The following is a 104821-nucleotide window of genomic DNA, read 5'->3' as shown; positions in this document are numbered from 1 at the left end:
CAATTTACAATAGGTAGCGAGGCACTGTAAGTGGTAAAGGAATACATCTACTTAGGTCAGGTAGTGACCGCGGATCCGGATCATGAGACTGAAATAATCAGAAGAATAAGAATGGGCTGGGTTGCGTTTGGCAATCATTCTCAGTTCATGAACAGCAGGTTGCCATTATCCCACAAGAAAAACGTGTATAACAGCTGCGTCTTACCAGTACTCACGTACGGGGCAGAAACCTGGAGGCTTACTAAGAGGGTTCTGCTTAAATTGAGGACGACGCAACGAGCTATGGAAAGAAGAATGATGGGTGTAACGTTAAGAGATAAGAAAAGAGCCGATTGGGTGAGGGAACAAACGCGAGTCAATGACACCTTAGTTGAAATCAAGAAAAAGAAATGGGGGGGCATGGGCAGGACATGTAAGGAGGAGGGAAGATAACGGATGGTCATTAAGGATTACGGATTGGATTCCAAGAGAAGGGAAGCGTAGCAAGGGGCGGCATAAAGATGGGTGTGCGGATGAGATTAAGAAGTCTGCAGGGACATGGCCACAATTAGCCCATGACCAGGCAGTTGGACAAGTATGGGAGAGGCCTTTGCCCTGCAGTGGGCGTAGCCAAACTGACGATGATGATGATGATGACGGTTCAGGATTTGGTTCGAGATCTTCTGAGGTAGAAGGACTCTGGTGCGATTTAGTTGCTTCATGATCTTGACCCAAATTTTTAGAAGCGCGAAGAAAACGAGGCGAAGCACGAGGAACAGCGTTCGTCTGTGTCTGTTCGTCTTCCTCGTTCTTCCTCTCGTTTTCTTCGCGCTGGTGAAAGTTTGCTTCAAGGTCTCCTGAAGGTGGCCGACGATATCGGATGATAAAAGCAGTTCATTCTTAAAACCTTGACAAGGAAGGGTCTTGATGACATTTGACGATCTGCATTGTTACTTTGCTTAGCGCCTTCGTTACGCCATAGAATAAGCTTAGAACCTCGCTGCAATAAGGATTGCTGTAGTTGCCCCTTCTATCAGACAGTGTGCATAAAAATTAGCTGCTGATTTTACAGACTCTTTTTGCATTTTAAATCAGGGTTTTATTTTGCTGAGTGCGCTTCGCCAGCTTTAGCGGATATATATATATATATATATATATATATATATATATATATATATATATATATATATATATATATATATATATATATATATATATAAATTCGGTGCAACTGAAATGTAGACAATAATAAGGCAAAGGTAAATGAAAGTGGATAAAAAATTTAATTCCGCCTGTGGAAGACAATCCATAACCTAGGTCCATAACAGACAATCCATTACCTATAAGAGGGAAGATAAAATAAAATGGTAGAGACGAAGAAAGCTTTCAAGAAGACGACGAGGATGGCGTCAAGAATGACGTGGATTAACCGAAGACGGAAGAAGATAAAGAAGAAGGTCTCAGTGAGGTGAGAAGAGATGATTGGTGGAGAAGAGAAGTATCCGGTGAGATGGAAAGCGATGATTGGTAGAGGAGAGAAGAAGACGAAGAGAAGGATTACGTGGACTAACAAGAAGGCTATAAAGGGGCGAGGAACGGCGAGACAGGGGAGGGGGGGCAAGAAGAAAGCAGCGGAGACTCGGCGGGTGAGGGACGGTTCGACCGGAAGAGAGCGACGCCGGCTACTGCTCCGACGTGCTCGTGTTCTACGGCTTTGCACCGCTGACTTCCTGCCGTTCCTGAGCCCATTCCGGGGAGTACACGGAGGACGCTACCACCTGCTACGGCCAGGGGTGTCTCTACCGCTGTTGCCACAATACCAGGTGGTGCCCCAACGCCAACATCATCTGCGACACCTCCACGGGCGTTTGGACCGGGAACGTGTACGACGCAACCAACGACACCGCCAGCGACGCCAGCCCTAGAACGTCGAACGGACCCGACGTTCCAGACGAGCCCAGACGAGCCTCGGTGTTCCGGGGTGCGGGCTTCAAAGCCGTAGCTGATTGACGTCAGAGTGGCGTTCGACGTTCTAGGGCTGGCGTCGCTGGCGGCGTCGTTGGTTGCGTCGTACACGCTCCCGGTCCAAACGACCGTGGAGGTGTGGCCGATGATGTTGGGGTTGTGGCACCACCCGGAAGAGTGGCAACAGCGGTAGAGACACCCCTGGCCGTAGCAGGTGGTAGCGTCCTCCTTGGATTCCCCGGAACGGGCTCAGGAACTGCAGGATGTCCGCGGTGCAAAGCCGTAGAGCACGAGCACGTCGGATCAGTAGCCGGCGTCGCTCTCTTCCGGTCGAACCGTCCCTCACCCGCCGAGTATCCGCTGCTTTCTTCTTGCCCCCCCCCCGTGTCTCGCCGTTCCTCGCCCTTTTATAGCCTTCTTGTTAGTCCACGCAATTCCTTCTCTTCGTCTTCTCTCCTCCACCAATCATCGCTTTCCATCTCACCGGATACTTCTTATCTTCTCCACCAATCATCTCTTGTCACTTTACTGAGAACTTCTTCTTTATCTTCTTTCGTCTTCGGTTAATCCACGTCATTCTTGACGCCATCCTCGTCGTCTTCTTGAAACCTTTCTACGTCTACCATTTTATTTTATCTTCCCTCTTATATGTGACAGTGCAATTGTACGAGGAAGGTATGACAATGACGACGTGACAATTCCGTTATTCCAATGCTCCGATATACCCATTTTAAGACGACGATTACGACGGCTTGATGAAAAGAATGAAAAGTATGATGAATACGGCGTGATGACGAAGGGATGACGGTGCTAAAATGATTAGAGTGGTACGACGACGACTGCTGCATGACGGAAATAATATATCGATGGTTTAATTACGATGGCTATAATCCCAACGGCGTGTCAAGGCGGCATGAAAACAATGGGATGGTGAAGTTCAAACGGTGGCGATGAAATATCAATGATGGAAAAACAACGACAGCTTTAGGAAGTAAGCATGACGACGCTGGTGTGAGGACAGTTGGATCAAAAGGACAAAATGTTCACGATAGAACGACAACGATGGCATAATGACAACTAAGTGACGACGACGAAGAGAAAGTAAGAGCGCTTTGGTGTTGGACCTCACGCACGCGCGTACGTTCATTACCTGTCGCCCTCGGCTGCACTTGATTCGCATTACAACTATATTTTGCTTGCAATATATCCAACAGTGGCGGAAATTCCGATACTGTAGCCAGGGGCCAGCTTGGATGACAATGGCATGACGACGGCGGCATCATCACGACCTTACTTAGGGATGGCCCGCGCATTCGGCAAAGCAGTAGCAGCAGCAGGAGCAGTAAATTCGAAGAAAGATGCAAATTTTAAAAGCGGAAGGAGAGTCAGGTTGGACCATTAGGTGAGTGCAGGCGGCTATCTCGCCCAGCAGCCAACATGGCCCATTAGACACCTTGTTTGCAGCTTCTCCTGGCCATGTCGACAACTTGTGTCACTGGGCACGGGCATAAGAGAGGTGTCGCCACTACCTATATGATATTGGTACGTGCCCACTTTTTGCCAATTCCTCAGAATGAATGTGAGATGGTGATACAAATAAATCGATAGCTTTCTTTAGTAACTTCGCCCTCGTTGGATGGACGCCCGCTAACTACACAAAATAAAAATCGGATGGGAAGTAAAAAGCAGACAGAGCTCATAACTCAAGTATTATTGCGCAACAAAAAAAAAAACACGGGCGTAAGAGAAGAACACAAGTCCGTGTGTGTGTGTGTGTTTTTTTTTTCGTTGCGCAATAATACTTGAGCAACGGATTAACAACTTGGCCCAGAATGCTGCTCTCATTAAGCAGACAAAGAAAGTGCTGAAGTGGCGTTGGATGTAAAGAGCACTGCACATCGCTGGTCGAAGCGGGCGTGGCTAACCCCATGATCTAGAGGAGGAGAATGAGGTGAGAAGGGCTCGTGCCAGTTGCGAGTCCCGCATACTAAACAGACACCACTGGGTCGAGTGCGGCCGCTTGACGTATAAGCTAATGGAATGGGGTAGCAGTCAGGACACTTGGAATTGTGTGGGATAGTATGGGGATTGAGCTGGGGTGCTTCGACTACAGCAAGATTTTACTCTTTGTGGCATCACTTAGCAAAGTGGTTGGTAGCGAATCGCTCACTTTGTGTCTCTGTTGATGTACCCATAAGATTTCGTGAATCTTGGATGGCGTAGTGACATGCAGAAACTGAAAGCAATTAATCACTTAGAATCTTATCTTCGATGCTTGCTGCCACATTTTGATTTAATATTAAGCCAATGGTAGTCATTTAAGTAATGCAACGTCTTCTAATGTAGTGTAAAACACTTTTAGATATGTTGAACATATCTGGGTACCTAAAACACGGCATAAAGGTATTTACGCTTCTCAAGTCGATTCGATGGCTTTATAGACAACCAAAAGTGAGTCGCTGCTGCAGAGCAAGCTTGAGTGCATGATTAGTCAAAAAGTTCTAGCACGAACATGCAGGCAATTGTCTCTGACGTTATCTTAGTATTTTGTATTTATCTTAAAGTAAAAGTACTCTATATTGATATGGTTTCGAAATACTTAGTAGCACGTGAAGGGGTACAAAAAATCATTGTAACGGAATTCACTCATATGCTTCCTTGTTTCAGTTTGTTTCGATTGGCTTCGTAGTTGATGCGTCAATTTAGAATTGGATAGTACTCAGCTTTTACATGCACCATTAGTGTTACTTTCACCGAAACCTCTTTGTAAAAAAGGAAGGAGAATGAACTACGCGCTCCTGTTGTATAATACTGGCGAAATTGCGTGTTTTTGCCTATGAGAATAGCGAAATTTCCGAAAGGCATGTGTATGAATTATGGAAACCTCAGAAAGGCCAGCAGGTGCACGCACTTGCACGTAGGTTTCTTTCACGTGCGTTGCGTTTGTATACGAAACGGAAATAATTAAATAAGCAATTTTTGGGCACGGTCTAGTGAGGGGCTCTATATATATTTGGAACAACTACGGTTCTTTAACGCACATGAAGATCACTGTGACCTAGCGTCTTAGCATTCCGTGCAAATCGGAATGATATCGCCGTGGCCGCGGCCGAACTCCCAGCCTCGGGCTCAGAACCCAAAGCCATAGATAGCCACTGACCTGCTGCGCGTGTGAAAAGGTTATTTTTCATACGTAGTAGCTTTCTGAATCGTAGCTCCGCATTTGAAGTTGAATTTGCCCTGCTTCAGGAACTGAACCGGGGAGAAACGCCTATGCAGCGAGGCCTCTCCACATTTTGGCTTAACGAACACGCTAGCAGATCTCGGAACGAGACAGAAGCAAGCAACTTTTTGTTTTCATAAGTCATCTTCCAAATTGCGGATTTGTGTAAAACTGATTTATCATATCCTTGTCCCTGTGCTTAGAGCTCCAAATAACTTCTATTTGCACCGCAAACATCGAGTTATCTGGTTAACCTAGATCGTAGAGTTATCATCCCGAAAATGCCCCGATCCCGGGTTCTAATGCTCGACCAGGACAAATTTTACTTGAACTATGACGCTTGCTTCCTGACCAACCTGTGCGTGTTTGTTTTGCAGCTTCGCGCAGCTGTCAAGTAGTTTATCTTTCACATTTCTTTGCATACTACCCTTTCATGACGATTTCTACACTTTCGGCATGTGGGTAGAACTAACTTCAGAACGTTGTCTAATGTATGCAGAAAGGATGCTAGGTATATGAGTGACGAGGACAATTTTTCGTTTGGCGCACTATCGTTGTTATGTGCTCAATGTAATGAAAAGCCAACCGGCTGTAGTGCAAGTGCGTAGGGGCGTCATGTCTCGCCGATCTTCTAAATACAGCCTTCGGTGTTTTTCTATGCAGCACGACGCAACTGCGAAGTTCATGTGTGGGACACCGCACTGAAAAAGGCTTACGCGCGAGAATACGGCGGCTCATCTTATGTTGCATGTGTACAAATGTTTCACAAGATTTGTGGAGGAGACTCAACACAGATCGTGATCTTTTCTACGGACTGTCAAAATGCCGGGATAACAGAGCAGGCACAAGGCCGGCTTCTTGAATCTCAAAGATGACAACACGCAAATTTTTTGCAATGCTCATGTGTGTGTGAGAAGGTAACAGAAATGAAGCTTACTCTAATGAATTATTTGGGGATGTTATCTCTCAGTTCTTGCTCTTAACACTGATCAATTTAGTATCAAACACTTAAAAACCTATGTCCTTGTTTCCTTTTTACTAACTACGTGGTATCCACGACTGAGTTGGCACTTCAAGGTGAAGGTCTTATTTTTCCATTATGGTTTCTGTATTTTCCCGCTACAATGGCAACATTAACATATGTATCTCCGTTGTGTGATAACACTTTCAACAAGCGAACAATAAGATATCGCGCTTGCTAAGGAACTGGCAACCTAGTAAGTCATTTTGACGATGAAAAGATTTACCTTCTTTTGGTGCGTAAAAGTAAAACAGTAATTCATCCCCTTGCCCATTCCTCAACGCCTAGGCTGCAAATGATGATGCTAATCGCGAAAGACATTCAGTTTGCCTCTTGAATAGTATGGCCACCAATCGCGACCTAGCCTATGTAAGCTATTCACTTGTTGTCACATACATGCGATCGTTCTACCTATTTTTGCTTTACATTGCAAACTTTCATATGCTTGTAACAATATTTTGCCCATTTCGCCAATACATTGATCATATTTTGGATGCCCTCACCGAAGACCAATTGACATTGTCATCAGTTTCGAAAACACCGCTTCTGGAGGATGGATGCTTCCTGCGATTCGAGTAGAGTGAACATCTTTCCCTTGTACTGCTTGAGCTGTGACATCTACAGATTTCTGCTGGAGGTGATACAATGCCTCATAATGTTGGGAATATTTCCTATGTAGTGGGAAAGAGTCAAGAACCATTGAGAGAAGACGATGAAGTCCACCAGCCCGGAGAGCACGAGCTAGCGACCGACGCTCTGAGGCCAAGGCTGTTGTTGCGTAGCTATGCTTGTAAATAAAGCCCCTTACAGTTTGGTGGAGGTGCTGGGTAACCTCTCAGTATCTCAACCTGGAACTACGAAGCCGTACCTTACTTCCAGCCTCAGCGATGCCATAAGAAACCACAACACAAAGCTGCCAGACTCAATCCACCGTCTGTCCTTGCGTGCTGCCTGAGCGTCAGCAAACAATATTCAGGGGGACTGACGACCAAGACGTCGAGGACTGTTTGCCAATTTACCATAGCGTGAGCGCGATCAAGAAATAGGATGATGCAACTGGCCTCACAATGCAACATTTTACTTGCCTGGCGTCGCCAGTTTTTGGTTCCGAAATCGCGAAGCGGAGATTTATAACAGTGTCGTTCAAGTCAACTTATTTGGAAATCTTCGGCCGTTCCGCGGTAAGCAGGCAAACAGTGACATCGTGAACGCGCTCAACAACCCGGTGAGAACTTCACCAGTCATATTGTAGACGTCGTCGACTAGTCTAAGTGTCTAAACCCGTTGATGCACGAGTCGGATAAGATCAACCACATCCTCAAAGGAAGAGCTGATGACGAACTTCAAATGTTATTGGCCAAAGACCCACAAACCATCGCAGATGCTGTCTGCTTGTGCCAGAGTTTTTACGAGTTGGGCAATCAACACGCCCAAACTCGTGGGCCTCTGGAACAAAACGATTCGATCGCGGCCTTGACTCTGGGCGACCGGAATACCCTGTTGACACAGATCAAGCATTTCGCGTGTGAGGAGGTCACCCGACAGCTCTCCATTTTATGAAGCACGCGCTAACCAGCACAGGCGCAACATCTGGCCTTAATCATGATACAAGTGATACAAGAGATCACTGCGGCTTTGCCTTTCGCTCGTGCGCCTCCTCTCGAATCTGCGCCTTTGTCAAACGCGCAAGTCGTCGCAACCGTGTTGCCCTGTCAACCAACCTATTCTTCTGCTTCGGAACCAGTTCTGTCACCAATAGTTCCGTTAAGCCGACCAGTCCCCACGTTTTCGAATCCATGGCGCACTGCGGGCAATTGCACTATATGTAATTCCTGAGAATATGCAGGACGTGTGGCATGCTTCATCATCATCATCATCAGCCTCTGGTTACGCCCACTGCAGGGCAAAGGCTTCTCCCATATTTCTCCAACAGCCCCGGTCATGTACTAATTGTGGCCATGGCGTCCCTGCAAACTTCTTAATCTCATCCGCCCACCTAACTTTCTGCCGCCCCCTGCTACGCTTCCCTTCCCTTGGAATCCGTGGCATGCTTATGTCGCCATTACTGAAGCCATGTGCCCGTCTGCGTACAATCCTAGATGCTTTAGCGGCACCACACGGTTTTATCAATCCTCTTTGCCAAAGTGCTTACCCTCAGTGAGCCACCGATTCCCATCACCCAGACGTCACCCTATGCGCCTTCGACCCTGCCCTTCTGACGCGGAAAACTAGATGCCGTATTTCCAGAGCCACAAACTGCGTCGTCATCTAAATATCCAAGTCCTCGAATTTTTCCAGCAAACCTCATCGACGTTCTTGTGGATCACTTTGGTACCCTTGCGCTTGTGGACGCTGGTGCTGCCATTTCAGTGATAGATATAAAACTTTGCCGCTTGCTTAGGACGGTTACCATGACGTGAAAAGGATTGTCCCTCCATACGACCATGGAACACCATATTCAGCCGTCAGCCACCAGCACAGCCTGCGTCATCATTCAACATGTTGGTGTTTCCTATTAAATTTCTTGTGCTACCGGCCTGTTGCCATGACGCCATTATTGGTTGGAATTTTCTCTCTCGCCATCATAATGTTATTGAACATGCTCATGTCGAAGTGGCGTTCTCTGCGGTGTTCCGCGTCGTCTGAACTTGCGTTGGTAGAGTTGTTTGTCGCCGTCGATACAAACATACCACCCAGTAGTAAAACCCTTGTCCCCATGTCCTGCTGGTGATTCCATAGTTCAATTTACACCCTCCGAGACCTTCAACTCTGCAGGAATCTCGCGTTTCCACTTGCCGTTCTCAACAACCCGATAGCGCTACATCCTTGTTTGTTACGAATTCGATGCTATTTCCCTCCATCTTATTGCGCGGAGAGTGTATAGGCACAATTCAGGCATTCGACGTAACCTCCATCTTCTGCGTTGACGACGCAGAGAACTTGCAACTTCGTGCCCTGACACCTTCTACTGGTATGTCTGATGGCCCACCTTTAAGTATGCTTGGCCCCGTCATCGACGACGAACTTACAGAGGCAAACCATGAGAAACTTCTTGCACTTCTTTTCTTTTCATCCTAGACTTAAGGTCCGGCTATTGGTAGGTCCCTGTGGCTCGATCCGATCGCCCAAAAACTGCCTTCGTAACTATAGATGGGCTCTACGAATTGACTGTTATGCCCTTCGGCCTATATAAGGCCCCAGAAACATTCGATAGGTATATGGAACGTGTTTTGCATGGGTTAACATGGAATACATGTCTGTGCTATCTAGATGACGTCATAGCTTTCTCCCATGATTTCGACAGTCACCTCTGGCGCCTTTGCGAAGTATTGAGCTGTTTGACGCGCGCAGGACTTCAGCTGAACATCAAGAAGTGCTGGATCGAAATTCGCCAGCCCGCCGTACTGGGCCACGCAGTGTGGAAGGACGGCGTCCTTCCCCATCCGCACAAATTTCATGTTGCTGTTGAATTCCCGAAAACTACAACCGTGTAAGCGCTTCAGAGCTTCCTCGGTCTGTGTTCATACTTTCGTCGCTTTGTCAAGAAATTCACTTCCATAGTAGCACCCCTGACGAAGTGTCACGAAGTGCGTTTACTCTATTGCGTCACCAGACCGCAGCGAAGAGATCCCACGAGGCATGCGCGGCTGCAGGGACGGCTGTCCCTAGATCCCATGGACCTCCAGACCGGTTCCTCACGTGGCAGCCGGCGATCGGTGCGAGAGAGAGAAGGAGGGAGAGGGACAGCGCCAGATGAACGGCGGCAAGAGGGCAGAGTTGCTGAACTGGCGAGGCGAGAGGGACGTTTATTGGAGATCAGGCAAAGCTGAAGCCAGCGACTTGATTTCTCGTAGCCGGAGCCTACGTAGACGCGATGCCGAGTCCGTCGCGATCTTCGGCAGCGACGAGCGATGACAACGAACCTAGCAGCCCGGCGCCTCTCCAGCTCGGACGTCCTACTCGACACTCCGCAGATAAGCCTACGTGTTCACCACATTTCAGACACTCCGTGAGGACTCTTTCTTTTTAATCACCTTCCCTCTTTTATTCACTTATTTATCGCGTGTTCGATATTCGCTTCGTTTACCGCTCAGGTTACTAGCACGCCGACGCCGAGACGCACTTTCCCGTTTGCCCGCACCTTCTGACGTTGTATCTGTTCCTCTTTGTTCCTGCGATCGAACAACCAGCTCTATCCTCTAATAACGAAGCGTTATACTTTGTGGTCACTAACTTTGTTTTTAGAGCGACAACAGCTACGTGGACGCTTCAGATGAATGGACGACTTCCAAAATGGTGCGTGTCCTCTTCAGTGCAGCAGCAGTACTACAAAATTTGGCTGGAAAACGAGGCATAAGTTAGACTGCTTCTGAAGAAATTAGGTTCGAGTGCTAGCACAGATGAAATGCTTTTGCTTTGTTTATGTAAATACTAGGCGTGTTACAAAATAAAAGCTGCGTGTTCCCGACGAAAATGTAATCTTCGGGTGAGGATTGATGACGTCACCCACAATAATATTGTCTAAGAAGTTGACACATACTAAACGAGGATTGTTCATTTGCTACACGGAGAGCCCGCAGAAGGCTAATAGATTATCGACATCTCAGCCGGAGTCAGCAAACTTCAAGGTAAAATATGATAAACTATCCATAAATAACAGATTCTAGTCATGCAACATAATTTGGTGACAGCATTCAAGGACTTCAAACGCGCACAGATATCAGCGCTCATCGTTCAGGTGCTTCATCATCGCCCACAGTCTAAGGCGGCAATAGGGGCGGTGGTTTACGTTCATGAAGCAATTTACGTGCTCTACGCCAACGGACACCCCTGCCCCGGATCTCCACCTACTCAATCTCCGTGCCTCCAGGCGCCGCATGGAGCGCAGAGCAATTTGGACAGGGAAGGCAGAGCACTGGACTGAATACAGACGAGTGGACGCCTGCTGTAGAACACAGACCCGGCGCAGGAAGAACCAGAGCTGGGTGAGCCTGTACTCTAGCATCAAGGAGCGTTCAAGGGGCCCCCTAGCCTGGCGACTACTTAAGTCACTCACCGGCAAGAGGACGAGCTGTCAACCCGTCCTCGCTGTGGCCATCTCGCTAGGAATCAGCGAAGAGGCCCTCGCGGAACTTCTGGCGGACCGGTTCACCCCTCCCGTGACACAGAGTGCAGCCATCCTGCCGGTCGGACACCCCCCTACCCAGCTGGCCCCCTGTCTACACAGCATCCACCCTGCTTGGACGTCCAGCCAGGTCGCTGCCCTCGGCCAAGAGCCACTTGCCCCGCACGAGCTCCAGGCGGCTCTCAGGCGAGGGAAACGCCGCAGCGCACCAGGAGCAGACGGTGTAACGCCACAGATGATCCGCAACCGGGCCGCCAGCGAGCAACAACGCCTGCTCGAGTGCTTCAATGAGATCTGGCAGTCAGAGCAGGTGCCAGAGGCATGGCGCACAGCCATTGTGGCACCCATCCTCAAGGCCAGAAAACCGGCTAGGGAACTGTCATCGTATCGACCGGTCTCCCTCACCTCCGCTGCCTGCAAGGTGATGGAGGCCATGGCTCTAGCACCACTGGACTGGCTGGCCCGTGCTCGCGGATTCCTGGCAGACCAACAGACGTGCTTCCGGCGGCGGTGCACTGCAGACTCCATCGTTGACATGGTGTCCACCCTGGAGGACGCCAAGGCCGGCGGGGACCTCGTGATGCTCTTGCTGATCGACGTACAGGGTGCCTTCGACAGCCTCGCTCACGCAGTTGTCCAGCAGTGCCTGGTCCTCCTCGGCATCTGTGGCAACCTGCGGGGGTTCCTCTCGTCGTTCCTGCACAATCGCACCCTCAGGGTTCGTTGGGTCAATCGAAGAGCACCCCCCGTCCAGTCGCTGCAGGTGTACCACAGGGGTCAGTGGTAAGCTCCTTCCTTTTCAACCTGGCCATGGCACGGTTGCCAGCTGCCCTGCCGATCGACCCTCACTTCCTCGTGCAGTCCTCAATCTACGCGGACGACATCGCCCTATGGGTGCGGGGACCACCGCAACAAATCCGCAAGGCACGTGCGGCCCTACAGAGAGCCCTGGACACTGCGGCTTCCTACTTGTGCAGCATCGGCGTCGCCATTTCGGCCAGGAAGACCGAGGCCTTGCTACTGCATCCCAGAGCATCAGCCCACCGCTCAGCTGCCCGGCTGCGCTTGGAGGGTGTCCAGATTCCATGGAGCAAGGCAGTCACCTACCTGGGACTGCGCATTGAACATCGGCTGACCTGGTTGCCGGCTAGCAAGGCCCTGTGCGCCCAGACACTTCGCGTCCGCAAGGCGATCTCACAACTCCTTGCCCGTGGACAGGGCTCTACCACCAGGTTGGCCCTGCAGCTATCTGAACCTGCAGCCACTTCACGGCTGCTGTATGCCCTCCCTCTTGTGGCGCTGCCCCCACCCCGCTGCGGAAACTGGAGCTACAGCACCGGTCAGTAGTACGGCTCTGTCTTGGCGTTTTCCGAACCTCACAAGTGGCCGCCACTTTGGCTGAGGCAGGTACCTGGCCCCTGTCATTACTCTTCCTGCAACAGGGACTACGACACATTGATCGCCTACACCATGCCGCAGATGGTCAAGCGCTCCTGACCCGCCTACACTCCCGGCGAGCATCACACATGGGACGGCTGTGTGGCCTCTATAAGGAAGTCATAGGGGACACGCCTGCAAACGCTGTACAGCATCGCCCACCACATCGGACACCAATCCCTATCTCGACGGAGCTACCAGGTGTCTCGAAGAACCGTTCCCCAGCATGTGCGCTACAGCCGACGGCAGCCTCTCTCCTCCAATAGAGATTTGGGGACCACCTTCACACCTTCGTCGATGGATCCGTGATACCGGATACGGGCTCATCCACACAAGCCTGCATTGCACCGGCCCTACAAAAGAGCATGCTGTGCCGTCTTCCGGGACATGCAAGCTCTACCGCAGCACAGCTAGCAGGACTCCACCTTGCTGTGGACTTGCTTGCAGAGGACCTACCAGTGACCCCGGCAGCCATCTTCTGCGACCCCAAGGCGGCGCTGCTCTGCCTGCAGAACCCTGACAGGGCTAGCCTTGGGGTTGCGCTGCTCTCTTCAAGACTGACGGCCCTTCAGGGCGCAGTATGCTCACTATCCCTGCATTGGCTACCGGCACACGTGGGGATCCCGGACAATGAAGAGGCGGACGCTCTTGCAAAAAGTGCCCACCACTCAAGCGTCCCCCTCAGCCTTGCTGTAACGGCCGCAGACTACTCGAGACACAGGCTGCGCTGGCACATCATCGCCTGCCACCCGGACAAACGGGTATCCCTGGGCCGGCCTCCACGGCCTCTTCCACAGCACGGCCTTCTACGAAGGAATGCCTCATTGCTGCTCCGACTGCGAATTGGCTGCTACTGGACGGCAGCCCGCCGGCGCCGCCTTGGGAAAGCCACCTCGCCAGCCTGTGCCTCTTGTGGTCAACCAGAGACTCTGAAGCACCTCCAGCTGGTCTGCCCTACTCACTTGCAGCACCACGGCCGACTTCTGCAAGAGTTCCACCGCCTGGGGCTCCCATGTTCACAACCGGAAGATATCCTCTTCCCCTGTCGTAATCAGCTACCAGCCTTCCTAAGTGCCGTCGAGTACCTTGACTTGTCGGGGCTCTCGGCAAGACTATGGGAAATTTATACAAGGACAGATGGCCTAACGGCCATCCCACCACCTCGGGCTTCCTGATCCGCCGCTACTTCACTTCTACAGGGCCACCTCCGATACGGTCTACCTCCAGCCTACTCCTCCGGTCGAACCCGCTGGGCCCTCACGCCCGGGCTGCTCTGATGCTGCTGGGACGACCCTCTACCTTTCTCCTTCCTACCCTCTCTTTCTTTTAGTCCCATCTCCCCCACCTTGCTGGCGCTGAGCCGTGCTCCCGCATGGGTTGCAGAAGATAGTGCCAGCCTTTCCTCCTTTCCCACAAGAACCACTTCTCTCTGTAAATATTATTTAACAATGCCATAAGCGTACAAAATAAATGTGGTGCACTAGTTTCCTTTATTGATACATGCTCTGCACACATTATTGCCCTTATAGAAACGTGGCTCGAACCTGACGTTCAGAACCATGAAATCTATCACACTTTAAGTGACTTTATTATCTACAAATACGATTGGCTTACGCATCGTGGTGGCGGCGTTCTTCTCGCCATATCTAACAGCATTCCTTTCTCAAGCATCAGTATGAGTACTAGTCTTGAAATAGTCTGGGTGTCATTAACTCTTGACCATCGTAAATTATACTAGGCATTTGCTACCGGCCTGCGTCTACTCCGCCTTCCTTTATAGGTTAACTCCGTGACTTGCTTAACGAAATCTGTACAACCATGATACCTCATCCACATTGTCTTCCTTCTCTACCCAATGTGATTAATCCGTCCACTTACGTCCTCTAATTTTTTTGACACAACTAATCACCGAACATACTAGAATAGCATCCAATGTATCAAACACACTTCATCCCATCTTTACCACAAGACCTGGTTTTGTATCCGACATCACTCATTTGCTAGGTATTAGTGATAATTCATTTATTACTTTTGATCTTAACCAGGCACCCCAAGCCTTCTAAGGCACAATACACTACGAGACTATTAGAGCGCAGATTTAGTTGCAACCAATAACGACCTGCGCGTCTTCATGGAAACTTTTCTTGCAAAATTTTTTTATCGGTCCGCTCAGTCTAAATGAGATAACTTCGTAGCTGAAGTTGACCGACAAAAAAATCTATGCATTCCAGTTCGCAACATTTTTTGTAACTCGCAGGCGCCTTGGCACAACTCACATATCAAAAAGTTACGAAACAAGTAGAAAGGAATTTACGGCGCCGCAAAAGTTTCACCAACTAACTCGTGCTGGCTGGCCTTCAAGGCTGCCTCTAATGCATAACTATCAGCCCTAAGAATGTCAAACACAATTTCCTATCCAACACCTCACCGGACATGTTGCGAGAAAATCCTAAACAATTCTGGCGCGTCATTACTCCCACAGCTAGCATTCCTACCACTCTTGTAAACCGACGTAGTTATCCATTTGATAATCTCAACTGTGCGACAGTATTCAATGATACTTTTTAATAACTTTTCACCACATAACAGCACCGATATAACCCGTAACCATGAGCACCCATAACCTTGATTACTGTTGACCCATTGCGACTGTTGACCCAGCCGTTGTTACCTTAGAAGTTCATACTAGTCTAGGATACGATACCGCTAGTGCAAAATTCTAAAAAAAAACATTTGTGTTTGTAGCTCTGTTATTTTAGCTTATATTTTTCAACTGCCGTTGGACACTGACACACTTCCTAAACAATAGAAAATTGGAAAGACCGTTCCACTTTATAAATCTGGGAGCGAGGATGCTCCTGCTAATTATCACCCCATATCTAGTTCATCGAGCACTGCCCTGCCTGTACGTATGCTTATATCAACTTTAATGCATTATATTCATCACAACTGATTTTTTGTTCACATCTGAGTCATGCTATAGTTTAGTTAGATTACATTTTCAACTAGTCACAATAATTGATCATGTAATTATGCAAGCTGCTCCTCAGAAGTATAGCATTCATACCGTAATGCAGAATGAAAAGCTGCATATACAACAAGAAACTTGATGCGCAAGATTTTAATGCCTCTCCTTCTTGCAGTTTTGTACTCATTTGCTACACACTGGGTAATATAGGAAACTTCATTTCATTTACTTGTGAGAAAGTGTAACGGATCAATCCCAACTGTACCAGGAAAGTACGTTCGTGAGGACGCCAACCGAATAGAAAATATGATACGCTTCTGTACCGCTTTGGAGACAAGGCGGGGTATTGCTGCAGAACTACGACAAGACACGCTTAGAAACAATAGGTGCAGCCCATACATGAATATCTTTATGTGGAGTATGTATAACCAAAGCTAGACATGCGGCCTCATTGCGAATGTACGACACATTTCTAAATGCACTGTAATCTCAATCAGGAACATATATACGTTGTACAGGACGTTATTAAATGAGCAGCTGTCTTAGAATGTGGCACAAAATAGTTTCTTGCACAAGTTATCTACTTTACCAGAACCATGCTTGGCAGCTCATATGGTAACCTCTGCCATATAAGTGCATGTGTTTCATGCTAGAAATGCATTTGCCGACCAGTAATGGGATGCATGTTTCACTTCGATCGCAGTGTCAGTACTTGGTGAGTATGCGCACGTTTATTCTGTGTTTAACTTTCTGTTGTATACTTTATTCTTTACAAGAGGAAGCAAATGAGTAAAATGTATTTCTACACTAATAATGATGAAATTTAGGATAATTACGTTTTTTAGAAGATGTATTGTACAGTTCATAGACATCATTGTAATCTGATTTTACGTGAGTGTCAGTATGTTTCTCAAATCATTTCTCATTTTATCTTGTGTCTCATCAATAAAGATTTGGACCTTTTCAGAGAAAAACTATTTCGTTTGAGTAACTCAGCGACCACAGATTACACCCAATTCACCAAGCGTGAGTGCACGAGCTGCTTATGAAGGTATCAAATATTCCCCAAATTTAAGTGTTTGCAAATCTCTTCTAACGTGACCATGGTCCTACATCACGAGCGCTTTCACACTGTTGGAAAAAGTACTAGCACTCTGCTCTGAAGTAGTACAATCTCTCTGTTAGGAGTCCAAGCACTCTAGCCGTTTTCGGAGTACAAACACTCGGTTTGGAGGAGTAGAATCACTTAGTCTGGGGAAGTACTATTACCCTTGTAGGGAGAGTATTAGCACACTGCGAAAGAGTATTAGCACTCCATTGCGGTGGAGTAAAGAACTCTGTCGTGGGGAGTTATTCTGCTCTCTCTCCAAGCAGGCCGATCTACTCTCGAAAAGGAAGTGAAATATGCGGCAAGCAGACACTCCGCGAAGCGAGTTCCCGGAACTCTGTTTTTAGAGTGTAGGGCGTAACAGAGTTACATCATTGAGCTGCAGAACCGTGCACGGGAATAGCAAGTACATTTACTTGGTATTTTATTTGTTTAAAATGTTATATATTCCTATAATTATATGACTTTATTTCAATTCGAGTCATATACCTTTATGCACATATACACTTTCAAGTTCAGCTAGAAGTTTCAAGCGTCTTAAACAAAACATGCCGACAATATATGCATTTACAACACGTGGCTTTAACGCTATAGATTTCAGCAATGTGCTGACATATGGGGTGAAAACAGGACATATGGCGTCAGCATGATTTTGACTTTATCATTTAAACCTACAAGATTCAACGATAGACCTGTATTTCTCTACCCCACAGAGCCAGCGTACTTGAATGACATGATAGTCAAAAGAAGGAAATGCGATAAAACCTGAGGTGTTGTGTGGTTAAAATTGAATATTTTCAAGTATTAACGTCAACCAAACCGTCTACAGTATGGCTAATTCTCCTCCCTGACGTCAATTCACTATTCCAAGCATATACGTGTATGTTAACAGTAATACAGGCTCATTTATATAATAAACTTTCATTTGCAAGTTGTGTAACAGTAGCTTCAGTGTTATACATTTTATACACTTTGAGGCGAAAACACGATATACAGCGTATATCGTGTATATCCTGTTGTAAACAATGTCTTCCTGTGGGAACCTATGCTTGTTCCTTTCGTGTTAAATTGCTTGCTGGAGTTGCATTTCCGCTACACCTAAATCTATACAGGGTCCTCAAAATCCCAACTTTCATGTCTGTGATAAAAAGGGCCCGGTAGCTCTGCAAATGCTGCGTGCACAGGTGGTTTACGACCTTTCCTGGAAAGAATCTTCTTGAAGAAGTAACAAAGAAATGTCATTGAGCACGTCAAATTGGTTAACCTTTATCTTTCGCCTTGATGGTACACCTTTAGAATGAAAACTCGAAGACTAGCTCATTTGAAAACAATTCCACCATTTGACTTTTAGGCTCCTCGGTCTCTAAAGGTCGCAGTTCAGATTGACATTGCAAATCGTTCCTTACTTCATCATCCTGCTACACCAGCATGGATGGGTTTTAGAAGCACCGCCTTAAAAACAAGCACAGGAAGGGGGGCCGCAGAAATGCTTATGCCTCCAAGTTGGTCACATTTACGTTTCTCCAGCACCTTTTATCAGCGTGTAGGAACAACGGCTTGCGTTAACAAATAATTGCTTCTGAAAGAAATTATTACCTTAAAATGTATACTCTATGGCACTTTTCGGGTCCACCAATACTTTCGTTGTATTTTACGATCCTCCATCAGTACATTGCATCTGGAACAATGGTGTCTAAGGATATTCCGAAAAGAAAAAAAATCTTTTTTTGCGTAGTTATTTAGTATACATGCGTACACGTTAGTTTGACGTGGTGAGTTTTCGCCGTTTACACACATGACGTAATGGAAAGGGGAACCGGGCGCTGCCCGCAAGGTTTGACCAATAATGGAGGGCTAATCGTAGAAAAGGCATAGAAGTGTAAAGAATTATTTTTTTATGTTCCGTATAAGCATTCATAAGCAGCGTTTGCGCATGACGTCAGACGGGGATGGGCGAAGGGGGGGTAGCTCAAAAATGTTTCGACCAATTGTGGACTGCCGATTGCAGAAATGATACAGAAACCGTTTTGCAATAGTTTTACTTTACGGCACCTGTGAGGGGGCATGCCGTACAATTTTTTCAAAATATACAATCGGTAAAATGATATCGACGCATACAGGGGTTCAAGTATTGGCTCTAAACGAAGAACATTGCATAGAAGAGAAAACCAAAAATTTGTAGAGTCAGAAGAAATGGATAGTCATTGAATAAAAAAAGCAAGTTACTGTTTGTTCAGATGTTATACATTACGCTTTGTTAAAAAACACACGGCGCAACGCGTGACAATGCATTGAAAACCTAAAATTGATATGAACCCATGTAATAACTCAACCCCACGTGCAGTGTGGAGAACTATATTTCACCAGAATACTGCAAAAGGCATCACAAATTCTGAGCGAAGTAATGCTACTTTTAAGGCTGTTCTAGAGACGGATAGCGCGAGGCAGTGGTGAAAAGTAAAATGGTTTCGTCGTTTCACATACGCGGACAAACCTGAAACTATTTTCCAATCTGCACGATTTGAAGACGTGAAGCTTCAAGCATGGTAGGAATAATCCGTCAGAGTGAATGCATTGTCCGCAACAAGGTCATCGAATTACTTTGTGTGGACAAACTAGGAAGGTAAGTTTTTTTTTTTTTAATCGCACACCTTTGATGCTTTGAAATGTGCGCGATATGTTTGCCCTGACTTGTAGTGAGGTCGGACTTTCAAAGTGCTCCTAAATGGAATTTGCTTCTGCATCTGGAGCCAGTTGGTAAACTTGTAAAATAAACGCATTTCTCGTTTCCAGCAATCTTCCCAACTAACCCCTTCACCAGCAGGCAGCTATCGCCGATAGGACGACAGAAAGCTGAGCTAGTTGGTGAGGATTCATTATGCAAAAAAGAGGTGAGGTGTGCAGACAGGACACAAGAGTAGAGAAGGGGACAACATAAATGCCGTGCTTTCGCGATTTCAGCCATAGAAAAGAATTTACAGCCAGTCAAAGTTAAGCCTTCGGCAGTTAAGCAACGTGCGGTTGACCTCCTGTCAAGACATAATCTTGATAGAGTGGTCTCTAATGTCAAGAAAGCAAAATCCCTCCCCTTAGAACTGTTTTTGTCGGCGAAGACCCATAAGCAAGAAATTCCTTTTCGTGCTATAGTGTCAGAGAAAGGGACGTAGCAGGTCTGTGTCGCTAGTTACCTACAAAACTGCTTAGCTTCACTAGTTTTTTCAGACCCATTCTGATTGCGTAATTCTCAGGCACTAGTTAAGTATTTAAGAGAGGAAAATCCTGGTGATTGTACACCTTATAGTATGAACATCGAAGACTTGCATTATTCCTTGCCCCATGACGGGTTGCTAAATTCCGTAAATGAGCGCATTAAAGAACAACTGCAAGAGTCGGCTTTTATTGATAGATGCGGTGTTTCCACGGGAGCTTTTCTAGAAATTCTTTCAATGTACTTGAAGTTGAGGCTGATTGGGTGGAGAGATGGCGTTTTTCTGCAGAAATCAGGCATTTGTATTGGCTCAAAGGTTGCCCCTATTCTTAGCAATATTTACCTGAGTAAGGTTAACAGCTGCTTAGAGAAAGCCTCAGGTGACAGTGGGTCTTTCCGACTCTGCAAATGTAGAACTGTTTACAGGCATGGTGCTGAAACGTTGATGATGATGATGAAAAACTTTATTTATCCCTCTTTAAAGGGAAGGGGGCAATGGAATAGAGGGTGGGAGGAGGAACTAATTGAAGTAGGCCTCCTTTATCCTCTCAGCCCACTCCAGGATGGCCGCCTGAAGATCGGGCCTGGAGCTACGCAAGGCAGCTTCCCACTGCTCCTCACTAGATATTAATTGCTTGAGGAAAGGGGGAAGGGGCTGCTTAGGGCACCCCCCCCCGCCCCATGATGAGGTTTAAGTCTGCTCTGGGAGAGATACAGAATTTACAAGAGGGAGAAAGGTAAATGGCGGGATGAATGCGGTGGAGGAGGTAAGGGGACGGAAAGGTGCGAGTCTGCAGCTGTCGCCACAGAACTTCACACCTACGCGGGGATTTGCCCATGAGTGGCGGAAAGGTTAAGCGGTCTAATCGGTAGTGTGTGCAGATGTCGTGGTAAGTAATAAGTCGATCCCGCGCTGTAAACGGCGCCTCCTCCGTGGCGAGGTCCGACACATCTGATGCCTGAGCCCGGACTGTAAATCCTCGGGCACTGGCATGAGCCGCCTCGTTTCCGGCAAGGCCCGCATGCGCGGGAGTCCAGATTAATGCCACAGTTTGATGGAAAGGATGGGCCAAGAGGAGAGAAAGGGCTAGCTTAGAGACCCTACCCGCTCCGAAGTTATGCATGGCTGCTTTGGAGTCGCTAACGATAACTGATGAATTTGGAATTGTGAGGGCCAGGGCTATGGCCGCTTCCTCCGCCTCCTCCGAGGAAGAGCCAGGAATGGAGGCGGCCGCAGCGACCTGGCCGTGAGAGTTAATGACTGATATTGCGTAATGATTTCTGTTCCCATATTCGGCGGCATCAACATAGAGCACGTCTTTAGAGGTGGAGAATTGTTTTTGGAGAGCCTTTGCTCGGTGCCTCCTGCGCTGTTTGTGATGCACAGGGTGCATGTTTTTAGGAAGTGGGGGGATGCAGAGGTTCTCGTGTATGTGATGTGGAATGGTGTATTTAGTCTTGATGATGGGTGCCGGAGTGATAGAAAGAGTTTGTAGAATGTGTCGACCTGTTGCAGTGTTAGAAAGTCTGCTATATTGGGATGTGAGGTGAGCTTCTGTGAGTTCTGTAAGTGTGTTGAAAGTTCCAGTAAGCAGTAGCCTTTCAGTGGAGGTACGTATGGGGACCCCCAGAGCGAATTTATATATTTTGCGTAAAAGAGCGTCGATCTTATCTAATTCTGATTTAAGGAAATGTAGATATGGTGTTGCGAATGTAATCTTACTGATAACGAAGGCCTGAATCAAGCGGAGAAGTTCGACCTCCTTTAGTCCGCCATGTTTATTGGAGACTCGCCCTAGAAGACGCAGGGTGTGATCGACTGTGGTGTGGAGTGTATGTAGGAACGTTGAAAATGGCTGGACAAATGAGTGGGCTGCAGTGCATTATGTGCGCTCAGTGTCTGCTTAGGCCGAACTGCTACACTTGTTTAAGCTGTATCTTCAATTCCTAATAATGAAGGGGCGTAAAGAAAAGTCGATTTTCCTGCCACACATGCATAGCGGCAGACGTCATACTTTGTATGAAAAGGTCCAATGTTTCATTACCAACTTTGGTACACTCTAAGGTTGGTTAGTGCTGACACTATTTTATCACTAGAAATGTTTATACTTGCATGAGCTGAAGTAAAAACTGTTGCCTTGCAGTTTAAAGGAACGTGTGGGAGAATATTAAACAGAGCACAAATTATTTTTTCTGAACTTCTTTATATTTGATATTTGTGTAATATTACTGTGGCATGAAATTAAGGGCTTAACAGCTCATTTGGTTGGAAATTAATTTGGCACAAGACACTGACCACAGTCGAAGTGAAAATTTTGCTGTGATTGTTGCCTTTCTTGTGTTTTTATAGTGACATGTAAAATCAACCTTCCAAGATTGCAAACATGGTAAGTAGAGCTAACTACAGCACCTGCGAAGCTGAAACAAACCTGAACATTGAATGTCAGCACCGCAGCTACGGCAGTGCTTCTCAAGGTGGCTACTAGTCGTAAGTGGAGGGATGAGCAGTAGCTGAGCTACCAGCTGGCTTGTAGAGATCTAGGTCTAGAGTACAGCTTACAAAAGACTGCTACTAGCTGTGGCCTTAGCTAGATCAAGCTAGAAGGTAGGCGTCTACTCGCTAGCTGCGTGCTTCCTCGGAAGGGACTTCCCCTCGCGTTATTGTAGATTTTCCCTTCTCTTTTTTTCTCATTCTTGTAAATCTCCATGGACTTTTTCGTTTCCATTGTTTGCATCCAACTGACTGTACTTGTTTCACTTTCTTTGTGATTACTACTGGTTGTCTTTCTATACACTTCAGCTACACTGTACTTGGTTGCCAACTTTCTTGACCTCTTCCATTCTGTGTCCACAATTTTAGGTACACATACTTGAGTACTTAAGCCGCACATTTATGTTAATCCACGTTCCTGAGTCTTTCTTCAAAACTAATTTTGCTATGCGCTTCTCTGACTTCAAACGAGGTCCAACCAGTGTCCCCTTGCCCTGCCTCATTTGTTGGTTTTGCCGTGGGCTCCCAAAGCCAATCGCTCCATCGATCTTTGGTTAACCTCTAACCTCGACAATATATCCGATTTTAGGCACAGAATAGCATTCGCGGACATCAGCGCTGGCCCCATGACCTTTCCAGATTCCACGCACCACCTCACATTTATCGTGGCCCCAAAATGGCCTATGTTTCATTATTGCTGCATTCCACTTCCCTTAATTTTGAGATTGTCTTGGTGGCTGCTTGAGTAAGTCTTTCCTTCGTTTTTGAATACGCCAAGGTAATTATATTGCTTGGCTATTGGTACGACTTGCTGTTCAATTGAAACCACGTAGTTTTCGTCTCTTGACCGAAGATCATATTTTCAGTTTTCTCTGTGCTAAATTTAAGGCCTATATTTGTTGTTGCGTTGCAACACATATTGTCCAATGTCTGCAAAAATCTCTTTCATTGTCCGCTAGTAGCACTATGTCGTCCGCATACATCAGTGCGCGGCCCTTCTGCTACACCATTTGTCCATCACGCGAGTATGATAAATCAAATCCTAATTGACTACTTTCTCGTTGTTTTTCTAGGCCCTGAACATAAAGCATGAACAACGATGGAGACAGAGGGCATATACTTGCTTCAGTCCATGAATTTCCACATCATTAGAATTTCGGCCTTCCTACACAATTTTTACTCGGTTGTCTCTATTCTCTCCCTCAGCAGTTCCACGAAATCGCCTTCAATGCCCTCATGCTTCAGAATATCCCATTACAACTCCCTGTTAACGTCGTCGTAGACTCCCTTAATATCTAGAAATGTTATCCATAAAGGTTTATTCTGAGCTATATACTGAAATCTCTGCGCACCGAGAACAAAAATATTACCTTCTAAGCGTCTGTCTGGTCTGAAACCATTCTCTTGTTCCCCCAGTAAATAATTTGTTTCCGCCAATTTTGACAGTTCTAATTATATGGCTTGCATTGCCATTCTGTATAGCATCAACGTCGCTGTAACGTGCCTGTACGAGCTCGTCGTATTCTTATCACCGTTGCCTTTGCAAATGATGTTGCTCTTTTCACGCCATCCCAATTGGAGTTTCCTTCGTTTTAATCACCTGTTTTAGTCAGCAGCGCCCTACTCCTTGGACCGAGGTTTTCGATAGGCTGTATTGGGATTTCATCGGGTCCTGTGGCGTTATTACTGACATTTTCTTCTGCTTTGGCGCAGTAATACTTTCTATGGTAAATTTTGATCTCTCAGGCTTGTCTGTCGATGCTGGATCTGTGTCTGAACTCTTTTCTTTTGCGCCGATGTTAGCCCCAACAGTGTCTGGGATTCACCGGAGCGTCGTCTCCTTCGTAGATGTTACCATCTTCATCCCTTATAACCAGACGCAAATTTACGGTTGAACCTACAGGTTCTCTTACATGGTTTCAGGATTTTTTTGGTGTGTCTGTGCATACACCCAACATTCGCTTGTGTATTCAAGTTCATTTTGCACGAGCCACCCTTTTCTTTTCTCGATATTTCTCGATCTAAGGAGCACCTCTTCTTCGTGTAATCCCAACTTTCTGACTTCTAGATGATCCCTAGACGCCTGCTTACACTATTCTATAGCTAGCTCTATTTCTTTGTCCCACCACTTACGAGGTTTCCCCTTTCCATTCCAAGCTGCTTTTTTTTTTTTTTTTTTTTTTTTAGGGCGAAGCTGCATACCTCTACCGGCCAAGAAAATTTTCATGTCGTTGTTGGCATGGCAAGACAAAAACTCCCCACACGTGGGCCGATTCCGGAGATAGTGCAATGCCGGGCCGACCCGCGGCGGAGGTGAAGCAGGCGTTAAGCACTCCCCATACGTGGGCCGATCCCGAATGCAGTGCAATGCCGGGCCAACCCGCGGGGGAGGTGCAGTTCGCCATTAGGGGGCCCACATACACAGCTTCGCTGATCATCCTTCTTCACAGAGTGGAAGGTCACCGAGTTTTTTTTTCTGTCTTCTTCTGCATAGCGTCTACCAGTTCCTTATATTCCCAGACTGTTGCAGGAAACGCCTCCATTTCCTTATCTACGTTTTTTTTTTTTTTTGCAATCTGGTATTCGGTGTTCATTCATATTTAGAAATTCTGATGCTATTAATGTTTAGCATTAGTATCTCCTAAATTTTAAGGTCAAATGTTTATGATCACTATCCAGGTTATATTTTATGTGTTCATCCATCACCATTCGGTCTACTCATTCATAGACCATTTCTGAGGCTAGCTTAATTGATGCACGACTACCTATTTCCGCACTGCCACATTACCTGCCCGTGACACTCTCCTTGTTTACTATAAGATTTTTGTTTATCCCAGATCCATCACTAGAAAACCGTTAGAATCAACATATCCGTGTAAATCATTCATGTGCGCATTCATATCTCCCACCATTATTACCTGGCCCGATTTCTTGAACTCATTATCACTTCTAATGCAATCAATCTCTGCTATTACTACCTGTCTGTATACTACAGGTATGAGGTCAGCTACTCCTAGCCATGTTTTTTTTTTTTTTTGCTTTGCCCAAGTGCTGCTAATCCATAAATGCTCCTTACATGTATGTTTACCCTTTGCCAGTTCGGACCTCGCCTAATTGGCATGCCTATGCCACTGCCTTTCCTTGATTCAGTCATTCTGTTGCACCCTTCCCATACAAAGTTGTCAATAACAGGTGGCTGCTCCAAATGTCAAGATGTGTTTCGGCCAAGGCGTGCATGCTAATTGCTTCGCCATTCAGGTGCGTTTCAATTGCCATCCATTTTTTCTAGGGCACGCGCGGCGCAGAGTAAGTAGTTGCTGGCGGAGTAGAAGCCACCCTACCCCCTCCCTTCTGCGCTGCCTCCCTGCTTTCATCCCTTTCGCGCACAAGATTGAGCCACGATCGTCAGTTCCCTTTGCACCCGGTCACAAAATAGTATGCAGTTGCTGCCACAGCACAACGGAGATGTTGCAAAGGCTTCACGTGCTGTCTCCAAGACAACCGGAAATAGACGACATAGTGTCACATGACTCAGCGAAAGAGTTTGGGAGAAAAAGCACGGCTAGGGAGGAGGGTAACTTGTAACTGTCCGTAGCTTTCTCAGTAAGAGACCCTTCACTTAAATTGTGGCACTAATGTTTTACTGTAGCAGTACCCTATGCATTCACAAAATTTGTCCGAACCATTTCAGGGACCCTTTGAACAGGAACAAAGTATTCACATCGCAGCACTAAAACAGACTATCAGACTGGCTGAATCTCACTGATGGGAGTGCTTATATATGGAAGTATTAAAACACCCCACATAAAACAAACAAGAGCACTCAACACCACCACAACATTTATTATTGCATAATTGGGCAACACTGTACAAAAATAAGCTTACGCAATCGCCGATTTTGTGCCTTACATGTCCCTCCCTGATACCCATTAGAGCAATCTAAACAAAGATAAAATACAATTTTATTATTCTACTTTTAACGAAAGTACAGTGTCACAAAAATATATTCATGATTTTCATATAACGATGCTCAACTGGCAGTATACACACAAGCAAAACCACAGCAATATACAGTACGTCAATACCTAGGTTTTCTCCTTTTGAAACTGAAACAGCATCTCCAAAAAAGTAGGTTTGATGGCAAACCAACACTTATGGTACATTCTTTATTTGATGCAATAGTTTCTTCATTCTTAAGAGAAGTGGTGAAGCGCTCACATGACTGCAGAGAACCATCAAAGCCATTAAGACATAGTGCTGACCATAGGGATAACAGCAGTGCACTCAAAAGAGCAGGCATATCTGTGGTAATGTTTTACCAGATAACGCTTTGGCTAACGCCTCAGAGAACCAGAAGCAAGGTCTCTACCTTTCCGGTTAAAACACAAAGAAATGTCATGTCTATTTCGGGTTGACCAATCACCAAGCAATTATCGCGGCCAAAACTAATACTATGGTTTATCCGCTATAATCAGTGTCTAAAGGAATGCTTTAGCACCGGAATTTCAGTGCAGTGATCACAACATAAACCAGATGCACCAAAGCTGAGTGATGACACGGTAAAATACTCTAGCAATGTGCACCCTATGGTCGGCACTTATGTCTATTGACTAGATGGCTAGCACCACCTTCACATATAACATACATGACAAGCTCGAGACAATAATTTGAGGAGTAAGTAAATTGGTCAGGTAATGCTCATACACATATAAACACGTAAGGCAGTGAAAAATTTGGCCACTGTTCTATATCCACATGCCTAAATGCTTGTAACACTCAATGCTTTTAATAGTTCTGTGCTGTGAGACAGCCTTGCACTTTTAATTTCTGTTAAACAAACATGGTATTATCTTTTTCGCTGCCTAGGTGAATCCCACCATATCCAGAGATCTCATTGTGTGCTATAAATAATAGCTGCCAGTATGAACTAGTTAGTTATGTGACAATGTGCCAATGGCAACACTGCTCCCATGCATAGGCATGCCAAAATATAATTTTGCCACTATAAATTGATACAGAGTTGTGAAACAATACTATGTGACACAATGCTTCAGGTTGCTGCAAACCCTTGCTGAGCTCGCTTTCAGCAAAGTAAACACTGCATCAAGGTTGCGGACACCTTCACTTTTGTGGGCAAGAATAGCCTGCATAGTTAAGATGGTCTATAATTGCACTGTAGAGGACCAACACACAACACAGGAACAGTGTTGTACAGTGATCTACTACAATGAAAGACACACATGCCAAGCCTAAACTCTTTTAAAGGGTAATTGAGTGCTTCAAGCAAAAAAAAAAAAGGAAATGGACGACAGCATACAAGCAAACATTTCTATGACTGAGGCCAGCAGTGGACATTTTTACCTATTTTCCTATTCCATTCTTAAATCCATTTACCTCCTGTACTGCTACAATTCAGGCACATTCCTTATATTGCGATCTAGCAGTACTAATCCTACTACCTGAACAAGTTCTATTCCCACGCGAACAACTACGCAATGCTAGAACACAGTACAACAGCCATAACCCCAACAAATTGTTCTTTGCTAGACCTACATTTCTAGAGCTTTGAAAGGCAGTTTTCCTGACATTAGAAGCATTCCTAACTACAGAGCAACATGAGCAAGGCAGCAATACTGTACACAAGCTCTTTTAAACAACACATTACAATAGACACCAATGTTCAGGGGAGGTATTGCGTAAGAGTCCACCTAGTGGACATGTCCATTTCGTCTTTCTTTTAAGTTCCAATTGGCTGGGCTGAGCTGCGCGTCCACAGCATCGAGGTGCCAAAGCCAATCAGCACTTCAGCAGCAGACAGAATGGACATGTCCACTAGGTAGACTCTTACAGAATACCTCCATAGGTCACGGAGTATGCTGTGAGTGACAACTTCAGCACACCACAGAAATCCACTGAGTGCGCCACTGTGCGTAGGTTCAAGAACACAAGCAACAAGCAGCGATGAGCCACATCACAGCTTGCAAAACTTGAATACAGCTTTATATATCAGTAACAATGACCAGTGTGAAAATGAACAGAACCCAAAGGAATATGCCACAGTGTGCTAGCCTATTGTCCTGCCTGCAAAGAAAAGCCACATTTTTCAAGGGCCAAGTCTGAACATTCCCTCTCATTAAATGAAGTGATATTCATTGCATACATTACACAGAATCAAGGCTGTAGAGATGGGCTCCTGTGTTGAACAGTTTTGTGGAACTTAAGAGGTTAGGCTTAAGTTTAAATTAGCTACAATAAAGACCAGTTTTGTATTTGGTGATCGGTCAGTTCTGTCATCGAAACATGAACAGCAAAGTCACTTCGATAAGAAATATTTTTGCACGTGTGTGTGTGATTTAACATGAAAGAGCCTTTCGATCCATAAATTCCATTCCATAAATTTTTTTCCATAAGATTTTAGGAAAATGCAAACATAGGTGTGCAAGAAGCAATAGGAACCTATTACATCAACGTGAGAGTGACCGTGGATGTTCGTGCCATGTTTATTTGCACAGTGGCTCATGCTACGGGAGATGCACGAACTAGCCCCAACATGTTCTAAACGTGTACATCAATGGCTTGGCAAATCATGAAATTGAACAGACTATTTTTAACAGTGGGATGCGTACAGAGGAAAGCAGACACTTTCATGAAAATAAGTTCAGCTTTACAATTCACATCATTGTATCGTCACAACTCAAGCAGCTAAGTCACTGACAAGTGCAATTGGAAAATTTTTTCACTAATACTGAGTGAGACAAGCTTATGGTTCTTTAATTTCTGCTTAGCTTCTTGCACTTTGGCAAATCCCTCACCCTGAAAGATACACTTTTGATCCTCAAAATCCCTGTGAAATATGTCAACTTATACGCCACCTCACAAGTCACTTCCAGCACCACCAACCCAGGTGGTGCAGTGGCTAAGGCGTCGTGCTACCAAGCCTGAAGGCACGGGATCGAATCCTGGCTGCGATGGTCGCATTTCAATAGGGCACGTGAAATGCAAGAACACCCGTGTACGGTGGATCGAATAACTTCAAAGAACTTTAAGTGGTCAAAATTAATCCGGAGTCCCTCTATGGTGCGCCTCATAATCAAATCCTGGTTTCTTCACGTAAAAAGCCAGAATTAATTTTTTTTCTTGCAAAACTGCAGAAAGTATGAGACATTCAGAGATATCCTTACACAGTGAAAATACTGTACCAGCCATAACTGTCTGATTAATGGCTGGGTTATAGGGTTGTGCTTTTGCTTGGTACATGACATGTTACAGCTATACATGACATGTCAGGACCTTTGCGCATGCATGCCGTATACCACGAATTCAACAGGCACCTAGCAGGAGATACAGATGAGCACATCTCGAGAGGCATTCACCCTGCCTAGTGGCTAAGGAGTCTTGCAGCTTCCACAGTGCTGCAGACGACTTGTGAGATGAAGCATAAGTAGGCAGCACTCCACAAAAGAATCAAATAGCCCGCAAAAAGTGCACGGGATTTTCTCTATCACCATCTGCCGCCACCGCGGGCTGCCCACAAGGCAACATAGAGAAACCAATAAACAATGACATTCGTTCACAAGACTTTCATATCTAAAAGCCAATACGTAACAGATGCTTAAATAAGGTAAACATTTTGGCCTAAGGTACAGGTGATTGTCTTAGGCAGCTAACGCAACTTCTTGTGATCGCCAAATTAAAGTTACTCTTGAGGAGAGGTTACTCAAAAACCATAGAATACAAACTTAACAAATCAATAAAAGGTTGCATAACACACGACCAATATAAAAACTCAGGTACAACAATTAAATCAACATTAGCAGAACACCAGTTAATGTCAGAGCATTCTCATACACTTCAATTTCTCCCCTCAGCAAAGGACATAAGACGCAAATAATATGAACACAGCCATAGAAACACAATGCTGAAGAGAGAATTAGTTTGTATATTTTCAACACAGGATTTATGAGGCTGAGGTTACGAAGAATACCAAAGGCTCTAGTAGTCATGCCGGAACCATTTCTATCGTTGTAGTAGTATCAAAAGTATCAAAACAAAAAAAATCAAGATCAAAAGTATCAAATGTCATACCGGTTGAGGCACATAGCATTTAAGCCGATAAGTTTCTTACACTTCTGACTTCTTGTAGAAAGCAAAATCGTTTGAGTTCTGTTGAAACACAAGTGCCAAGGTTGCATTTGATATGAAGTCATCAAGCTAAATCACTTGCAACAAAGATGGCTTCAGGTAATGGACAGGAGAAATCTGCTATCCACACGACTGGAATGTGCAAACTGGCCACACCTTCTTGCAAGTTGGGATGTCAGCACAACTGTCAAGTTCGCATGCCTGCATATCTATTAACTTCAAGACATCATGCAGCCTCGCAAAGACTCTTTTCTAAACTACGTCAAGCAAGATTACTAGATAACTAGGGCAATTTTCAAACTGCACCTAGGAGCTCCGTGAAAACATGGCCCACATTCCCGGCAAAATTCATTTTGTACCGAAAACATGTTGCACATTCCGAATGAAATTTGACGCATTTGCTGCCACATCACACGCAATGAACAGAAGTCACAAGTGGCATCGCTTCTACCTTCTGCACAACGTTTCTGCTGCATCCCTCTAGGTGGCTCTGTGGTGCAATTGCACAGGTATGAAGAAAATGCAGGCGACATTAACTTTTCTTCATGGCAAGGCGACACCTGTAAACCTCTCGATACAACGGGTGGCCTACAAATCTATCTAGTCTGTAAGTTCGCAACTAACATGCAGCTTATCGTCTGGGATTGGTAGCTTATCTGTGATGTCAAGGGCCATGCTTTGTGTAAACAATATTCATTGCCTGCCAAATGGTAGGGTGCAGGACATATTTTGCCGAATTGCTAATGAAAGATGGTCGCATACAATGTGGCAGTTAAGCAATGTCTGCAAGTATCAGCTTAAACTTACTGAAGCAAGCAACAGTTTGTGTTCACACTCGGCATTGCTCAGCTGTTAAATCTTCCCAGAATACCACAAAGCACACAAAAATTTTTTCAGTTCCAAGCAAGCAACTTCAGCATATTCCCCGAGTAAGGCAGTCATACAACTCAGAAAGCGTCAGTACATTTGGGCTGCAACATTTTAACTACTTGTTAATACTTGAACATGCAGGCGAAGAATTGCAAACAATTCACATCAATAAAAGTATTCATATCTATTTGTTACTATCTAAACATCTTGACAAGAAACAACATTAAGTCATGTACATTCATCAAACACCACGGTAGCACAAAACATGGAACTGTGCCCTATTCCCAATATTAGTAAAGAGAAATTTCCCTTTCATTTCATATAATCACAATGTCTGTGACAGTCATATTTTGTTGATGATAAAGTGCACTTTTAATTAAGTGTTGACAATCTTGCAACTTCAAAGAAAGCTTTTTTTATCATTGTGCTGAAGAGATGCCACCTGGATCCTATCCACAATGTTAAATGTGCCCACATAACTGACTAGATAAATCACAATATACACTCTCGTACAATCAATCAAATACTTAAATAGCTTTCAGAGAGATTATAAGGAATTTAAGACATTAGCCAGCGAAATACAATGTCCGTCACCAGTTTCAACAATATTACGAGGCAAAAAAATTCGTCAATGTGTTACAAAACAAAAACTCAGATGCCAGCCCCCCCTCCCTGTCATGCCATAATTTAATTTCATGCATAGGGGAAAGGCTTACATTTATACTAATCTGGTGTGTGCAGAATTCAGCTCCTACATTGCAGTACATGACCTAAAGAAGTCAAATATAGCCTAAACATGAAAATGAATAGCATAAGATTGCCTCAGGTTAACACTATGGTGCAGCATTGACGATGGGAGTCAAAACGTAGACGAAAATATTATACGAATACTCTGACTACACTGTTGGCATCATTGTTTTGCATTAAAAGAAGGTTCAAGGCTGCTAAACGCTAGGGAAAATACTGTGAAGCACTTAAGCTTCCTAAATATTTGAACGCCTTCTGTGTCATAGGCAAGCCAAGTTCCTCCACCCATTTGCGCTAAAAATAACCAAGGACGAGCTTAGCTAGTCGAAGATACTTTATCATTTTCTGGCAATTTTAATTTTTTGTTAGAGATATATTTTTTTCTTGTATAGTGCTTATATTAAGGTTGAATTTTGCAATAAATGGCTGAGATTTTCTAAGTAAATGCTTAAAATATTGTCTACACTGCTTTTCATAAAGGATTCTGCAGTAATAAATTGGGCCATTTTAGGTAGAATTCAGAATCATAAAAGCGTGGCACCAAATATGTTAATGTGAACCCTTTTAAGCTTTGGTACCCAGGAAGTATTTACCTCATTGCGTCTTTTTACGTTCAAGAACCATGTGGTAGGGTTTCTACAGCTTAAAAGACCTGCATCAGCACTCTCTTAAAAAGAGCCATTCAAAAGCAGTGTCAAAAGCAGTGGTCAAACAAGTAGAAGCTTCATCATAACTTCTCTGCAAAGCATGAACACTCTAATGTGCAAGCATAAACCCTGCAGAAGATAACTGAAGAACTTTGCATAACAGAATAATACAGACAGCTTAAGCAACAGCCCTAGTGCTTGCTGGTAGCATATGCTAGCCAGCTTATGCAAATGCTGGCAATTGGCCAGAGCAGCAGCGGCAACAGCCTAGCAATGTAACAGTACAGACTCTGACCAAGGCAAGAAATGAGGAACTTGAAGTTTTGGCCACCTACAGAAGTATTGTTCAAAATGAATCGCCAAGGCTTTCATGCGTGGACAGAGGTATCGTTTTAAGGATAATTTGTCACCCTTGATGGTGTCTGTCCAAATTCAGCACAATCTTTTCTGTCCAGATGACATTTCAACAGAGTCTCCACTTATTCGATTTAGCACTGCCTTTTACATACAGGAAGTGTTGTGTGACAAAGCTAAAGGCAGAGGTTAGTCAATCTGGCATAAGCCAAGGAAGGCAGAATATTTTAACTTAATAACTGCGCAAAAACTTCATCAAAACTGCCTCATGCTGCAGATCTTGAGAAATTAGCGCAAAAACCTAACCAACAATGTGCAAGATTAAAGACAACAGAAGCAATTCTAAGCTTTAGTACTCATGCTGTGGCCGCAAAAATAAAACATTGACGCATCAGCAACAGACCACGAGAATTACACTGGCCATTAGTGTTGAGTACAACCAATGGCTTAAGACCAGTCCGCTCCATAATAGCTGCTGAAATCTAATGTGTTCAATAAACTAAGGTAGTCCCTAGTCAATACAGAAGTACACAATCTTAAAGAAAATACTATGGTGAGCAAACAAATATAGAGTCCAGAGAACCTTGTGATTTTGGCATAAAGTGTTGCACTTCAGTTTAATAAATGATGTTATATTCATTGCTTTCATGTAAAGAATTACTTCTACATTGTGCATAGCATAGACAACATTCAAACATGGCCCTCAGTCTAGAAAGGACTGCTTTGAAACACCTGAAGCTACAAGTCTTACTTCCAACATTTATCTCTTGATATCCTGATGTTAGGAACAAATAAGAATCATTTGCTAGTCTTCGTAGTGCTGCCAACATGGCCATAAATAATATTTAATTTGTATCAGTACTCCCATGTTTCAAATGTGACATCAATCTGATATCAATGCATTGTACATCAGTATGTATACATAGCTCTTACTTGACTGGTGATGGTAGAGTGTGCGAAATACTTAAACACAAAACCACTGGTCATCAGTCGAACGCAGTAGAATGGACCTCATATCATCCTTTTATCGAAGCACTGGACATAACAACACGGCTCGCGATAAATCTAAGTAATTTATATTCGCCTTCAAACTTACCAATGTGTTGAAACTGGATTGACAGTCTCAGAACAAAAAATAATGTTAATATAAAAAATAAGACGTGCGAAGGCAGCAACAACCTCACCTAAGCATGAAGAGCGGAAGCAGCGACATATGATCGATGAAAGTACAAAAACAAAGTGAAACAGCTAGCCACTTCCTGCCTAGATGCCAAACCGTCTTGCTCTCACACATTGCTATCATTTAAGGGGTGCTTTTGCAACAGCGCAAGGTCGACAGGGAGTCACTTTGCTGGTGGGCTCGTGGTTGATGACACAGTGAATGCAGCACACCCTCATCGCAGACCCGCAAGCATGGTGAAGCAGGCGCTGCAAGATCAGTGTGTGAATCGGACAATGCCAAAATTGAGGCGCATTTGTTCAAGGAAGACCCATGTCAGGATGGTGTGTGGGCCCAGTCGCACAAACGCTGGGACGTAACCCTGGAAAAAGAAAGAAAAGGTACAGGAATCAGTCTGAAAGACAGAAGAAATTAGGTCAACTTGTACAATAGAACCTGATTTATAGATCCCTGTTTATTATGCTTTCCCAGCTCTTACGCTCTGAAGCACTGGTCTCGCCTAGTTTCCAAAGGGTAATGTGCATTACATACACTTTAGTTACATCCAATAACTGTGACAGTACACCACCAATGCATCATTGTCGGTTGGCAATGCCCATGTTGACGATCACATGTTACCATTGAAAATCATCACCTTGAAAAATTATTGCGAACTGCAGGATTGAAATTGCCATGTTCAGATCGTTGCCAGTTGCCAATATCAACCCAGCTCATAAAGTGGAAAGCCTAGAGGATGTGGATGAAGTCACATGTAGTAATCCCTAACCGACATTCGCAGATGCTGTCTCATCACCTTTCATACCCTGTGTACTAGCTTTAATACGAAAATATGGAGAAATGCCATCTGTGTTTTGGGAAAGCTAGCAAAGAAAGAAAGGCGCAGTTTCACCCAAAAGAGTAAGCACCACTGCTGCGCTAAATATTTTAGTACGAATGAGTAAGCACCAATTGCAATAGCAAATTAGTGGATAGGTCTACGAAGTAAGGATAGTAGTTTTAGCAGCTACATAAACTTGGAAACATTCGCTTACTAACTAAATTAACAATGACAGAATATGTAAGCATGACTAAATGAGGATGTAGGAAGAAGCAGACACAGAGACAGCACTGTCTCTGTGTGTCTGCTTTCTAAGTCGTTATTCAGTTGCGCTTACACATTCTATCATGGATTAAAACCAACTAGCCCGCCAACATGTTCTAACTAAATTAATAAGCATGATGTCATGCACACACAGGTAAACACCAACACATCTTGCATGATGAGCGTGGAAACTCGCTGTAAATATTCTGAAGTGAGGAATCGTGCCATCAGCAAGCGCATTGAACTTCGTGCACCTCTTGCTTCAACGCGAATGAAACGTTGAAAACAAAGTGCATATGAAGCTACCGGCACTACGCATAATCTGTAAACATTCCAATTGCTTTCAAGACACACGAACGTCAGCCACGCATCCCTACAGCGTCAGCCAGAGGTGCCTACTACGGCATTCGTCATTCGTGTGCCCAACACCATAGTAGATGCCGCAGTTGTCTCTACTCTGTACGGACCGGCGGGTGAGGAGGACATTGAGGCACCCTAGCAGCTGCAAGAGAAATACACCCCTCCTTCCTCGCCTGACCCCTTGCCTCGCACGCAACAGGAGAGGGCATGCTTCCAGCCCACGTTTCTCTATCGCACATACAGCATACGGCACACGGCAATGGTTTTATCGCCTTCGGACTTTGTATGGAACGTCACGGTAACGGCGACGCCGACGGCAGAAATGCGGCTGGAGTGCCCATACAATTGCTATCACAACATAAGGAAGGCAGTAAGGTGATAAAACTCGGAAACTCGAGACGTTTAAAGCCAACAAAAGAGTGGGCGTCTATCTAAAGCTCAGAAGAGGCCTGCCAGTAAACTTATGTGCCTCAGTGATTGTACTGTGACCAGTGGCAGCGCATGTACGTGTGTAAATTTAGGAACGCATGCTACATCTCATAACAGTACATCCCTCCTTACTTGGTGTGCATCACCGCGTAACACGGCTGTACTGCGATGAACAGAACCTTAAAATCAAACACTGCCTAGTGAATCGATGGCGTTTCAGTCTTTTCCTGCTTTTTAATTGAACCCACCAGGCAATTTGATTAGTTTTGTTGTTCCTGTCAGGATCAAATTAACAGAAGTTGACTGCACGAGGTTGTGCGAAAACTGAAAGAGGGCTGCGAGGCTCAAAAAAAGGTTTGTATGATGGATGATTCGACCAAGGTACCAGATGAAAATTACCCACTTCACGTAAGTCTGATTCACTGCTAGACAGCTCTGAAAAAGCATTTAACATTAAATTAACGACCGGACAGCGATAACAAGCTTTACTGAGTGGGTTTTCAAAAGTTTGTTGGCTACCTATTCAACTTATGGTTTTCTGTGAGAGCAGCTTTTGTTTCATCAGCAGCGCTGCTACAAGTATTATCCGGCATTGCATTTTCTGGGATCATACATTTTGTTCTCCACTGACCCTAAAAGCAATCAGAGATGTTCTACTGTATTAGGAATTTGATACTGGTACCATTTGGACAACAGAGAGGCACTCTTTTTAATTTGACATGGTAAGACACAGCAACCGTGACCGTCAGATGACTCAACTTCGCAGCACAGCAATCCTTCAGTGTACTAAAGAGATGAAGCAGCGCGACTATCACCTCCAGAGCTGGCGAAGCAGATGGCTCACGTGCACGTAGCATGAAAAAAAACACACTAGCGTGCTCGTCCAGAGCGGCCGTGGTGTCGGCCATTCCTGAGATCCCGGGGCCTCTGTGGCTGGCCCGCCTAAATAAAGCGTGGCCACGGCAGCTACCACTTCGCACCATCCTCCCACAGAGACCCAAGCATAGGAAAAAGCATGGGTCTTACCCGCAGCAAACACAGAACAGTGAATGTTTTAGCACAGTACAATGTGTGGTACATCAATGAGCACATTACATTATGCTAAACATCTTTCTTAAACCTTTAGCTACATTAGTATAATGCACTAATATTAAAACAATATACTTTACTTTCCTAGTTGTCAAAACAGTACTCTCCTTGTAAACTAGCGAATATTCACTGTTGCATCATAGTTATGAAAATCCAGCATTTAGCCCAAGACAAACGCCTAAAAGCCTTATCATGCCCTGCACAAAAACTACATCCTTCAAAAAAGAAGACCAACTGTAGTACTGTACATACAGTGAATGGAACAGGTTCAGGTGCACTCTTCCAGTAGCCATTCCAACCTTCTCGACATTCCAACTCACCTTGAAGAAAGCCATGATCCCCAATTTCTTTGTTTCTAGGGCACAATGCAATATACTCTGCCAAGGGAGAGTCGGGGAAGAAACAAAAAACATGTGGTGAGCTCCATGCTGCACAAGGTGAGAGGCTACACACGTAAACGTTTGCAATGCAAAACATATTAACTGCGAAGAGAATATCGCCACTATTGAGAGTGGTCCCTAATGCACTAAATTCAAAACATGTAAGCCAAGAACAAAACATTGCAGGTACAGTTTTCTTGCTTCTTATGTGATGCAATGCTAACGTTAAGGCTATTCAAGCCTGTTCTGGACTACGTGCATCCAATGACGCACGAGGTATGTAAACAATAACAAGACTAAGCGAAGGTGCGAGTATGTAGGCTCAAGCCACTAAGCCTACAAATATCGCTATGAATAAACAGCAAAATGTCATTTATCTAGTTAATAAATAAATCAAAATCTTGTCACTTTGCATTTTACGAGAATGAAAAAAAAGTCTGAATTATCCACTTAGTACGTTGCTGCGTACCTCTACTGGTACCGGGCTGAGCAAAACAAGCTCGACACCCTCATACGAGGGGTCTACAAGCAAGCACTTGGGCTCCCGCATTGCACCAGCACTGAACTCTTCAACCAACTGGGAGTTCACAACAACCTTTCCGAACTCATTGAAGCCCAACAACGCTCTCAGCTTGAACGGCTCACCCTTACTGAAACGGGGCGCTTTATTCTGTCCACGCTTGGCTTCACCTACCATCAGAAACAGGGCCCCAAACAACCGATCCCGACCGACATCCGTAGCTGGATCTACATAGACCCTATCCCTAGAAATATGCACCCTGAATATAACAGGGCCCGGCGCCAAGCTCGGGCCGGAGCTATCATAAAAGCCCTTGCCCACGTACCTGGCGTCACATTTGTTGATGCAGCCCAATACTCCCATGGCACACGATTTGTGGCCGTCGCCACACGCGATGGAGCCCTACACCACGCCTGCAGCGTCACTACCCCCACTTCCGAGACGGCTGAAGAAGTGGCCATCGCCCTGGCCACTTTGGATCCCACCTGTCACACCATAGTGTGTGACTCTCGCTCAGCCGTTACTAACTTCAGCAAAGGCCGTATTTCTCCCCAAGCTCTTCGCATCCTCTGCCAGGCACCACACTCTAAAGACAGCATAATCTCCCTAACATGGATCCCGGCCCATGCGGGCCCTGTCCACCCACACCTCCCCAATCTCAACGAGGTCACCCACTCCATTGCGCGAGGTCTAGTAAACCGCGCCGGAGTCACTGGAGATGAGTTGGACACCAGGGACAGTCTGACCACTTATAACGATCTCGTTAAGGCATTTCACCTCAGTCGCCGAATCTTCCCCCCGCCTCACCCAAAGTTCAGCCGGGCGCAGGCTACCACCCTGCGTCTACTACAAACAAACACGTACCCTTCACCCGCCCGCCTCCACCTTATATTTCCGGACGTCTACACTACCCCCAACTGCCGGTGCTGTGGAATTCACCCGGCTACGCTTCCGCATATGCTATGGGAGTGCCCAGCACAGTACACCCAGACTAACACCACGACTCTCTCGTCGAGGTTGCATGAGGCTCTGCGGAGCTCCGCCCTCGACGACCAAACCTGGGCGACCCAGCACGCCCGCGAGGCGGCGGCGAGGCAAGCCCTCGACGTCCCTTCGTGGGAGGCTTAGGCCCGGCCATCATAAAGTGCTGGTTCTACAATAAAAGTTTATTCCTCCTCCCTCCACTTAGTAATGGAATTAACCACGAATGCAATAAACAAATGTCTACTGTGTCAGCATGCGTTTATTCAGTGCAGAATCCTAGTTTCTATATTGAATTCCATCTTTGTGGGAACTGCAATGTTCTCTCCCCTATGCAAACGAGGCATGCTTGTAATTTGTAATGAGAACTTCTGTAGAACAGAAAGGTCCTCGGAAAATTTTTTTTGTGCTGTGAGAGCAGCATGTGCACTATACACGTTTTCATACTGAAAGCAGATGTGCCTTCATTTACTACACATATCCCGATTGGTTAATGCAGAAAGTAAGGCTAGTAGAAAACTTCACTAAATATTTCCAGCATGTCTAAGACTGAAGGGGAAGGGCACAGGACAGAAGGAACATCAGTACACATCTGCTGTTCCCTCCGTCTTGCAGGGACATTTGTCTTACATCCCCTGATATTTGTCTTCCCCACATGACTAGCCCCTCCTGACGTTCGGCTTCTCCACATGACAAACCACAATTGCGAGAGGCGTAGTTACGAATGATGACGTGAATGTTCCGATGTTAGCGCCACCTGATGATATAGGCAGCATGAAATACCTATTCCTCGTTTATCGCCTATTTGGCTCCAGTGCAGAAAAGGAGCAAGAAATGCCATGTTGTATTTTTAGACTAGCATGTTACGTCTTTCTTTCCTAAAGAATTTCAACCTCGCCCTCTTACTTAAGCCACTGGAAGTGCTAAATAGATCCCCCAGTCATTTTGTCATCAGAGTGATCCAACCAGCAATGACTCATCCATGGCGATGCAGTTGGCAAGTTTTACGCTAGCGAGCATCCTGCAGTGGAAGTGCCTTACATTGTATTTGATAAAGGTTTTGTCAAAGTTTGTCCCCTCGTATACCTAGCACTGAAGCTCAATGAAGCATCTCTTTGCCACAACCATCATGCCGAGCACAGTAGAGAAATCTGTGGTTGCAATGGTCATGCAGGCATGTGGCCAGTGCTCCATTGCCGAGCACCAAGTCAAACGCCACACCAGGCCACACTCCCCTTTATCTTATCCCCTTCTTTCTATCTATCACCAACTCCAAGCACTTGTATGGCTGCTCACTGCCACTATGTTGTGGCCTCAAGCAGCAGCGGTGAGTTGGCAGTTGAGGTCGTTTCTTTTTCTCCCTCTCATTAAGGACATTCTCAGTGACTAGGTGGCAGTCTATTCGTGTACTAGAGGGGTGAAAGGGTGACGGGAGAGTGGCGTGCAAGGCCTCCAAGGCATAGCATGATGCAACGAAGGCATACCATGTGGGTAGCAAAAAGGCAGGTGTGGCGAAGGCGTGGAGTACAGTGAATCGCTTTCTTTTTCCCTGGTGATAACATGGAGTGGGAACATTGGAGTAAGCGGTTTGTTTTGGAGGGTGTCTACCAAGTTGACATTTCCAAATTTCCTGAGTTTTCCAGGTATTCCCTGAGTGCCTTTGCAAAATTCCTTGAGTGATGCAGAACGATGTTTTATGTCAAGACGGGCTCAAACCTTATCACACGATGCTATCACTCTTCAGTAAGCATATCGAGTCGGACATTCTCAAATATGAATAAAAAGGAGATGCATACAGAAGCAAATATATTCGAATATGAGCTATTTCTATCAACTGATAGCAAGCTCAGTGGTTTGAGGCCCAAACTTTGTCACAAAGAGATTTCAAATTTGTCACAGAGAGATTGAGATTCTCTCTCAACAGCTCGTAAGTCAACCTCAACTGTCGTGACATACTCTCAGCCCACGCACGACGCCTCAATGTTGTGTTTCACTGCTTTAAAGAGTTTATTTTGGTTTGGATGAGAGACACCTGCATCTCGGCATCAGCCAACACTTTGTTTTTTGAGCTCAAGCTCCTTCAAAACGGCAGCCGCACGCTTCCTTTCCCGTTCAGTCTTCAGTGCGTAGGTCCTTTCTGTTCTTGTCCTCCTTCCGCCACTCGTTCACGCCACAGACCATTTGAGGCATCTTCTTGGTCAGTTGCACAGTTCACGTCCCAATTTTTTGAACTCCCCACAGGCCGCGAAAATGTCCGAAAAATCGGCCAGTTGGAAAAAGAAATGTGTGTCCTTTACTGCCCTTAAGGGCTCAAACCACCACAGGCACATTCGAAAATGCTCCAAGGGCCTGTCGGTACACATATTAGGCATATCGGTGCTCGTGCTGTTACAGGAAATACTGGGTGCACGCTTGTATATTTAAGGAATACATACTGTGTCCCGTGGCATAGCACCTTCCCACGCTTGTTATGCTTCACTGCAATACTTTTGCACATGCTTCACCTAGTAACATTTCTATACAGAGGCAAAGCTGACTTTTGGGAACCGGCATTATGCAACGCTACGTGTTTTCCAAGCTTCTAAGCTAATCACGACCACAAAGGCGGAGTCCATACCATTGCTGACAGCGGCGATGTCTCAATAAAAAACACGACACCCAACAGCAAGAAGCTTCATAGTGAACGTCGAAGCAGCTAGGCCTAGCATTGCCCCAGTGGTGGCAACGGCTGCCAGTGGATCTGCGAGCGAGAGCACCGGTTCGAGGTGGCGAGGTAATCAAAATGGCAGCAGTGGTGGCTTTGATTAATGCCGTTTCAGACCTGCAGTCAACGCAAAATGTCCGGAAAATTGGACAGCAAAGAGTTCTTGCATCCAAAATTTCAGACGTTCTGATGCATTGACTTTATGAGGTATGTGGTGGTGCCGCAAAGCCGTCCAAATTATCGGGAATCTGGAAAGTCGGTCGTTGACTGTACACTGGCAACTCCTCCAGCCGACGACAGGGCGTCAAAGACAATTCATTAAGATTCCTGCTTGCTACTCGAGCCAGCTTTACTGCGACTTTCGACCCTTTCAATAAAATTACAGCTAATTTTATCTAGACTACTCAAAATCCCTGAGAATTCCCAGTATCCCCGGTTGGTAGACACCCTGTGCATAGAACACATACAAAAGTTGACAATGCATTGACTGCTCGTTGTTATATCCGACATATTGTTAAAACCGGTCCCGTTATAAACTGAATCGACTGTAGTTACAAAATACGGCACTGGACGGCATGTTCAAATTAACCTAATCTCAGAATTACCAGAGTCAAATTAGTGAGCCTTGACTCTACTTGTGCTGTTCTTTGAGAAACTTGCAGCAAAAGTACTGTATTTACTCAGATGTAACGCGACCTTTATTGTAACACAAGGACAGACTTTCCAGTCAAGTGAAATAAAAAAAATAAAGCCATGAATGTAACACGACATGAAAGGAAGAAGAAATGGGAATCTTATTCAAGAAAATCCCAATTAGCAAACTAGTTCCCTTGGGCAATCCGTTTCAGTTTCCGTTTCACTTTCGTGAAAGTTTGCATGACTCGTTATTGAAAGTGTCTGCGACAAGTGTTTTTGACACTGTGCAAGCTTGCTATCAGTTTCAAGAGTGCTGTCAACCATGTACTCTGAGGGGATCAGTGCCGGGACGAGCCAAGCCTCGCAAAAGCGAAACTATCTCTGAAAATGATCACCCGAGAATCACATCTCCTAGCTTGTTTGAGATTAAGTACTTCTTAAGAGGCCACAAAGCCATTTCATTTGGGGACACTAGCAGGTCACTACGAGGTCCACAGAGCCCTTCCAGCCGGCCTCAGACTTAAAGAGGGCCTTCCGTTGGTCTTGTCGTGAATCGCTGATGACAAGCTGTCGAGTAACGGCAGAGCTTCCCACCCTCTCCAGCCGTTGAAATTGCTCGCGTCTCAAAGCGGGTGTCACACCAAATGCACTACGATGCCATAACATCACGAATAAATGGAATCGAAGCGCAAAAGGCCACAGGGTGCTGCGGCACTGTAACCGTAACTCCAGTCGCAAAGCACAGCAAAAAAGGCGTAGATTCCAACAAAAACCAAGTTTAGACTTCGATCGACTTGTTTACAGATTGGATCGAGACGTTCAGGTTGCCACCATAACGATAAAAACTGCGAGATTTAGAGCATTTCCTTTAAAATCATCAATTTTGCTAATATTCAAATGTAATGTGAGGGTCGAGTTCAAGCAACAAAAATTACGGAAAAAACTCACGTTACAATCGAGTAAATACAGTAGGTTAAGAATTTGCCACACTGTGCTACAGCACAAAAATGGTGGGTTGTTGCAATGTTGTCTCTTGCTACAAGAAGCTTCATGGGAATGCACAATTCACCGACAAACATCGCGAAAAAAGCAAGTAGAACGGCACTGCTGTTAAACACTCACCTTGTATTCGCCTGGCTTAGCATTCATCATCCGTGTCTTCATGACGTCCAAGGGCTGCGTTAGTGTCGTCGCAATGCCAGCCTACGATAAAGGGGATCACGAAATCAGCAAAAATAAAATCCAAAAGTATCAACGTTTTTGCCGTCACCAATAACATGTTTTATTGAAAGAACTGTTAGCTTGCAATAGGTGAAAACAGGTGAACATACTGTGTGAGCAGTCATCACAATGCAGGTGATACAGCAGAGATTTATGCACATTTTATAAAAAGGACGATTAGTAACTTTGCTTGCAATTACCAAGAGCAAGAATTTACTGTGAATGTAATGCTCAATACGTGACCATACTTGTATTTCATCACAAGAATGTGGCTGCTGTGGGTCAGAATTAGGGGCAGATGAATATTCAAAGTTCCAAATATGTATCATATACTACTACATGCTAACTAGTATTAGCATGTAAAAGGAAACTATCCAATATTTTCGTATATTCGAACCTAAACAAATGTTTCACAAGAACTGAATGTTAAAGTCTAGTTACTGTTCTCCATTTGCTACACTAAGTACAGTCGACTTCCATCGATTTGATTATGACAGGACCGTCGAAACTGGTCAAATTATCCGGAAAGTCTAATTAAACAAAAGCACATCACTGATTCACTTGGCAGTTTGCCTTTAAAGTTTGCTTCACCACAACACAACAGTTTTATGCAGCGAGAGAGAGAGAGAGAGACAGAAGGAAATTTATTTAGAGCAAGGCAGAGAGGTCTGCCTCAGCTATAACTTGCTTCGGCCTCATACTCTGCGCAGGGGAAAAGGGACGGGAAGCAAAAGAGCTGATGAATGATGATAATATGAGGATGTGTATACAGTCGCTGACCGATTTTCTCGAGATTGTGGGGACCAAGAAATAGTAAAAAAAATCAGTCCGAAAAATTTGTTCAACCAAACAAAAACGAATTATTAGGCTTTGAGCGGCTTAAAAATATCTCTAATAATGCCCCGCCTCATACTCCGCTTGGAGGCAATCAAATTTGCTTGGATTTGCACAAAAGTGACCGTCTCCGTATACAGCCTAACAACAGCGTCATGTGTTGGCAATATGCCATCTCCAGCGCTATGGAGATCGACGAAATGAGCCACTTTCTTCGCACCACTTGGCTCTCGTGAAGGCATACAAGGAAGGCTTTGAGTTGTTGACAAAGTCGACTTCGCCCTGCCATTTGCTAGCGGCTGCCCCTGAAAGGCAGTGGTCCCGGGTTCAAGTCCCAGTCCAGGATGAATTTTTCTTCAACTGCGAGGCTTTTCTTTCAAGGAACCCATATGGGTTTCCTTTGTAGCAATTGTTACGAATGGGTGGCTGTCTGATCTTCCCTTTATTAATTACTTCTCTCCACCTTGGGGCGTTCCGCAGGACTATTACATCAAACTCTTGCATTTCCTTCGAGTTGTTGACAAATTCGACTTCGCCCTGCCATCTGCTAGTCACCTGGTTAGCTCAGATGGTAGAGCGGCTGCCCCTGAAAGGCAGCGGTCCCGGGTTCAAGTCCCAGACCAGGAAGAATTTTTCTTCAACTACGAGGCTTTTCTTTCGGGGAACCCGTATGGGTTTGCTTTGTAGCAATTGCTACAAAGGGGTGAATGTCTGATTTTCCCTTTGTTAATCACCCGTCAAGTTATTGACCATTTTGCATTTTGGGAATTCCACTAAACCCCATCTGCTCCTTCCAGTTTCTTTATTTTTGTTTTTAATTTTATGAATAAGGTTCAAGATTCTGATAAAGCACTTCCTCCTGGCTCTAATCATCCACTCTATCTCTACGGTGCTGAAGAACGATATGTGAAAAATGAGCACCCACCGCAAGCCGGTTTTGTACTACAACATGTGGCGAAGCACACACATGCAATGTGCCAGCAGCTTTGTTAAATGACTCAAAATTACTTTGCTGATTTGCAAAAATGTGGTCTTCGATGCAGCTAAGGATGGCAAATGAAGAATAAAGATGCGAAACAGCGATTTCATTCAAAGATTACCTACTGTATTGCGCTACAACTGATATCAGAATCTTACCGCCATTAGGCTGGATGCAAAGTGTGTCGTTAGGTTGTCACCAAAATATCCGGTCGTCAGCAGAACTTGCTTGATCTGCTCGTAAAATGAGATCTGTGGAAAAAGGTAGCGAGAAATGCACCTCAGATTTCAACTGGCAAGATGACGAGCACAATGCAATAACATAGGATATGTGATTATTTTGGCACCTGATCATAAAAGCAAAAAATAATTAAGTGAAATTTACAACGTGAGAAAGATGACGTCGAGAAAGCCAGTGCACAGGGCAGGTACTACCTCCTGTGCATTGTGCTATGTACTGCACTGTGAGCACCTCTGCGCAGTGTTTCGTGGCATCATTTCTTCTGTGCTATCAATTTTACTTCTTTGTTACGAACCAGCTCGCCCAAGAAAACGTTTTGCTAAGCAAAAAAGCTTTGAAAGATGGCTCAAGATAAAATTTTGCAACCTTCCATACCTCAGTAAGAAAGCCCTCATTGTGTTTAGGCCACCTAAGGCTTACTCCCGAAGGCACCTTACTGGAAGCTTTCATAGTGCTTCCTCACCGTAAGGGAGTCTTGATGTTACTTTCATGCTTCCTTTTAATGCTCCTGACCCTGGAGAGCTTCACCTCAATGCTTGTCTAAAGGAGGCACACAGTGGCAGGTGGTGCATGCATGCTACCACCTGCCGCTGGCAAACACTGAGACACAAGTCCGACTTGAAGGAAGTAATGGCGTTATAGCATTTCCTAAAACAGCAATGCTAGCAGTCTGATGCTGCCTGTGTCACAGTTTGCCCTCCCATGGGTTAATTTTTTTATATATCATTAACAAAATTGGAAGAAAGTGCCCACGCATTAGTAAAATAGCACGCACTTCAATGTGGAACACATCTGACAAACTCTCTTTTTTTTTGCTGATTAAAGGCATCTTTATAAAACGACAGGTTCCCTTACTTACAAAAGCACTCCTCTCATGAGTAAAAGTGAAGACAGGCTTCAGAATGTGCTTGCTTTCTCAAAGCTTTGCAGGGAGGAGGCATGAAGGGCTTTTCACATAAGGTTATGAAGTGGTGTGAGGGAAGAAAGGTTACGAAATTTGGGCGTCAGACAAGTTTTGTCATCACTATGAGGTGCATGTCAATTCCATATGTGAGCCAGTTTTCTGTGGTCCAACTGTTTGTGACATTTATTCTCCTTCACTGCATGCCATATCAGTCCACAGATAGGTTTGTGTACGAGTTGAATAGTGTTTAGGTTTAGCAGCTACAGTACAAGCTCAATGATACAATCTCCGTTTTGCACAATTTCACGGCACCAACATTCACAATTGAGAACAAAAAGAATGACCCAGTACAGTTAAGGTCCTTATTTAATGGTTAATACAGTGGACTTCCCTCAATTTAACTTTCTTTAATTCAATTTTTTGATTAATTCTATCCCGACTGAAGGTCTTCGCTAGTGCTCATGCATTTGTAAGGACCGAAATTTCAATACTTCAATCCTAAAATTGGCCTTTGCCAGATAAGTCAAACTTGACCCGTCAACATGCAGGCACCTGGCCTCTATGGTGACCACAATAACCATAATTGTGACCCCTTTAGTCGCAGTGTGTCTGTCTCGGTGGGCATAGGGGTCAGTGAATGCACTGAACATATTCCATCTACCATCGAAAACGCCAATTTTTCGTCAGCCCTAGGAAGATTATCAAGTTAAAATCGTAGCTCACATTTTAATGCACGCTTTTCTTTTTACAAAAAAAAAAACTGGGTCAAAACTTGCTTGCGCAGAGCAATCGGGAAACCAAAACTGCCTTCCCAATGTTCATATGCTTTACTGCAGTACATAAATGTATTGTAAAAAAGCTGACTTTAAAAAGCCATGCGGCGAAGCCGACTTCAGGAAACCAGCTGCCAATGTGCAACACATAGAATAACACCTCGGTTTGGGCGAGTTGGTTCATCTCTTTTCACAAAAAACATATTAGACTTTTGCCAATTTTTCTTGCTAAAAGACCAGGCGCGCGCTCGCCTTCTACTTTGTTTAGGAGTTTCATTGTTATTTTTACATTAGCCCAAAATAGAAAATAGCGCTTTATAGTGTGGCTTCACGGCTTACAGGCGAGCGCTGCCGTAAAGCCACACTATAAAGTGAAAGTCGCACTGCTGTGAAGCCACACTATATGGCGAAATTCACACTGCCGTGAAGCTATACCCAAAGGCCAAATGGGCGTATATGGAGAGGAGATGACTTTGAGGCTAAAGAATATGGGGGAAAAAACTTCGCCTCATATTCGAATAAATATAGTACTTGCAATATTAATTAGTTTTGTTATGAAGTCGGACTTTAGTTGTCACAGAAAGCACAGCTGCTGTATCTGCCTTGCCTAGCATTACGCAACACCTCCCTCGTCAGCAGTGCACTTTTCATGCAGCTACGCACTATTGTGTATGTACAGTGGAATCTCGATGATACGATCGCGGCTAATACGAATTTCTGGATGATACAAATTTTTCTGTGGTCCGGGCCGAGCCCCATTACTTTGCAACATGCTAGGGAACGATTGTTACGAATCAATTTTCGACCCGCGTCGGTTGATACGGAAATTACCGAAGACACTTAGGAAATTCTAAAGTGTACTTGGCGAAAGCCAGACGCTGCTGCCGTCTGCACTCCACTTCCTTGGCTATGCTGTTCGGTGAAATGGCCAGTCGCTGCTGCCGTCTGCGCTCCAATTCACTCGCTTTGGTGTTTGGCGATATCACCTGTCACTGCTGCCGCTTTCGTTCTGCTTCCCTGCCTTTGATACCTGGCGATCTAATCAGCTGCTGTTGGAGTTTCCGTTGTGCCTCCCTTGCTTTCGAATCTGGTGACATGTTCCGTCGTAGCATGCGCATTCACTCCTTGTTCTTCTGGCGTTTGGTGTTGGGGGAATCCGGCGTCCGCTGCCGCTTCCCCGAACCGCTTGGCGCGCAATCACTGGGCCATTTCGGAGCTATGCGTCAGACCCACTCGACTTCAACGAGACATCTGGCGAAGGAGTGGCAGTGCAGCTGCCACCGCCGACGCGCGCTCGTTCTACTGCTGTGTGACGTCACGGTTGCTATGCACAGCGGCGCCCCCCACCGGCGTGCCGGTTGCTAAGGAAGGGAGGAGGTTGCGCCGCTGCGCAGAGGAGAGGCCACAGTTGGCACGATTCCAGCGCACGGACGGATGCGACCGCGAGCATGAGCCCCACTGACAGCTGCGAAAGAAAACAGTGCACAGTCACGCGATTCCTCCCTTTCTCGTTTGGTACGGAGGTGGGGACATGGCACGGGAGAGTGCGGAGGCCACGACTGGGCACGAAGAGTTTGAAGCGGTGGCGCTTTTGTTGCTTTTGTGCTTTTCCTCCTTTTCCGCATAGCTGCTGTGCTTTGGGCCGCGTTCTTTGTGTTAGACGTGGGCGACGGCGAAGGACCACCACCGGCGGCTGAAACGTTGCACGCGCCAGAAGTTCTGAGGCGTGCTATGGCCGCGGATGAAATCAGCGACGACACGCGATACGCGCTTTTATGGATTTGGACAAAGTCTGCTAAGTGACCTGACAAAGAAAAAGAAGCAGAAGCACATTAGAGACTTTTTCTTCAAGAAATAAATGCTTTTTACGTACATGTGCCTGAGTGAGTTCACCTCTGACTCTTTAATCCAGCTAGTTTTAATTGTTCCGATGATACGAATTTCAGCTAATACGAATATTTTTCGTGACCCCGTGAGATTCGTATCATCGAGATTCCACTGTACCACATGACATGCCCCTCTGTCTGTGCGCACCTCCTTTATCACTAGCTGCAGGCTCTGGCGCAGATGTTCATGCAACAACACAACAATGCCAATGCCGAACCATGAACTGTCATTCAGTAAAAGAAAACTGTAAACGAAAGACAGCCACCAACCTGCCCAATAGTCATGAGCACAGCTCTAGCTGTAGCTGTGCCGCCTCCTGAGAAAAGCTTCAGTGCTCCTTCTTGCCGGTAGACACTCCAGAGGCCATCCAGTGCATTCTTGTAGCTTAACAAAAGCGATGAGACATGTGAGGAGCATGTCAGAGTAAAAGACAACAATACTGTCACGCAGCAGTGATCATGAAAAGTGAGCAGACAAACCCTGAACAATAAAAGCAACAAACTCTTTACAGGTGAACCCGTGCATGCACAACTCAACTGCAGTATCACCAGGCATGGTCAGTGATTGTTAGGAAGAATTATGACTTGTGATCAGCCCCTATATGAATGGCATCCTCCTACATTCTAATGAACCAACATTCACTGCCTACTGACAAATTTACTACAACAGTTGAGTCGTGTGATGATGAAGCCCCATCTGTCATAAAAATAGCTTCACTATGTATAATACTATTCGCAATAGGTGTGCACACGGATATTGGCGAGGAAAAAAACATGGTCAGGTCAATAAAGATTACACTTCTCTTTAAACATACCAATCTTTACGGACTACCAGGCTATAGGAGACTGGGATGGCAGACTGGGATGGATAGCGATACCTTGTGAAACTCTGTTCAACTGCATTGTGTTAGGCTTTTTTTTTGTTATGTGGGTCCTTCCATTGAAGAAAAATAAACATTAACTTCGCATTGATGGTTACATAATTGCTGGCACTTTACAGCAACAGCTAAGTAGAATGTGGTTAGCCAGTGCAGTTCTGTACACTTTTTGGTTGAACTCGGTGCCACTTGATGGCACCATGAATGTGGTCTCCCATATAGCGCGTTTATTCAAATATAAGGCGAGGTTTTATTCCCAGAATTCTTAGCCTCAAAGCCAGCGCCCACTTAGTACCCAAATTTTGCCTTACAGTGTGGCTTCATGGCAGTGTGGCTGCGATGCCATGAAGCTATACTATAGGGTAAAATTCACGCCGACTTTAGGCTCCACCTACAGAAGGAATTGGCACATACTTGCACTCCACGTGTTGAAGCACCCTTCACCCCCATTTCATAGTTGCCATTTCACATTTTGGCTGTGCTAGTAATTCGTTATTTTGGAAAATCTCCAACAAGTCTGAATAATCTCTCAGCTACTCTATATCGCCTAATATTAGCATGCATACTTAAGCTTTCTTTCTTGGGTCCCCTAACTGCTCCCTTGCCTTACAGCCGTGACCACCTTATAATGAAATAAATATGGCAAAGGTCTCTGGTAACCAGGTATTCCATGAAGGGTGATAAGTGTATGCCTACTAACAATCTAATACTCTCTAATGTAATAGAAATGTAACCATGATGCCACCAATAGGCCAGCAAAAGATCTCCAGTGGATTCTGATTGGCTTGACCAGTAAGCTGCTCAGCTCGGCTGTCAGCCAGCTAAACCAAGCCACTGGTCAAAACGTACATGCACATACAGATGTACCATTTCAAGTAGTTCTGCATAAGTATTTGACATTTTTTCCTACGAGAACATATATCCTGCGTCATGTGAAAAAAACTTGCTTTGCAGCAATTCATACTTCAGTTGGATTCCGCATTTTTGGTATTGTTATAGCAGTGGAATACTCATCGAAGTAAAGCTGGGCCAATGAAATTGCAAGATTTATACATTGTGATAAGCAATAATTTTTTATATATCTGTTCAATACGTCAAAGTTCAACTGTGCCCACATACATACCAATACAACATCTTCATCTCTTTGGAGCACATACAAGTGCGCTGCCCCAATTATGTAGTTAATATGGAGTGTATAGCCTTCACAACCTTAATAACCATCTCACTGTGCCAGAGTTAAAAAGTTGTTAATAGGGGAATCATCACTAATGCCTCACATTATTGACTGCGTCTGGCATGGTCATGTATGTCGCACATTATCAATGCACTCATTATCTGGCCATGGGTGCCCTTTTATTGATTGCTGTTGACTAGAACGAAATGTTCTGTTTGTGTTAAGGTGCAGAAGCAGTTAATACAGCGGAACCCCATTGATATGCTCCTCGCTGTTACATTTTCACAGTCCTGCCTTAAAGCCCATAGACTCCTATGCATAATGTTCCCATTCTGTAACATTCCTGCATCTTGTGTTGCACTGAATTTCACGGTCATGAAAATTTTTTGGTGCACAGGCAAATCCGAAAGCACAAAATGTCAGAAGTATGTGAACGTCATTCCCTATAAGCATATCACAGTGAGAGTTTGTTTTGGCTGGCTCTCAAAAGTCAGCTTCATCGCAATACAGCCGTGGTATATGGGTTTCAATATGTTATGTGGGTACCGAGAGGGTTCTACTGAATAAGCAATCATAGCCCCATCCCTTTATTAAAAAGCCACTTTCCTCCTGGAACTTCAAAAGATTGGCATGGAAAACAAGTAGGTTCTCACGTAAAATTAAAATACCTAAGTTGTAAAGGTACTTGCTGTCTATACAATCGGTGAAGATATGCTTGTCTTTGTTTTTCAATAGGATGGCAAAATGGGATGTAAGTTATTATAAGTGGTTCCAGGTATTCATTGTATATGGGTTGTTGTTGCTTCCTAATTCTCAGTAAGTAGTTTTCTAAGACGAGTGTGTCCTATATAGAAATGGCGCAGGATCACTTAACAATACTTAACATTCGGCTAATAAAACACTCTTGGTGACGGCATGTTTTCTTTCACCAAGGAGAGATCCGGCAAAATGAAATTTGTTATTCCCTTGCACTCCATTTCCTTGCGCTAACACATTTCCTGTTCTCATTTACACACCCAAAGATCACATACTTTATGTGCTAAATCCCATGACAAAATGATACTGTGGCATTGTGTGACACACAACTTTAAAGAAAGGCATGGTTCTTTGATCAAAGAGGTGTGCTCAGAGTGAGCAACCTAGAGCATTTAACGAGATTGCTTGGCAGCAATTCGTAAAATCTCTCATAACGTTATGTCGAGAGGGCTCTCATTATCTCAGACACAATTTTATTTCAGCTCATCTTTGACTTTCCTGTAGTACTACTAGTAAAGTCAAACCTTATTATAAAGAAGTGGCATCCAACATTAATATAACTTTGTCATATCTGACACAATAGAACCTCGTTCTATGTACTGGAAAAACATGAGAAAAAAAGTACTAACCAGGAAAACGTACGATCCGAAGCACTAACTAAAAAATTTGAACGACTCAAGTATTGTTGACAACTACTTAATGCGAAGCGTTGCTTGGATTGTGGCGGCACGAGACACTGGATGCCACTGAAGTGAAACGTTATGCCCACCTCACGTCGCCTGCAGCAGGGAGCAGTGGCGCGTTTTGATTATCACCTCTAAAAGCGTGCTGTATGGCATACCAATGGAATTAAGCACCACATAGCATAGCTGAAAATGCTTATCGCAATAGGTCTGGCAGCAATAGACGTGAATAACACTCCCCCTTAATAACACTCCTTGGCCTTCACATCACCTCTGATCTTACTTGGAATACCCACATCACCCATATAATAAGTAACGCTAACCGAATGCTAGGTTACTTATGACGCAACTTTTCCAAAGCACCTTCTTCCTTAAAATTAATCCTCTATAAAACTCCAAGACGACCTAAACTTGAGTATGCTGCTTCAATCTGGGATCCAGGTCAAATAAATCTAACGCACTCACTGGAAATGGTTCAGAATAACTCTGCTCGTTTGATTCTAACTATGATAGGACTGCGAGTATCAGTGCCATGAAATCTAGCCTTAAGTTACCGTCCTTGTCGTCACGTCGAAAAATGTTCCATTTGTGCCTTTTTCCTAAATTATTTCATCACCTGCTGCTATGCAACAAACTTATTTCTCCGCCTCCATATCGCCCAGACTAGATCACATTCATAAGGCAGGCATTTCATTATGCAGATCCAACGCTTTTTCGCAGTCATTTGTACCACACACTTCCAATGAATGGAACCGCCTTCCCGCTTCGATGGCCTCCACCGCAGATCACCAATTATTCAAGAATGCTGTATAACTAGGAACCTTTTTCTTCACATTGTTCAGCCTGTACTCACAAACGCCATAGCTAACATTGTATATCTAGGTACCATTTGTTAAATAGTTTTGTATATACATAAATATATAACTTTTTGCACTAGTAACTCCTGTTTGTTGAATTTACCCGTTTTGCTTGTAACCACTCCCCTCTGTAATGCCGTAATGGCCCTGAGGGTATGATAAATAAATAAATAAATAAATAAATTGACAACACAGGAGGAGCTTCACTGGTAATTGAATAAGAAACTATGCCTTTTCACAAAAGCACCACATGCCTTTTCTTGTACACATGGAACCTAGCAGCTGGAAAATGTATACAATTGCAGTATGCAGCAGGGAACGACGGCGCATTTCGATTTTTGCCTACTAAAATCGAAATGCCGTTTTCCCATGCCATGAGTGGCTATGTACTGTTCTAGATCATGTTCACCTCCGTCCTTTTCTTGTACACATGGGATCTAGCAGCAGGAAAATGTGTATGATTACAGTATGCAGCAGGGAATATGGCGACTGCAACAGGGAACGGAGACGCGTTTGCCTACTTATTATTGCCGACTAAAAGCATGCAGTACGTCATACAAAGGGCACTGAGCACCACATGCTGTAGAATAGATAGGTGAAGATGCTTATAGCAATAGGTTTGGCAGCGATAGCTGTCAATGCGGTAGCGATGACACGGGAGGAGATTCGCTGGTAATGGAATAAGAAACTCTGCGCGATGTCATTTTCATGTGAGATGAGCAGCTAAATACCATTCTTGATCGTGTCCACCTCATGCCTTTTCTTATACACATGGGATCTAGCAGTTGCAAATGTATACCATGTATAACAGGGTATGATGTCGCCTGCACCAGGGAACAGCGGCATGTTTGGATTATCGCTTACTAAAAGCATGCAGTACGGCACACCAATAGCACTCACGCACTCTAAAATAGATAGGCGAAGATGCTTATCGCAATAGGTTTGGTGGCGATACCTGTGAATACCATGTGCGATGGCCCGGGAGGAGATTCACTAGTAATGGAATAAGAAACTATGCGTGACGTCGTTTTCACATGAGACGAGCGACTATGTACCGTTCTCGATCGCGTGCGCCTCATGCGATCGACAATCTCTTGTACCGCTTGTACACGAGATTTAGCAGCTGGAAAATGTATACGGTTGCAGTATCCAGCAGGGAATGATGTCGCCTGCATCAGGGAACGGTGGCATGTTTGGATTATCGCCTACTAAAAGTGTGCAGTAAGGCATACTAATGGCACTAAGCACCATGTGCTGTGAGATAGATAGGTTAAGATATCGCTACGAGATAGTATTTCCAATGACGAAGAGCCGAGCAGTAAGAAGACGACGACGATTTGAAGCTAGCGCAGGCTGTTGCCTCTTGTCCAAGCGCAGCGTATTTTCTTGTAAATATACTTGTACATAGCTTTTCGACAAGCCCATTTGTTTCCACTGCCATCGAATCGGGCACATTTCTCGGCACTGTCGCAGTCGCTGGAGTTCCCCGACCCAGCCTACTTATACTGCCTACTCTCGCCCCCCAGGTGGCCCTTCTCGTCCCTATGCCGCACGCTCCGATAACGCCGCCACTGATTCTCCTGCACCGAACCCCTCCTATTCTCATTCGCCTTCGCCCCAACGACGACACTCTCGCTCTCCGCAGCCCCATCGCTCCTATTCACCAACTCCCTTCGGACGCCGCTCCCAGCCGGAAAACTGGACGATGCAGCGCCTCGAGGCGACGCTGTATTGCTCCCTACGCCGCCAAATCCTCTACTGACATTGCCCACTCATCTGAACCTTCTTGACGTGCAAGTCGACGGTGTTTCTGTGTCTGCACTCATAGACACTGGGGCGCATTTGTCCGTAATGAGCGCTGACCTACATAACTGGCTCAAGAAAATTATCATGCCCGCCACGACGCCTGTTGTCCGTGTCGCCAATGGCGGAACAGCCCCCGTAATTGGTATGTGTACCGCCCGCGTCTCCTTCGCCGATCGCTCAACTATCGTGCTATTCACAGTCATCGCTCACTGTCCCCACGACATCATCCTCGACTTAGACTTCCTCTCCGCACATTCTGCTCTCATCGATTGCTCCGCCAGTACTCTCCGCCTCGACCTGCCTGTTCTGGATCCCGCTGAACAACACCCTACTCGCCTCAGTTCCGTCGACTTCGTTCGCTTACCACCTTCGGCACTGACTTACGTTGACTTCGTGTCATCCCCACCAGTCCCTGACGGTCACTACATCGCGGCTCCTATGCAAGACGTCCTCCTTACACACGGGATCACAGTACCTCATACAGTTTTATCTATTACGGCGAATTGCGTCTGCCTGCCAGTGGTCAATTTTGGCTTGACGACACAATTGCTGCCACGCGGGATGTCTCTGGCCTAACTTTGCTCATTCGAGGATCACTCTGTAGCATCTATTTCAGTAGACGACCATTCAGCCGATCCTCCTCTACCGTCGCAGTCGACAACTTGTACCATCGCCAACTTACAGAAAATGATTGCACCCGACATGCCTTCCGAGCACGCTCGTGCGCTCTACCGCGTGCTGATTTTCTACCAAGATATTTTTTACTTGAACGATCGTCCTTTGGCCCAAACAACAGCTGTCAAACATCACATTAATACCGGCGATGCCCCTCCTATTCATTGCCGCCTGTATCGAGTATCACCATCTGAGCGTCAAGTTATTCACACCGAAGTTCGCAATATGCTTGCCAAGAACATTACTGAACCGTCATGTAGTCCATGGGCATCACCTGTTGTGCTGGTAAAAAAGAAGGATGGCTCATGGCGCCTTTGCGTGGATTATCGGCACCTTAACAAGGTTACCAAAAAGGACGTGTATCCCCTACCTCGGATTGATGACGCCCTTGACTGCCTCCGTGGTGCTCGCTATTTCTCCTCTATTGACCTTCACTCCGGCTATTGGCAGATTGCCGTGGACGATCTCGACCGTGAGAAAACTGCCTTTGTAACACCCGACGGTATTTATCAATTCAAAGTGATGCCGTTCGGTCTATGTAACGCTCCTGCCACTTTTGAACGCATGATGGACTCCCTTCTTCACGGTTTCAAATGGTCCACGTGCCTGTGCTACTTGGACGAGGTTATAGTATTCTCTCCAACGTTCACTACGCAGCTCTAGCGCCTCTCAGCAGCCCTGGATGTTTTTCGTCGAGCCGCTCTGCAACTCAACGCATCGAAGTGCCAATTCGGCCGTTGCCAGATTACCGTCCTTGGACATCTCGTTGACGCGAACGGAGTGCAACCGGACCCAGGCAAGATCCATGCTGTTACGCACTTCCCGGTTCCAAAGTGTGTCAAGGATGTGCGCAGCTTCATCGGCCTTTGCTCGTACTTCCGCCGTTTCGTGAAAAATTTCGCGGCCATAGCACGACCACTAAGCGAGCTTTTGAAGAAAGGCGCCCCTTTCCAGTGGGGCGATAACGAGGCCTCTGCATTCTCGCTTCTAATCAACCTTCTCACAACGCCTCCCGTTCTGGCCATTTCGATCCTTCTGCGCCTACCGAAGTCCGTACTGATGCCAGCGGACACGGAATTGGCGCAGTACTGGCACAACGCCAGCGTGGCCACGACCGTGTTATCACTTACGCCAGCAGGCTCCTCTCGCCCGCGGAGCGCAACTATTCCATCACTGAGCGTGAGTGTCTGGCCCTAGTTTGGGCGGTTGTGAAGTTCCGCCCATACTTATATGGCCGACCCTTTTCCGTTGTCACAGACCATCACGCGCTTTGCTGGTTATGCTCATTGAAAGACCCTACAGGAAGACTTGGTCGCTGGGCCTTACGCCTCCAAGAATATTCGTTCTCTGTCACCTACAAATCTGGCCGACTACACAAGGACGCTGACTGCCTGTCTCGCTACACGGTAGACAAGCCTGACGACGCCGACAGTAGTACCGCCGACGGCATTTTCTCTGTGTCTGCCTTCGCTAACATCGCCGATGAGCAGTAGCAATACCTATTGCTGCGAGTACTCATCGAGCGTCTGCGCTCTACACCTACCGACGCATCCATTCGCCGATATGTCCTCCAGGGCGGCATTCTGTACCGAAGGAACTTCCTCCCTGATGGCCCTGATCTTCTTCTTGTCGTGCCAAAACATATACGACAGACTGTGCTCTTTGAGATGCATGACGCACCCACTGCAGGACATCTTGGAGTAACCCGCACGTACGACCGCTTCCGCCGCCGCTTCTATTGGCCTGGTCTCGCTCGCTCCGTTCGACGCTATGTTGCTGCATGTGATCCCTGCCAGCGTCGGAAAACACCTCAGGTGCTACCTTCCGGTTATCTACAGCCGATCACCGTCCCTGTGGAACCGTTCTTTCGTGTTGGATTAGACCTCCTAGGTCCCTTTCCCACGTCATCCTCTGGGAACAAATGGGTAGCCGTCGCAACTGATTACGCCACTCGATACGCTATCACGCGAGCTCTCCCTACCAGTTGCGCCACTGACGTCGCGGACTTTCTCTAGCGTGACATTATTTTAGTGCATGGCGCCCCGCAACAGCTGCTTACTGACCGTGGTCGTAACTTCCTCTCGAAAGTTATCGCCGACATTGTGCGTTCCTGCTCTATTCAACACAAGCTGACTACCTCATACCATCCTCAAACCAATGGCCTGACAGAGCGGTTAAATCGTACGCTTACCGACATGCTGTCCAAGTACGTTTCGAAGGACCACCACGACTGGGACGTTGCCCTTCCTTACGTCACATTTGCTTATAATTCTTCCCGGCACGACACCGCCGGATTTTCTCCATTTTATCTACTCTACGGTCGCGAACCGACCATGCCCCTTGACACGGTACTTCCTCCTGCTGCGATCTTAACAACCGAGTATGCACACGACGCCATTGCGCTCGCCGACCATGCACGCCAGCTTGCCCGTGCTCGACTGACGGACTCGCAAACCACGCAGCAGCGTCAGTACAACGCCCGCCACCGTGACGTACAGTTTTCGCCTGGTGCACTCATGCTCCTTTGGTCGCCCTCTCGTCATGTCGGACTTTCCGAAAAGCTCCTTTCGTTATACACAGGGCCCTACCGCATGCTGCGCCAGGTGACGCCTGTGACTTACGAAATTGCTCCTGTGAGCTCAACCTCATCATCTACTCTGGCATCTACTGATGTCGTGCACGTCAGTAGGCTCAAGACCTACTACACTGCTTCAGACTCCGGTCTTTAGTCGCTCCGGGACGGCGCTTTTGCCGCCGGGGGTGGTGCTACGGGATAGTATTTCCAATGACGAAGAGCCGAGCAGTAAGACAACGACGACGATTTGAAGCTAGTGCGGGCTGTTGCCTCTTGGCCAAGCGCAGCGTATTTTCTTGTAAATATACTTGTACATAGCTTTTCGTCTGCGTCTTCCTCCGTAACAATATTGATCGCAATAGGTTTGGCGGCGATAGCTGTGAATGCGGTGTGTGATGACTCGGGAGGAGATTCACTGGTAATGGAATAAGAAACTATGCCCAACATCGTTTTGGCGTGAGACGCGCGACTATATACCGTTCTCGATCGTGCGCCTTATGCCTTTGCTTGTACACATGGGATCTAGCAGCTTGAAAATGTATATGGCTGCAGTATGCAGGAGGGAATGGCATCACGTTTGGATTATCGCTTACTTAAAGTGTGCGGTATGGCATACCAATGGTACACACGCACAGTAAAATAGATAGGCAAAGATGCTTCTCGCAATTGGTTTGCCGGCGATAGCTGTAGATGCAGTGTGCGATGACCCAGGAGGAGATCCACTAGTAATGGAATAAGAAACTATGCATGCCCTTGTTTTCCCGTGAGACCAAGCGGCTATCTACTGTTCTCGGTCCCGTGCACCTCACACGTTTTCTTGTACACATGGGATCTAGCAGCTGAAAAATGTGTACGATTACAGAATGCAGCTGGGAATGACATTGCCTGTAACAGGAAATGGAGCCAAGTTTGGATTATCGCTTCCTGAAAGCGTGCAGTACCAATGGCACTCACGCACTGTAAGATAGATGGGCGAAGATGCTTATCGCAATAGGTTTGGCCGCGACAGCTGTCAATGCGGTGTGCAATGACCCGGGAGAAGATTCACTGTTAATGAAATAAGAAACTGTGCACGGCGTCGTTTTCACGTCAGACGAGTGGCTATGTATCGTTCCCGATCACGCACACCTCACGCCTTTTCTTGTTCACCTGGGATCTAGCAGCTGGAAAATGTATACAATTGCAGAATGCAGCAGGGAACGGCGGCGCATTTCGGTTATCGCCTGTTAAAAGCATGCGCTACGCTTCCAATGGCACCATGTGCTATGAAACAGATAGGTGAAAACGCTTATTGCAATAGGATTCGTGCTGATAGCTGTGAATGCCACATGCGACAACCCCAGAGATTTGCTGGTACCGAAATGAGAAAGTGAGTGCGCACCGTCATTCTCACGTGAGATGGGTGGGTGGGTATTGCGGTGAAGCTGCCGCAGTGGGCAGCTATAAACTGTTCTCGATTGTGCACGCCTCGGAAATGCGCACGCCTCGCGCATTTTCTTGTTTACATGGGATCTAGTGGCTGGAAAATGTATCATACAATCGCAGTTTAGCAATTTATTGTACATTGGTACCAAAGAATAGTGTTTTCCGAGAATATATTGCCGCGGAGAGCTCTCCACATGCCAGTTATGAGCACTCTAGCGAGGCACCTTTCCAAGCGTCTCATCGCTAAAACCCATTACTCGTCGCATCGCCATTAGAAGAGCGCCAGCAATGCCTCACGCATGGCGATACAGCGCGTCTCCCGTGCACGTGCTCACGGCAGCGCCCGAGTCTACCGTCCAATGAGAAGCCACGGCATGGCTCTTGGCCTTCGGGGCGCGTGAAAAAGTGCATTCGGCGGAGAGACGCGGTTGACTGTGGAATAGGCTCCTGTTAACTCTTCTTTTAAAGTGTGTGAATGCTTAATATTGAGTTTCCGGGCACAAGTTCGCCCACAATAAACCAGTGTGTTTCGTGTGCTTCATTGAAGAGTGCTACAATACGAACCAACAAAACATAAGCGTAACTCTATTGGGCCATTTTTTGTTGTTGATTGCGAACGTTGGCGCAGGGAAAACGTATGTAATGGGAGCATATTAACGACGTTCTACAGTATTTGTCTTGAGTGTACACACTGATATCAGCAATAAAGTTTGCAATCAGGTCTATAAGGCTTGGAGTGGTGCTAGTTGGCATGACATAGTTTTGTTTACTACACTGTGCTGTTCACACTAAGGATTCTGTGTGAACATCACATGCGCACATCTGTGTTCATTTCATTAATTTGTACTTTGTGTGAACAGTACAACCCAGCAAACACAACATGAGGTTTGTGCAAAAGAAATGTAAGTGTAACGCTTGCAACCGGCCAATTAGGACAGCCCATTGGCAGTTTGACAAGGTGGTACAAAGCTAGTGAGTAAAACTAAATTATAATGCTCAGGCTACTGGCCAAGACGTGCATGCACGTCTAGAATGTGCTATTTCAAGTTGCTCTTGCTGCGTACTGGACATTTCTGCCAACAGAATAGATGCTTTGAGCAGCCAGCAAAAAATATTAACTTCACCATAACCAATGTTGTCTTGGAACTTGCATTATCAGTTTCTTTAGAGTAGCAGAGGAACATTGATTGAAATAAAGATTGACCGATCAAATGTCACATTTACTTCGTTACAGCTGTCTTCGTTATACAGTTAAGCGTCAATATAATGTAGTTGGTAAAAGCGGCAATTTGCTTCATTATATCAAAATTTCGTTGCATTGAAATTCGACCTTTTATGTAAATAAGTACAGTCGCCAATAGATTTTTCTTGCAAAGAAAGGGGCTGCAGAATTTTCCGAATTATCGAGCAATCGAAAAAAGCTAATTTGATAAGACAACAATTCATTTCCATAAATTTGGGAAATGGCGACGAATGATACGGTCTCGTGCCACATACGTTGACGATATCTTCACATTGGCGGTGTGAATTAACGAAAGCCAGCCATGCCTTCTTTCACGTGCACTCCGCCCCCGCAGCTGATTGCGTTGCCCGCACTGGGACGATGCTATCAGGAAAAGCGCCGGCAGCAGGGAGGGAACGCTTTGACTGTCTTTCGCTCCAGAAGGGTCACAGAAACTCGACATTACGCAACCTAAATGCACGGGAAGACAACTTACATAGCACTAGGCCGTCTAAAGTATTTCTTTATGAAAAGTGGAATACTTTGTTATAACAGGAATTTCATTATATTGACATTCATTATATCAAGGTTTACCTGTACCAAGGTTTGACCGTAACTAAACATAAACTAAACAACATGTCTTTTCCAAACATTGCTGCCACGTTTCCAACCAATTACAGTCTAACTTACTTATCAGAACAAGAGAGGCAAGTTTCATAAAGGCATAGGTACTCACTTTCTCCGGCTTTCAACTGGAAGCTTGATATCATTTTGCATCCTTAAGCAAATAAAAAAAAGCAGAGAATGAGAGAGAAATCAGGACCACACTGCAGAAACAACACTGCCACATCACACATAATTATAAATAGTTTTAGGTGGTTCATCTCTTGTAACCAATTATTAGTATGTCTTAGCAAACCAATCAATTTGAAATTCAATAAAGGTAGCATCATACATTCAATTCCACACCTATTTTTTCTGGGTAGTTGTGCGTAACAGTAGCAAGCTTGGCCAGTGACCATGCGAACATGTGACCCTACAGAATTTGCAGAATGTGGTTTGTAGGTTGACACACACTCCAAAATAGCACTCGCACGTCGTCTGCTACTCTGCCTACCGCATGGCATCTGGAAATGACAGAGCATGCAGCCTCATGCACAATGATTGCAGTCAGGCAGTAGACTAGCAGACAATGCACATTCACAATTGGGGAGTGCATCCATTAATATTACAAACCACGACAGTGCGCCCGCCACACCCCAGAGCGCTTTGCGTGTATTGTGAGGTTGGTGCTCCTTTCACTGTCATATAGCTTGTGATTGCACGGTAGACACCGCCACAATGACACAACTCCAGCAACCACAATCAACTTCCATTAATTTGACCCTGACAGAACCAACAAATTTGATCTAATTACCAAGTGAGTATAATTAAAGAAAGAGGCAGGAATAAAGTCCGAGAAGGCTACGGCTTCATGTGGCACTATTTACCCAATTTTAGCACGTCTCCAAATCTAGTGCTCACCCAATATCATATTAAAAACATAAAAAGTTGCATGCCTACAATTCTGCCAATAAGATCCGAGATGCAACCTGCAATGTTTACTATGTTTACATTCACAGAATGAAAACTTATTTAAGCTTAATGTCTACTGTAATCAGTAGAGACTGGATGTCTAGGCACTAAAATTCTGTTTTAGGCGCCTCTAACAGGAGCTAAAGCTGTCAAACAGAGCACATATAGGCACCAAAAGACTGACCTTTAGCCATGTATAGGCTAAAATATTAGGCATTTCCACTGTGTATATAAGGATAAACTACGATCTTCTAAAGAACACAGTCCAGTAAACCATGGTTTTGTGATATTAATTATATTTTCAACATAAAACGGAATGAGGCAGTTTGCATAGGTGACAACATTTATCTGAAATCTAGTCAGACTAGACCACAGAAGAAATAAAGTACACAAGGGCAGTGTTTTGGGTGAGTTGCTGTTCCATGGTGTTTTCTTGAATTAGCACAACTTAAAAGGAGTGAAGAAAACATACAGACAAATAAAGTAAGCATAAAGAACTGGTTACAAGGAAGTGCCAGCCCGTGCCTGCCTTCTACTTCTTTCTCATGCAATTTTCCACATTGGTCTTTTTTTTTTATTGTGGTAAAGACATTGGTCTTGTGCACTTCACTAATTCTGAGTTGTGCTAATTCAAGATGACCAAGAAGAAATTTGTGAAAGCAGTGACAAAGAAGCACGATTTCAGTATTTTCGTGTTTTATGTTGCTGCTGCACCATTTTTACTCAGTACATTAGTTTGTAAGTGCAAAAGGAACATGCTCAACATCTACTGATGCTAGCAGCGTATACTTGTTTTTCGGAAACATCAATGGTTCAATATCCTATTGAGTGGAAGAATGTTCACCATTTAGGACCTTTGGCCATTCTTTCAGCAGCGAAAGTCCAACATTTTTGTCCAAGACTAACTCTAACTCTCAGTAATAGCCCGATTACAAATGGTAGCGAAACTTTCCTGAATGTTCGCAATGAGCACCACATTCAATGTCAGAGCTGTGCTCGAGATTCAAGTAGTATTTTGATAATGTCCCCTAAAAATATGTAGTGAGCATGCAAATACACTGAGTTACCTTCAAGTATCTTGTCGTAAACAGCAGTGTGAGCTCTTCTCACAGAGATACTCTCGTCTGCTTCAAAGCTGGTAATAACTGCCAAAGTGTTTGTTTACTAAGCGGCTGCCTTCAGCCAAGTTTTTCAGTGACTGAAATCAGTTTATACAAAATTAGGTTAAGGCAAAACATGTAAAAAAAGAATTTCCAGAAAGATTCAAGAAATGTAATATAAGCACAAGCATTAAATTAACCATCTATAGGATTAACAAAAATGCCATTAAATTTTTTTAACATCCATAGCTTCGTGCTTATATAGTAAATAAGCACGCTCAGGACGTAAAGAAGGCCTTTTGCTTTTCTGGTCTCTAGTCATCAGTCACCTTTTGATTGCTGTCTAAGCACCATGTGTTTTTCTCCTTGCAGTTGATTGCATTTGATATTCTGCTTTTTTTGAACAACTCTAGTTGCGCAGGAGCGCTGGGCTAGTGCGAGTGCGCCAATCACCTCACAGTATGTGAGCAAGGGATCGTCATTGCTTTCCATATTGTGTCCATGATCACTTTTTCTCGGTACGATTTTGGCAATGCAGTCTTCGTTTTCGGGATCTCCCATGGCCTTGACACCATCATCCACACTCACAAACTCGTTGCCTGTTGATCTGTCAATGGCTTCCAGAAATTCTGACAGCTCGCACCAAACTTCGGAGACACCGGCAACGGCTTCAGCAAGCCGAACATGCTGAATACGATTGTTTTCTTTTCGTGAGTACATTACACGCATTGAAACAGTTTCTTCCATATCAGTAATGAATAATATCGTTAATATCGACAAGTCTGTGGCAATAATGCAGCCACTTTGTTCACTTTGAGGGGGCAGAAATAGAGATGGGTGTGCTTAGCTGCCAGTGACATAGAAACGAATGGCGGGTGTGTTGCAGAAACTGCGGCATTTGTCAAAAGGTGCCTTTTTTGTTGTTGTTGACCACAACCATTATAAAGCCTACAAATAATAAAGCCAAAGCAAGTTTGGTTGTAGCTTGTTTTTTCATGGAAGTGTGGAAAGTGATGGCAGGAATAAAACGGGGCATCTGCGTAATAAGAATGTTTGGTGCACGTAGACCACTTGGTATGTCTTGAAGAGTTGTTCACGTACCGTATTTACACGATTGTAAGTCGACTCGAAGGTAAGTCGACCTCCCCCATATCGCCTGACCGGAAAAAAAAAAAGAGCATACCCGAGGGCGCATTCGATAACGAAAATTTATTAGTAGCTGACATGGTCACTGGACTACTCGTCTTCACCAGTGCTGCCATCGTCATCGTTGCTGCGGTCCCACAGCGCGTCGTGGTCCAGCGAAATTTCAAATTTGGCAAACGGCCGCACCAGGACATCTTGCAGAACAGCAGCCCAGGCCAAATGCACCCAACCACACGCAGCCGTCAGGGAAGCTCTTTTGACAGGTCCGGTTGGCGTAATTTCGGAGTCTTCTGCCGCCAGCCACTCGTACTCACGGCGGAGCAGAAGCTTAAAATTAGGGCGAAGGTCCGGGCTTGTTTCATGACCACGTCGCAGTTCACTGGCAGGGACCGATCACCCCATGAGTGTTGCATGCACTGTAAGACTCTCAGAAATGTTGAAAAACCCTTCCGAAAAGCGAACAAACACACAGGATAGCGAAAAGATATGGGTAGGGCCATAGAGCAAACATAAAATTGTAACTACATTGTTGCACCCATTGGTATCGCTTTCTTTGGCGGGGCCATGTTTTGGTTTCGAATGTAAGTCGATCCCCCAACTTCAGACTTTCAAATTTAAAAAAGGGGTCGACTTACAATCGTGTAAATACGGTAGCATTCGACAGATGGTAAGCACGATCATCGTTAGCTAGACATGGCACACGACATATCGCTGCGGCATGTTCGGGGTGCAATCATTACACGGGAAAGACATTACGCGAGTGCAGTCATTATGCAAGTAAATACAGTATACTGCCTCACTCAAACTGCCTTTTCCAAGATGGCAGAGATCTCATATTTTACAGTGTAGAAGACCCATTTTCCCCCCGAAATTTTCGTTTGTGCGTCTTATCGACTGGTGTGATTTGTGTCTCTCCTTACCCCACAAGTGTCACAAAGCACTGCACAGTAGCATTTATGACAACTAAGAGGCTGAACTTTTTAATAGTGGAGCCACAACACTCATGGATGTGAGCTTATGAGGCTAAACGTGTGGACAGAAAAGATGCAGAAATAAATGAATAGTGTTGATGCCATCTCGAAACTTTCACATTGACTAGCTTCCCATGAAGCCATAAACATTTACAGATTCTAATTACTCTTACGATAATGTCCACTCACAATATACTGCATTAGAAGTAAACGAAGACTCAACGGAGTGGCTCATGATCTTTTTCTGCGTAAAAAAGAGCACAGCTATGTGAAAATATCACAATATGTGCAAAGTTACACCAGCAATGTTGGTGACTTGGGTGTGGAAAGGAAAGTTTGGCCTTCATTTTCTCTGTTAACAACGGACATTTATTTCTCTGACAGAGAAATGTAAACAGAGTCTTGAAATGAAAATATGCTAGTTCAAACTAATTCAGTGCATCAACAACTGCTGAAACTTCAGTGCACAGGCATGTTTCATTTCAATCCCACTGCAATGCAATTGTCAGAGCTGGGAATTGAACATGTGACCTCTGCTCAACCAGAGAATATACCACAGCCTTTAAAAGCCCCTCCAGTAGGTACCAGGCAGTTTTATTATGGCGTACGCAAAGCCCTTGTGCATGTTATAAAGTCACGGGTTCAAAACACACATGCACAGAATGCTATGAAGAGTACTGTAGGTCACGCGCACGTACTGTCATTTAGATTTAGCCTGCGAGTTTTACGTGGTTACTGCGGCTAGTGTAACAATATGACGGTGCCAAAGCCATCTGCCTCAACCCAAATCCAGCCTTGTTAGTTGTTCTGTGCTGCGACAGCAAAACATAAATGGCAAAAGCAGCTTTTGCTAAGTGCCATTTCTCTGAGAACAAAGTATCGGCAACATTTGCAGCTGTCCTGAGGCTGCAGGCCCAACAAAGGATGCCACTATTGCCGCAAAAGTGCCTTGATTTCAATATAACAGATGGCGCCACAGCACTGGACGTAGTCCATCCATTTTCCGTGTGAAATACGGTACTAAAATTCTCATCAAGGACATGTGTACAGTGAGGCCTTAGCCATTTTGTGTGTTCGTATGTAACCAGCCGAAACAGTGTACTGGATGGAATTGCCTAACGGCTAATGCTTTCTCACCTGACGTTCACCATGTCAGCAGGAGTACCGACAAAGCCGCCAGCGGCGCCCGCAACACCAGCAACGAAGATCTTCTGGTAGAACTTCATGTTCTCACCCGGCTTAACCAGGTACTGCCGAATGACCTCGTACATGCCGAACCGTGTCGTTGAGTAGGTCAACTGCAGCATGACAACAATTGTGCCTGGAACCCCGCGACGAGTTAACAGTGATCTTTACTTTTTAGCCAGACACTACTATTAAGGATACATACTGAGGCTCTGCTATGGCTGATTGTGAGGCACAGCTTGCTTAGCTGCACTGTTATCGATGATTACAGGCAAATTCTCAATGCTTTTTGGCAAAATAAGAATCAGACTGCAAATAATATTTTCGGTGACTTGCTTTGCATTAAACAAATATCAAACTAGGTTCACAAGCACTTGTAACCAAGGTAACAAAAACACAAAACATTAAAGTTTTTCTCAATTTGGAAAGCACTGGTAAGTCCTGTGTGTTTAATAGGCTGGGTAATGGCCAGAGATGTACTGCATGGAGAACACCACATTATATATGCACACATGCTGTCAGGAAAAATTATCATGCATTTTGCCTGCCATATTTTATCTATTGACTCCGCATGTATTTTGCAGCAAACAAAAATGGCTGCACATCGTCACTGCACCGCCGCTGTCTGCACATTATGTGACAGTTTGAAATTACTTAAACACACAGCACATCTAAACCAAAATGAAACGTTCAGGCACAGCTCCAAATGCCTAGGTGCTTACATCTTGTGAAATTGTTATATGGACTACAATTCTGTTAAGGTGGTATTAAAAGGTCATTACAACAACCAACCTGCCGCAGTATGGATGCGCTGAGTCCATTGTACATGGCCAGGACACCCTGGTGACGAACGATTGTCATAGTGCTGTCCACCAGGCTGACGCGCCCCACCGACTGTGTCTGCAAATGCACCTACAAAGGGGGGGGGGGGGGGGGGTTGAATGTGCATACATTAGTAAATTCATGCTCTTACTACAGTGCTTTGTATCCTGCTGATGGTAACAGACCTTTGTTGAGCACTAGGTCATTCAGTGCTTCTTTAGTGACCCTAGTGGACTTATTGGAATGTTCCTTTATTGTCCTTTTTCTATCCTCCATGATTCCTTGTCTTTTGTCTTCCTCTCTTCTACCCTTTCTATTCCCTCCACTTCTGAAGGCAGTTGGCTTGTACTTTTGGTACCTCTGATACCTCAGCCAGATGGGCAAATTTGGTGTCACTCTTAGTGAGTGCATCAAGTGCATTAGTTGAACTACGATACATGCAAGTGTGTAGCCTCAACAGCAGTGCTTATAAAATATTTAACATACCATTCCATGTAGGGCTGGCACTAATTTTTAAACCTCTGTTTTTTCTGACTTCAAACTAAATGTTGCCGTGCCATCTGTAATGGAAAATGCCATTCTAGCTCTGTTCATCTTTGATGCAAAGTGGTCTTGGCTTGTAACGAATATTAAAAACACTGTGCTTGACAATAACACAGCATTATTTTGCAAACATTCTCTACAAATAACAAACTATAATATGCCTAAGCCCTGCAGTCACAAATTACGATCAACTGTTGATAATGTGTGAAATTTACATAACTTTACGCCAAGGTGTTGAAGACTCCACAGAAAGCAAGTCAAGATGGGAGAATGACTTTGTGAATTTGATATAGTGACCCATCATAATTACATAGTAATTAAATATTCATTTATTCTGCAGTCAGTCATGCCACATTTCCTCATTGAAAATATCGAATCACCCACTTGAATTACGTGCGCACATTAATTACTTGCAGCAAACATCACAAGGGAAAAAAAAAGATCTCTCGCAATTACATGTACTACCGAAATGCCTCACCTCAAACATTCCATCAAACACGGCAGTACCTTCACCAAACCTGTAGTCTCAAGTGAAATGTTTGACTCAGAAGTGAAATGGGTGTACTTTAGGAAAGCATAATGTTCAATTTACTGAAAGCTTATGTTCACTGTCTATTCCTTGCAGCCACTGTGCACAAATGGCAAAAGTAAGTCACATCAACAAACGTGTACGCCATGACTGAAGGGCTTAACGATTTACAGACCGACACTGCTATGAAGAAAAAATTGCGCTTTCCTTTCCTACAGAGCAGCGTCCCACCAAATTGAAACTGGTTGCATCAAAGTGAACTTGCTCAAAGTGTTACTTAATTTGCCTGTGTGACTAGAGCATGACTTTTTTTTAAAATTATTTTCACCTCAAGTAAATAATGGAAGTCACAGTTTCAGCCAAAAGGCAGAGCATTGGTAGCGATAGCAAGGTATTAGATAACTAAGATAAGTAAGCTTCATAGTTTTACTGAACATATAAGTTGCTGTAAACGTTTGCTTATTAATTAAATTAACAAGCATAGTGCTATGTGCACACAGGCAAGCGTGAGCACATCTCACTCAATGACTGCAAACACTCGCTGTCACAACACTAGAAAGATGACGAACGCAAACAGGGGGCAGCAAACGGTTCTGCTATATCATGCTTCAATGAATCTCCGAAACATGAGATTACATGACCTCCAGCACTATGCACCCAGAAGCTCAGCGCACATGCAGCCACCGGCCATCTTGGCTCGCCCCAGCTTTGCATCCACCAGAGATTACGTCCAAGACAGGGCACAGGCAGTGTACATGCCGAGTCGCTCAGAAAGCCTTTCACAGTCTGGCATTTCAGCACCAGATTTTTGATAAAAAATAATATACAGTAGAACCCCGCTGTTACGTTCCTCACTGCTGCATTTTCCCGGCTGCTACGTCGCTTTCATCCGGTCCCGGCATAGCTTCCATAGGATCCAATGTATGAGGAACCCCGCTGTTACGTAGTAGCTGTGAAAACGTTCCTGCATGATGCGTCGCAACCCGAACTCGCCTGGGCTAAAGTAGGCAACGCGCTCCAACCGCCATTTTGGCTTTTGACGAGTTTTGACCGGGCTTGGCCGGGCTTGGCTATTGAACTGGCTGCAAGGAGCCGCACGCCAGTTCGAGAGGCCGCCACTAGGTGGCCATTTGTGAAAAATGCTCTGACTATCATCACTGTGATTACAGTCACCGCATGGTTTGTTGGGCGGGTCGACTCACGGAGGAAGGAAACTCAGGAGAGGCCCTGACGTCACTCTTCGGGAAGCTATAGCTAAAGAGAAGCCGGAAGTTGGCGTTGCTCCGTCTATCGGGCCAGCTCCCCTCTCTTGTTTACATTTCTCGCGAAACCACGCAAAGCTAGCAGCGCTGCGCGCAACCAGGCTGCTCGGACGCGCGCGCTCCGCAGCAATACTAAACAAACGTTAGCACGTTAGCATGATTACGCCAAAGAGGGCAAAATTTCCCGCGGATATTCATTCGTCCGTTGCCGTTGCCTGGCGCGGTGACGACGAGGAGCACGAGCCACATGATGCCGGGTAGTTGCCAAATCCTAGCTTTGGAGAAGCCGTCGCGGCTCTGGACCTCCTCCGCAGGTGCGTCCCACCTCACAGTGACGCTGACAGCAATGCGGCCTTTCAGGCTATTGAGAAACGTGTGGTGATTTCTAGCGAGCGAAAGAAACAGCAAGCCACCATTTTAGACTCTTTTTAAGTCCTAAGTGCACTCTGTGGAAATAAATTGTCTATAGTTGAAGCTGCACTTTTTTCATTCATTTTTGGAGCTTTCCTCACGGTTGCGTTTTCCCAGCTGTTACGTTTTTTTTCCTCAGTCCGGTGAAAAACGTATGAACGGGGTTCCACTGTATCTTACATGTGTTTCCCAACAATCACACTTTTTCTCTCTCGTTTTCATATTTTGGGGGAAGAATTGTTTGCAAGGCACATGGAGAGCAAAGGAAAATCTAATGATCATACTTATTATGCACGCTTCTAGCACAGATGAGAATTACACTTAACCCTTTGACGGTCAATGACATAAATATATGGTGCCGCGAACAAGTCCGAAAATGGTCGATGCTTTATATTTATGGCGCTGTCTGTACGTTTAAAAAGTGCACCAATTTCCTAACATTATCTTTTTTGTCATGTGCTGCCGCTTTGTGGGGATACAGGGAATTTTTTTCGCCTGCCTCCCTCTCTTGGTTTTCGTTGCATGGTTTGTTTTAGCGCTAGTTTGCTCCCGCGCGTCTATATACTACCGCTCGCACATTGGCATGCACGCGGGCGGGCGGACGTTTGGATTTTGTTTTGCGGGTGGTTTCGGCTTTTTGCGCTTTCGAAACTGATGGCTATCTCGTTCCTAATCGCTTAAAGAGCGACCGCTTGTTTCTCGCTCGTTTAGTGCTCACAGGGGTGCACATAGGAAGAATGCCGCCGTGCATGCGTTTACGTTTCTTTTCTTTTTGTTAAGACTCGCGAAAACTAATTGCCCTAGCTGGTTGGCGATAAGATGAAGATTACCAAAAGTTTGTCACACGTGTTGCTTTTTTTGATGAGCACACACCCAAACAGTTTTCATGAGTGCACGCACTTACGCAGTTCAATTGCGCTATGGACGTACGTATTAGTGTAATAGCAGGAACATTTGAGGCTTGCGAAATATTCTTGTGCAGATTTTCAAAGCCTTGAACTATGTGCTAAAAATGCATCAAATTTTTAATTCTGGTAAGTTTATTTCCTTTTTTATTGTTGTTATTCATGAATGAAGAGTGCATATACACCAACGCAAAATATTTTTTTTCTCACTTTACGGTCACCCTAGAAAAATTACAGTAAATGTTTTTCAAAATAAGTCCCTAAGAAAAATCGGGATCTGCAATAAAAGAAATCAACCCTGGGTGGTCGCATATGTCGAAAAAAGTCGACCCTCAAAGGGTTAAGAATGATCATGCCTGTTAAGTGTAACCCTCATCCATGGGAGAAGCTTGTGGTTGAGATTCTACAATATCCAAAGTACATGTCAGCACCCCTTTGAGGAACAATGCATGTCTGTGTTGAATGGGCTGGCTCGACGACCACCATGACAAACCTTGAGCAGGTCAAGGGGGTGTGTGAAGCAGGCAGCCATAGATCCTGCCAGACCCCCGAAGTACCACCGGGCCAGACGCACTTCCTTGCGAGGCGGGGCCGCCCCCAGCAGCTGCTGCTTTTGCATCGCCATTCTGAAGGTATCATTACAGAGAAACAGAGGAACAAATTACACAAAAGATAGGGCAATGTATTAAAAAGACCAACTGCATCGAAACACTGGACCTTGTAAAAAGCCTAGTTGCAGATAATGTACAATGAATGCATCATGAACAAGCCATCAATTGTAGGCCTTTTTGACACTAAAACGTAGAAGAAAAAAAATGGTGCCATTATCGCTTACTGGAAGTGATGAATGACCCAGAACATACATCTCCTTGGGGTGGCCTTTGAGATTAGGCATTGCCCATGGCACACTGAAAAATCTTGGAGGCTACGTGCTGGAATTACATCATATCCACTAACCACCAGGGCCACATGTCAACTGCTTAGGTGCTGTTTAAAGGCTGCTAATGAGAAAATTAGACAGTTAACAACGCTGAAGCTTTGCCCAGATTGCTTCATTAGTGCGTACTATATTAATTTGAAATTAATTTAGGCAAAGTTGCATTTCATTGCAGTCAGCCTTTAAAGATTTATAACCGACAGTGCCACACTGGCGAGTTCAAATCTCCAGAGGAAGTCAATGTGCTCACACCAGAAAAAAAGTATTCAAAGCAACAAGGAAAGATGAAAAGGAAGTGGAAAGGAAATGTACATGCTCCGTCAACTTCCTCTCAACCATCTCCTTGCATTCGAAATAGGCGATGTGCCTACGCTTTTTGAATAGGAACATGCACCAGCATTAATCACTAGATTCCATTCGATTCAATTCTACTAAAGCATGTGAGGATTATATATTAAGGCGGCAAATATGACAAGCAGTAACAATTTATTACCGCCATCCCCACACAAACATAAATGTGCAGAAACTAACAGGATATATCTTATGCGAAAAAGGGAAATTCAAAACAACAAATCTTCATAAAAGAAGTGCACAGAACATGCACATCTCCAGCTCACTTAATTTCATTTGTCTGTGCTGCTTCGAACCTCATCTTGTTCACCAATATGAATATTTACGATCTAACCAGGATGTCTGCCAAGATGACATGTCTAAATTCCCTGAGTTTTCCATGTTCTCCCTGAGTTCCTTTGAAAAATTCCCTAAGTTACACAGAACTTTGTTTTATGTCAAGACAAGCTAACCCCATTTCGCCCGATGCTGTCACTCTGTAGTGAGCATGTTAAACAATAAAAAACTTAATCCAGTTTGAATAGTAAGGAGTAGTGTTTATTTTATTCAAAAAGAAAACAGAAGGGAGCGGTTAGTAAAATGTACAGTGAATAATATATATTTAACAAAATGGTAAAACCCATCACAAACAGAGTCTAATATTCTCACTTAGGAATAAAAGGAGACACATATGGCAGCAAATATTTTCGAATATGAGCTATTTCTATCAAGTGATAGCAAGCTTATTGGTATGAGGCCTAACCTTTGTCACAAGTGAGATTCTCTCACAACAGCTGGTAAGTCAACCTCAACTGTCTTGACATACTCTCAGCCTGCGCACAATGCCTCTGTGGTGCGTTTGACTGCTTTAAAGAGTTTATGTTGGTTTGGGTGAGGAACACCTGAATGTCGGCGTCAGCCAACACTTTGTTTTTTGAGTTCAAGCTTCTCCAAAGAAACGGGGGCACACTTCCTTCCCATTCATTCCTCAAAGGATACATAGGTCCTTTCTGTTCTCGTCCTCCTTCCACCGCTCGTTCGCCCAACGGACGATTTAAAGCATCCTCTTGGTCAGTTGTACAGTCAACGTCCAATTTTTCAGACTCCCTAGGGGTCGCAAAAACGTGCGAAAGATCGGGCAGTTCGAAAAAAAAATTTATGCATGTCTGTTACTGCCCTTAAGGGCTCAAATCACCACAGGCACATACGAAAAAGCTCTGAAGGCCTGCCAGTACACTCATTCGGCACATTGGTACTCGTACTGTGACAGGAGTTGGCGGGTGCACGCGTGCATAATAAAGGAATACATACCGTGTCCCGTAACAATTGCATCTTCCCACGCTTGTTATGCTTCACCGCAATACATTCGCGTATGCTTCACCGCGTAACAGTGCTATATCGAGGTGAAGCTAACCTTCGGAAACCGGCTTTATGCAACGCGCCGTGCATTCCGAGCTTCGAAGCCAATCGCGAGGAGCACAAAGACGCAGTAGCTGCCATTGCTGACAGCCGCGAATTCTTTCGATGAAAAACACGGCACAGAACTGCAAGAAGCTTAATAACGAACGTCGAAGCAGCTAGGCGTAACGTTGCCGCGGTGGTGGCTACGGCTGCCAGCGGATCTGCGTGCGAGAGCGTCGATTAGAGGCGGCGCGGTAATCAAAATGGAGGCGGTGGTGGCTTTAATTGATGCCGTTTCGGACCTGCGGTCACGGAAAAACGTCCGGAAGAGCGGACGACGAAGGGTTTTTGCGTCCGAAATTTCAGACGTTCTGATACACCGACGTGATGGTGACACGAAGCCGTCCGAATTATCAGGCATTCGAAAATCGGTCGTTGACTGTGCACCGGCAACTCCTTCCGGCCGGTGATTCGTTATGATTTCTCTCTGTTACTCGAGCCAGCATTACCACGACTTTCGTTCCCTTTCAATAAAATTACAACTAATTTTCCCTGATAGAAGCAAATATTCCCCGACTTTTCCCTGGGTACTTGCAGACTATTCAAAATCGCTGAGAATTCCCCTTTTCCCGGTTGGTAGACAACTTGAGCTCTAAATTCTACTTAAGAGTCTGTGGCTGATATAGTAGAATGGCTAACAAGGAGAAGCAGTAACTATTCACTACCAACAGCCCCACACAGATGAACATAAAGCATAGAAGTAGCATAGTACATCTATTGTTTATTTCAGCACTTGTTCCTCTTCATTTCTAAGTTAAGAACCTGCCGCTTGTAGTGCCTTTAGTAATTCACAAATACATTTCATCACCATCATTGAGGCCCTAGCAATTGAACACCTTACGAAACATTTCCATAAGGCTTACTGACGAAACATTGATGGAAAGTTTTTCAAATTTCTGCTCTTACTCTTTAGGGTAAAAAATCATCTCAGGGTTGACGAGATTAACATAGGCATGAATCATTCAGAAAAAGTCTCCCTCCCTCAAAAACCATACCAGGCACTAATGTTACAAGCTTTACAAGCTTTACAAGCCTATTCTTGACTCAAGAAAGCCAAGAATAGCTATTTCCATTTACTGAAGCGAAACTTTATGAACTGTCTAGTCTGCTGAGAAACAGTGCAATATTGTGCATATTATATGGAATTGAAAAATAAAAATAAATCCAAGGACACCTAAGCACTTCTTATGAGTTGTGAATGAAACATTAATGTCCAACTGAACATCCCTGAGTGGTCCTTCGAGCTTGCGTGGCGAGTAATGTTTGCATTAATGCTCGTTTTACCTGCCGTGTATTGGGAGAGTTGACAACGATAGTGGATTGCGCTACCGGCCTGTTCACTCATTTTGCTACATTCTTCCACTCCCTTACTTCGCCTGCGGTGTACTGGCTTGGATGGCCACATTTCGCTACTGCTGAGGTTGCAGCTGCCCACAATGTAAATGCTTTATACCTGGGCACAGAAAACGGCATTAACTTACTAATGCCTTAAGGTTCAATTTCATTTGCGCAGTGCCACATGGGCAAATTAAATGGAATTTGCATTAATGCCATTTGTCACCGAAAGCATTTGCCAGAAGTCATTCGACTGAGAAATGCGTGCTCTTGACACCATAGCTTACTCAGTACAGTTTACTTAAATTATTTGCAACATCCTATATAGGTAGAAACAAATTTTTTTGGTGTTTAAGCCATATCGCACACATAAACAAGCACATAAAGTTCCATATAATGCAAAAAGTAAATAACAACATTAGAAGAGATGCTGCTGCAAGCAGAGCTGTGTTATGTGTTGGCAACAAGTATACAACAAGGACGATTTCATCACCATTGTGCTTCGTCGGTTGCAATGTTGTAAAACATTGACAAACTAAAGCTAGTGGCACCATAGTATGCCTATTTCTACATTTCACTAGCCTTGAAAGCAGGTTAAACTTGTAAATGCATGTTTGTCTTTTTATTATTACCCTAAAATTGGTCAATTTAGAAGACGCTGTTATGACACCATTGGGTAAAATGTCATTAAATTTGAATGTGTGGCAACGCCATGGAAAAAATGTCATTCAGGAACTTAAGGACTTCACAACTAAATACCAATTTCTGTGCCCGTGTGGCACGGGTATTAGCCTACATAGCACTTCATGCTGCTCAAGCCAGAGTCATGAGCGCACCCCGTGCATTCGTGATGTGGCGTCGGAGCCATGGAAGTTAGCTGCCCTTTTGTTCACTGCTACAGACACTGCTGGCTTTTTTGCTCAATGGGCCATTTGACAATTTTGCATCAAAATGTTTGCCTGCCACGAACCAGCCTTGAGGTGCCAATGAAGTGACCAAGCCTTGTAAGCAAGTCACGAGCTGCAGTCTCGCAACCTCTGCAGCATGCCATCTGGTTATTGTGACTTAAAGTTGTATTTTCACAGACACACATCAGCATATTTTTCTAACAAGCATTTTTTCTATTTGATGGCTCAAATTTGGCTTCTAGGAGGCAGATGCTTTATGGGACATCAGAGTTGGCAAAGCACCGACAGGCAAATGCCATGAAAACTGTCATGCTAATCCTGCCCCCAGCTTGAAAGCAGCCGAGGTTGGTAAACGTGTCACAAACGCTTCTTTTTTGACAATCGCTCTTTCACAAGTGTCTTTCCACATGTCACTAACACGAAGTTGATACGGTTTGGAAGAATGACTGCTCCCAAAATTTACAACCTCAATGTGAGCTGCTGCGGGAACATAAACGTGGTGTCATCATCATTTGTGTTTCTTTTCTGGCTTTACCAAGCCTCTTCTTTTGGTAAGAGTGGCTTTTTCAGGATCGTAGAAAGATAATTAGCTAATGCAGCTCAAGTTATTTTTCTCTTTAGTGTCCCTTTAAACAAAGGCAAGGTGTGGATTGTGCTTACAGCCCACATGACACAACTATAGCTCAGACATCCAGGCTCTATTAGCGACTGGGAATGACGAGAAACAATGTAGGTTTTCTTTAAAGCAAGAACGTAGAGATGAAGTTCGATGCAAAAGGAAATGCAGTAAATTTATGGCAATTAGAAAAAAAAGGAATTCATCACAAGCTCGCGCCTACTTTGTTCAACATTTCTCCCCTTCGTAGCATATTGCAGCCTATTCATAGGTCCTTTAGGCTTCGACATCCACAATTTTATTAAACCAAACAGGATGAACCTTCTATTCTTGTACTTTGCGAAAAACAGCGAACCAAATGTCCCCACTGCTGGCCTCAAAAAACAGTTAGAGCTCGGCATTTTCAGTTTTGGGGTGAAGCTTGCCTTGTGAACCCTCCCACACGTTGCAGGTCACGGGTGCGGCAACTTATAACAATGTGTTTACACAAACTTCAATCGATTATTGGGGTTTTATGCTCCAACATCACATTATAAACTATGCATGCTGTAGTATGGCACTGCAGATTAACTTAACCGCCTGGGGTTCTTCAAAATTTGCCCCAAGCACAGTCCACCAGCATTTCTTGCATTTTGCCCTCAATGAAACGTGGCTGCCGTGGCTGGCAATTGGCTCACATGAACTGTTGGTTGCATTTCGACATAGCTTGTGAATGGTGCAATGTATAAACATTGCATGACATTATGGTTGTGACTTGGACGGTGCATAAACACAAACAGTCCATACTATTACACATTGCACTGGTGTCAATAAAAGCAATTGTAAACATCCCATTTAGTTTTACACAGCATCTAATTAACCACTTCATACTGATTCCAACATGGTCGCTGGATCTGCATAATTTTTTATGTACGTATCATTATTTTTATGGTAGAATAAAATTAGTTTAACAGAATTAAACTTATTAACAACGTCACTACCATATAGGACACCTCTATGAAATAAGTGCCATGTCTTACAAGGAAAATGACACAAGAAATGTCTGCTCTCCAAGGAGTACTTGACGTCACATGCTCAAACTTTTTGCACATATACTGTAGACGGATAGATGATAACATACTCACACAATGCCAAGACGTGGGATGATTCCACACCTGCAGCAATTTGTTTTTTCATCTACTTTCATTTCCACTAATTTATCATTAAGAAGCCAACAAACACTGACACCAAGCACAACATAGAAGAAATTACATGTACTTGATAAATGCATTAAAGAGTGCACTTATTAAGTACAAGTAATTTCCCCTATGTTGTCCTCGGTATCAGTGTTTGTTGGCTTTTTATGATTAATAAAAATTGGGCCCCTCGGTTAACCCTTTTCTTCTTGTTCATACAAGGGCAAGGCATATGTGCTCACACATCCACATATTAATTGCAAGCCTTTGGCATCATTTTGAAACAATCTTCTTGTTTGCAATATATTGCATTCTACTTTTCGTCAGAATCCACACGTTTAATATTGACAATAGGGTGACAAATTTTTAGCATTATACTTATAGAATTTTTGAATGCCATCATTTTAATGCCTCATTCTTAAATGCCATCAATTACTATGTTTGTGACAGAGCAAATATAACCTGCTGGTAAGCTCTTGCTTGACGTCTCTTTACAGTTCCACTTCTTAAATCTTCTTTCGCCACCAATAAATTTCATGCTCAAATTTACCTTACTTTGATTGGTTTTTCATTGACAACAGTAAATGGAGTCCAGCAATTGCAAAGCAAGAGCCCAGATATGACGCAGTCTCAAATGCAGTAAATGCAGACCATCACAAAAAAGAACATTTCCTTGTTTTTCTTGATGCCAATGATTGCAGAATCACTTGCATAGGGAACATTTTTCTACGCTCTAAAATTGCACTTGCACATCCGCTGCACACACAACATATATCACTCAGGAATGTTTTTGCCATCAGGACTGGGGCGGCACAGCTGCAGGGGATCTAGTACCATTTCCAACAGGTGTTGCATATGCTGACGACAATCAAAAGAAAATAGCTGGCGCACTTATCTGTGCCTGGCAGCTGCCAGCTTCAGCCACACGTGTCAGCGTTTCTTTTGTTCAAATAGCGGCAGAGTAATGGTTTTGGGTTTTCATTTATATCCTTGAACCTTTACATTCTAATGAGAACTGAAATGATAATGAATTAGATGTACAGTGCTAAGCAATTCAAAGACGATGAATCGGCCTGCAGGGCAGCCAGTGCTTTTTTCTCCACCGGTAAGCACGGGGGGTCAAATGTAGTCACAATACATCACACAAGCTCTTGCTTGCATCGTTTACCACAATACATCAGCTTGGTGCATATACCCAGTGCTTACTGGTGGGGCAAAAAGCACCAGGCGCCATGCAGGCCTATTATTACATTTGGATGGCTGAGAACTGTACATTTATGAGGTGTGCAAATTTTGAAGCCTTTCATTAAGAGTGCTGGTCTTATTCTAGGCCAATTTCCTCTAACATTTTTGTACTCTAGGTTGTAAAAAGAAAGGTGAAACAACTACTCCCAGCCTCTTTCACCCTGATGCTCAAACTTCTTGCTAAATTGTAAATACACTTATTACGATCCAACTTTGTCACAATCCTATGAGCAAGTCTGTTTTTGAAGTTTCTTTCCCCCAATCTGCTTTTTAATATTCGTCAAACTCATTAACAGAGTAATTTACATAACAATGACTACAGTGGCCGTCTTTTTTGGTGCACACTTCGTCTGCTGTTTAGTATCTGAAAGTGGCGCATGGGCTATAGGACATCACAGTGGTGGGCTCCAGATTGTTTACACGGGGTTCTTTTAATGTGCCCTTAAATCTAGATACACGAGTGTTTTTTTGCATTCTGCACCGGTATGAGAAAGCGCACAGTAGATGGGAATCATTGTTATGATTAATGTTGAAGCAATGAATCATTCATATGGTATTGTTGGAGTGATGCAAAAATGGCACAATTACTTGTTTATGCAGAGTACAAACTAGTTCACAATCACTCTGCTTGTCAAAAGCTAGCTTCGGCTTAACCATTTGTAGTGCCTCGAGAAAGCTATCAAAATCTTCAAGAGTTTTCTACGTAGGCTTTTCGTCTAACTGTGGCTCCTTAAAAAAAATTTTTTTACGACAACCAAATAGCTCACGTTCTGGTGTTGACAAACTTGCATATTTGCCCTTTGACTGACTGCTGCCTATGTTTGCTTGGCAGTTATGTTTACACTTTTCTGTACCACTTTTCCTGTTTGTCTTGTTCTTAAATTTTTGTTTGAATTTTTTGCATTGCACAAGTGCTTGCTCACCACAGCTTCCAGCAGAAGATGGGCACCTTGAGAAATAAATGAATGCATGAATGAATCAATCAATCTTGTCCTCTGCTGCAGAATACAACATGCAGAATTCCAATGCAGTAGGGCACATCTCTCTTGTAGAATTGAGTATGAAGTGTCAAGAGTGTGCTGCCTTCAAGTAGTGTTGTGGATTTCACTCGCCATCTAATTGGACTCTGATTTCTATGCGGCTTATATGAAAACAGCATGAAGAAACAACAAAGGAGTGAGAAAGAAGTCCCAAATGCTTATTCCCAAACGCCGGTCAAGGCTGTCATCATCACGAAGCACGGGGACCAAAGGACATCAAAGAAATAACAAAAACGGCACAGACAGCATGTGAACGCAAGTGCTTTATCAGTGTGCTATCTGTCCAGCAATCAACTGAGGGGCTTGATCTACCTCGATCCAATGAACCACATGGGCAGCACAAAAAAATAAAAGCTCCTTAGTTTCTATTAGCTAAACATATCTGTTCTGTTCAATCTGAAACAAAAGCCACTGGGTGGACATCTCCATCCCACTTATCTTTCATCCCTGTTTCTCCTGCTTCATAGCGGGCTTCTATTTCTTTGTCGAGGATGGGCAGTGTAAGGAATCTTTTAAATCTATGCACACATGCGTTTTAGCATTTGGTCCCACTGAAATGTGGCTGGTGGCTGCTGCAGCCAGGGCTCGAATTCAAGAAACAGCCACAGAACACAATGACCAGGTAGCCACCAGAGTGAGTCCACAAGCTTTCTGGGAGTTTATTGAGAATCTCCAATTGCTGCCTACAAACCCTTGACACGGTGCTCGTAGTGCAAGGGCCAACTACCCACTCCGACCGCTGTATCACCTACAGCTGGGAGTGCCTTTACAGACGCCCTGTTTCTGCCCTAGAATGGCTACATGCAACTGTTATGGATGCTGGGAAATTAACAAGCATCTGTTATACGTCTGTTATCAATACGACTTTTAAATGCAACTTATCATTGAGCAGTTCGCTCTCAGTTTCCTTTTTTTGCTCAAAAGGACTGTTAGCTGACTGAACACTGCAATTTGTCATTTCAGAAATGCTCACCTATTTAATTAATCCAAATCAAGGGCCAAAAATTAGCTATCTGCCACAGGTGACTTCTGAAAGGCGTGTTCATCAAAAAAAGAAAGTGGTACATGTGCATGTGTCTGGTATCTGTACAACTGAGATCCTTGTGCTTTGTACAGGTAAGAGTAATGCCTATATAAATAATGCAAGTGTAAGAGAACCGATGCTCCAAGTTCTCAACTGAACGTCCAAGTCGCCTCAAGGATAATAGAAGTTCTAGTGGGGAAATTCAAAGAAATCTTTGTCCTTTAAATTTCTTGTACTAAATTGAAGATTTCAATGCCACGCTTAAAATGAAATTATGGGGTTTTACGTGCCAAAACCAACCACTTGCTGATTATGAGGCACGCCGTAGTGGACAACTCCGGAAATTTCGTCCACCTGGGGTTCTTTAACGTGCACCTAAATCTAAGCACACAGGTGTTTTCGCATTTCGCCCCCATTGAAATACGGCCACCGTGGCCGGGATTCGATCCCGCGACCCAATGCCACGCTCATTCATCAAAGGGTCACGGATAATACATTACACCAAACTCTGCACAATTCATATTAGTTTCTCTACTAAGGATCACTTCAGCCATAATATTAAAATTTAATGCAGCAGCACTGTCCCAATCAACAAGCAGTGACAAGCTTCCTTGAGTGAGTCATGTGATTAAAACATGTCAAATCAAAGTAGGTACAACAATACAGTTATATACTGCTGGATATTCAGCTGTAGCAAGAATTTACGCATGTGCGTTACATAGTTTCAACTCGGAGCATGCCATATTGCCTGCCCACATGAAAAAGTGATATCTCCTGGTCTTAAGATTACCACGATACACGTGAACTGGTGCATCCTGAGTTTATCTCAGTCGATCAGATAAGGACATGACAGAAGTATTTGCACAGGAAGCCTCAACGAACAAGCAATAAAAAAAATGAAAAAAAAAAAACAGAGTGCTATAAGCAGCACTTGAACTGCTGGCTATCTTTGAACGGTTAGGTTCTGGGCATGCTTAATGCACACATTCCAGCAGCATCGACATGAGGCTGATGTACATTACTTCTCTGCCCTTGTTTTAAACATGAATGTCAGTTATGAATGCTTTATATACAAAATTACATACCTGCTGTGAGAGACAACATAGAATAATGCTTCTTAGAAAACAGTTTGATGGAAAATCAGTTCTGCAGACTGCTGTCCACTGCTTAAGGAACTCAAGCATTAAGAATTTCATAAAAAAATGCCCTCAATCTGATCTCCATTACAAAACTGCCAATAATCGACCGTTGGTAAAATCTTGTTCGCATAGTTCGCATTGCAGCATTTCTCCGAGACCTGTGGTTTTTCTGTTACTACTGTGACTGAGTGAATAGTTGGGGCCACCATAGCAGAGTGCCCCACATTATTCTGACCACCAGGGATTCACACCGTGCACCAAAATCACAGTGCACAAGGGCTTTTGCAGCCACTACGGTCAGGAATAGAACATGTGACCCCGTGTTTGCCGGAACGACTCAGCCACTTCACTTCTTGAGCAGGAGGAAAAGTGCCAGGAAATTGCAGGCAGACGTGCAGAGCAAAGTGAGATGATCGCTTAATAGTCTTATTTTGGAACACAATATTTTTCTTCTTTGCATGAATGCTACTAGGGACACGTCTGGAATTCAATAGAGTCCAGCTTGCAGTCTGATGAATGCATTGGCAAATAGATTTATAGCAAGGTCACAAGGACCTGTCAGATTTATTTCCAAAACCACCTATTTTATTCCTGCTCTTCGAGGCCAATTTGCATTACAGAGAATGGGACACATGACTGACACTATGCGCATGAATGACAGTAGGACAGTATAACAGCCTGTCATGTGTTGTTACAAAACTGATTGGTGTGAGTTGATGGTGCTTACGCTCCATTTTATACTTAGCAGGTGGTGCTGGAAAAGCCATGGAAGTAGTGTGTTCTTAGATGTCCAAGTCAGAATGTTTTGCCGTGCAGTTATAACTGATCGCCGACACTCCCTACCGAACAAGTAGCACTTTATATATTACAACTCGTGGACTTGACATTATGTCAACTCATGTGGTATTTGTGCATATCTGTGCTGCCCAAACGCAACGACGCACTATGTTTTGATCACGAGCGCTGGCAATGCACTGTGGCCCCTGTTTGAAGAACTGCGTCTCCCCACTTAGAGAAGTGCTGTGAAGGAGTAAAAACAACAGCCAATAGAACACACAAGCTGCACCTCGAAAGAGAAGACTGCAAGTTGCATAAACAGTTTCTCGAATCCAAGAAGCACTTCAAGCCCTCTTCTCAGGGTGGAAGAGCATGCCAAAAAGCAAGTGCAACATTCCGGTTGGCAGGATTACAGCCAGTAAAGTGGGCACAGCCCATTAAAAGGCAACGCACTACAAACAGGCTTGATGGAGCGCTTAGAAAATTCTCTATGGTGTAGCCATGAACACTGCAGCAGGATGTTGGGCAACTTGGTTTCGGGACCACATTTTGTTGCAGTGCTAAAAGACAAAGATGAAGACAAAAAACGCACAACATCCTGGGTTTCTTCTCTACGGCTTATTGCACTACAACAATAATGTTACTGAAGCAGTAGTTTTTGTAGCAGAAAACCTTTTAATTAGTTGATGGCATGAGTGAGTGACTATAAGGGATTACAAACCTACTGCTGGTGCAGAGCGACCTACAGTGTGCCATACCTTAATGTTTTAAATGACTTTTGACTGTGTCGTTTTAAAATCTTTGATAAAAGTAGAATATTTATACTTTGCAGTTTGCAATATTGTTTAATTGCTTTCAATTAGGAATGCGTGAATATGAACTTCTTCAAGTACGAATCGAATATGAATATTCAAGCATGGATGCATATGTTAACTGAAGGAATACTTATTTCGGTATAGTTATGTACCACTCTCGTATTGACTAGTGCAAACAAAAAGACCACTATCGGGGACAGATGATCAGTTTTAAATATAAGATCACTACTTGTTATTAAAAGAACAGCCCTTTTTTTCTCTGTTGTCATTTTTTACAGTGGACGGCAAGTTGGCTGGTGCACTTGCGTACAGGTTTTCAACTTTCTGAACAGCCTCGCACGCCATCCGTAGTTATCCTGTTTACATGCAAATAAATATTATATTATTAACTTCAGAACCTAATTGCACAGAAGCTTTTCAAGAATGAATGGCTGCTGTGCAACTAACTATCCAAAAATGTTAAATAAATGAATGGCAGGAAACAACTGAGGATGTGGAAAAAGAAAAGGCACAGAAGGACTTGTGTGCTGTAGGCACATGCAAAAGAGCTAAATACAAGAAAGACATCACAGGTTGTCCTGTTAGAGACAAAACTGCTACATGGCTAGAATGCTAATACAGTTGACTCCCATGAATTCGACCGTGATTAATTCGACTTGGTTTCATTCGAATTCAGTGGGAAGTCCCAGTGCGAAATTATGCATTGCTGTAAAAAAAAAAAAGAAATCGGTGTGTCTGGACATGAGAACCTGCCACTTCAGTCAATTCGATCCCAACCTGTACCAGCTCCTGCACGCAGGGTTTGCTAAAAACTTGAAAACACAATAAATTCGGCAAATGGCACAACTGCTACCCTACGTGACCGTAGCAACCTGTCCTGGGATGATTATGACGACTTGCACTGTGCCTTGGCCGATTTCTATTTTGGAGATTTTGTCAGCGCCAATGACAGTGTTGAGGTCTGCAAGCCACTAGCCAACGACAACATGTATCGTTATTGCAATACTGTAGCGAAGTAGTCCGTCAGCGACGACAGAATACATTAAGGAATAAAAAAAGATTTGAGTTCGTTCATTCTGCCGCTTTTAGGTAATTCAATCTTTCTTGTAACTCGAACAAATTTCTTAGTCCCGCGAGGTTCGAATTGAGGGGCGTCTACTATAACACTAATAAACACACTACAAGCAAAAGTCAGAAGTTGTCATGTAGGTGTCCAATGCAAAACTGTAAGCAAAGCTTGCAGCACTGACTTCATTTCCACATTGCTCCGAAAGCTTTTGGCATTGTTCACTCCCCATAACTTGTGATACTTCGTTTCACATACAGAAAACAGTAATCAATCTTTAACACTTGGTCGCTGCAAAAAATTTTGTTTGTTTAAAATCTTAAAAATTACCGAACAGTTATTCTTCAAATACAAAAACAAATAGTTAGTATATAGTATTTAATTTTTATTGGAAACTTCAAATATTTCCCCAGCCCTACTTTAAACACCCTCTCCATTTTGATCATCACATGTGAATAAATTGGAGTGCTCAGTTTCAAGAAAGTTCACTAGCGATTTCATAGCCTAAATTAAATTTCGAGCATCGCTGACTGTGCTGGCAGCTGTAAGCAGCTGTAGCCCAGGTACGCTCCGACTTCAAAATTACACAGCATCTGTTGTCAAGACATTCATCTGAGTGCAATCAAGCATTTCAAGGCTGTGACTCTGGCCCATGGCAATGCTGCATGACTAATTATTTCAAAGTGCATGCCAAGAGCACATGACAGTTACACATACTTAAAATTGGCGATGATGTAATATTATTCACTACCCAAATGGTGCAATGCAAAGATGTCGATAAAGATTAACGTCTTTTTTTATTGTAGCAGCTGTCCCTGTTCAATTGTTTCCCCTCACTCTATGCTACATTGAGCAGACACCCTGTCTATTTGAACGAACAAGAGCGCGTTTGCCTGCACAGACCGTCAAGACATGCTGCATCGCGAGTTGACGCAAGAGAACATACAATAAACGCCGCGCGCAACTTGCCAGTTCTCTCGTCACAAGCAAGCTCGAACGAGGTGTTCTCCGCACAGGCCAGGAGGTTCTCCCCGAGTCAACTATAAGAGTGACTCGCGAGAAATGCTACAACAGCTTATCACCTCTTATCCGTTTTATCAAAGCGGAGCGACGTTGCATGCTATCGCGGCCCCGTCAGACATATGAGGAAGGAAGTCGCACACATGTCGCGCGCTCTCCCAACGTTGAAAGAGGAGACAGAAATTTGTCAACCTGGCATCTTGCCGCCAACACTCAACGATGCACACAACAAGCACACAAGGACAATACGCACACTCACAAAATGCGGTCGCGTACCGTACACGTCGGCACAGAATTATTCGCCAAGTCCGGACATCCGAATGAGCATGACGTTTGGATCCCGGTCTTCTCCCGTTTCCCAAGTCGCGGCCACTCTGCTCGAAAAGTAAATATTCGGACGACTCTCCGACGGTCTTAAAGGTCGCGTGTGGTAGGTGATACTTATTGTCAAACCCGCTCCCCTGTGACGTCCAGCGAGTGCAAGCGTCATTGACGTGTTGGTTTCGCGACCGCTGCAGCTGTTTCCTCGTGACGGCGAGAATGGTTACGTGAGAGAGGAGAAAGAGCAACCTTCCTTGGCGCGAAAACCGGCATAACAGGGCCCCGTCTCCAGGGTTTCCCTCACCTTCAGGCGATGCAAGACCGCAGGAGGAAAGGAGTGCTTCACGCTCGGGCGATGCGGTAACCACTGATTACAGCAATTTTTTTCCTTCTCCAAGAGCCGCAGGAAACGTGCGCCGGCATTTCGAAAGCCACCGGATGGAGGAGCGCCGCAGCTGGCCGCAGCGCAGCGGCAGAGGACTACGGCTGCGGCTTTGAACGGCTACCAATGGCTAGTCGACGATCATCCGCAGTTAATTTGTGATTTTGGTTTCGGTTCCTAAAATGACGTTTTTTGTGATCCGCAATCGTTGTCGTTGATGCATTTCGTGAAATCATGGCCTTCGAGATCGGTTTTGTTACCCTGACAGAGCCGCCGGGTTCATGAGGTATTTTCGGCCGAAGTGTTGCTTGCTGGGCCAGTTGGCTCATACTGAAACTTCAGAAAACCAGCGAAAAGATAGAGACGCGTGCACTACGGAAATAAGAGACACCACAACGCTGGACTAGAAACTAGTCCAACATTAAAGTTTTGCTATTCCCGCGTGATGGTGTCTCTTATTTCCGTCGTGTTGGCATCTTAATTTTTTCGTTTTGTTTCTCAAGTTTCAATGTTTCTATTATTGATATTGCTTTCGACGCATGCAATCTTTGAAATGAGTGCATGTTACTGGTGGGGAAGCCATCGCTGAGTCCCACCTGGGTTCTATGTTGATCCCATTGCACCGCAACAGCAGCGATCCGAACAGAGTAATCAAGGCAACATAGACCTACCATGAAAAGTAGAGAATTTAAACGTATAAGTGCAACTTGTCATTATACCGTGACTCATCAAGTAATGTCCCAAAAATGACGGCTTTTACATCTTTGCAATCACTTCCGGCATTTTCTGCCTGCAAAAGCATAGCCTTCGAGATATGCTGTCCCGAGTGTTCAGTCGTTTCGTTTTTACTGGGGCGATGATTTGGACATCACCTATTGTATAGTTGCAGTAAATTCGCCGTCTTCTGCATTGATAATATTTTTTGTCATTCATTTTGTCTTTCGTTGTTTAGCTCTCGTTTGTGTTATTGTGTGCTATAGCACGATACAAATTAAAGAAAAAAAGCCGTTGGCGACCAAGGCACAGGGACAGCGCGGAATTGTTACTCCGTCAGCCAATCACAGACGCAAACAAAATCCTCGTCATGCTTGAAGGAAGGAAACTGAGGAGAGGCCACGGAGGATTGATTGATTGGTTGATTGATTGAAAACTTTATTGTTCCACCGAGCTGGCGTGTCCGCCTCTTAACCTACACGTAGGTAGGGTGGGAGGACGAAGCAGTCCCCGCGCGTTGAGGACGGTGAGTCTTCACGGCCTCAACGGCCAGGCGGATTGCTCGACGCTGGTCCTCTTCAGCCTCGCTCTGGAGCAAGGCCTCCCAGGCTTCTCTACTGTCAATGTTTTCCTTGGCCCCTGGGGAGCCAGCACACTCCCATATTATATGGTCTAGCGTACCTTTTTGCGGGAAACTCAGGAGAGGCCCTGACGTCACTCTTTGTGAAGCTAATAGCGTCCTCGATCACCTTGCCCCGGGGTTGCCCCGAAACCAGAATGGTGCGCCTTGCACCGCCGTGGTGGCGCACTGCGGAGGGTCAACATCGAGGACAAAACTGCACCCATTGCAGGGTGCTTGCATGCAGCGCTACTTTGCCCCTGGCGCGCAAGACGTGCGCGAACACGCGCGCGCGCACATTTTGTTGTTTGCAGGTGCTGAGCATCTGCGGCAAGCGCTCGAACCCTGTCAAACTGCGTGCTCCGACATACCTGGTTGCAAGCAAACACCAATGGATCTTATAATTAATCCTGACGACCCTTTCAACGAACCTGTCCACTTTCGGCCGCTCTTCACCACATTGTTTTTGGAAGAGGTCGATAAGCATGCCGTCTTCGCTGTCAGACGAACTTGAAAAAAACTCATCGATTGCGGCAATTAGCAGCGCTTCCTTTCCCATTGCCGACATCTCCACTGGCCAACTCCGTCAACTCCGTTGCAACCGCAGCTATCGGGCCAGAGCATCCACGGTTGTGCAGTCGGCAGTGCGCGCGCGCGTCCCGCAGTGCTTGTTGGGATTGCACCCCGGCGCACCGCCGATTTCCTCGGTGCGAGACGGGGCTAGGGTGGCTAGAGGGTGGCCCCTTCTAGCCACCCTAACGGGGCAATGGAAAACCGCTCCAACAGGGTGCGCTTCCGGTGATCGAGGATGGTCGGTGCGCACCGGTGCGGGTGATCGAGGACGCTATAAAGTGAAGCCGGAAGTTGGCGTTGCTCGTCGCGTTGCTTCGCCTATCGGGTCAGCTCTCCTCTCTTGTTTGCATTTCTCGCGAGTCGCAGCATTACTAAACAATCGCGATGTCTCATTGTATTACCGTTGTCGAAGTCGTGTTGAAAGAAGTTCATAATGAACTTCGAAAATATGGCCGTGAGGTTGAATCGGCCGCTTTTACCGGCTTTTATGAAAATAAACGTGCCTTATCAGGCCAGCCAAATGAGCTATTCTCATCAACCGCGGGTACCAGCCGCTGCTCAGTTCTTGCGCGATATTAAAAAAGGTCACCTTTATCGCTGCCGTCTACTTGCCTTTCTTTGCTTGGACTTCTTGGGCGCTCAGACGATCTTGCGAGCTAGACGTCTGGCGATACGAAAAAAAAACATATATGTACGCATTCTCACTGCACTGCAAGAACGCACCGGAGACACGTACGACACACCGAGCCATTTGCGATCCATTTGGAGTTTATGAGCACAAACACATTCTCGCTTGAGCAATCGTCGTGCTTTATTAAACAAACTTCGGGTGGCCGCGCATCACTACGACAGCGCGCCGGCGAGGAGGCAGAATGTCATTTCTGACTCCGCGTTTAGATTCATTGACTTCGGCCTGAGGTGCCTTCTTACCACGGTATGTGAAGCATCACGGGACCAAAGTGTTGCGATAGCCGGCGCACGGTGCAGAACAGTACGCTCGTATAACCGGCCTACGTGCGACCATGGAACAGCCAAAATTTGATGTGTTCGCGGGCGTACGTTCTGTGGAGCCTTGGTCACTCTTGCAGCGCATCCGCTAACCTTCACTTCCCTGCGCTTCTCGCGCGCACATATAAGATACGCCTGCGGTAGGGAGGATTCGTTCCTTAAGTCAAAGCAGCCGCTTCTTTCCCATCTTCCAGGATGAAGCGTCGGCTGGCAGGCGCACGGGGCCAAGGGCAGCAAAGTGCACATATTCTGCATAACGCTCTATCAGCACGTGTATTGAGATACACCTGTGCATGTGTGCATGGACCTCGAACGCGCTCTGCTTAAAGGACCTCACGCTGTCGCGAGTATTGCAAGCAACAAGCAACAGAATCGGGTTTTAATATGCACAAAAGCAAGTTGTTACTGAACACAAACTATGAATTCATAACGTACGTTCTACGCGCCGCAAATGCACCATATGCGCTGTCAAACGTAGGAATCACTAACCTGCTATTACATATTCTGAAACGCATCGGTTTCAGCCTGCGATGGCACGTTAGCATGATTCCGCCAAAGAGGGCAAAATTTCCCATGGATATTCCTTCGTCCGTTGCAATTGCCGTGGCGAGGTACATTGCGTACAGCGTTGCATGCGCGTTCATTTCACGAACTTTAGATTCTCCTGTCCCATCTGGCCACAGCAACACATCAGAGAGCAAGGTCCAGGTAACACACCGCAACAAAACACGGAGACCAACGCAAGCTTGCCCGCACGGCGCCTTTGCCACGGTACGAAACCTACCGAGAAACACGTGTGAGCGCCCATAACCATAACAAAGCCGCCATTGTGGCCCGAAAAGCGTGTCCGCTACGGCAAAAAAATAAATAACAGGAAGAAAAAAAGAGAACCTACTACGTCATTTCGTCCACATTTTTCTCCTAGCGTGCGGAGGGGTTAGGGCCTCTCCTCAGTTTCCTTCCTCCATGGGAGATAGCCGGAGAACCTTGCGCCGGCTATCGCAAAACTTTGTGACGTGATGCTTCACTTACCGTGGTAAGAAGGCACCTCAGGCCGCAGTCAATGAATCTAACGCGGATGTCAGAAATGACATTCTGCCTCCTCGCCGGCGCGCTGTCGTAGTAATGCGCGGCCACCTGAAGTTTGTTCAATAAAGCACGACGATTCCTCAAGCGAGAATATGTTTGTGCTCGTAAATTCCAAATGGGTCGCAAATGGGTCGGTGTGTCGTACGTGTCTCCAGTGCGTTCTTGAAGTGCAGTCAAGGAATGCGCACATTTCCTTTTTTTTTTTCGTATCGCCAGACGTCTAGCTCGCAAGATCGTCTGAGCGCCCCAAGAAGTCCAGGCAAAGAAAGGCAAGTAGAAGGCAGCGATAAAGGTCACCTTTTTTTAAGATCGCGCAAGAACTGGGCAGCGGCCGGTACCAGCGGTTGATGAGAATGGCTCATTTGGCTGGCCTGATAAAGCATGTATACTTTCATAAAAGCCGGTAAAAGCAGCCGATTCGACCAACGGCCCAATTTGCGAAGTTCATTATGAACTTCTTTCAAGATGACTTCGGCAACGGTAATGCATTGAGACATCGCGATAACATGATTTTGTTTAGTATTGCTGAGAAGCGCGCGCGTCCGAGCAGCCCGGTTGCACGCAGCGCGGCGTGGTTTCGCGAGAAAGGTAAACAAGAGAGGAGAGCTGGCACAAGAAGCGGAGCAACGCCATGAGCAACGCCAACTTCCGGCTTCACTTTAGCTTCACAAAGAGTGACGTCAGGGCCTCTCCTGAGTTTCCTTCCTCCATGTCGCCATGTCACCATTTCAAAATGGCGTCGTACTCGATACCTCCCGAGCATGGAGGAAGGAAACTGAGGAGTGGCCCTACCCCCTCCCCCCACTAGGAGAAAAGTGTGGAGGAAATGAAGTAGTAGGTTCTCCTTTGTTTTGCTGTTTTTTTTATTTCTTTGCTGTAGTGGCCCCGCCTTTCGGGCCACAATGGCGGCTTTGTTATTGCTCTGTATGCTCACACGTGTTTCTCCGTAGGTTTTGTACCGTGTCAAAGGCGCCGTGCGGGCAGGTTTGCGTTGGTCTCCGTGTTTTGTTGCGCTGCGTTATCTCGACCGTGCTCTACCGGATGTTGCTGTGGCCAGGTGGGACAGGAGGAACTAAAGTTCGTGAAATGAACGCGCATGCAACGCTGTAGGCAATGTACCGCGCCACGGCAATGGCAACGGACGAAGGCATATCCGCGGTAAATGTTGCCCTCTTTCGCGGAATCATGCTAACGTGCTTACGATTGCTGCGGAGCGCGCGGGTCCGAGCAGCACGGTTGCGCGCAGCGCGGCGTGGTTTCGCGAGAAATGTAAACAAGAGAGGAGAGCTGGCCCGATAGGCGGAGCAACGCCACGAGCAACGCCAGCTTCCGGCTTCACTTTAGCTTCACAAAGAGTGATGTCAGGGCCTCTCCTTAGTTTCCTTCCTCCGTGTCGCGAGCTATGGTGTATTGACATACCCGAGCGTCTGCTGTTCTTGAAGAGTCTTTTCATCGGCGGAAGCATTGAGGTGCGCAACAGGCATGGACAAAGTATATTGACACGTGTGACAATATGGATTCTGAGCATTTCACTCTTCAAAAGACCGCGGTACAGTTCATTTCACTGCTGACCCTGTTTCACCCATAAAACTTGACAGTGAAACTTGACAATACAATGTTGTAAAAAGGAAGCGTTTTATTTCAGTTCAAACAACAATTAGGCTTTCACCGCTCCACTATAATAGACGAATGAAAACGTACAATATTACGCGCTTATAATTTATTTTTGTCGTTACCGTCTTATTTGGGTAACGGAAAGTTTGAAGTACGAACTATTTGCAGTCTCGCGGAGGAACAGTGGCTGGCTGTTGTGAGGGCGTACGCGTGCGGGACTTCACTGCAGACTTCAGTTGTATACGACTATAGCTAGAGGTAATGCCACAGCTGAGAACCTCCACAAACTCGCTTTAGTACAAAAAAAGGCAGTCCGCGCGGTATCAAGTGCTTCATAGAACACACCGCGCCCCTTTTTGAAAAACATAAAATCTATATAGTTTGTACTGCGTACTGCGTTTGCACGTTTGTACTGCGTTCCTATAAGAAAGTAGTTCAGGGCAGATTGCGTGCTTTTCTTGATATTGAACGACTTGAGTTCACCCCGATAACATAACCTTTCCGGTGGCAACCTTTGTGGCGCGTTTGTTTTTCGCGCACACAGTGCGGTTCACAGAGAATTCAGCATACATTGCCAACGACATTAAATCACTATGACACACTGAGTAGACATTACAACGTTAACAAATAAAGACATAAGTTTATTAACGCATTAAATATAAAAACCTATTTTGTGTGCGTGTGTCAGCCATTGTATAATATGTGTATATTATGCGTACTAGCCTTTCTCTTTGGTTCTTCCTTCCTACATGTCCTTAGAGTGGCGTGTTTGATTTGTAATGTAATCTTGGTTTTAATGTATGTTTGGTACGGTGCTTTTTATTATTGTTTAGTAATGCTGAATCTGTTTCGTCTCAGTTTCTGATGGGAGGCTGGAGCCCAGTCAAGGTGCATTGTAGCAAGTTTTTCTCCGGCCACCTTCCTCGCATCGTAAAACTGAGGAATAAAGTTGATTGATTCATTGATTCATTGATTGATCAACCAAAGGAAAATAGTATTACCGAAAGTTATCAATCAAGGACACACTCACGTCACTACGCGATAGGCAAGCATTCTATATTTATGAGGCGCTGTCGAACTCCGCATAAGACAGCAACAAAGTTGCACATGTGCAAAAGTTCAGCGTTGCCTTTGGGTTCCCGTTGTCACAATGTCGGAGGTTAGGCTTTTCGCGTACTACATGTTGCAAGGCGTTTGTATACACTCTTAAGCAAAATTATACCCTTTTGCCACACAACGATAATCGTCATCAGTCTTGTCCGCATTTTCTTTCTTTAACGCGGCGAGCCCGGTACTTCCCAGGAACGAACAGCACGCGCGTTATCAGCATGACATAGCATTCCCGACAGGAAATTAGCGGGCGCGGCGTTTTCAAGAAAGGAAACACAAGCAAGGCAGATGACGATTATCGTTGTGTGGCAGAGATACACCCCAGAGGGTGTAACTTTGCCTAAGAGTGTATGGCACACACGGCGTGCGATCTGTAATGCCCGGGAAACGCCAAGATGTTTACACTGCAATATTGCTCTCTGTCACATGTGTCGGTGGTCAAGAGACCTCTGAAAAGAACTCAATACACCAATGACATGCCTAAATATTTTTGGTAGTGACTACAGCGACAGGGCGCGGTACTTTAACATTTGCACTACATACAGTGACGGGGCCCGGTACTTTAAAACAACACTGTAGACGATGTCGGTATTGGGGGCTGGATGCATGGATGGATGGATGGATGAATGGATGGATGGGTGTTATGAGCGTCCCCTTTGGAACGGGGCGGTCGGTTGCGCCATCAAGCTTTTGCTATTATACTGCCTAAACTCCCACACTCTTAAGCAAAATTACACCCGTTTGCCACACAACGATAATCGTCATCTGTCTTGTCCGCATTTCCTTTCTTTAACGCGGCGAGCCCGGTACTTCCCAGGAACGAATAGCACGCGCGTTATCAGCATGACATAGCTTTCCCTACAAGAAAGTAGCGGGCGCGGCGTTTTCAAGAAAGGAAACGCAAGCAGGGCAAATGACGATTATCGTTGTGTGGCAGAGATAAACCCCAGAGGGTGTATCTCTGCCTGTATCTCATGGCACTGTGAACCAGCTTTCGTATTGAAAGGGACCAGCGTGCTGTGGAGTATTTCTTGAAAACACTTGCAATCTTGAACTTAACAGAAGACGAGAGCAAGTTTGCGCAACTCCTCACACCATATTGCTTTAAGAGAGTGCGTGAACAACTTAGAGCATCTGAGAGCATGAACCAAGTTGCTCCATCAGTGATATCAACTACTGACCAGTGCACATGTCCCACATATAGCGCTCTTGGAATGCCCTGCAAACAAATGTTCCATGAGCGGAGATTGGAAGGCCTACCAGCATTTCAATTGTCTGGTATTGCTGAACGCTGGATAAAGGCATACTATGCCAAGACCTACAGAGTTGCAGCATGAGCAGAAGATGCACCTGGGATCAATACAGAGGCTGAAAGCAACACATTAGCACATTAAAAACATAAAAACAAGAAGTTTTTATTAGAGCATACATAACAATTCTCACCAGTTACATAAATTATCAAACCGCAAAGAACAGAAGGCCAAGCATGAATACAGGCACCAAATTAGTGGTTTATAGTGTAAAAAACAAACATGAAACATTTTTTCATGCTGCAGCGCACCTGCTGCAAAGTCGCGATCAATTATGAAGTAAATGAGTGGCTTCAATTCCCACTGCTTTCATTACAGGGGTGTTATGAACAACTGCCACGACCACGTAAGCTAAATGGGCAACAGCTGAACGACACTGAGAAGATACTTTCGCTAGGAGGGAATAAAAAGCTTATCCAACTAACCCGCGGAGCAATAGCAAGATTGTGCTGCTTCGAGATCTTTATAATGCGCAGGCAGCAGCAGCAAATAAGGAAAGCTATGCTAGTGGAACACTGCAGTCCATAGCATCTATTACCAAGCAAGCTGGAGGGACCCTTGACATCTTGGCTAGAGAGGAAGACAACCAGCTCGTTGGGCTGTTTTATCAAGATGAAGGCATGAGAAGTGCATTTCTAAACTGCGCCGAGATCGTATTCATGGATGCTATTCAAAAGACTAATGACAGGAGGCTGCCATTGTACTTTAGCTGTGTAGAGGATTCGAATTGTTACACAGAGGTTGCCGGATTCTTCCTGCGTGTGTCGGAAGATGAGGACACAGTTCGCTCGCTCTTTCATCGATTTGTTGGACCCTCTGGAAGTGAACACATGCTCAGAACATCTGCAGTGATGCCAGACAAGTATTTTACAGAGGAAAAAATATACTTGGAGAACTATTTCCCAACGAAAATTTCTACATTTGCTTGTTTCACGTCCTGCGTACCTTTAAGAGGGAAATAACACCGCAGAAAATGTCCATCACACCAGCTCTCAGAATTGCAATCCTGGAAAAGCTGCACTCAATGTGTTATGCTAGGACAAACGAACAGTACTCGCAACTGCTGCAGGGCATTCAAAATATAGAATGTCCTCTGGTGATGGCATACTTAATAAAGAATCGGCACCCAATCAGATATGAACGGGTGTCAGAAATGCAAGGGTCACAGACCTTAGGCAATAGGACAAAGAATAGGGTTGAATCTATCAACGAGAAAGTAATGCAAATTATGTCAGAGTATGAAAGCCTGCCACGACTTTTCAGTGATCTCATGGCACTGCGAACCACCTTTCGTATTGAAAGGGACCAGCATGCTATGGAGTATTTGTTGAAAACACCTGCAATCTTGAACTTAACAGAAGACGAGAGCAAGATTGCACAGCTCCTCACACGATATTGCTTTAATTAAGAGAGTGCGTGAACAACTGAGAGCATCTGAGAGCATGAACCAAGTTGCTCCATCAGTGATATCAACTACTTACCAGTGCACATGTCCCACATATAGCGCTCTTGGAATGCCCTGCAAATAAATGTTCCATGAGCGGAGATTGGAAGGCCTACCAGCATTTCAATTGTCTGGTATTGCTGAACGCTGGACAAAGGCATACTATGCCAAGACCTACAGAGTTGCAGCATCACCAGAAGATGCACCTGGGACTGTAACTGTCTTTGACTTGCACCGCAATAGAAGGCCAAAAGTATTGTCTGAGATACAAAAATACAGAAAAAGCAGCGAAGCATTACAGAAATTGGCATCACGCGTTGCTGAGCAGTCAATGTCTAGGTTTGAAGCTTTAATGACAGTGGTAAAGCAGTTCACCACTGCTGTAGAAAATGGATCAGGAGTTGTAATTGTCGAATGCCCAGATCAAGAAGACGCATCAATGTCAGCTCCAGCTGCATACAGCCAACATGGCACATCTGCTACTGCTCCTTCACCTGCGGGTAAGCTATTTGCATGTATCCTCATCTCCTCGTTAGGGGTTGCACACAGTTGTACATGTACCTATTTTCCTTCAGGCGGACACCAACAGCAGCCAACTGAAGACAGCGCGTCTGCTGCAGCTGCTTCACCTTCGGGTAAGTAAATTGCATGTATCCTCATCTCCTCGTTAGGGGTTCCACACAGTTGTACATGTACCCATTTTCCTTCAGGTGGACACTAGCAGCAGCCATCTCAAGACACCACGTCGATTGAAGATGTTATCCTGCCCACAACAATAAAACATCGTGGTCGACCAAAAGGGAGAGGTCAAACAGTTGTTGGACTTCCAAAGAAGAGAAGGTGTCTAAGATCAACACCATTTTTAATGAAAGCCCCCCTTGAACGTGCCGTAATGATGCTTCAGTGGTTTGTTGGAGTAGGTGCAGCAGAAAAGGCTATCAGGGGACACAACATTGGCGAAGAAGATATTGAAGTCACCCCTGAGAAAGTTCCTTCAGCAGTTCTGGACGACAGAGTTGAGATAGGTGAAATCCGGAACTATTTCACTGATGATGGGTGGGCCGCACTCACTGCAAAATTACTCAGAAGCGCAATCTTGGTGGATATGTAGCGCATGTCGGCAAAGGGTCCATGATAACGTCATTGTGCGTGGTGGGTGCCTGGAGTGGTTGCACTTTAAGTATGCGTCTGTGACATCTAAGCCAAAAAGTAAGACGTGTCTTTGTCGGAATTGTTACTTGTGAAATTTTTGAAAATGTGCAAAGTTTTCTCTAACTACTACGGGCGTGTTCAGACTACGGTAATCAAGGTCCCATGACCATTTTTTGTTTTCGATAAAATGTTTATATGTGTTGGTTATATGCATATATATGTTGAGACAAAGGAATAACCCTTAGTTGTGCATGAAACGCACTAGATTTCTTGGAAAAAAGACTTGTAAGACAAGAGGTGGAGGATGATATTTTAGCGATTTCGCAAAGTTCCAAGTTTGGGGCCCTCCGCATGCACAATTTATTTTTGTCATGCTTGAGTATTTTCTCATGTAAGCCTAATAACTTGTACTGTTTAAAACACTAAGTAACATTTCTTTTGTTTCTTCTTATTCTGGGAAAAAAATCCTAAACGTTGCTCCAGGCGCTACGCGCTACTAAGAAGCCACTTTTCAGCCCAACCTTCACGCAAGATGCATCGAGATTTGATCACTGGTCACTGAGAAAATACTTTGCGCATGCAGGAGGGCCCCAAACATGGAACTTAGCGAAACTGCGTAAACGGAATTCTCAACATTTTGTCGTATACGATCATGATCATAGCACGTCGATTACCGTTCTTATTTCATTTCCATATATATCTTCATATTTCTGTCATATGTATCGTGAATTGGTTCCCAAGCTGGGCTCCATGGAACTATAGTGTTTTGGGTTCTGCGAGCACCCCTACTAGCCTGTTTTTCTCCGCCACACTTCTATACAATAGTATTCATAGTAAAATATTTTTGCGCGCACAGTTGACAAGGACACAGTGAAGGGGGACACACGAGCGCTTATTCACAACTATTTTATTTTCGGAAAGATACAGAACATATATGCCTCAGCTATCAGCCCTGAGCATGTGCAGCAAGAGTGGTCAGTAAAACATAAACAGATTAAAAACAGATTAAGAAGGTTCAACAAGTATTTAAAAAAGCAAATTCATTTTCAGTTATTACAACCGATGGTTGGCTTATGCATCTCTCAGAGTACATTTTTATATGAAATGCTTCTGTGATTTCACGTGTTAGTTTATTTTTATCTGAAAACAACATGTCAGTGTTAAAAATACCGGATCACAATGACATAGATTACAGTGGTTTTACAAGTGCGAATGATTTTCTTTACCAAGAGAACGTTCATGTTCTTTTAGACGGGCTTTTATGCACCGACCGGTTTGCCCTATGTGCATGTTGCCACAGGTCAATGGAAGCCGGTACACAACACCTATTCTGCATTTTGTGAATTTTAGATCATCTTTTAGACCGCAGCTGCATTTTTTTATCGTATTGTCTAAATTATTGGAAATAGCTTGGCACAGTTTTTGCACCTTGTTAGGAGCACTGAAAACCACTTCAACGCCATGCCGGCTGGCAACGTTCCTTAACCCATGGGAAAAATAATGTACGTAAGGTACAACTGCAAGGCGTTTTTTGTTCGTACTAAGCCTGTTCCTTGAATCTGTGGGTTGTACACCCTTTACTATTTTTATTACCTTTTCGGCCGCTCTGACTATAATGTGTTCCGGGAATCCAACCGAAGCTAGTCTTGTTACCTGATTAGCAGAGCTTTCTTTTAGTTGGGTGGCAACAGGATTTTACTAAAGCGGACCGAAGGCAAGACACCGCAATTCCGCTTTTTACAATCTTCGAATGTCCTGATTTCTACTGTAATGTGGGCTTTTTTAATCTAGGGCTGTACATCCAGCATGCGTGATCGGGTAGCAATCGCAGAGAAAGATCTGGAAACTGTAGTTCATTTTCTTTAGCAATTTCATGGGTAAACTTAAGGCCTAGGTCACATTCATGGAACACATTCAGTACATTAACCACATCACAGCCATGTTCATTCCCATCAAAAATAACCAAAAAATCATCAACAAATCGGAAAATTTTTGCCAAGCTTCCTAAAGCACTGTGAATATACTTTTGTCTACATGAGCTAGATATGCTCAGTGCTGATAGCTGGGGTATATATGTTCTGTATCTTTCCGAAAATAAAATAGTTGTGAGTGAGCCCTCGTGTGTCCCCCTTCACTGTGTTCTTGTCAATTGTGCGCGCAAAAATATTTTACTATGAATACGTACCAACTCGCCCAACTATCAGTTCTGCTGCAATAGTATTCACTAATGCAGCGGGTGCCTTTTACTAGATTGCATGTGATAACATATTTTATACAGTCCTTGCTCATGGGTGTGGAGGCCTCATCTAGCGCGACCTCTTTTTTCCCCATTAGAACCTGGCCTGTCTTATTTTTTGTCGGCTATTCTTTCTTTGTCACGAGTCGTTATATGCTTTTAGATGTTTCTGCAAAAATTTTATGCAGTGCACACCTGCATATTTGTTGTGGTTCTGATTGTATTTTTCTATACTGCATATTTATTACCTATTGCGAAGTACCATGCAACAACTAGAACGCTAAGTAAACAATTATTGTTTTTGTCCGCGATTAGTAGAGAAGAGAATGCCCGAGCAAAAGCTGTTCACTGCCATGAAGTCACAGTACTGCATTCATGTTTTTCACATCTCTCTAATGAGCATTATAATAGCTATTCACTGCCATGAGCTCCAAAATACTATATCCATGTTTTTCACATTATACTAAAAAGCATTATTATATTTCCTCACTTACGCTCCATTTTCCCACGCTAAATAGGCTGAAGTTTATCTTTAGTAGCGTCCAAAGGCACGAATGAGCGAAAGCTTGTCTGTACATTAGTGTAGAAACACCCATTGCGGTCGTCCGATCCGTATGTGTGCAATCAATGCATTCCGCTATTGCACGGAAGTTGCTGACATCGTGAAATTCACATGGTGCTGTGGACAGTACTGCAATAAAATCTCGCGGTCCGTGAAGTGCTCGGCATCCCCATAGGCGCCAGCACGGAGAAGCTCATGCAGCTGGGGGTCCACAACACCTTCGATGAGGTTGTCGAGTTACAGAAGTCAGTCCAGGTTGTCAGGCTCGCTTCCTCGCCTGCGGGGAGGCGGATCCTGGAGGCGCTGGACTTTAACCCCATTGCCGTTAGGGAAAGGCGGTGCGCGCTCGATGCGGGGTCGTGGGAGGCCGTCACGGTCTCGCCGTTGCCGCGCAACGTGCACCCGCAACACAATGAAGGCAGAAGCCGGGCCAGGGCGGCCGCACTTCTAGGATTCGTCGCCGGCGATCCATGATTGGTCGCGTTCGACGCCGTCCAATACGGTACGTCCGACCGGTTCGTGTCGGCCGTGGTGGGTCACAGGGGCAACCTAAGCTGCGTCTGTGCGGGGCTCGTCTCCGGTGCTGGCGGAACAGATTGCGGTGGCCCTCGCCCTCCGGGACGAAAGCAGACCGCAGGGGACGTATAACGTAAAACTGTTCCAATCTGTTTCTATTCCAATCTCCTGACGTCAAATTTGCGTAACCGCCGGCGCAAGCATCGGGCGGTCACCCGCAGGGTTGTCTGAACAAACCAATCAAACGCTCCCCTCGTTCATAGGAGGTCACTTTTCTTTGCTTGAAAAACGAATAACATTGCGTGCACTAAGCAGCTTAATTGTCTTATCTAATTGGCTCATAAGAGGCGAGGAGCATGCTAAAGTGAAGAGAACTTTCGACGAAATGAGTTTATTTTGTACAAAACCTTCTGGCAGTTTGCAGAACTTTCCGAGTCACACTGGTTGACTCGGAAAGTATTGTATTGTATAGTATTGTTTTCAGCCAAAATTGTGGGCAAAGCATAATATAATATCAATAAGATGTCGAATGAGGGGGAGTTTTCTTTGATTTTACGAACGGGTATTATGTACTTCAGATTAGGTCCCATGCTCAGAGCAGACAAATTTTGCTAGTGCACTTCCAGAAATCCATAAACAATTGCTAAACGGGGTTAACATGCTTAAAATAATTGTGAAGAAATCAGTACCCGATTTCGGAGCTTTGTTACAGGTCACGTACATTGACACAGAAAGCCTAACAGTGAGCTGTTCCGCAGAACTTGGAACATGCAAGCCTTATGTCTCGAGCAACATTCCTCAAATACTTAGGTATACCCCGCGTAGGCTGCGCACTTGGTGAATATTTGTGACTTAGCTCCAACAAGTGACACAGATGCGGCCGCGCGAGCAAACGGGGTGGAGTGAAGGATTTTTAGAGGGGTGCATGGCAATGGTGGGGGCGAAAAATGCTTTGAAAATAACCTTGCATTATGTTTTTTTGACAGTATTCATGGTCCACTCATACCTTTCATCACATTGTAAGGTGGCATGCATTGATTACGGAAGGTTATAGAACATAGTACTCGCACGAGCTGTTTATAATAATTGATCGATCACACATGCGCAGAAACACACTATACATATTCCTATTGAAATAATGCAGCATAGAAACAACCACCTTCAAGAGATCAAAGTAGCATTCATCACTCTCCGTTTTTCAAATGGTCAGCAAATCGCAAAATCCCTGTCTTACCCGATTTGCAGCCACAGGGGTCTCTGTTTTCAAAACTGCTTGATCAGTTAGTGTCAGCAAAATAACAACAATTCCGTAGCGAGCATACTTTCGCACGTCTTCTCCGTTTCTAAGCTTGTGGAGCGTTCCCATCGGTCACCTGTCGAATATATGTGATCCGTGAATGGCAAACAGGGTCTGCCCATATTTGGGAGAGCGCACTCAAGCAAGCATTTTTCCCCGGTTCTATATCCACCTAAGTGAGCGGCACAATTTGCACACCTTGCTACCCCGAAGGCAGAAAAGCACGTATCTCCACGCGTGCCGACGCAGGCTAGTATTGCGACGCATTGCTGAGCAGCTGCATACTCAGACGCTTTTACATGGCGCTTGCGTATCCGCCTCTTGTATCCTAGTCGTGCCGCTTAGTTCTTAATGAATGAACTCATCGTACAATGCCGCTTTTGGAGGACACATTTTTTCAGGTGCCTCTTGGATTTTTTGATTCCCTTGAACTTGTGCTTTTGCTTGCTGCTCGTCTTGTTGTAGCTAAGTCGCTAATGCCTCTCCGGTTTAGATCATGGTGGCCCTGCGTTCGTTAACTTGCTAACTTGCAAGAGTAGAAGAAACGTTACAGCGGCAATTATGCGACGGGGTCTACCCGGTCCTGGGATATGACGCTGTCCCCTTGCTTTACCGTGCACGTCGCAAATGCGGCACCATATGCATTTTACAATATGTATAGTCTTGAAGCGCTGGGTGTTTTACAATCCTTATTTGTACGCTTTGAGTATACTTTAGTGCGTGACTGCAGAGTTTTTCTTTACCTAATGAATCTTCCCGCACATCCTGGTTAGAGTCGCTAATTTACGTTACCTTCTTACTGATGTGTCTCGTTAGTGCTACTGAGGAGCACATCTAGTTATGTTTCACTAACTATAGCCCCATTGCGACGGCGGCATTGCTTCTGGCATAGTTAATTAACACCCTTCTACACCTATGCCACTTTTTGCTGCATGATAAGTTAATTAGCTACCAAGTGAATTTTATGCTTCCATAACTCCGATCATCGCTTGTTCCGAGGGTATAGGCATGCCGGCAGTAAAAGGTGGAAGGGGTGAAACCTCACATACATAAGCCATGGATAGCTTGCTCGAGCTGCTGCTGAACGTGCCATGTGTCCCTGTAAAACCGCTCGCTTAATCCGCTTTCGGAAATGCTTCAGTGCATCGGATCATTGGACACCTACCTATCCAGACACCTACCCTAGTGTCACGCTCACTTTGTTGTCGGAACGGTGGGCAACGTTTTGCCAGACACTCGACCCCCGTAAGCCACTGTCTCACATTTGGAAAACGGTGCAAGGTCTGCGTTGCCTTCCGGAACGGCGTTTTCCATTCAAGGCGCTAGCGCTTTTCCAAGGGCGGCAAGACATCGATGTCGCAGAAGACTTTTGTGCGCGGATCGCAGACCAAGCGGCTCGTCCAGATCCTCCAGCCCGAGCTGACGTCCCCCATTCCCGTGATTGCCGCATGGACCTTCCTTTTACAATGGAGGAGCTCGAAGCGGCACTAGCTCTCTGCAGGCGCTCATCATCTCCGGGTCCAGATGGTATATCATACCGGGCCTTGTGCTATCTCGGAGAGTCCGCACGGATAGAATTGTTGAGCCTTTACAACTCCTCATGGCAGGAGGGAAATGTTCCTGACGAATGGAAAGTAAGCCGCCTGGTGCCACTCTTAAAGCAGGGCAAATCCCCATTAGAACTCACCTCTTACCGCCCAATAGCACTGGCCAGCTGTGTAGGAAAGATAATGGAACGGATGATCCTTGGCCGCCTGGAATGGTACCTTGAATTTTACAAGATTTATCCGCTTTCCATGGCTGGTTTCCGACGTGACCGCTCTTCCATCGACAGTGTAGTTGATCTCGTTTCATATGTCCAGCACGAAAGGTCCCGTAAGCGTTTATCTGCAGCTTTATTCTTAGATGTGAAAGGGGCATACGATAACGTATTACATGAGGCCATTCTCGACGCTCTTGCGACGGTTGGCCTAGGTGGTCGAGTTTTTTTGTGGATTGCAAGTT

At 45.0% G+C, this 104821-nt stretch overlaps 1 protein-coding gene across 5 annotated transcripts; it reads right to left on the bottom strand.

The window, feature by feature from the left end:
• Positions 1-26348: 26348 nt before the first annotated feature.
• On the bottom strand, positions 26349-87672 carry Dic1 (Dicarboxylate carrier 1). Of its 5 annotated transcripts, none has more exons than XM_075702376.1 (10): positions 87496-87672; positions 72476-72608; positions 68303-68422; positions 67463-67623; positions 62270-62311; positions 49753-49867; positions 45838-45930; positions 43768-43848; positions 37745-37801; positions 26349-34826 (listed from the first exon to the last, which is right to left on the bottom strand). In XM_075702376.1, the coding sequence occupies exons 2-10, from the start codon at positions 72605-72607 to the stop codon at positions 34722-34724; spliced, it is 906 nt and encodes a 301-aa protein (XP_075558491.1). In that variant the 5' UTR covers position 72608; positions 87496-87672; the 3' UTR covers positions 26349-34721. The 5 variants fall into 5 exon arrangements, with proteins under 5 accessions (XP_075558491.1, XP_075558494.1, XP_075558492.1 ...); XM_075702379.1 differs by lacking the exon at positions 87496-87672 and adding an exon at positions 87124-87407; XM_075702377.1 differs by lacking the exon at positions 87496-87672 and adding an exon at positions 87130-87406.
• Positions 87673-104821: the final 17149 nt, after the last annotated feature.

This window comes from Dermacentor variabilis, chromosome 8, assembly GCF_050947875.1.
Source record: "Dermacentor variabilis isolate Ectoservices chromosome 8, ASM5094787v1, whole genome shotgun sequence".
NCBI lineage: Eukaryota > Metazoa > Arthropoda > Arachnida > Ixodida > Ixodidae > Dermacentor > Dermacentor variabilis.
This window is presented reverse-complemented; position numbering and strand designations above follow the sequence as displayed.

Coding starts and splice junctions, on each gene's coding strand:
- Dic1 (XM_075702376.1), bottom strand. CDS start 72,607: ATGGCGATGCAAAAGCAGCAGCTGCTGGGGGCGGCCCCGCCTCGCAAG. Junction 67,624..68,302: donor GCGCATCCATACTGCGGCAG/GTTGGTTGTTGT, acceptor GTCATGCTGCAG/TTGACCTACTCAACGACACG. Junction 45,931..49,752: donor TGCTCATGACTATTGGGCAG/GTTGGTGGCTGT, acceptor CTTTTTCCACAG/ATCTCATTTTACGAGCAGAT.